We start from the raw sequence: 144179 nt of genomic DNA, 5'->3' as shown, positions 1-144179 counted from the left end.
TGCTTTAGGAAGTCTGGAGTACTTTTTTGCTCTCAGAATGATCATGAGTCCTTTTGGTTGGTTTTTCTGAACCATCAGACTCCTAGAAAGTATTGAAAATACATCTTTGATTTAGCAGCTTCATACACTCAATAATCTCCTTGGGTGTGCGCCCGACATAGAGGCACACAATAATTAATGCACAATTTTTTGATTCGGAGGACATCTAAATGGATTAATATTTTTTCTTGAACCCTTTATCAGCTAAATCTAATTAGCATACTTTCATAAACATACATTTTAGGGTCACCAAGATAAAAAAGTATACACTTGTTACAAATAAAAAATCCAGACCCTGTACACTCACGTGCCAAAATTATAGCATTTGGGCAACATTCAGTGATAACTGCCATTAGTTCTTAAGCTTTCGTCTAAAATTGTAAATTACTGAATATTTGCTGTGATTTTATTTCTATAATAAGTGACACATATAATTAATTATAAAATTACTACGTCCTAGATATTAAGAGAATACAAAATATTGATTTACTTGTAGATAAACTACTTAATTTTTTATTAACTCATGTCAGAATGAATTGGATAGCTAAACTACTATACTACTTAACCAGATCAGGTATTTTTATTGAAATAAAATTTTCTTATGCGTAAAGAAAAAGTTATTGGCTATATTTTCATATGATTTGAAGTATTAAAAATTAAGGGCAACTAGTAACTATAAAATACAGTAATAAATACTTTGCACAGCAAGACGTTACAATAAGGGAACAAAATGGAAGATTAAGACGAATAACAATAAAAAATTGATTTTTATGTTTTAGTGACCAAGAATAATATTCTGGGGTTTCTATAAAATATACAACTATTTTTATATTTTTTCATTGCAACTTTTTTTCTCCAAAGATGGTATTTTTAAAAATAAAAAAAAATTAAAAAAATAAAATTTCAAATGATGAAACTTTTTGATTTTTCTTTTCAAAAATCCATAGCTTTTCTCAAAAAGTTAAAAAAAAATTAAAAATCCATAGTTATTGTCAAAAAATTAAATTTTTGTAAAAAAATATTTAATATTTCATAAAAATATTAAAGAAATTGTGCACTAAAAACATAAAAGGGTCCAATGGTGAAATGAAATATGTATGTATATAAAATAAGGGATATTAAAAACTTTGAGATGGAAAAAGAAAAAGAAGAACCATTATCACAGTCATCAGATCCAAAAGAGTTGATTAAAGTGCATTGGAAACATGGATTCCAAGTTTAGTAAGTTCATAGATTTTTATTCTGAGCCTGACCCTGAAGATCCTGATGTTGAAAGGAAATTTAATATCTACAAATCAGTTTTTTCAAATATGAAGTGCCAGGAGATCTTTCAAATATCCCTCAACTTATACCCGTTGCCAAGTGTCTAGTTAACTTAAGGTTTATTGATGTTTTCCAACAATGCCAAAAATGGTTCTAGTTTGGGTATTCTCCCATAAATTGTAGTGGAAAAGGTCTACAAATTTTAAAATACGGATCTGTACTTTTGCATAAGGCCAAAAATTCTGAAAAGTATGCCATTAAGGATAAGGAAAATTTCAATAATCCTTTCTTGTTTCTTATATTGGACTTATCAAAATTAATAGTGTAGATACACCCGATTCTACTAAGGAATGTTTTATTGATTATAATAAAGAGTTGTATCACAATGGGAAAAATAATGAAAACAACATCTCTGACATTGAAGCATTAAGGACTGATAAGGATACTGAAGATAATACTCAACCGGAATCAGAACTTGATTTCCCACACGTCGTTAATGAGACTGATACGACTAAAAACTCAGCTGTAAAAAAGTATTTAGAGGAAGGACGATCAAGGAACATGCAATTGAAACAAACCAAACAGTTGTATTGAGAATGAATGATCGAAAGAACAAAAAATAGGAAACCCTTTGTCACTTAAAAAATCTAAAAGGAACTAACGTGGCATTTCTACTGAAAATATAGAAAGATCATAAAGACCTTCTTCCAATCAAAAAGACCTGCATCAGAACTGACATAAGCAAAAAATGGCGAAGAATAACCCATAAACAATTTAAACAACTATAATTTCATTTTTAAATTGAAATGTTAATTCCCTTCAAACATTGGAGAGGAAATATCATTTCTCTAAATTGCTAAAATTCCTGCTAAAATGAAGCCGTTACACAAAAAAATAACTTAGCAATTTCCAAGCCGCGAGCTACAGAAGCTCTCTTGTCTATTATCTCTTCCTTCAAATTTATTGATGCTGCAAAAGCAACAGGAATTTTTTCTCATATATTCTTTTCTGTTGACAAACAAATGAGACCTGTGAGACAAGGATCGATTTGGTTCTTTTCAAGGGATTTAATAAAGATGCATTCTAGCTATACAAAGTAATAGACACTAGGATTTCAGACCACCAAGGCTTGATTGTATATCTGAAATCTTTTTAAGAAATACCTACAAATAAATAATCTTGATAACTCAAACCTACCTTAATTGACGATCTTGAGGTTAATAATAGGATTATTTCAATAATTAAAACTGCCAGATCTGAAGTAAAAAATTGTTATGACCTTTTTGGTTGAGTAAAGTGAATTAATTTTCAAATATTAAATATTCTATTAACACTAGAACGACGAGGGCATGATTTTTGATACCCATTAGGGATTCAATTAAATATTGTGAGAAACTTCTTGATTGTATTTGTTCATAAGTTCATGAATTCTCCTAATTCATTTTATTAATCACAAAAAACTAAATTATAAATTAAAATTAGTATTCGTTTCGTTGGTACAGTGAACACTACCTAGACAGACGTGGGTATCATATTTGATACCCAATCATTTCAAATAATATGTTTGTTCTACAATTGTGTATGAACAGGCTGAAGCAAGTTCAAACATGAATAAACTTCTCTAGATAGGAATCGTTAGATTTTTCTAAACTATCCATTATGATTCCCCCTTTTATTGTGCAAGGATGTCCAAGAAAAATTATCCATTGAGGAAATAAGACATTATCTTGAGTGCACATCGTACTCCGATTCAGAAGGTGAGGATTTCGAATTGGAAAAAGATGAAGAATATGACCAACCACCTCAATCAAGTTCTTCTGATTCTGATGTTTTTGACAAGCCTGTCGGTAAGTAATTTTCTTGAATACCATTATTAGTTTTACTATATACTACTAGATGTATTTATTAACAACTAATTGGTATATTTAACATTTCAAGAAATGCCAGGATGCAATCAAGTGACTCAATTCCCGTCTTCTAAGAAACATAAATCAACCGACTTATTAGAAGAGTCAATGTATGTTGGCAAGGATAACACAATCTGCCACAAACAAATAGGAAAGGGAGAAATTTCAGCCAGTTTTAGCCAAGAAAACATTTTGAAGGAAGTGTCAGGTCCATCATCATTTGCAAAACGTAACATCATTACAGATAAAACTGTATCAGCTTTTGAACTCTTGATCGACCATTATATTATTGATCACATTCTAAAATGTATAATAGTTGAGGCTCGTTCAAAACTTAAGAATCATGTATGTACAACCAGCAAACGAAAAATACTCCAACTGACTGCAATAATGTATGCGAGAGGAATCTTAGCCAAAGGGCAGCCGACAGAAGTCATTTGGTCAAGAAAATTGGGGATCAATCTCTTTAGGAATACTATCGCTTGCGACAGATATAAGGAATTATTGAGATATATCCGCTTTGATATTCGTTCCACAAGATCACAAAGACTTCAAAACGACAAGTTCGCCTAGATTTCAATGGTATGGGATCGATTTGTCGAAAATTGTAAATCATCATACAGGTGAGGTGAAAATATTACCATTGATGAGCAACTATTCCCAACATAAGCTAGATATCCATTAACCAAATATATGGCTAAAAAGCCTGATAAATTTGGCATAAAACTTTGGTTAGCAGTTGATGCATCGTCCAAATACTTGGTAAATGGATTTCCTTACTTGGGAAAAGATTCTCAAAGACCAGCAAATAAATCTTTATCAGAATATGTCATAATGAAGCTAATGGAACCATATTTGGGTAAAGGGAGGAATGTTACAACAGATAATTTCTTTACGTCATTGTCTCTTGCAAATGAACTTCAGAAAAATAGGACGACTATTTTAGGAACTATGAATCGTGCACGCAAAGAAATATATTCAAGCTTAATCTTTGTAAATAGTGGCAAAACATTGACTTCTTATCAAGGGAATTTTTTTTTTAATTTTGAGCTCTGTTTACAAAAGTGTTAAAGTTTTAGATGTACGAAAAAGGTTACCAGAATCAATCCAGTATTATAATGAAACTAAGTATGGAGTTGATATTTTAGATCAAATGGCAAGACCTTTTTCCACCAAAATTTCCTCTCGCCGATGGCCTTTACAAGTTTTTTATAATATTTTGGATTTTGCTGGTATAAATGCTGTTATCTTGTACAGAGAAGTGACTGGTAAGAAAATAACTCGTCACCAATTTTTGAATAATTTGATTACCGAACTTATTGGTGAAGATGATGAATCAAAGGATGATATAGAAGAAAATTATCAATTATTTCAATCACAATCAAACTGTTCAACTAAAAATAGAAGCTGGTGTACAGTCAATTGTACAAGAAAATCACGGCGCTTAGCAAGCAAAACCTGTTTTATATGTAAGAAATTCGTATGCAAGCCTTGTATTGCTACTGAAAAAACAATTGTAACTTGTAAAAAATGCTAATTTCTTTATATGTGTTATTATAAAAGTTATGTTTATTTTTTTTAAATAAATAATAAATGTTCGGAGAAAATAAAAATTAACACATTACTTTTAATTTTATCAACCACTAACAGTTACAAATATTAAAAAATAAATGGGTATCATTTTTGATATCCACCGTCGTTTAAGGGGGGTCGTTACTATCCTTCGTTCTAGTGTTAAGAAGTAAAACTACATTAATTGCCCCTGCAGATGCCCCTTTGATAAGGATTTGCACTGAGAAGTTTAATGCAGTAAGTGCGTTTGCTCTATGTAACAATATTGTCTGAAGAAAAGACAAAAGTATGAGAAGAAACAAGAGGAGAGAAAAGTTGGGTACTGAATGATGGATGTAGATTGTTGGGTGATTCTGAAAAGTACATAAAAAAATTGTTTACCTAGGGGCGGGAAATTTAATTATTTTGACCTTTATTAGTTCAATTCAAAATATAACAAAGTGTAAATACTCCTTACGTAAAAAACAAAGATATATTCACTAATTAATAATTTCACAGTTGACATCTTCTTTTTTAGATGTTATTAGGACACAAAATTTTAATTCGACCTTAAGGTATGTATGAATGTCCGTATCTATATATCTTTGAAGTCGTAAATTTATTATGTATAGCTGCTTTGTTTAAATATTTTATGAATATGCCGACCCTGACTTTGTTAGATTGCAGTATAAATAATTATTCAATGTAAAATTTGTCGGATATAAAGTAACATTTTTAATAAAGATCCAATATTCATTTATTTAATTTACCACATGCTGGGTTTTTTGGTCATTAACAAAACTACCGGTACTATATTTCATAATGATATCTAGCCACTGACGAATTTAAATAATACTTCACTAATGCTATTTTGGGAACTGGTGCAAGACATGATTTCTTAAATTTTTGATTCTTTGTATTTATATGTTTTCTCATCATGAATGAAAGTATAATGGTTATAGCTGTAGAAAATAAAATAAAAACACTCTTCATGTTCCATTTAATAAAAAAAACTTGCAAGCTCAAAATACTAAAGATATAAAAAATTAAGTTTGTGCCATGTCGCCCTTCTCCGAAATGAGAAGAATCATATTATAAATTAAAATTGGTAATAAAATCACGTAAGAACATGGCCACGGAACCCAAACCATTTGATAAAGTTTAGTGATAAAGATGAGGCTGACCCAATAAAATATGATTCGACCCGGGATTTTTCAAGTTGGAAAAACAATATAATATATACTTATCCTACCAATTTATTATCTTACATTTTGGAATTTGGGCCTGTCTACACGACAACGTTCTTAAAACGCCATATATATAGAGTTATGCTCCATAAAATTCAAGGAAAATATATTAGCAAAATTTGATTATGTAATAAATTCGAACTAAAGAAAAAAAAGGTAATAAAATTAATTTAATAAGAAAAAAAAAGATAAACAAACACAACATTAATTTGAATGGAAGAAGTTTCAATATCTTCTCCAATTCTAATTTTCAATAAAGATGATAGATTATTCTTGTTTGAAAAAACTAATGGATTAACAAACAAGCATAATATGAAGCAAAGCCATTATTCCATCAATCTTCCAGCAAAAAACAATCGTTTAATGTATTCTATTGTAATAAACATAACATATTTTAATTTCAAAATTAAAGGATCATAAATTTCTACAAAAAATAAACAGTAGCAAGGAATTTATATTTTGAGGGAATATATATTTTATACAAAATGGGGTTAAGGCGAAATAAACTAAGGCAAAGTAGTTGTAGGCGAAAGTTCCGGGCACTGTATTTATGTCTTTATTTGTGAAATTTGCCTATACAAGTAAAACTGGTTCAAGTTATTTTACAGCATTGTAAGATTTTTCAACTTTAGAAACCACTATTCTAAAATATCGCTTAAGTTTAAACTTAGAGCCACCTTTTTGTAGATGCCAGCCTAAAATGAATATAAATGGGGAATAACTTCATACATTTCCAGACACAACTAAAGATTTTTTTAACTAATTTATTTGTAGCTTTTTTCCTATAATAACCGATTCCTACAAATAATTAATTACTGAAGAGAAAAGAGAAAAAAATAATATTAAGCAAATAAATTTGCTACTTTTGGTATCATAAATAACCTCAATATTTAGATATTTTGTTCATTTATTTATTTTTATCTATTTTTGCCGAACTCAAAATTTTATGTTAAACATTATTTATGATTTTGGGATTTTCTAATAAGTAGATATTTTTATTGTTAATCTATAACTAAGTACATTCATGCCGGATGCTTATTAATGTAGAATAATAAATAAATAATGGACAATTAATGGTAACTATTGGTTTTATTTGTGCTTTAAAATTTAACTTTTTGCATTGTTTCAAAATGTACATTGATATTCACAAAAATAGATAATATAAATTTTGTTTGGACCGGTATCAAAAAAAAAAAAAAATCGGTCAGGGTGTGTATAATTTAAAATTCGAGTTTGACGGATTTTATAGATGACGTCATGTATAAACATCGAAAATATAAAATAAAATGAAGATTAATGTTTTGTAGAAATCATTTTTGTATAACTCATATATCAGGATTGAAAAGAAAATTGATCCATAGATTGAACTCGAAAAAGTAGGTCTACAATTTGAAAACAATTAAATTTTGTTTTACAGTTTAAGATTTAAGTCTATTTTTATAAAAACTTTTTTATTTCACTTATGTTCATCATAGTTTTGCTTCATTTTCTATCTAAGTTTTTGATTTATAATTTATATCCTGTATTTATTCTCATTAACCCATTGGAGATGCAGTGAATTACATTTGAAGTAGACAAAATTGATTGTCATATAAAATATTAATAAATTAACAGATTCTACTTTGAAAGTCACTATTTTAGTCAATAAAAGTCTTTCAAATCAAATAAATATTATAAACTAAAGTTAAAGTTCTTATATATATATCTTAAATTGTCCCACAAATGTGAACATAAAGCTCGACTCAAATATGTTCATGTAAAGCATTGCCATTTATGTATTTTTGGACTAAATATATATTGGGATTTTCTCCTTCTCTTCATTTTTGTTCAAGAATGTTTTTATATTGACACAACATAAAATTCACTTTTATACTAAAGTAATTTTAAATTAAAATGTTTATTTATATCTGTGGGATGTCTTTATAAGATATAAGTTTTCTAGATGAATAAAGGAAAAATATACAAATTTTTCAATTTTCCTCAGACTATTTATTCTTCTTTCTAATTATAATTGTTTAGTTATTGAAATAATACCATAATTTGACGACTAATATTTTTGATTTTTTTAATTAAAATTAAGTATTATACATAATTATAAAACCATTACACATCTATAAAATATAAAGTGTCATTATAAAGGTAAACCGTAATTGTTTTTGTGAATATCTATCCGTAAGCAAAGATAATCAATTAAGTTCTGTTCCTGAAGTTATATATCTTATTTTCATACGTTGGGTAAAAGATGCAGTTTTTAACAGCTTTATTACATGTGAAAAACATTCAAAATACAGTATTTATCATAGAAATAAATTGGTTTGATATAAATTACATAACTCCCCTGGCCTTAAACTTTAAATTAGCTGATGAGGAAAAATTTCTAAACCTTACCACATATTGACAAATTAATATTTTTATTCTATAAAAGTGCACAGTTGACTCTAAAAAATGCTAGAAAAATCTTTCTTTTTCAACTTCTTCATCTTAATAACCAGTCTGTTTTTATGTAGACACGTCATGACTATTCGATTAATATCTATATTAAATAAATTTAGTTTGTACAAACTAATTATATCTATCATATCAACCTTGACTATAGACCTTCCATTCTAAACATTTTTTTCGAGTGAAATATTGATTTTAAATTGTTCTGATAATTTTTTTTATCAAAATCAGAAGATATGATTTTTGATATATTTAAAATCAAAAATATTTTGAAGATCAATCATATTTTTTTATTACAGAACTTTAACCAAAACAAAATATTTTTTATTGCTCAATAGCTATCTAATGATATGTATCCATTAGTGGTTTACGAACTACAATTTCAAATGCCAAGGTCTTATCCAATTCATCATGTTATGAGCTCAAAAATAAATTGAGTTAAAAATCTATTTAATTGCTCATAGTTTCCCAATAAAAGTTTATAAGCCATACTAAATTTAAATCAAATCGGGTAAAAAAAATGTAGTATTTTTTTTGCAGAAAATCACTTATATTTTGTCATATAAATATAGCAAAGTTTTTAAATTAAAAAATAAATAAAAGTTTTTAGCATTTTATATTTAAAAAAATTAATGATAAGAATATCAAGGTAAAGTTTTTATTTTGTACAGTCCCTTAAATGTAATGAGAAAAAGCAGAGAAATACTTATTGAAACCCACTTTTTTTAATTTATGACATCTCTGCATAACAAAAATTTAAATTACTCTTAAAAATATAAAATATACAACTTCAAATATCTTAATTAAAGCTTAAAACGTTACCATTAGTTCCCTTATTTTTAATGTATCCAATAAAATTCTGGTGTCTTGAAATAAGAATTATTTATTAATTGCAGTAAATTAATGAAGAAAACTGTTTCAACATTAAAAAGAGCCACTCTTTCTATATATATATCCTATTAATGTTTGAATTTTGTGTGTCTTGTAATGACAACTTCACTTTTTTGATAATTTACAATGATTATATTGTTAGGAAATGATTTCCCAAAAAAAAAAATAACAATTAGTGAAGTTAGTGTAGGTTTTAAAGAAAAGCTAAATATTTTGAACCATTTAAACTAGACATTTCATTCTTTTATAAAAAAAAGTGCGTCCAACGTTTTGGAAATGAGCTAAAATGGAACATGTCTCCACATATGCTGACGCTTGGTTGAACACCTAACATACAGTAGCAAACTATCTTTATTTTTTTAAAGAAGTTTCATAAAATATTCTAGATCTAAATAATAAAAAGATCCACAGAATTTGAGATGAAATTTGTAGATACCTTAGAAAACGGAATATATTCATATGAAAAACCATACGTTTTTCAACATAATCTAACTAAATTATTTTGAAAGGGGGTGGTATTATTAATGAAAGGAGATCATCATTGTTCCGGCAAAATACTTAACATAGTGTTTTTGATATCTGTTTGGATTTTCAATATTTGACTATACAAAAATCCATTGCTCTTCCTTTGAGCTGGTTAATGTCACATATATATATTATCTTTCAATAAAAAAACAAAGAAATAAAAAAGATCCCTGGACAGTTTTTTGATAATTTTTTTTTTTTTTTAAACACCATAATAAAAAAAATAATTAAGCTTTTCATATCAAAATACCTAGAAATGAATTTTAATAGAGTAGTTGATTGTAATATATAGAATATACTTCTTCTCTTTCAAGAATAGTAGTTTTTTTGCAATCAAATATTAGTTAGATACATATATATTATAGTATAAAGTTTAATTTAAAGAACAGTAGTAGATGGAACAATTAATAAAAAATATAATTTATTTAGCCCATTCCAAGAATGAAAAAAAAAAGTTGGAAAATTGACATTATAAATATAAATATTTATACAAAACTGAGTTTAAATTTTATATAAAAACAAAAACTTTGTACTTACTTTCAATTATTCAAAAATTGTGATCTATATATCAGATTGGTTCCCGTAATACGTGGTAAACGTACAACGAAGTCTTTTCTTAATAAAAAAAGATCAATTCATAAGGAATCACATAAAAAAATTGACAGATTAAGTTTAGTCTAACAAAAACTTTTTTTTTTTTAAAGTTATGTTTGGCTTCTTTATAATATAATAAAAAATTACTTTTTCAAAAGTACTTAATTCAAACAAGAAAGTATATTCAAAAAGTGACATAAAATTTCCTTTTCAAAAATTTTGTTCTGATTTATAAGTTTTTTTAAAACTTTCATGAAGCTTTGAGTTGTTGTTGACTTATTGCAGCTCAAGCTTTTTTTAAAAGTCAATATTACTTATCTTTATTGTTAAAATTGTGATTTAAATGAGTTCAATAAGGTATTTCATATTTGATGGATAAGTTCTGTTTTTTTTAAACATTGAATTCGTTCTTAAATATTTACTTTTAAATAAACATAATAAAGCAAAATATTAGTACCTTTCTTTATTCAAAAATAAAATTTTTGAAGCATGCATTATGTAAGAACAACAGCTATCAAATGATATAATAGTTAGATGAGGCACATATAAATGGGTCTTTTTATTTATGATAATTTTGTTGATTTGTTATGTGTCCACTATTTTCCTTGCGCCCTTTAGTCAAATTATAAAACATTTATCTTTATGAAAACACTTTGAAAAAATCACTGTTTTTTTTTTTATTTTTTGTTGAAAATTATATCAAAACGTGTGCAAAGCAATATAAAAGTCAATTTGAGATTTAATCCTTATTTGCCAAAAACTTTTTTTGTTTCTGTTTTTTATTTATCAAATTTATGTAGTGTGTTATTTCATGGGGATATGCTTAATTTGAATATGAAAAAAATCAATGTTAACATGGTCCATGTTTGATTTAAGGCCAGTAAAAGTGGCTTGGGGACCAACAATTACTGATATCTGACTTATACCACTAAAAATATTTTTTCCTTAAAAGTGTTCTACATTTACTTGACAGTAAGCATCAAATAAGGAAAAAATGAAATATTGTATAAATTAATTATTTATAAATGTATCCATTTTTAAATATATATATGTTACGAAAAAAATTTTTTACGATCGAACGACTTATCCCTTCATTAAAGAAAACCTTTTTAAGTTCAATAGGAAAATATTTTTGTATTTTGAAAAATCAGTCCCATGGAATGAAATTAGGGTGCATCTATCTAAACCCCCGGTTGGCAACCTTAAGAGTTTCACATTTCACATTCTCTATGCATTATATCAAATAAAAGTAATGGGCATTGTTTATACTCAGCATAGTTCAATTGTTATTTGGTTAAAATGACGACTATGGCTAATATAGTGTAGAGTACTTGGAAACCCCTATTTGACCACATATAATTATCCATCGATTTCCAAGGATCGATATAATTACTTTGAAGATCCCTGTTTTGGTTATTAAAGGGTCAACCACTCCCATCTTATATAATGATATTTATGCAAGAACCATTCAGCTTTTTTTGAATTATTAATATTAATAGGTTCCATCGAATGATTGCAATTTCATTTTCTACAAGCGAGCTAGGACAGTTTTACTTTACTAGTACATTTCCCAAATTGAGGGTTTTACTGAATAACTTAAATCATTCTATGATACATAAGTAATATTCACATTAATTTGTTCTATCATACTTGCTAATTCAATATCATAATTGCTTAATGAGTGGTTATATTTTATACAACCTCAAATATTTGTGTGATCAATAAATTATTGTTTTTTATCTTTCTGTGTAATTATATTGTTGTATCAGCGGTGTGCGTCACCTTTTCTAACAATTAGTTATTCGTTCATAAACTATAAATATATTGATTTGATATATATTAAATAAATATTGTGCATTCAACATTAATTCCTCTTTGTACAGGAACCGTGACACATGTAAGCGTGACAACTAAAATTTGTTTTTATAGGCTAAAAATACATGTTGTCTTGTAATTTGAAAAAAAGGTCATCAAAAAAATATGTAATTTGTCTTGTATTTAAAGAAATAGTCATCAAAGTTTTTTAGATATTGTTTTATTATAAATTAAGAATTTTTAAATAATTATGGTACTTGAAGATCTTAAATTTTCTCTGTGGTACGTAATGCTTAGAACAAATTTAATACAACATTTAGCTCATTTCAGTTATGAAAGGAATTGAGTGGATTCGATGTGTAAAATTAATTCCTTCCCTTGATGAAATAAAGAACGATATGGTAGATGCGGAAGTTAGATTATTGACTATCAGCCTAACGTTTTGGACAGAGATGTATAAAATATGTCTCAAAAAGTTAAAACGGTTTTTTTAGTTGGTAATCTGAACAGGTTTTTATTTTCCAAAGCTGCTATCATTATTATTTAATTTGGGAAGGGAATATCTTCGTAACAAATAATAACTAATTCATGTGCTCATCAAAGACGGAGAGTAACAATTAAGGCTTTCTCGGGAGTTATAAGTGAAAATCCTTGTGGGACTTACAGTAGAATTGAGGATTGACATCAGAGTAATTCCAGGCTATATGTCCTTCCTATATACGGAGTTTGTTTGCTCTAATAAAACGTCATGACAACTAAGCTGCTTCCTTCTCCTATATTCTAGGTTATATGTCAGAATTATTACCTTCATTTTCGTTTTCTTTTATTTTACATCTGGACAGGACATGTTTTGTGCATCACTAGTTATGAATAATCTCACTATTAGTATAAGCAAAGAAGAAATATAACAAGAACTCCATGATGGACTAATTTATACTAATTATACAAAATGTCATATGATGCGTGTTTGATGTCTACTCGTTTATTTAATCAATTAATCAATTTTCATTCCTCCAACTCATAAATAGCTTTGTTCAAATGTTATTTTGTAGGATTGGGAGTCCAGTTTAGAGCTTTTAAATTGGAATTCATGTCAAATAAATGATTTTTTTCACATCAAGTCTGACTTGATTTTGAAATCAAACTTTAACTATATTTAAGCCAAACTTGTTTCCTAGCCTCGAGCTCATAATTAATATTAAAATTTCATAATATTCAAGGATAAATGACGTCGAAATTATAATTTGCAATAAGATATGTTTTTCCACTCTCAAAACCTTGAGTCAAATCCATGTCTGAAAATTTAATCTTATTAATTTAATTAGGATTTTGAAGCTGTAATTAAGGTTCTGAAGCTTTGTTAATTACAATAACATTATGTATTAGAATTTGCAGACAGACAAATGAACTTTTAAAAAATTGCTGGAGGAAAATTTAACTAAAATAATACCTTACTATACAAATATTCATTATTTAGTATTAAAAGGTGTCAGGAAAAAATTACTAAAAAAGAGATAGGAAAATTGAAAAATAAAAAAAAAATATCACAATTATTTTAAGCATGGAAAATGAACACCGTGCTTGAGATAAATTATATTTCTGAACTCAATTTGCAAAGATTTGTGTCTGGTAATTACCTGAGAAGGAAGTATAATTAACGTTGATGGAATACAAGACAGTTCCTTGGTCAGAAGGAGTAAGTGTAAAATTATATATTTTACATATACTTAGTCAGTGCAACTACATCTGACTAATTAAGGGGACAAGGTTGGCTATATTTTTACTTCTATACCCTGGTTTATTTTCAAAAAACCAGAAAAAACTATTCAGCCTTCATTTTACACTCAACTATCTCTTAAATAGTCCGTATAGAGGAATCGATTAGAGTTGCACTATTTAAAAATCATTTGTCAAGTTTTGTATGATAAATTTAAGAAAAAATATTAAACATAATTAGTCTGTCAAGAAATAGTTATGCAGGCCTTATTTCATGATAAAATACCTTATGTGAAGACCACATGCAAATTGTATTACAGGAGAACTGATGCAGATAAAAAAATCATGTTATATACCTAATTTGATTTATGGTTACAAAAATACAAATGTATGTAAATAAACAGTATAATATGTTTGATAAAAATGACAATAAATTGTATCTACATATATAAATATATTTGATTATATGACTTGTGCCATTTTATCCACTTTATAAATTTTCTGACTATTTGCCATTTTTCCCTCTGAACTTTGCAAAAGTATTTAATATTACATTTACTTCTGTGATGAAATCAACTTATTGATTTTTACATATTGAAGTATTACTCGTTTCGAAATTACACTGATCAACAGCAAAAATAGTACTTGAACGAAATATAATCAAATTAGTAGAATTCCATCTTATGCTTATAACTAGAGTTATCTTTATTTAGACTTGAAAATAGGTGCTTTTTATTCAAAGGCTCATAGCTTAAATAAGAATATATTCCTATAGTTTAAGAGTATTTCATTTTATAATTGTAAGTCTGAATTTTAATTTTTTTTAAAAGCCTTCTCAATAACGCTATATATCATTGTCATTTTGAGATAAGGCTACTACAATATTTCAAAATGAAAGCTAATTTTTGAATTTATCCTACAAAAAAAGTCAATATATATGCATGATAAATCTAGGAAGAAAAAAGAAATGAAAATGGGAGAAAAAAGACAGATTTAAAAGGAAAGAAAAAGAAAAGCGGCGGTAGAACTTAAAAAGTGGGAAATGAAATCCTTCTTAAAAGTAGGATCCCGAATTCGGGATCGGTGTTTCCCTACAACACAACAATAAATCCCTGGAAAGGAAATCCCTGCTGATCTTCCCCTACGAATGGGTTTAGGGAAGGATTTCCTGTGAGGACTCCCTTTTATGTCTCTGTCTTGGAATCACTCACTCAGTACGGGTCTACAGGGAGTCATCTTGTATCCATGGGGATTTATATAATCATAAGTACTATAACAGAAACTAGTAAATTTTAAAGTCTATGTACATAATAAATTTATTTTCTATGTTGATATTTAGATCGGTGTTGTTGGATTGATGTGTGCTTCTGAAATTGTAATAATTGTTCTTTATATGGTCAATGTGGAGGTGTTTAATCATCATGGCTCTTACTTACAAACATTATAAAGTTGGAAAATCGAGGATTCTAGAATATCAACTTCTATACAGCCTTTTAACTTACGTTATAAATTACATAATAATTGAAGGAAATACTATTTGATATTTTTGACACAGAATATACAACATACATCAGGAGTCCAGCTTTTATACTGATATTTAACTTTATATAATGCCAATATAATGTTCGTAACATCTTATTGATTGATGGTGTGAAACGTCGTTTCCAGTAATGGAATTTCAATCTACCACAAATAAAACGTAAACATAGGTACTATATTTTAAAAATGATATAAGCTTTTTTGGTATTTTTCTCAGCAGGGCATGATAGTAGTAAGATAAAATTATAAAAAAAATTTAGTAAATTTTCGCACAAATATTTTTCTGACATATTCCTTGACTAAAATTTTTATATTATAATCATACGATCATATAAATATGTCTTCAGTAAAAATATAAGTGGATGTTAAAGTTTCTTGGCAATTTTTAATATTCATGACAGATCGTATTATCTAAGTTATCATTGGTAATCGAATAGTTCAAGGTACTGTATAACTATGTTATTATATATTATTTTAACTACAATTAAATTCGAATATATCAACAAAATTTGTTTAAGAGTAACTTTTTAATCAGACAGAGACAATGTTTACTCCAAAAATGACTTCCTATAAAAGCAAAATTATTTAGATAATTTGGATAATAGTAGCTTTTACTAAATTATGGACGTAAATACTAACTACTTAGGATGTATACATAGACTTAACAAATTAACCTCTTCCAAATAAAGATGTATGAAGATGTATGTAAAGAAATATTTCGTCATCTTGACTTTTTTGGCAAACACTCGAGAAAAAGGTTATTACAATAAACTCAATTCATACAATACATTATGTTCAACAATGACACTGTTGATGAATTTGATCAAAAAATATCAAATTAATCTATATTGACAAAGCAATATTAAATAAATATGCTTGATAATCAATAATATATATTTTTATTTCATGATTCAGGTTTATGAAAACTAAGATTTTTTTGGCACATTGGAAAAGAACAAAGTCTGGCTCAAAGTGACATTTTGCTGGAATAAAAGAGATGCTTTAATACATATATATATATATATATAGATTGATAAATAAAGCTTATATTAATTACAAATTATTTATATATATATATTAAACTAATTTAAACAATTATAAACAAATTGTAATTTATAGAAATTCAGACCATATACTAATTACATTTCAAATTCAATGGCTTGAAAATTCCACAATTACCACACGTGTCATAGGTAAAATATACATCAATATTTGCTAAACAAAATTATTAAAACAATCTATAGAATGAAAATTCCAAACAAAACTTTACTTTTCTTCTGGACTATGATCATTCTTCATCTAGACATTTATTCATTATGACTTAATTTCAAAGATCCATGCACTCATGCGCCCATAGTTCAATTTTATTAAACACATAATGACTCGTTAAAGACCAATTGTGAGTAAGGGAATCCAAGAGACGGAAATTGACGGAGTCTTTGAAGCAGACCTTCACTGTTAAGTGAGAATTCCTTCACGCAGATGAACACTTCTCGATTGATGAACACTGATCCCCAATTTGGGATCTTAATCTCAAGAGGGATAATTTATTTCTATTTTTCGCTTCTTTTTTTCTCAGATATATAGACTTTCTTATAACATAAATTCAAAAAGGAGCTTTAACCTTGAAATATTGTAATATCCTTATTTTAAATTGACAACGATAAGATGCGTGTATGAGAAGATTAAAGACTATTAGCGATAAGATGGGATAGTTTCCGATGTTTTTAATATAATTGTTTTGAAGCTATGAGTCTTTAATAACACGCACCAATTTTCAAATTTAAACAAAGATAACTTGAGTTACATCCATGATAGAGGCATGTAAAAAAAAGATTAAGAATATTTTAAAGTTAACCTTTAAAATTTATTTATATAAATTATCCCCCCTATTTAAAAAAATCATTTAATCAATCTTTGACCCTAAAGAATAGTCAAAAATAACTAATATCCTCATGGAATCCAGAAAAAGGCCATGAGGCTAACGTAGAAAAAATATAAGTAATTGAACAACTTTGTAATATTATCGAAGAAAAAAATGGCAGATTTGGTATTTAACTAGGATTGAGCAGGAAAATAATTCATCTGTATACAGATTACTCTTATAGTAGAGACTAGATTGGAGAAGCAACTTATTAGAAGGGTCGAAATTCTCTTGGGTTGATAAGAGAAGTTGGGGATAAAGTCTGGCCTTGCAGTCAATAAATATAAAACGACAATACTACAGATGTGTAAGTGGACTCCGATATCTTACACCGAAGTAAGAGGTTACGGTATACGAGAAAGTTTAGAAGTTCTTGGGATTAAGTGGGACAGAATCGGAGTAACGTTAAGAAACAGTTTGATATATAAAAAATTAGAAGAGGGGATAAATTTTAACTTACAAAAAAGGATCGACAAATATAGTACGCAAGTAATTCCATGGATCTTGTATAAACCTACATCGTCACCGATAATCGGGAGCACTCGATTAAGGAATGGAAATTTGGAATGAAAAATTATTTTATAAATTATACATTCCGTCTTTAAACAGCAGCAAAGAAAATTAGAGGTGGACTTGCCACAATTTTCTACAATCATGACTATAATTTACAACAAGAATTTTCTTTATTTAATTGTAAAACAAGATGTTGGTTGGACGTCTTGTATTTCCTCGAGAAGGAGTTTGAAGTAGATTTTGTTTTGAACAAAAATGATAAATTCCCATGCAGTCTAATTTTCTTCTTTTATTGGAGTAGCTCATAGAATTTTGTGGTTTTTGACTCAAACTCGACAATAGACGTAATACATAAGAACAGGGGGAAGAAGTATTTCTATAAAAACCATGAAAATTAGTTATGTTTAGAAAGGGAAGTGTTAGATAATAACGTAATTTCAATTCATGATGTAAAATTTGATGATATTTTCCCGAAAGGGAAGCCTGTTTTTCCTTTGCAAAGGCAGCAGCAAGACACTGTATGCTGACTCCTTGGCCTACGAATATGGGTTCATTTAAATAAGTATCAACGGTTTGTGGAAAATATCTCCGTATGCTAAGTTTGAAGGGCAATCCGACATACCATATAATGAATTCCGCAAAAGTGGCAGGAAATTCAATTACAAGTGGCTACATTGAATTATTATTGCAAATATGTGTTACGCTGTTTAATTCTGTTGTTCATGCTTTTGCTGAGTGTCTTTTTTTCTGTTATTGAGGAAGTTTCTTGTATGAATCTTAAAAGGTCATCTAAACACAACGCCAAACCATATCATGGCCATAATTATTTTTGGGCTACCCAAAAATTAGTTAATTCCTTACATGGCTTTTGAATTGAAAATACATAAGGAATACATATTGACGTTCAATTTGGCACTGGATATTATACAGTATTTTCTGGAGAATTCAATTCAATATAAAAAAATTTAAATCACATTATCAATATATTTAATAGAAATAAAAATAGGCAAATCCTAAATACTTAATTTTAGATTTTTAACTTTTTGGATATTTTATGTTTTTCTTTGTTAATCTTATTTTTTAATGATTATTTATTGTACAAATTTTTAGTGTAATTTTGTAACTTAAGAGGTCTTTCTTTGTCTGTATGAACCAAGTAGAAACTAATTGACTCCTTAGCACAAAGGGTAATTAACTTTTTTAAATTTAAATTTATTAACAACTAATTATTATAAATAAATTTACGGGGTTTTTTTCCTATCTGTAAATTTATATGAAGTTAAACATTAAAAAAGTATACAAATTTTTTATTTGTTTATAAGATTTGTTCATACATAATATATCTCTTAATTGTCTATAACGATAGTATCAGAATTGGAACTGGCTGAAATTTTGGTATCGGTACATCCGTAGTAATAAGGTATTATATGTATGCATTGGCTGGGTTATTTTTTACATTTTGTTTTGAGTAAATACAAAATATGTACGATGTAATCTAATCATTTTATAGCAAAGCCTTGGAATACAATTTTCCAAAATATCTAAAAATATAAAAAATTGCCAAAAAATAATCATTCATATTTGATACATGAAATACTAAAATAACGAAAGACGTGAGACTCGACTCTATCGACATGTTAAGACTTGTAAATGAAATTAATTCAAGCCACTAAATATCTATTTCAAATATTTTTATAAAATATATATTATTCCAAGTTGTAGTTTTATAAACAATATCAGAAATATTCAATTTTAAAGGGCTTTCCTTCAATACTCATATACATTGTCAAGAAATTAAACTTTGAAAAAATGATTAAAAGCTCGGAGAAATGCACTCATAGGAAGTTCATCATTCTAAAATAAATAAAATTTCGATTAGTTTTTTTTAAAGCATGGTTAAATATTTTGTAGCATTGCATAATCTTCACTTATAAAAGACAGGTACTTTTTAATGTATGTATTAATTCGAATGAAGTATTGTCATGGTCAAGGAACAAAGTTTAACTGCACACTAAAAGGACGATGGTTTGTTTGAGAGTGACAACACTCAAAAATAAGTTACTAATGATGTTGGAGTACCAATTATCACAGTAAAAAGATGGTGGGACAAACACAAGGCTGTTGAGAAACCTTAGAACCTAACCACGTAGAGGTAGGAAAGATAAAACTTTCTAGTGTAGGTGAAATTATCATCGCAAAAACACAGACCAAAATACGTCAATCTCCAAGGAAATTGGCCGCGAAATTCATGAAGAATGGTCGTCAGGTATCCCATAAAACTATCTCAAATGTCTACCATACAAGCACCATCTCAAGCGAAAATTAACTTTTAAACTTTAACCTGATATGTGCAAAGCATTTTTTCGTATCACAAGTCCCCTGATAATCACTTCTAATTGGCAGAGCATTGACTCCAAACGAACCTGAAATCATTTTTGGCTAAAGATACATGGCCTATAAACAGTCCAGATTTGTTTCTAATTTTAAATCTATGAAAAATAAACTCAAATTTTTGAATCCAACAATAATTTACAAGTCTTAGATTGAAAATGTAAAGTTAGAGAAGTAAAAAGGTGAATAAAAATCAAGGGTGGTTACTTAAGCAAATAAATTCATATTTTATTGTAAGTCTTTGTTGTGTTATTTTCTTTTTCTTGACATACAGTATAATTACTCGTACTTGATCTTTTACATAAGATTGCTCTTATAGGTAAAAGTTTTTGCATTGTAGGATTGAAACAATCAAAATAATTATTACTGCCACGACCTTCAAAGAAATGTCCAGGAGTGTTAACAACTTTTTAAACATATCTGCAATGCTATTATTGTATTGATTTATTAGTTTAATTCAATTGTTATACTTCAAATATGGAAGCATAAATATGGTTTCTGATGTTTTCGATTATGTTTTAAATTTTTAGTGTGTCTCATTGATAATTTTAATATCTTTTATTTTTTTAATAAACATAAATTATGTTGACCTTAACCTCAAAAAATTTAGTGGTCTCTTACTGTAAGCATACATGTGTATATTCTCCTTACCAAAATTGAACTTTTGCCTTAATCCCTGTATGTTATACCGCTTTTGAGTTAATCAATACAGAATGAATGTACAGTTTTCTATTATTTCATTGGCTCAAAAAAATGTTTGAGCTGCAATAAGGTAATAATCATTCAAAGTTTGTGAAATGTTCATAAAATTAAAAGTGTAGTACTCCTTAATTACTGAATGACTAAATAGTATTTTAAAAAAATGGAATTTAAAAATTTATTAAGGTTTTTCATAGTATGCTTACAAAAATTAATTACTTTGATTGAAAAATATTTTTTTAAATAATATATTATGACTATTCACCACGTATAGCACACATCAATCTGAATACTATAGTTAAATAATAGCAAAAAATATTTGTAATTAATGAAACATAGAGATTGTTCTTTTGTAACAATTAAATTCTTTTGTGTAAAAATATTAATATATATTTTTTTTTAAACCTTTTTCCTCTCCATTCTTAGAAAGGAACCCATCAATTTGAATTTTTTGTTCCATAGTTCCATTCAAGCTATTCTTTAAATTACATTTTCTGTTAATTGATGATTTTTCTTATTAATCCATTTTTGTCTTGATAGAAAGCATTTATTATAGAAGGAAGAAGGAATATATTCACCATTTTACAATTAACTTCTCATAAATAATTCATTTTTAGTATAGTGATTGTAACTGTCTCATCAATTCAATATAAATCACGTTTTTTATAAGTTGTGATTTTTATACACTCCAGGAAAGTAACAAGAGCCTTTTATATTTACATAAATAATATAATGCAAATTATTAAATTTGATATTTTTTTTTAAATAAAATTAAAATATTTTAGTATTTAAGGCTAATTTTGATAATTGTAATATTTTACAAACTTATATAATTCTTTGCAAAAAGTATTAATCGTTATTTATTTCACAAGAAACAGTAATATAGACCAAAGAATTTTAATGAAATATATTTAAATATAAGAAAAAATATCATTATAAAGCCCCATACATTGAATGCCTATATAAAAAGATGTTAATGTAGTCTATTTTGGATCAACAATTTATATATAAATTAAGTCTACAACATTTTGTAGAATGAAATATAAAAAATTATTACAACTTTTACTAAATTTTCTGGCTTATTTTTATATTATATTTTAGGTAATTGAAAATGGTTCAAATTTTAAAATAATTTAAAAAAAAAACATTTAAAATAAATAACTATATATGTACTGAATGATCTATTCAATTCTGAAAACTTTGAATTTTAAACTTCGACAGGATATAATGTATTAATTAACAATAGAATTTCAACAAAATTAAAACTATAAATAGGTGTGTCTGAGCTCTCTTAAATATTAATGTAACCACTGTTATGGCAATTATGGCTTATAGGCGACACCAGAAGGTCTAGCATCCGCTTTGGATGTAGTCCTCTGTCATGGCATCAGTGATGTAGTGGAGTCAAAGTGTCAAAAATAGTTTAAATGAGCTCAAAAGACTCATTCAATTGTGTTTTGCAATCAAGGTGTTGTATAGTAAAGGTGTGTCGCGTAACGTCTGCATACTGATTGGCTGAGGTGAGTGACGTCACAAATGTTGTATTCACAGAGAAATGAAAGCGATAATATGAATGTAACAAAATGAGTTGAGAATTTATCAAGGTGGCAGATGATATAACTATCTTCAATTTTATGGTCCGTTCGAGGGACTCTTAAGGCAAGATCCAATGAACAATTATTTCATTTTGTGGATTTTATCTCTTTCAATGGGAAGATCGCTCATTGTTCAGGTACGTCTTTTAATGAAGGTAACTTGTGACTAGTGACTTTTTATCTCGTTAATATTTGTCCTTAAACGTAAAATCCTTCATATCTTCCTCGGAAGCATCGTATACTTCTAGTTATAAGAACTAAGGTGTTCCATTAAACGACAGAATAATTGATTGAGATTCATAGTGAGGTGTAGAGAGAGTTCTCATCTTCCAACCGCAGCACTTTTTTTGAAATTATTGAAAGTCAACTCTTCTCTGTTTCCTACTCTAAGAAAACTATTCTATTAATAAGAGTGGTTCAGTTTCCTGGTTTTATATAACGCAGAAATCATTCATCTCCATTGCATTTATATCAATTCAATTTATAAGATGGACTTTGTGATATATAGTCTATAAAGATAATTATATAAGCTGGACACTTGGTACAGGATTATAGACTGGTAAAGAATGTAAATATATTTTCTTAATATTTTGGTCTTCTGAGTATATTCTATTCTGTTATTACATATAAATATTTATTTGGAGCTGTTAAGTAGTTTGGTGTTTTACAAAATTTATAACAAATCTCTTAACTTCTGTAGGCTTATGATGAAATATCTGAATGTCATTTAAATTCCCAAACTTATTGAGTTGGAAATCATTCTATAAATAGCCGAATTGCTTGTCACCATATTGAAATATTACCACTGTAAAGATCTAAGATCTTCACACAAATAAATAAATTATTAAATGTTTTCTATAATAGATAATTATAAGTTGTTTTACTGAAAACAATAGTTAAAATGTAACAAAATGATATTACGATTGTTATAGTATTAATTGAAAAAATAATAAAGTATGAAAGATATTCTTCAAAATTTACATTCCCTATTTATGAATTCTCCGATATATATTTTTATCTTATTTCGTTTTCATTTTGAGCCTGGGAATGCTATTATATTATTGTGATTGTTGTCAAGCGAGTAGAATTTTCAAAATCCTTCCTATTATTAGTTGTAGAACTATTATTGGTATGTATTACAAACTATTGCAAGCAACATAAAAATGGAAAATCTTTAGAAAATTTGATTTCCCGAGTATTATTCAAATATTTACTAAAATATATCTCTCTTTGTAGAGAGAAAAGTAAAAATCACAAGGCAACAGAGGCTTATCCAATGAATCATCTTTAGTTCTGTTAGCAAGATAAACACTATATCAATATAAATAACAGATTAAGATCTAGTTGTATGTTTATTTTTTTGGCATAAGCATTTCATGTTAAGAAAAAGTTTATCCACTGATTTTTAATATATAATTGATTTCTTCACTATAATGATAATTTTTTGTTTTTTTGTATTCAAAAACTATACCAAATATTAAGATAATAGTGCATATCCCCTATCTAAAAAAAAGTTGAAAAATATTCACAAATGATTAGATGAAGTTGTTCAAAGTTACTACTACAGTGCAAATAATTGTATTAGTCGTCTACTGTGTTATATTAATAAAAGTACCTATTCTTTTATTTTTCATACATATAGTCCCAATTTGGCAGTAGCAAATCTTGCATTTTGAGTTAGGTTCCTTGTAATCTTAGAGCAAATTCAAGTACGGGTCAGTATTTTTCACACATATGTGACGTCATTAAAATTCGCTTGCTTACTTCTGTCTAATTATAAAAGTGGTGAGCAACACACCTTCATGTAAAGTTGTTTATTTCATTGCCAGTGTCAAAAGTGATCTCCTCACCCTCGGAATGCTCGGTCCACCTACTTTTTTGATAGCTCTCTGAATAGTCTGTTCTAAAGCTCTGAGATCATTTTATTGGCCCCTCATGGATTTGAGTTGATTGACCTGGTCTGTTTTCTTTATCACCTTTGAGTCTATTTTGGCTTTTTGACAGAGTCATTTTTCAACATTTCGGACTTGCTGACTGTGTAGACTGTGGTCCTTAAGACGCCCAACTGCTTGGAGTGCAGGAAAGGAAATTCGTCAATCACATTGAAGTGTAATTTTTCTCAATTTGTATGTAAGTTAGAGAGATCAGGTTTGTTTTGTTTTGTAAATTATGCTTTAATACATCGAAATATGAAATAATTTTATTCACTGAACCTTCATAAATTATTTAATAAGTAAGTTTTCAGATTTTAATTGAATTAATTTTTATACTAACTTTGGTAACGGCGCCAAAATATTAGATTTGTAAAAAAATAATTATTTTTTATGTATTTTAGCCCTGGAGCGTTGAACATCCATGAGAAAGTATTCATTTTAGAATTTGAAGGGAAAACAAGTGAGTATTAAAGTTTGATATTATCCTGAAACGCATTAAAAACGGAGGATATTGAGTCTAATACTGATATTGAAACAACATCACTGCATAGAAGCATAAATGGTATCATTTTATGCTATGAACAGTTGACTTTCTATATCATGGTTCAAAATCATAATACATTATTTTCTGTCAAAAATGTGGGATCGGTATATGGTTTAATATTTATTTTTATATGAGTGTATGTTTGGAAATATATGTACATCACAATGCCTTTGATTAATAGATCAAATTACTCTCTAAAAAGGGATTTTAAGTACATAAATGTAGAGTAGTAGGGTGGTTTGTTTTTTAACTTTTTTTGAATTTCGATTATGGGTAATGTGGAAAAGTTTGGATATGGTATGAAATGTATCTATGCAAAATTATATTGTCCAACAATTTCATCTTTAGGTGACACATCTTGATCAAATTATGGATAAAACAAAATAAAAAGCTGTTTCCTTAGTAAATATAAATATTAAGAAAAATTTCAAGATTCTATAAAAAATATTTTTTTTACTTTTATAAAGTGTTTACAATTTTTTCCCTAAAATTGTCCTATAGAAAAAGTTAAACAAAGATTCATGATCCGAATATTAGCTATTATAATTAATAAATGTAAAAAACTGTATTTTAATTTTTATCGACAAAATAAACAAGTTCTTTCAACTTTTAAACTTATAAATTAAATTAAATTTTTTAATAATATCACAACTTTTACGAACTGGTTGTAACCGAAATTTGAAAAAAGTTAAAAACATACCTCCTTAATGTAAAGTAAATGTTTACTTATTATTACTTCATATTTACCAATGATCGTTTGTGTACTAACATTCCATTATTGATGCTTCTGCCCGCATTTACAACAAGCATATATTTGCAATATGTTTGCAAACATAGTAATTTTAGGTATATGTACATATGAATATAATACAAACCAAGTGTCAGAAGTATATTTTGGTTATTAGGGTGTCAATTAATTCTTCTTCTGTTTTTGCTAAAAAAGTAAAGATAAGCAGCTTTAAAAGTGTTCTTTTTGATGAAGAAATATCACTAAAAAGTTTGAAACAGTTTTAAAACTATTTTGAGGTACATCCATGCTCATAAAATCTTACATTAAAAAAAAATGTGATTTGGTTTTAACATCTACGTATACTATACATTATAGCTTATCAAAAATTAAAATATATTTTTACAAGCATTCATTATAAGCATTAAATACGAACAATATATACCTATATACGTTAAACTATATGTAGCCTTCTTATTATCAATTTGTCTGTTAGAATATCACAAATAAACAATTTGAATGATATATACTTAAATTTGCAAGTAATTTTTATTTATTTAGATAAACGTATAAGGGTTAATTTGGATGACTTTAGCCTTGATGACATTTTTTGAGGAAAAATACCAAAATAATTAACTTTTTTAAATATGACTGCAATACAAATTTAACAGGAACTTTTATTATGAAAAATGTCATATTTTATGTATAATCGATAAATTAATAGTATTATTTTTCATTATTTTAATATAAATTACTGAAATCTAAGTATTCCGTGGACATTCTAAAGTTAAAATGCTCACAGTTAAGTTACTTATTTTAGATAAAAACTGTGTCATTTTAATAGATCAAAATACTACTAACCAATTAATAGTTGGTAATTCTAATTACCAATGTTATAATTAAATAATAAAAAGGAGAAATTTAAACTTTGGCAATTTGCCTATACAAGATACAACATGTACTTTTACATAACAACTTGTACACAATATTAGATTTTTTTACATCATTTTATTAGCAAATTGAAAAAACCACGAAAAATAACCTGTTATTACATACAACTCTGCTTAAAAAAGTCCTTATTTTTAATGTTTATGAGCATACTTATGATTTTACTAAGGATCTTTGTTTAAGGCAGCAGCTCGCTAAGATAAAAGTTGTATCAATAAGAAAAATGTGTTGTGAATCATCACTACCACTAATTAAAAATGTTTTAAGGAAGAGAAATATATAGTTAACTGGAAGAAAAGCCTGCAATAGTTTCCAGAATTATTTCTGAAAAATGATGTTCGTACCGTGTGATTACTGGAACCCTGGAAGTGTCAGCTTATTTAAGCAAACTTTACTACTTTTGTAGGGAAGAGCAAGAAACAGCATTTCACATTCTATATGAATGTAAAACACTGCAGCCAATATATGACACATTGGCAGAAGAACTAGATGTGGTTTTTGGAAAGACAATACAGCCAAAGGATTTTTTTGTTCTAATATCAAAGAGTGACGTAAACTTGCATGCAGTAATCGTAAAATTACAATACTGTGTGTATGTAATCAAAGCAAAGAATATGGAAATTGGTGCATGTATTTTCATCATTTGCAAGAAAAAATTTAATGAATTATTGTTTTTACTTGGAAAATTTATATGGTCTTTATATTTGTCTATGTACTTAGATAATTTTAATGTTTTTGTATTGTTATTAATTGAGCACCAGAATAAATTGAGACTGGTTAAAAAAAACTTCTTTTTTTCTCATTCCAAATTTAATTTTCATACAATTCTCATTTCTTTTTAATATTTTGGTGTTACACATGTATAACATATGATAACATTAGTAGCCATTTTGTATGATTACTTTGTTTTTGACACATAAAGGGGTTAGACGTCTTCGGTATGCATCACAATTTTCCACTATTGGAAAAATGGAAAGAAATATCAATTTAGGAAAAAAATATTATTAAATATTTGAAAGTTTATTTATTTTTCTAATAATTTATTGTTAATATGTTAAATTTAGAAAAATAAACAATTTAAAAAAGTAAATTATGTAATTTGCTCTAAATTGATTTGTTCTTTCCATTTTTTTCAAAAAGTAGAAAATTGTTGTGCACACAAAAAGACGTTCAACTTTTTTATTTAAAAAAAACTAGCAATTCAAACGTGGCGGACATATGTACCAACATATTTAAAGAAGATAAGAATCAAATTCGAAATTATAGAATAAATGTTTCTTTTTGATCAGACCTCGTAAAAATAAGAATAATACAATAATAATTAGTTCTCACTTTTTTTCAATAATTAAAATATGTTCACACTAAAAATACATAAGGGTAATCATTCTTTCTTAAGAGATTAAAGACTAATGGTGTCATTATCCTCGGTAAATTTAATGGAAATCATTAGCTTTCTATTAAATAAATAATTAATCTTTAATTCAGATTAACTAATTATAACTTAAGTACCAAAAAATTCTTAAGAAAAGGGATTTTAGATAATAAGAAAGATTATATGAAAGGTATGATAAACCCTATTTAAGAAAAAAAAAGTTACTTTTTTGCTTACTTAATTAAATAAGTACTATCATATCAGGAAAACCGTGCATAAGAAGAAATGCTTTATAGGCAGCGCCTAAGCTGGATATTTCCTCAGGTGCTTCTTCTTTTTGGTTTTTTCATTTCCAACTCCAGTAAAAACTGACGTTCTTTTTTTTCCCCAAAAAATATTTTCTGGGCATTCTGTTAACATCGTTCAGTATTACTACTTATTATTATTTTTTTATTTTTACGGTAATGTATTATAATTTTGAAATCACTTTTTTTAAAAGGCAAATCTTATTAATAGCCGTATAAAATTTTTACAATAAAATGTCAACAAAATTAATACTATAAATTGATGTGTGCTCTCTTAATCACTTATATAACCACCTTGCCAATAGCACTGATGGTTTCCAGGCCACGGAAAGCCTGGTACTCGCTGCGGATGTAGTCTTCTGTCATGGGGCCCCAGTGCTGGCAGACAGTACTTTTGACGGACTCTGCAGATCTTACCCTCAACATGATCCCAAAAAGGTGTACTCAAGTGTCAAAAAAGAGTTCAAAAGACTCATTCAAAAGAGTATTTGCAATAAAGGAGATGGGTTTCTTTCTTTGCTGGTATCAATTGTGGACTCTCCAGCATCACAAGTCTTTTACCATCCACTTTTTTGTTAGCTCTCTGAACAGTCTGGCATAGAAACCTGAGATATCTAGCATGGGCCCTCATGGACTTGAGGGGATTGGCCTGGGGTGTTTTCCTTAACTTTTGCAGGTCCACTTTCGCCTTCTTGACAGAGCTGTTCTTCTTGTACAACTTTTTGGACTTGCTAATTTCAAGAAAAATATATCATCATAAATGGTTAATAAAAAATAAGTTTTTTTAAATCATATTGTTAACTAGAAAAAGGCAGGAATTAAGTTTGTTACATTTTCAGACAATGACCAAAATATATAAATATCCCCTTCATGAAGTTTATTTAATATTTTTATTATTATTTGCAATTCTATCATCTTAAAATAGTAGAAAAACGTGAAAATCAAATACCAGACAATATTAGTATAATTTTACATATTTAAATTGACAGGGATATTTATGGAATGGTGCCATGTGCACAGTATGCACGAGAGTTGTAGACATGTTTAACCCCCTCCTGCCCTTCCTCCAAGTTTACATTTGGTACACAGAGCTCAAGTTCTATATTTCAAGACCATATCCCGTTCCTATTTGTGTACTTTTTTGTAGATAGTCACTTTAAAAAACGATATAAAGCGTGGTTTTTCTTAGCTTCCGCACCCCAAGAAAAAAATAGAACGCTGCTGTTACTATATTTCTGAGTTTATATTATCAAAATTTTCACAAAAATAAACATTTTCACATAGATTTGAGATTCAATCAATAAAACTACCCTTAGTTTGGACCACATGTTCACAAAGTCCCTAGAAACGTCCCACTGCTGTCTTGACTGTCCCACTCGGTAAAGTCTAGTATGCCTTCCATATCCTAGCTCTCAGCAATTTAGTTGTGGGCCTTCATCGGAAACCAGTCTAAATACATAGTCTAAGTGTTCTATTTGGGCGAGTTAAGCCAATAACTTGGCGCTATATACATCACAATCTCATAATGAAGCAAATGGAATGTTCTTTTGCTGGTGTGAAAGAGTACGCTATCTTGCTACCAGATCCAAGGTTGGTCTTTCATGATGCAAAGGATCCAAGAGAATTTTTCATTGCTCGTGACCTTGAAGTAGACCTTCAGGACCAGCGTGTAGATGAAGAACCAGAAGCTGGTCCTTGCGTCTGTATATCTTCATTGATGGCACGATTGACAGTTGAACAGAACCCTACGTCGATACTATCAGCAATTACTTTCATTGATTGTCTTGCATTCATCTCAACTTTTATATTTATTTTTCTCAACAAAGCAAGACTTCGGACGATTTTGGTAATTTCTTAGTCACAAAATTTCCGGGACATCATCATCAATCACAATTATGATCAACACATTTTCTGAATTTTTGGACGAATAGAGTAGTGTACCTGACCGCTTCAGCAAAATCGCGTTGTCTATTATACCGGGCCGTCAGAAAGTATTGGAACATCATGAAGGTTGTACAATTAATTACACCTAGCGGTTGTAGCTAAAACTCTAAAGATTTTTATGAATTTGAGAAATTTTGGCCTTAATCACTCACTCACACGACCCCAGAACGCTTTCCAAATGTTGACAACGTAGTGCTTCGACAATGATCGCCACTCCTTCTCAACCAATTGCTTTACGGGAATCATTACTGCTATGACGTTATCTACAGGCATTGTTTTCAATTCGCCATCAGATACTGTAATCAAGAGGATGCAAGTCGGGTCTTTGCTGTGGTCAGAAGTCCTTCTTCCGGAACGTCATTTTTTTGGCCATTCAATCCTGCACAATTTTCGCCTTATATGTAAGAGCCCCGTCCTGTTGAAAGCAATAATTGGTTTTCTTTGATTGGTGTGTGATCTTGCGAACCCAGGGAAGTACTTTTGCAAATCATCAAGTAATCCTCGCTACTCAATCTGTATCAAACGGGGAACCAAATCGGCTTCACTTTGTGACCTTCAGATGGAACAATGGCGAGTATCATTACTGAAGCAGAATACTTGTTGATGAACACTTCAAAGAGGTTCTCCAAAACATACGACCAGATCGTTTTGCCTCTTGTACTCCAGATCCACTGTATATGTCTTCTCGCGCAAGAAGAACAAAATTCAGTTTCTGTGATACCTCGGGTCATTGTTAAGCTTTTTGTACCAATAAAATTGTAATTTTTGTTGTTGCTGTGTGAGAAAGGGTCCTTCAATATGTAAGAGAGACCAGCCACCAGCTTTGTATACGTCTTTGGACACCACGGAACGGCTCACCGACCGCTTCTTCATAAAGTCCGTCATCATGCTCTTTATATTTTTCAAAAAAGTGTTTTTGTTTTTTTTTGCCGTTTAAGGCTTCAATTTGATTGGATTTCCGCTTTTATGACGATCACTGATGTCTTCCCCATTGTTGACCTTAATCATGACTCTCCAGCAGACATTAACGGTGTTTATAATATCAAAATCGCTAAATCTGGTGCGGACTAAAAAAGCCAATTCTTGCCTTTTTTGCTCAATTTTCATAATATTTATCCTAGAAACTTGGTAAATAAGGCGTTCAAAAGTTAAAGAATTTGCTATGCCTTTTTTATACGCAATATTTGAATAAAATTAGCCAAAACTTCTCAAAAAGCAATTAAAATAATGTTTCAATATTACATCTTTATTCTACTTATCATTTCTTACATAATTTTTTGATTAGAAGAATTTATTATTGAATTTCTACAATTCCTTCTATTGTAAACTTTTAAATTACTGGTTCATTAAGACTTCCATAGGAAAATTAAAAATTAAACATAAAAAAATCCCTAAAATTCGACAATTTTTTGATATATTATATAAGCTAATACCAAAAGAATCAATAATTGTAGGTTATATAATCTAACCAAAAATTATGAAAATTTGATAAGTGTATGAGAAAGATATTGCTCTTTTAAAAAAGTACTTATATTATTCAAAATTGGCTTCCAATCAAAATTTCAAAGAAAACTTGACAACTATTAAATGTGGGTCGTTTATTTCTTTTTTTAAATATAGAACGTAGTTTTGTTTATGTATGTACAATTATTTCTACTCAAAAGATGTTAAGAAAATGTATAAAAAAATTATTTACTGATTTTATAATAGTTGTGTTCCATTTTCAAGCTTTAAGAATTTAATCATATCTAGGAAGATTTTTGAACTCTTTTATTTATTGTAACTATGTTTAAAATTGTTTATGAAGTTTGTTAGATATTAAATATTCGTTTAAAAAAGCATAATTTTGATTTTTTTTCAATTACTTTTTACTGTTTGAATCCTGAATTAAGTACATAATCAGATGTTAAATATGGATTAAGGAAATTATAACAAATTAAAAAGTAGGTAGTAAAAAATATACATTTTATCCTAAAACATTCATTTTTAAAGCCAATCATAAATGATCATATAGCAAAGTATGTTTTTTTTACTTTTCATTTTTGAATGTGTTGTTTAATATCTTATAATTTCTTATTTACTTGATCAAAAAAATAATACTATATCAAAGAGCTTGTGTAGCTGAAGTTAAGCAAATTATATTTTTTAAATACATGCATCTTCAGAAAAAAATTGGATTTATATCACTTAACGCTGGACAAAAGTACTAAAAATATTGAAAAACCAGAATTATTCTTGTAATTTTTATATGTAATTTGGAATAATTATTTTAAAATTATATTTTTAATATTCTCTTAATTTTTTGCAAAATAATTATAGTTTTTATTTTCAAATTTAAATTCAAAAATGTACATAATTATTCAGATTTATTAAAATTAAACTTTTTCCCAATTTACCACACAATTAATGTGGATATTTTTTTTTTTTGTTATGGTCTAATAAATCATTCCTAACATGCTTTCAATATATAATTAAATCATCGGGAAAAAAAAGTATCATATTTATATAAAGATGAAAAATGTATTTGTGATGGTAACAAAGAGTTCATGTCAGCAATAAAAAAGTTTGTTTTCTCCAAAGATGACTATTTAAATCTCTTATATCAAGTCACTAGTTAATATGTACAGTTTTACATATGACTTATAACGTCAAGCGTTAAAGGCAATATATTTAAAGTTTATTCTTGATTTTAATAATAAGATTATCTTTTTTTTAAATTATTTATATTGACATTTAATATACATAATTATTCTCTAATTTTATTAGAAAATTATTAAACTCTAAAAATATAGGCCTTTCTTTTTCAATGCTTCTTTTTAGTATATAAAAATAATTTTTTAAATACTTATGAAACAAAATCATTATCTAAATGTGTTCAACTTTTAATTTAAGCATCATTTTGTAAAATACAAGTATTCAATTATTTTTATTCAAAACTATAAGATAACTTTAAGACCCATGTGGCTCTGTTTCCGTAAACTTAAAACCATAAATAAATAAATATTTACTTCAACCTTGTGACTTAATTCGTTACATCATAATTTTTGTAAAAAAAAATAATAATTACCTATTCACGGTAAATTAAATTCCAAATATTAAATTTTTGGAAAAATATTTCAAAACTCCATAACTATTCACAAAAAAATAAATATTTTGGAATTATTTTTTTATAATTATTAACTATCCACACCCTTATATTCAAATTTAATTATATATATTTTTTTTAAATTCTATTTGGTAGGAAAGAAAATTGAACAAGTCTATATAAAACGACTTATAAGTTGGTAAAGGAATTTATTAACATATATTTCAATAATTTAATTTAAATAAATGACAGTGCATTAAAAAGTTGAACATAAAATTAAATCTACATATAATGTAAATTTTTGTTTCAAAAAGTGGCATTCAAATCAACATTTTTCTTTAATTATACCTTTTGAATTATAAATATAGTTTTTTCTAATAAAATATTTGATATACTATAACTTCGTTTGTTTTACTTTCGAAAAAGAAATACTCTTTTTAACCCCTAAAGAGCTAACTTTAACTAAAATATAATTTTATTATATTTACCTTCCAACATTTTAATTCAAAAGCTAAATTTAGTAATTTCTTGGTGTGTTTTAGCCCATTCAACATTAAAATGGATATTTTAGAAACCTAAAACTTTATTTGCTCTAATAGTTGGTGTAAATGGTACTTTTTGGAAAATATAGCTATTTTTAAATGTGTATTTGGTGACTTTCATTTGTTGTCATCAGCATGGTATCGACTTTCTTGTAGCTATTATTAATTATTGTTATATAATGTAAAAATGTAGTGTGCTTCCTATAAGAGTTAAAATAATTGTAATAAAATAAAGTTTAGCCCAACATTAAAGGAAAGTAAATAAAAACTAAAACATAGTCCTTCAAGCCGGATAGGTGATCCAATTGATTAAGTTTGGTATAGAAACAAATTTGGATTGCTCCGATATTAGTAGCATCCAAGAGGGTTTATAAGAAGTGTGAAAAAATCCATGATAAAGGAATATGAAACCTTGAAGTACAAAATAAATTTCAAAATACTGGTCAATGTTAGGATGAAAATATTTTAACTTTTGTAATGACAGGTTGTACTTTCGCTGTGAGTGGATATTTGTCGACGACAAAATTAGAGGTTCTTTTCGATGTGTCAATGAAATCAAAACATGGGATATCGTTGAAAAATTATATCTACGTAGTTCCCCAGAAACAGCAGAATTTGGTTGATCATTTATTTAAATAGTGGTATGGTAGGGTTGCTTTGGTATCAGACATTACAAGGATGTATTGCCAAGTTACTGTGCCTGATGAAGAAAAAAATTTATTACGTTTCTTTTGGCAAGAAAGAAGGGAAATCCGATTTCGGGATAATGTCAAACTAGGCATGTATTCGGGACATCAACTGCTGCTCATTTATCAATATCAGCTGTACAATGGAATACTAAACAAGGTAAAGAAATGTTTATAAATTCATCCAATGTAGTCATAAACGGTATGTACACTTGTCCACAAAATTATTCATACCCTTATTAATTTTTGTGATGGTAATAATGCATTTTGTCAAGTTTTTGTATTAATTATATGTGACCAAGATGTGAATGGATGATAACGATATACAATACAAGGAACTTTTAATTTCATTGGTTATTGATAAATTACTAAAAAATAATATGTTCATAATTATTCATACCCTATCCTCCATATTTTTTTAATAATCAAAAGCATATCCTTTGTTTTTTATAATTGCTTCTAGACGATTTTTGTACGATTCCACAAGCTTTCTTCATGTGTACAGTGGAATGTTGGCTCACTCTCCGTTTGCAAAGGCCTCAAGCTGGGTTAGGTTGGTCGATTTCCTAAATATCACTCATATCTTCAAATCTCGCTACAAATTATCAATAGGAATCAAGTCTGGACTTTGACTCGGCCATTCTAGAGTGTTAAAATTGTCATCTTTGAACCATTTATTCACTACCTTAGAATTGTGTTTTGGATCATTATCCTGCTGTTATGTTCAATTGTGGAAAAGGAGGAGTTTCTTAGAAGACTCCTATAAATTCTCATCAAGGATCTTGATGTAGTCCTCTTTCTTCTTGATTCCTTGGACCTTGACAAGTTCCCTGTGCCACTGGAAGAGAAGTATCCCCATAGCATTATGCTACCACCATCAATGTTTACACAGGTCCTCACTTAGCTCTTGACCATGATGACCAAAAAATGGAGTGTGACAAGATGACTATTTCACTATCTATACTCTTCTGGAAAGTTGTTATTTCTTATCTTGTTTAACATTTGGTCATCAGAAGAGGTATTTATTCTATTATGATATCTTCAAAGAACTTATGATAAAAGATAAACATGCTTGACTCATTTTCATTAACATTATTGCCACAGGTATGAATATTTTTGAAATTTGCATTTTTTGGTTATCCATCAATAAAATACCCTTGAAATCAAAAGTTCCTTGAACTGTATGTTGATGCCATTATTTCACTTGTTGGTACATGTGAAATCAACTTGACAAAAATGCATTAATTTCATCACAAAAAATGAACAGGGGTATGAGTTGTTTTGAGGACCAGTTTATGTGGATGATCTTTTGACTTGGGGGATACAATAGAAGACGCAAGAAATTTAGTTCAAGATTTATTGAAACTTAATATTGGAAAGCATTTCGAATAGAGAAAATAGCAAAGTAATAGTGAATGTTGGTCTCTCAAATGGTATGATTATGATAGACCTTCAAATAGGCTATGTATATCTTATTTTGCCTGCTAATGATAATTTCATCGGAGTTGCTCATCCCGGGAGGTATGTTCGGAGACCTATAACTATTTTTAAAGGCGTCACTTTCATTTGTTGTCATCAGTACGGCATCGACTTCTTTGTTATTAATTACCATTGCTATGTAGTGTAAAGATATAGTGTGCTTCTAGTAGGAGAAAAATAAAGTGTAATAAAATTAAGTTATAATTATAATAATTTAACAGGTACTACAAACATCATTGAGCAAATGAATTCTTATTATCATTAAGCTAATTATATACCAGTGAATTCATAATATAAAATAGTCTCTAGGTAGTTGCAGAAAAAAGTTTTAGTAGATTATGCGACGCTTCGAATAAAGGATATGAGGCCATAGATATCTTCTTATTTCGAATTAAGATGATATACAGATTCATTTCTCTGTTAGTAAGACTAAATTGAAACCTTTAAAACAAATTAGTATTGCACGGAGGGAGTTAGTTATCTAAAATTGTTTAACATTTTTTACCTTCTTATGTAAAACAATGTGCATGGACTGATATGAGTATAGTATGGTTTTGGTTATAGTGTGATTCAGCAGGATCGAAACTGTATAAGACTACTCGTGAGGCAAGCATTTATCAAATAATTCCTCATACAAATGGATGCATGTTCCTCGTATTCAAAACCAAGCATATTTGGTAAGTAGAGGATTAATGGAGAAAGGATACAAAATTATGGAGACAAGGCCTGGAATGGTAGCGATTAATTAAATGTTATTGGTAGAAATGTTTAATAATTAATCAAGATATAGTAATTAATGTCTACGCAGAAGAAAAGAAAAACACATTTCATGTTCCAATTGAAATTAACAAAAATTGTGAACTGAATAGAATATCGAATATTTTTCGACTTTGAATTGCTTAACTCAAGAAGTTACATGATTTTGTAGATTTAAGTATTTTTTTAAATGTAAAATGGATTGTTTAACTGGGGCTATTTTTTCAGAAGATCCCGAAGCAAGAAAGATAATCACAATAAGGGATGCACAAATGAAATATTTTAAAAGATTGTTTTTCGAATTTATAGTGATAATAGTTATACTAAAGAAGATCGATTGTTTAATTTAATCCTTTTATGGATAATATCTAAAATATTATTTGTGTTGGAGGTTGTTTGACTAATATTATTGAGTTATCTGAAGAAGTTAAGCAACCAAGTTTTATCCCGCATAAATCTATCGAGAAATATATGAGACTAAACAAACACAAACTAATTATTTCAACATCTAAATTTGACATTACTTGAAATATTATACCACCTAGAGCACCTAATCAAAGAGGGGCCTGGGAAAGTCTAATTTAGATAAAACGGAATATACAATTTCGACAAGCACGTAAAACACTTTATTAATTAGCAAATTAATTGGAAAATAAATATGGGTCTTTTTATTCAAATAAAAAGCTTTTCTTAAATAATTTTTATGGAATTTTTTCATTAATAAGTAACCTTGGAATAATTTCTATATGTTCTATATTTAATTATAGATTTATAATAGATTTTGGGAAAAAAATTAATTTAGTATTGTTCGCTTTATTTCAATACTTGATAAGAAGTGATACAATCAGACCATTTATACCAAATATACCCCATTCTGTTTAAAAACTTGTTTCCAACAAGATTGCAGCTTCATAATATCCTCTTTGTACAAGTCCTTGTCCCTATTGTCAAAACACTGGGAAACCCAATTTATACAAGCCTATATTGACAACTAATTAGTACCCCAATGCGCATTGACCACAGTCAGGAATAGGTAGTAGTCACTTGGTTACAATTCGGGACTGTAGGGTGGATGCATAATTACTTTCCATCCGATCTTCCAGAGCTCCTGGCACGTCATTAAAGAGGTTTGCGGCTAATTGTGTATTGGTGATATCTTGTTGGCTGCTTCTATTTGATAACCAAGTTACATACCGAAAGGGTATCGGCCTCGTGTATATTGCAAATATTCTTGATCTCTTTCGAGACGTTTTTCCCATTCAAGTAGAAAAAATATAAAATATGGCTAATTTCTTCCTTTGAGTAATCCAGACTCGACGCACAATCATTCACAACTGAACTGGCCAAGCAAAATATTCTCCAAAAGTTTTGGTAGTATATACTCGCACCTTCACAACACTATATTGTACGATCTGATATGACTAATATACTTAACAAGATATACTTTATCAAAAAGGGGCAGGAAATAAGAAATTACCTACGTAATATTAAAAATAAAAATGTATTAGAAAACAAATAATAAACAAAATTAGCAAGTAAATTTAAATTTCTATAATTAGTATTTACGATTGAGGGATTTTTAAATATTTCAATGGATTTTTTTGTTTGTATTTTTTATTTTTTCAAACTAACGTTGGCCAACTTACCCTCAAATAGATTTAACTTTCAAATTATTTACACGCACTCACACTTCCAAAAATGAAAAGAATTTACTAATTGAGCTAACACTTGAATTAAAAATAAATGAATAATGAAATTTAAAAAAAATACAGTAAAGGCTGTGAGATTTGAAAATATGTCACAGCTGCATTAGGTGAACTTGCCAACCTCAAAAAGACGTTACTAATGCAATCCTAATTGGTAGATATTCCCCAAAAGCGCTGTAGTAAAACTTGGGGAAAACTTAGGTGTAATCAAAGATAATTTTCTTGCTTCTTGGCCAATTTGTCTCCTTAAATGTAAATTAATACACCAGCCTACATAACTTTTTGGTTCTCGAAAACAATAGTGCATTGTTAATTATAACACCTCAGAAATTATTTCAGACTAAATACAAGTAATATGTGCTTGTATAAGTAAGCATAATCTACAAATCAGTCAATTAATTCACTATTTTAAGTGTGTCTTCTTTAAAATTTAAACCATCAGATCATCGACTTTTTCCAATCCAACCACCAAAGTGTTGTTTCACTGCATGGAAACAGAATATATTTCGATATTTTATTATTAATGTGTTATTCTACTCCAATATATTATTTTAAATATCCTAACTATAAATTTTAATGTTTTTTTTCTTTTGTTTTTTGAAAGTTTGAAAATTTAAGAATATTATTATAGTATTATTTCTGAAGAGGTTTCCAATGGAGACGAATTCGATTAAATGTTACTGATATAAACGACTTTTTAACAAACTTTCAATATGTAAAATTCGATTTCAAGGACCATTAAGCATCTATATCTTTAGATTTGATAAACTAAATGACTTAAGAATTTAACAACTATTTACTATTTTTTATTGCCTACATTTCTTTTATTGGTATAATTTTGAGGTATTTGAACAAAAGACATATAAATAAAATCATTTTTTTCGTTGAAACAAGATTGAAAAAAACTATTTAGTTGGTAAAATAAAAAAATCACACAGTTTACATATTATAAATGAATTGTTAATATACATATATTTATCATAGAAAATGTTACACAAATATTATTTTATACTCTTCTCTTTTCAAATCTTTCAGCTTTTTTATCAGTTGTTACAATGGTGATAATTCTTTTACAGAAAGACCCATAAATTTACCCATAACTTACATTTCAATCTATACCTGACCAACAGCTACTTTCATTGGCTCCACACTCCTATAACACTCTCTACATGTATTCAATTCAACATGCAGTTTGAAGTAATAATCAACAGGAAGTGCGTCTATGCCATATGGCGTTCGAAATTACTTTTACTGTTTATCGATATTTATAGCCAAGAATGATTAGGTTATTTTGGCCATGTGTTATAAAAATCATAACTTCAATAATATATATCTTGCAACCACTACTTTAACAAACTTTGAGGACAGTGACAACTGAGTGTGCACAGGTAGAACGTTGCTTGCTGTTTTTTTGACAGATAGATCTTTTGTCTGGAAAGTCAAAATGGAACTTGATCTCTATTACTCTCAACTATAAAATTTTTGAGGTCTAAAACTAAGGCCAAGGTCGACTACTTTTTCAAAATGAAAATTGACGAGGAAAACAGAAACTTTCTTCGTTGAAAAACCTGTGACACAGAAACCAGATATATATAAATTCATTCAAAAAACAATTAAGTATATGATGATCATAAATGATCCTAATTAATAAAAAAAATATAACTTAACAAAATAATTTACCTACATAATCAAAATAATACTATATTGATCTTTTATAAATCAGTACAGCTAAGAGAGTATGAACAATATTTTTTAAATATCATTTCCATTGTATTAAATAATTTATTATTCAATATAATAGATATATCGTACATATTTTTGGGAAGTTGTCCTTACAGGAAATCGATCCTAGTTAAAATCAAAAAGTATATATTAATGTACTCTTCTCAAAATAAAATATATATGAGACACATCATTTATATTTAATAGGAAGGAAAGTTAGAAATTAACATCTCATTGATACTTAAATATGTATATATATATAATATTAAGTCATCATTGAAGAATTTTTTGAAGTTCTTCAGATTTTTGAAATTTTAATTTATAAATTAAACTTAGTTGCTTGGCATCTTTACAACTTTTTCAAAATAAAAAATTTGACTACTTTCTTGGTAAAATATATGTTGACCTAAATGAGCTTCCGTGGAGTTATGTGGATTTGATATGGTTATTTATTAGTTTTAAAATATGAATATTTTATTGATACGTTGGTAAAATAATTTAAGGGTTTATTTTTTTTTTTTAAATGGCAATTTTTATTTTTCTAAGTTATGAAAGATTTTATTTATTAAACAAATTTCTGGTTAAGCTATTCACTTGATATAGGTAGTCTTAAAAATATAGACATGATAAAAAACGTATTTTATAAAATTTTGGTTTTTATAAAATGATAAATGTTACAAATATATCCAAACATTCAAATATATTATTTATATACAAAAATATTAAATATTTTCTAATGGTATGTATTACAAAGGGTGCAATTTAAGAATCTAAAATATATTAATTTATCACAATCAAATATGTTAAGAAATGAATATCCATTTGAAAAAAAAAAAATATTCAAAAAAATTTAAATAAAATTATCAAAAAATTACTTCAATTTATTTTAAAACTGAGATGTCTTTTTAATAAAGATTTAATACACATTTGATATTTGCTGTGTTTTTAGAGTAATTAGGTCGAAAATACCCAAAATTTGTGTTATCTTACCACTACTTCAAAACAAAATATTCAACTTTTTGCACCTGTTTCATGAACTAGATCATGGTAGTTTAGCTGAAATATCAATTTTGATGATTATATATTTTTTGGGTCAACTTGCTTAAATTGGTGTTGCAGTAATGATTAGTGATGAATAGTTATGCAATATATTACTTTAGAGAAAAACTCTACTATTTGTATAAAATATTCTTTTATTGAGAAAATTACTTCGAAATTTATTTCTAATTATTAATTTTATATTTGCAATAACTTACATATATAAACGAAAAAATGGTTTCTTCATTTGGTCAATTGTAATTTTTTTTAATGAAAGAATTAATAACAAATCTGTCTTTCTAGAAATAAAACTATTTTATTAAAATCATATATTTACAAACTGAATCTGAAAAAAACAAAATAAATAGTAGAATTTGTTAAAATAAAATATTTGTTAATTTTTTTTTAACATACTTAAATTAAACACCTCAAGCAAATAACATGATATAATTTACTTATAATTGTTGACAAAATAAATAATAGTTTGTACATTTTGAACAATTGAAATAAATTTACTTTTATTTACATAAACTAACGTTTTTACAAAATTAATTTCTTGGAATGAATAAGAAAACCTGATCTATATTTGAAATAAGTTAGCATATTATATCAAAACATTAATAAAACCAATCAGGTATTTATATTTTTTCAACTGAAGTAGCGTATCATAGGAACTACCGAGAAAGGAATAAAATTAGTGTTGTCACAAAACTAATATATCTACCGATTTAATTGCAAGTTCATAAATTTGATTACGGCATAAAAGAAAATTACCATTTTTGTGTTGTATTATAGGTAAAGGAACATTTTCCTTGGAGCTACGTAGCTAAGTGGATAACTTTGCATGAGGCATTTGAACTCAATTTGCGTTAGGTCAATTCACGGTATATTGATTTCAATGACATTTCCCATCTCAAATTAAGTAATTACAATACTATAATACTTACTTATAATTAATTGGTTCAACTAGATCTAATCAATTAAAGCAATATTTAAAAAAATCATAACTCAGAAATGTGGAAGATACCGTCATGGGCAAAACAATACACACAATAAAGATGTGAACTTTTAAAAGTATTTTTTATGCCGCCACTAATTCCATAATAAACAGAGTCTGAGATCATGGTGTAGTAAAAATTGTTGAAATATTTATTTAGTAAAAAAGATGACTTTTCAAAGAAGTAAAGGTTTTCAAATAAATAAATAAAAAATTTGTATACGATTCATTTTTTCTTTTCTTTACACAGATGAAAATCCGAAAAGTTTGTAATCCCATTGCATAAAACAGACTACTTCCAAAAAATAATTATACAAATAAAAAAAGGGAATGCCAGAATTTGAAATATTACAGGGTTCGGAAGCAAAACGTGGGCTGAAGTACTGATTTTAGAAAAAGGTGAAAAATTTTAATTTTTGACAAATAATTTTGAAATTTTTTTTACAAAACATTGAGACACGACCTTTATGAACATGTTTGCACAATATGGCAGTCCTCATTAGCAATCACAGCCTCCACACGGCGGCGGAAATCCTTGAAGGAGTTGATGATGAACTTCTCAGACAAGTTGTTCGACTCCTTCACAATGGTGGCCTTCAGGGAGTCCACGTTCGGGTGAGATGTTCGGTTAGTCTCCCTCTCCAAAGTGCCTACGTTCGGTTGAGATGTTCGGTTAGTCTCCCTCTCCAAAGTGCCCACGCAGCAAAGTCCAATGGGTTCAAATCCGGAGAAGATTATGGCCACATGTCATCGGGCCAAAAATCAGCCATGTTGTTGGCGCAGAACTTCTGGCTTTTGGCCGATGTGTGTGAAGGTACATCATCTTGGGTCCACACATAGTTATCCTCTGGGTAGGTAGCCTTGATCCATGGCAGTATGGTGAACCCTCAGCACCTTGTACTAGGTATCCTGGTCAATTTTCTTCCAGCCGTAAAAAAGCAGGGAGGCATCTTCTTGTCGTCAGACGCCACGACCCCCAGGACCATTGTTTGGGCCGGATGTTTAGTACAGAACATACTCTTGAACTCCTCTGGTAATCCCCAAGCCAACAGTCGTTCCGACGGTTGTAAACAACAAGTTCCAACTTGCCACACAGCGTGTGTAACAATGGACTTATTGGGACATCATTTTGGTGAGCAATTAATTTCACGTTTTGGCCTTGTGAATTGGCCACCAAGATCGTGTGATATCATACCTTTGGACTTTTTTCTCTGGGGCTACGTAAAAACAAAAGTCTATGTGGATAAACCAGCGACGATTGAAGCATTGGAAGCAAATATTGAACAGTTATTCGTGAGATTCCGGTCACAATGCTCGAACGCGTCATCGAAAATTGGCACGAAAGAATGGACAATTTAAAGGTCAGCTGCGGCCAACATATGAAAGGTATTATTTTCTAGAAATAATTGAAAAGGATTGTTTTTTCGGTTCATAATAAAGTTTTGACCATAATATAATATTTTATGTGTTTTATTTCTACAATCCAAAAACTGCTCGTATTGAATCACCCTTTATTATAAATTCTCTAGAAGTACTGTATTTGATAAAATAAGTTTTATATATTATCACTAAATTCAGTTTATGATAAATTATTAATATGGTTGTGTTTCAATATAGTTATTAATATTATAGGAATTCGAATTGGTTAGATGATATTAATTATTCATCATAGTAACTTGTATTCTTTTTCTTGTTTTTTCCTTTTTATTTTCCTAAAAAGGAATGCTCATTTTTACTCAGTTAAAATAAAAATATTTAAATCTTAACATATATTTTATTGTTATGATTTGGTTAACATGCTAAATATTTTTTAAAGACAAAATCAGATCTCATCTCTTGTCACTTCATACAGGTGCTGTGAAACATAAGGGTTATGACCCCTCCACTTTTCACCTCCTTTTAAAACTAAGAAGAATTTTCAAATTAATTCATATTGGTATATTATTAATAATATATTTTTTTTATTTCCATTGGCAACACTAGACGTTTTTTTTAATTGGGTTCCTCATTATCACAAACAGTATGCAGTCTATAATATTGTCTTTGCATCTCTCCGTCCTCTTTTTTTTTAAATCTCTACCTTTAATGGAGGTTTTTGATATATTTTTTTGCTTTAAATCTACAAGAGTTGGAACTGCATCGTGTGTCAATAGACAGCGTTCTTTTAAAAGTCGATGACGAAGTATATTTGCTCAAAGTGAGCGTTAAAAATTTTAACATTTTTTATTCAAGTAAATTAGAATTTAATAGAATCCTTACATCAAAAAGTTGTGAATGATCCGTTGAAGTTCATTTGGGACTCTTAACAGCACTAATCCTCAACATTCTTGATATTTTGTCTTTTGGAACAGAAACATTATTTGAGAAGTAGAACCATTAGTTTATTTTGTTGGTTTCATACTTATTCACCAAACTAAAAGCACAACAAATCATCATTTTGATAATGCTTAAGGAATCTAAATTTTTTCGTATGAATGAAAAAAATGAGCAATATTTTTATGACATATTTATATTAGACGATAATAATTAACTGCAGAAAAGAAAAACTTTCCACAAATACAAAATTTTAATTTTTCTCTCATACATATATAGAACTAACTTATATTTTATTATTTCTTGTTGAAATATATTAAGAAATAGTTAAAAATTTAAAGGATTTATTATTTACTAACGGGATACTGATATTTAAATCATTGTTTCCTATTAAATGAGAAATCTTATTTTATGCTATGCAAAATTGGGATGCACATTAAAGTGTTCGATTTTCTCAATAATTTTAAAGAAGTAACTATACACCGTTGTCTTTAAACTTATTCATCCTTTCAAATTCTAACGTGATTTTTATCTAGGTATTTTCACACACCAACACAAAAGTCATAAAACAACTGTTCTTAGCTCTTGGTTATCTCCTTCATAATTTTAACACGAGCACTTTCCTGGGCGTTAACCATTTCGAAATAAAAATTTAATATGTTAGGAATATATAAAACTTTATTTGCACTAAGTACTAGTTCTTACGTATCAAACTGAAGGCATTCTTTGTAACCTCAATAAATAATATCCCGATATTGATTCAGAAAAAAATGAATTACCATTTATAAAAAAGAAATATCGGAAGTATATGATGGATTAATAACTTACATAGATTGTGGAGCAAAAATTGTAAGCATATAATATATTAAAAGGATATTTATTGTCATTGATTTGTATAAATGCCCTAAAGAAGTAATAGATGATTGAAAGGATGTTTTTGTACAAGATATTTTAGATTAATGTGTATTGATAAACAATATGAGAATCTTACATAATTGTATCCAATTAATTTTTTGAATACATATTGTACCAGATGTTTGGTGACACACTTTGAATCAGTTAGGGTTAAAGCCTTTATCGCTTTTTGTACAAATAAAGAATATATTACCCTTTCGTTGGTTTAAACAATCTTGGGGGTTGACAATTTTTACTTAAAATGGTTATTATCATCGTCAAGTCAAGTCGTATCAGTTTACACTATCTTATTATTTATTTTGTTGGATACTGTATTGAGGCTAGTTTACTACTAAATAAGTTGACATATTTCAATAATCTACACCTTGTGATTCAGCACTTTGATAGAAGAATCTGAAATTTAAATATTTACGCTTCATTCAGCTATAAAATCAGTAATTTTTTTCCGAACTTTTGTAAAACTTCAAATAAACTTAATGATAAAACAGATATACAACACAGATTAATACAGAAGAGGTTAAAGGTTCGTTGTTTCATACTATATACTCTATTAAAAAGTGTGTTAAATATAGAAATTGAGGACATCTCAATATTATTAATTTTTTTGTTATATATTAATTGATTGATCCCTTGTACATTCAGCGACTGTGTTTTTTTTAGAATAAGATGTGAAGTTCTATTACATAATCCTAAATAGATTTTTTAAATGTGGAATATTTGATTATGACTAAAAATGCTAACGATACATTCTGATTGAGAGAAAAAATATGTTAGCAAATCAAAATATTTGACCATAACAAGGGTAATTACCCAAATTTTGGAAAAATGGCATAAATATTTCGGTTTTCATATGTAAAAGTAGCTCCTATAAGAAATTATCTTTTAAAATATATGCAATTAATTACACCTTTACGTAACCTTGATAAGCAAAAAGATAAAAGGAAACACTTAAGTACAAGAAAATTAATGCCAAATTCTCCAAATAAGAACATCAATTTTTATGGCAAGATCGATCTAACCAAAATAATCAAAATATTTGATATTAAGAAGAATCAATGATAACTTCTGATTTAAAAAATACCCCGAAAAAAGATTTCTTAATTTAATTTGTATAAATTCGTAATATTTTTAAGAAATAGAGAAATTGAAATACCAAGTCAAAAATTCAATCTCAATATCTATTTCAAAAGTGAAGTAATATGATAAATTACGTTGAACAAATGCAGAAAAAAATTTACGATTTAAAAGTTATTATGATATATGTTAATTATTGGAAAAATAATTTTGAATTCAAGGAACACAATATATATGCTTTCTAAGAATTTATATATTCTGTAAGCAATATGTAAATATACTTTGTATGTAAATTTTGAAAATATCATTATATTATGAATACATATCCATTTTTTAATAATAAAAAAATGCTTTAACCGGGTAATACTAAAATAATAAGAAGTAATTCTATTTTCAAAACTTTGTTTGAGAAAATGAGCATATAAAACATTTTTTTATTTAAAACTCGTGCAAAACTACACATTATATTCGGTACCATTTTATAGTCAGGTTCTTAACCTACATACCCTAAATATATGCAGGGTTCGCCATATGTTTTAGCAATGTTATATTCTAAAACTATTTTACTTCTGTTTAATTTCCCACTCCATGATCTTGCTCGTACATAATAATACATTACTTATAAATAAACAAAATCTCTAAGAAAAATGTAAAGTCGTTATCGATCTGCAAACAAAAAATATATTACTGTGTTCACCTTAAAAGTCTTTAAAATTACCAAAATGTCTAGGAAACACAAAATTTAGAGGTTCAAGCATCATCATCGAGAAAGGACGAAATTTGCATAAAAAAATTCTGAAGTAGCACTTTTAAGCTCTCAAGGTGGCTAGAATAGAGGATTGTGAGTTAAAATCTAAGTTTAAATTATTGATCTGTTGTTTCTTTATATGTCCTTCAATATAAAATGTATCACACGATCACATAACGATTTATCCATAATTTAATATGCCATTAACATATGACAGATTCTTTAAATTTATAAAATGACTTAAATGGATAAAATTGTATTAATTGACATAGTCAATTAAAGTTTTTAGTTAAAGTGTGCTATTGTCTTGCGTTATTTCGTAAACACAAAATTATCAATAATTATAGGATATAATTTCATAGTTGAGATGAATTGTCCAACTGCTAAATAATTTTGATCTTTTTTATTCTTTTTTCTTCTTGGGGGGGGGAGGTTGTGTAGTTAGTGAGATACAATAAATTAATTGAATTGATATATCTACATATAAAGATTTACAAAAGATGGCTTATTTATCTTGCAATTTCTCTTAAAGTTACATTTTTTTTCACATAATTGATACCTGAGAAATAAAGAAGGATTATATTTTATATATCCGTGTGCATTTATCGACAAATCTTAATTAAAGGATATATTTTTAACGCCATTGCATTACTTAATTCAACAGTCACTAATACTGTTCTTAATTGTGAAGTCTATATTTGTACAAATAACGTTATTTTCTCTACAATTGAGGCCTTAGAATTTAAAATAGTGAACTTAACTACTTCAATATTCGGGGAAGCTCAAATCCTTATCAATCCAAATAAAATTAATGTAATAGAGTATTTTTGAGGAACCTACTTTCAGGTTAATTTTATATAAATTTACGAATAAAATACTATTAAAAATATTGACGACATGGTATTCCACCAAAGTAGAGTGAGTTTTATTATACTTGTAGATACAATCCTTTACATCAAGGGAGCCCAACCATTTTTATGCCATGGACCGTTTTCTCTTTGAATTACTGTAGACATTTTAAATGTCTTACTCATTAATGCCACAGTGGTCTTATTTAGGATGTAAGGCTGTAAAAACTAGGTGGGATACCATGGCTCCCGAAGACCGTTTTCTACATCAATACTTTTGGAAGTTTTATTATTAGAAAATTTTCTCCCCATATCAGTCCTGAAATGTAAACGTATATATAGGAAAATGACTTTTAATATATTTTACTATTATTTACTTGATACCAGGGTCTGCAATAACAATTTTTATATTAAAATAGAGAGATTTACAGTTTATGTACAGAGTCGGGCAGCAAAACGTAGACTATTAATTTATGTTTATTTTCTCATTACTATAAAATACTTTAGTAATTATGTTTTGATAATTTGTTTTTCTCGGGCGTTTTTTTACTTAAACAACCTATACTAATCATTTAGTCATTTTGTCATCATGAGCGAGCAACAAGTAAAAAGGCAGCGCATTTCAGATCTCTAAAATGCTGGAGTTGATGTGATGAAGATTAAAGACATTGTTAAGTGTTCTAGGAGCCTGGTTTGAAATTGACCAAGATGAAAAAAAATTGAAAAGACCTCTCCCAGATTTGAGGAAGGGGAGAAAATTTGATAAGAGAGATACGAAGTTCTTGTTAAATTGGAGGAGAATATAAAGGAGGATCCCACTAAATTGCCTCACGAAAGACTTCTTTGTGGCTTCTAAAACTATCAGGAGAACTATAAAGCACAACTTGGGATTGGTTTCTTTCACATGGACATCACGCCATCTTTACACAGAGGGTATGAAAGCTACGAGGCTTGGGAGGGTGCAAGGATCAAGGCCAATAAGTCAATTGTGAAAATTTTATCGGACAAGAATATTTTCATAGTTGATCAATTCCACAACCCCCAGAACGACCGTTGGCTTCCGGAAGCCAAAGAAGTCGTCCAAAGGGTTTACCACACCAAATATCCTGCCCCTTGGATTTGAGATAGAAAAGAGACATGCTGCCCACATCTCTAACTTAAGGTAGGATTTCTTTCATCCCAAAAAAGGTAATGGGACAGCACTGAGTCATTGGAGGTCTTTGACAATACTTAGTTAATCATACATAATTTTGGCAGGTATTCATTCTAAACAAATCAAGCCTATACTTAACAAAAAGTTGGGTTCAGAACAAATATGTTTTTTTTTGATCAAATGAAATATTGCCGTTATTTCACAAAATATTGAGAAAAACTATAACTCTGTTAAAATGCGAAAAAAAATTGGAGCAATCATTACAATTGACTTCAACAAAGCTTTTGACTCTGTAAGTCATAATTTTATACTAGGATTCGTAAAGAAATACCTTCAAATGAGTTTTTTTAATTCAATCCGTGCTCTCGTATTCAATGGAGCTTAAAATATAGTGATTAGTGGATTACAGAGTAACCATATAGTCTTTAAAAAAAATATAAAGAAGAATGGCCCGTATCTCTGTTATTCATTTTACTACAATGGAACAATTAAGTTGTACAATTATGCAGAAATATGGTGTTTCCATAAGAAGTAAAAAGAATTTGATTGATCTTTATGCGGATGACTTTACATTAATAGTAGAAGGAAATGCCGACGGACAAGTGATGAAAAGAATCGAAATTTTACACTGCTATTTCGATAATTTTTCTCTATTTTTGGGGATCAAAATGTGGAAAATGCTAGATGGGGCACTGGGCTGAATGATTGGAGAATGTAAAGCAGTTGAAAGCGTAAATTTTTTGGGAATAGAATGGGAGGAAATCAACCATCTTCATCTAAGTTTCTGAAACTAAACTCTCAAGCCCAGAAGTGGGCATCACTTCCAAACCCAAGTTTGAATGGAGAAGATTCATCACAGAGTCATCTATCTATAAGATGTTTATATTTGGTACTAAATGTGCCATTGGTGCAATTAGTTAGTTACTATATTTGTACAACTCAAGTAAAAAAAAAATCGGGTTTTCTTCTTATATTGATTTTTTGAATAACGAACAATTTGGTTTGTTATGGACTGAGAGTTAGAAATTTGTCGTCATCTGTGAGTCACTTTTTTATGATGGAGAAGAGCTGCCTGTACATGTTTAAATATCCTTTTTAAGGCGAGTCTAAAAATTCTCACCCTTCAAATATAAATGTTTTTTTCTTTTTTATTTCAGCTCATTTTCAGTAAGTACCAACTTTCAAAAATTAATAACAAACTGTTCTTTCATTTGTGAGTTATTGTACTCTTGCTCTTGCCAAGATAATTATAAGATACTGGTGTCTCTATGGGAGTGAAGGGGGTTATTTACCCCTAAATATCTAATTTTATCATATTTATTAAATATTGGAGTACTTTTATTTCATATTATTTTTAAAAAACAATTTGAAACGTTAATATTGCGTAGAATTTGTTGTAATTTGGCATAACCAAACAAATATTTTTCCTATTTCAGTCAAATAATTATTAAAAAGTATTACAGGTTATATTTTTGAAGCAATTTATATCATCTAATAAATATAAAGGTATATCCCAACCCATACTTACAACAAAATTTCCAATTCACTTTGCACAATAATGGCATTTTGTCTGATTTTATTGTAAAATAGTTCTTATACCATCACTATTTGGAAAATATATTGTATTGGCGATGCTTTCCATCGACAATATTTAATTCAATTAAATGAATTTAATTACTTTGAGCACAACAAAGAATATTACGAAGAAAAAAACCATAACATATCAGTTGATAGATTGACAAAAAAAGATTCCTCTCACACCCAAAGATATTAGTGTTGTAACAAATTTACATATGAATAACTTCTAATTTATAGATTAGAACTAGAAAATATTTGAAATATAGATGTCCCAAATTTATAAAAAACATTTATTTTATCAACGGGTCATTTTCTTCAAAAAGATAAAAGTTTTATAGGTTTGTTTTTTTGTTTTGTTTTTTCAAATATGGAAAAATGATGATATTCAGTATCCTACAATATATATAATACTAATTTTACATTTATTATAAAATATTATATATAGTATAACGTCATGGCTACCTATGAACAAAAAAAAAAGATTGAAAAACAAAAGTAGTAATTAGGATGTAATTCATTAGACCCAAGTATCTCCTACGTGCAAAAGGGTGGCATATTGGTTCCTTTTTTAGTAGCGATTCACCCTACATACTTAAATATCCATATAATATCTCGTGTGAATGGTATTTTTGCTTAATATCTTAATTTATCATATACGTCAATTTCTAATTTATGAGGGATGGTACAACATTAGTTATTGAGTAGTTTTTTAATTAATGACCGAGGTATCACATAATTTTTGTATGTGTTCCCATTATTTTTCTACTTACATGATGGATTTTAAAAAGGTAAAAGGAAAGGAAATAAAATATGTCTTGACTACATATCAAGGACTGAAGGCAAATCAAGATAAAAAAATATATAGGTACATTTTAATTTTAGGGTGTCTAAACTCCCTTAGGGAAGTACTCGAATTAGTATTCGATTGGAAAAAAGGGAGGTAATATAAATTAAGTACCACTTACTGAAAAAAAGATAAACAATATGTTCAATGCCTCTTAATGATGCGTTACGCCCTTTAGTTACTTCTTAAAATCTTAGTAGAAAATATTATGCTTATAGACACAATATAAGGATAGAGAAGCGTTGAGACGAGAATCGTTCTCTGACGTTGATTTCTTTCTTTTTTATATATATGAAAAAATATTAAGAGTTGCTATTACTACATTTTAATTTATCCAAAGCATGTTTATAAAAGAGGTTGATTAGAATAATACAATAAATAAGTTGATCTTATTTAGTGAGTAAACCATAATTTGTTAGGAAAAAATTCAAAACAATAAGTGCTTGCATAACTTCATCACTTAAAGTATCCAAAATACAAAAATAAATATCTCCACAAATGGTTTAAAATTTGGATTTCTTTTTGTTAAAAACTAATCATTTCATCTCTTCATATTACTCATCTTTACAAGACACTCATATAAATAACTGCCTGTCTAAACAAATCAAGGTAATTTTTGTAAGAATATTACTCATTATAATTTAACATTTACATCAATTTTTATAGGAAAAATTGTTGATTTAATATGTTAATAGATAAATATATGCTATAAATACTTTGTTTTGCAATGAAGTATGTTTCAATATTCGTTAATCACATTTATATAGAATTTAAATTATTTAACCTAAAAACGTAGTTTTGTTCATGTGTAATTTATTTTGAGTATCTACAAGGTATAAAAATATTTTATATTTTATCAAAACACCTCAATTTATAAAAATTAATTATTAACTTAATAAAATGAAATAGTGTCAAACTCCCATTTGGACTATTTTGTCATTCTTTAGTAGTTTTTTTTTTTAAATCCAGAACTCAAAATGGTTACGTTTTTGAATAAAATAAATCCTTCCAATAAATTTGGCAAATATATTCAAATATTCTTTTTGGCCAAATTTTGATGATATATTATAAAAAGATACTTTTTTCCATCATAAAAAGTTAAAAATATTTTAATTAAATTCAGTTTAATTATATAAGATATATCTCCTTTCAATGTTATAGATATAAGTAAATTTCATCATAAAAATATTTATCAAAGTAATTTACTATTTATGTAATGAAAGGTTCAAAAACTGTTTCAAATGTACCTCATCAATCTATAAATATGAAAGGAAATCATATTGTTGTAAATTAGGCTTAAAATAAAACTTTTCACTGTTAGAGCTTTTCATTTAATTGTCTCCGTAAAGCAATTCACTATAGGGTTTTATACTATAAAAGTATGTTTTGGAAGTGAAATACTAAAGTATTATAATTTAATTCATTTGTTGATATATTCTTAAAAATTTATAATAGATTTTTTACTTAAATTGCACGCTCAATAGTTTTTATTTTATAAAATATATAATTAACAATAATTATCTTTGAAATGAAATATGAATAAATTTTATTTAGAATTTGTCAGTGAAATATTTTTTTTGAATAAGTTTTTTCTTTAAAGCAATGATTCAATATGATTTTAAGTTTTAACTGAATTTTAAATTTTAATTATCAGTTTACAAAAAAAATGTAATATTAATATATTTTCATTTTTCTCTAAAAATATCGCTCGTACTACGGTGAACATAGTCTTAAGATACCCGTCCTCCCTAATTGTGGATCACTGTGACGGTATTTAAGTTGTATTATATTGGTATGTACTATTGGTTTATATGTACATTCTTGATCCATGAACTTTTCTTTACAAAAATATGCTTCTTGGAGTAGAAATAAAAGTAAGTAATTTATTTCTGCCACTTTATACCAAGTGGTTATTAAAATCTAAACACATTGAGTTATAAACTTCAACAAGATATAATTTATTAATTAACAAGATAGAACTTCAAAAAAATTGATACTATAAATAGATGTGTGTTTGAGGTCTGTTAATCATTAATGTAGCCAACCTTAGCGGCAATGATGGCTTCCATGTGGGGGGAAATGCCTGGCACCAGCTGCGGACGTAGTCCTCTGTCATGGCGTACCTTTGCTGGCTGATAGTGGTTTTGAAAATCTTGACGTTTAAATAACGGAGACTAGAGGCCTTCCCCTCGACATGCACCCAAAAGGTGTAGTCGAGGGGGTTGACAAAAGGGATGTAGTAGGCAAAAAGTGTGAAAAAAGAAATAAAACGACTCCAAAAACTCATTCAAAAGAGTCTTGCAACAGAGGACGTGGGTTTCTTTCATTGCTGGTGTCAAAAGTGTACTCTCCCCCACCTCAGAAGGCTCTTTTCACCCACTTTTTTGATAGCTCTCTAGACAGTCTGGTGTGAAGCCTCAAGATATCTTCTATGGGCTTCATGGAATTGACGCAATTGGTCTTGGAAGTTTTCTTTAACTCATTCGTGTCCAGGTTGGCCTTTTTTAAGAGCCCTACTCCCTTTTTAACGTTTCAGACTTGCTGACGACGTCACGGGGTTCTGGATACGTAGTGTACAAATTGAAATTTGTCGATCACGTTGTCATCAAGTGTCATTTTCTAAACTTGTACGTAAGCTAGAGAGCTTAGTTGTTTTTTTAACTAATTGAAGATGCTTTAATAAATAGAAATATGGATTACCTTCAATAACTCAGTGTTTATTAATTATTGAATTAGTAAATGTTAAGTTTTAAATGGATCATTCAGTATAAAAAATTTTTAATGAATGAATCTAAGAAAATACAAGTAAATGAAAAATTATATAAAAATAAAAGCTCTTATTTTAAACAAAAATAGCTTGAAAATGGTTTTATCTCATGCTGAATTAATAACAATTAATAAGTATATCAAATAGTCTAAATTATATGTCATATTTTTAAAGAGTTTGTAGCAGACAAAAGTGTTGTGCATGTTGCATAAATGATATAAATTAATATGCGATTAATTTAGTTAGTCGATGAATGAATGATATGATCTTTTATCTATAAATCTATGTGTAATTGGAAAGATAAGAAAATTAATACAACTGGGGATAGATTTTTCAATCAAACAAGAAGTAAAAGCTGAATATCAAAAATACTACATAGCTATATATATTGTTTTAAAAAATATGACCTTAGACGAGAGTAATTGACGAGTAGTTCTCGACCTGGCGTGACTTCTCAATGGTATTTGCCAAGTTGAGTTCATCCGAAAGATAAAAATCATGATTTCGCTGAAATGAACCAACTTTGTTGAAGACATTGCGTGCAGTTGTTGTCGTTTTAAATTGATTGAAAAAAAACACATATTTGAAATAACCTTCATAAATATACCTCATGTAAACCAGTAAATGAGAACAGTTTGCCACATTTATTGATTTGTCAATCGGGATGCTAAATGTTCTAATTAGACCTGATTTCCATCCCTGGATTAGTTGCTCAATAATATCAGCAGAAATGTTGTCTCTTCTACTACTGACGGTGGTATTAGATAAGGATATTGTAGTCAATTTTTTATTATATTCATCTCCTAGTATAACTTGAATAATATCTTTTGTTTTTGCCAGGAGGAACTTGTCGGCAATAGTCAAAGCTTATGCAATTCTGAGAGCATGTAATTACTGACATATTTTAATGTTTGTTCTTGTCTCAAAAATTAACCCTGTTTTCTTACATCATCAGATTTCTTCTTAATATAATTAATATTTTTCTCTGCAATGTAAGGATGTTTATTGCTCATTTTTGTTGGGTTTCATCAATTCAATTGACATAATTTGGTTAAAAAGTCACTTTGTGGCTTTTCAATTAATGTGTCAATTATAAAAGTAAAACAATTCTTAAAAAATTCATCATATTTTCTTGTCCTCATAATAATTCATCATTTGCAATCTAAAATTTTACAAAGTAAATTTTAGTTGACTAAAATAATTACAGAATATTGATACTAATATGAGAATAAAACACAAGGGCATTTAATATCTTTTTACAAGGCCTTAGGTGACCATAGATGAAAAAAGGAAATGAATAGAAATCCTGCTCTGTAACTAATAATGACATAAACAGAAATTAATCAGAGGGCAATTATCAATTTTACTCCGAGTCAAACAAATACTTACTCTTTTAACAATAAACAAATCTTCATTGTTACTTTTTGTTTCTTTGGCACAATTTATCACTTTAAATTTAGATGCATTTTCCAAAAAGAGTCGCACTCGTTTAAGCTAATAGTTTGTTTAAAACTATAGTTATGTTACTTTTAGATGTTGAAACAAACCGTTCAAACAGTCGTTGATCACCTTAATATTCATTTCTAATGTTTATTAGATTCTCGAGAGAGAGTGGGGTTTGTTTAAACGTGTGTAAGTTTTATGCAAGAAGTTTTGAATAAAAGTATTGAAGTTTAAAGAAATAATGCTGTAAAATAGGTCTGAATTCTTTTTTTCTATAAATCTCCCTATTTATAACTTTTTGCTATCCATTTTAACAGGTGTGGTTTTTTGGCTTATTTCGTGATCAAGTGCAAAAGTTTCAAACCAATGTCAATAAGGAAATATGTAAAAATTATTATTTGAATTGTTTTAATCAGTTTTTAAATTTAGAAGCCTGATAACGTAAAAAAATAGATTTAGATTACAAAAAAGATAATTTTTGACAAAAACGGATTTACGAATCAAAGGTGTCCTGAAAGTTAAGGACCGTACAAGACATAAAATTTTAGATGAATGCATTCCTTCTAAATCCTCATATGTTAAAACATTTATCATGTCCGATGAGGAATTATTACATTAATGTTTTGAAGATAATTTCGACATATACCCAAAATTTCTTGTAGAATGAGTCCTTATGTAATGTTAACTTTTATATGAGAGAAAAAGTATCCCTTACAGAATTCGTTTCTAAAAAAATACAGTAAAAAAACTTTGCTGGTGTTGTTTCATCGTGTTTTTTTTTTAATTTTAATCCATAATAACTTGATAATTTTATTTTAGCTATATAATATATTAAAAACATTTTTTTTTAATTTGACGAAATACAATTGAAGATCTTGATAATTAATTAAATCTTCAACAAAAAAAATAAAAAGTTATCAATTTTTCATTAATTATATGAAGTAAACTCTGAAATAACATTAAAAATATTAATGCAAACTATAAATTGTTAAATAGTAATAAAAGAAAGTCAAATTTATATATTTTACCCATAAAAAACTAACTGAACTATAATACATATACGGGTGTAAACATATTTACAATACACAATATCGATCAATCAGGAACATATACCAAAGCAAATAAAACCTTTCATTCAAGGGATGCTTTTAGTTGTGAACTATTTATTGAAGATATAATTTTTATAGAAAAATGAGTTAAGTAAAATAATTGTAAGATGATTTTTTGCATAAGTATTCACTTTATAATTTCAAAAAAATTTAAATTTGTGGGAAAAATTTGAAAAAAAATTTGCTTCCTTGATTTTTAGATAGGTTTCAATCTTGACATTTAGCATTTAGCTCCTTAAGCCTAGATTTTGCAAAAGTTACATTTTTCCATGAACGTATCATTGTGTCATATTATAATCAACATAGCACTAAAGCATATATAGTTAGCTACCTCACTTCTGGGTGTCGAATAAACATTCACTCTCTGTAAAAAAAAAACAAAAAAAAAAAACAGTATCCTTCTGCAGCATGGTACATAACCTTTTTCTTAAAGATTCCCCATGAAACTGATACAGTGTGGAACTATGCTATGGATTCTTCAAAATAAGGTTTGGACCTGCACGTTCTTTGCCATCTCCAAGACTAAGTCTGTCAAACTTTTGTCTTGCAATAGATCATGGGTCCTTCTCCTTACCACTGGAAGCTTGTTTAATCATCTTGTATTGAATGACATAACAAAATGTAAGCCAGGAATCAACGATCATCTTGACATTACAGTTTTAATTCCCTTTCCATATCCAGCGGATTAAAACACCATACATTGGTCCGTCAAATAGTTACTTTTAATTTCTTTTAATGTCAGTGATGTAAAATAAATTTGAAATGTCACCGCTGGTACCTGAATATATTTTTGTGTTGTCCATACTTTCTAGTAATATTCTTCAATGCCATTTTCTTATAAAGTATTTCAAACCACAAAACATCAGTAATAGTAAAAATATCTTTTTATGGGCATTATTTCAAGCTTATTCACAGACCCTTTTGTTGGTATAAGTTATTTTGCTATATCTATATTGATAATTATAATAAAGAATAAACTTGAACAATTATTCATGGCATGTTAAGTAAAATTTGCAATGATTTAATCAAAAGTAACCGTTCCAACTTATATTTATAAACAAACTACACATGGGAAATCATAGCGAAAGATTTGAAAACTGAAAATAATAGTTAATATAATGTATTTAGTACTCACAAGGCTTAAACACTTACAGAAAATAAAGTATGTAAAAATTTGATGCATTTTAAGACGATGATATATATGTGACGAGTTGTCGTTAAAGGTTTCAATATTTGTAATTCGTAAATATGAATATAGAATATAAAATCAATATGAATTTATCGATTGTTTTTGTTTAACTTTACAAATATTTGCTTATTCTTTTCAAGACGTTTAAATATGTATCTTATATATATTTTTATAAATGCAAATAATAAAAAGCTTTCCATATCAATGTTAAATGCATACATTTCAAATATTTTTAAACAATATTTCCTCAAAGAAAGTAAAACATTTTTTTAGTTGTTTTATTAAAGTAAATATAACAAGTTAAATTGATCCAAATATTCCGAATTTTTTTATAGTCGATAAAATTTGTTACATATTTTATTCAAAAAAATTACAAGCTTATTTTTAATTTTAAATCCATTTTATTATTTAAAGGAACGATACTTTTTCATTATTGACATTCTTCCTGAATTTTTCACTTTATGAAATGTTTGGATGCAAAATATTCATCAGTTATTACTTCCCTTCTAATCCTAATACGAGTACTTTGTGTGTGTGGGGAGGGGGGTGGGGGCAGCCACTCCAATATTAAGTGTTATTGTCTTAGAAGTTGTTGCCTCTACTTCTACTTTTTTTGCATGTTCATAGTCGGAGAAAAACTAATATGAACGCATAAAAAATAATCATTAAAACCTCGACGATAAATTCCTGAATCAATATTAATAAAGTTAGTTTGGAATTACCCTCAATGGGGACCTTTAAGTAGATTTATGATTTCAAAAGGGAAAAGCTGCAGGAAATGGTTTATATCCCATAAACAGCAGATGTTTAAGAATAAGAAATTGACTGAACACCACAACTCGCTTTTTGTTATAACAAAAACATTACTTATAACGGAAACCAAAAAATGAACGAACACATGCTTAAACAAATCAAAATCCCCTACTTGTAATAGAAGAGTCATGCCTATAAATTTGTTTTCAAATACCCTTGATAGGCAAAAAGTTAAAAGGAGTAAATACAAGAAAATTAATAAAGTTCCTCAAAAAAAATTATTGAAAATAAAATTCATTGGAAAAGGTGTTGAATATTTAGAGAAAAATTAGAAAGTAAATAGGTGAAACTTTTTTATTTATGACAAAAAAAAAATTAATTCGAAAGAAATTCTGAACTCTTTCCCTCATAACTATGATAGCTCATATTTTGGTTATTTTGGGTGTGTTTTTTTTTGCTAAATAAAACATGTAAAAATTTTTCACGCTTGAGCAATAGCAGACATAGGGAAAATTATCAAAAAATATCGTTATATTAGATAAAAACTTTTATATATAATTAACATAACCTTTGTTAGAAATTATTACAAATATATCACATTGTTAACATTATTTTATATTCAACCTTTCCTCCAGAGAGAAACAGTAAAAAGGCCAAAGATCAGTTTGTAGTAAGCAAATTTTTACTCACTATAGAATTGTTATTCAATAATTGTTGGAAATCATTTAAAGTTGAAGAAGAGGTAATTCAAATTTAATCAAGTCACGTTTAGAATTATAGGTATAGAAGATATGACCAAATAAGCGTGTGATTTATATTTTTTTTTTATTGCTATCTGAGCAATGCCTCTATTTTTAGCAGTGGTGTTATTATTATTATTGAAGAAAGATCAATTATTAATATATGTAATCACTTTTGCATGTCCTCATGAATGACGGAGAGTAAAACTCATGATTTGTAGGGGAGTTACAACTAAAGATCCTTATTGGGCTGAATATAGAATTGAAGATTGGCATCGAAGTATCTTCTGTCTAAATATATGCTGGATATACAACTAAATTTGTATTTTTCTTCAAATAAATTATTGTACCTAAGTAAATAAAATGCCATGAAAGCTAAACAGCTCTTTGCCTCCCAAAAAAATTAAATATTATCAAGTTTACCATATCCATTTTCATTTTATTTTCAATGGACAACAGATGATATGATTCAAATCACTCTTTCATAAAGTTGTATAGAGTAAGATCTGCTTGTATTTAAAAATTAAAAAGACTGAAAAATGTCATGGTAGCCCCGACAATTTAAAGTTTAGAGAAGAGCAATATAACTATCATGGCATTATATTAAATTAGCTATAAAAACCACTCTGTATCAAGCAAGGATATAGAGAAGAATTATTGTGATGTCGATGTTAACTATTAATACAATAATGAATTACTCTTTCCACTCCAATACAAATCCTTAATATTACACTCAATCTTTCATGAACACTGATAATTACTGAATACGTTTCTGCTCTCTCTTCAAGAGTTTGAGAATAATGGTAGCAGCTTTGGAATATAAAACCACTCCTCAGAATGTCAATAATATTAAGGATGTGTTAAGGTAATATTTGATACAACTCTACTGCTGAGAGATAAAAAAACAATAAAATACACAGTTGAAAAAAAATATATATTGTAAATTTAATGTCAAAGATAGTTATTATTATATAGTCTTTCCACATTTCTAAATAATCCAGTATAATTTCAAAGCGATTGATTGTATGGTTTTTGAGAAATAAACGTTTTAATTTCGAGGTTATGATAATTTTGAGTTCATATTTAAAACTTCTATACTTTCTGGTGTGTAATTCTGGGATAGATATTCCGTCTCTATTTGGTTATATCAGAACAAAATTGTCATGTTCGAGTTGAATAGGAGTTTTGACATAAATATTTTATTTATTTGCTATATTTTGTCATATTTTTTGAGAAATAATCGCTGTCTGATAATATGAACCAAAACATTGACATATTCATGTTAGTAGACGGTGTTTTAAATTCAAATACAATAGCTTACTAAATATCCAAATAAGTAACTAGATATCGAAGATAATATAATTCAATTATCTGTTGGTGAAAAAGAAGAAAAGACGCACGGTACATAAAAAAAGAGATTCACGATTCACCTTCAATCATATTAATAATAATTAAAATGGATATTATTTATATATGTGCATCCAACTCCGACTCAGGAAATAATATAACAGATCCAGTTTGCAAGATAATGGCAAAAATATTAGACAGATACCTTCAAAATTTAATTGGTAGTTAAATATCTCTGCCAATTTTAACTCTAACCAAGTATTGTATGGAGTCTCTCTAAGTCCAAGGTCCTTCAACTCATCACCTAGAGAAATTATCAACAATTTGTGTTCAAGCATAAATAATTGTTTTGGATCCCCCAACAGATGTTCATATCAAAAACATAAAGTGTTATTGGATTAACGCAAAATTCCACTTATTTTTTCTAATGATTTCATGGATTCCTTTTTTTTTTTTTTTTTTCAATGTGAGCAAATGCAAATTTTAAATATTATTTTATAAAATACAAGCAACTTAAATAAAACTCATAGGTAATCATTCGATTCTCGATATTTGTATAAATTAACCAATATTTCATAGAAATATTTATACTTATAAATATTTACTCAAATAAATATTATTTTTCGATACTGATATTTAAATTGCACTATTAACAAAAGTTATAAAAACAATTTAAAAATCTGGCTTAAAAAAATATGAAAATTAAATAAGTAATTTTTGCAAAAATGTATTTTATAAAAAGTATATAAAAAAATTAACACAATAAACAAATTTGATTATACTGTTCAACGAAATTTCAGTTTTATGAATGCTTAAGATTTTAAAAGTATTTTTTATATTTAAAATTCAAATAAGTAGAGTTGTTTTTTTCCAAGTATCTTTCGAGTATTCTCCATTTCTGTTTATATTCAAAATTTTACACAGTATTTACATAAGTACAAATTAATCAATTTCCTTCAAACAAACAATTTTTTTTCCATGAAAATTAATAACTTATGAAGAGTATATTTTGGTATATTACTATTTAATATAGTAAATACTGTTAAATAAAATTCCAGTAAATGCGGGTAACACTTGTGACATTGTAAATTATCACTGGTTGTCCAAGCCTTGAACAGTACCTTATTAAGTTACTTTTTAGCTGTATGAAGCGGAGGATACATGTCATGCACGTGATCCTTACCCTTAATTTGCGATATAGAGTGTTTTAATTCCAGTCTAAATTGCATCATAATTAAAGGCGACGTCATCTTTTTACTTATCGTTGAAGGACAAAAAAAGTATGATAATTAGAGAAAAAGTTTCATTCATTCTTTCAATTGCAATATTAAACTTTAATCTACATTATGGAAACAAGATTGTATAAGGATTTAATTATATATTTTTGTCAAACAGTAAGATTGAAGTCCTTATTTTTGTTTTTTGCACCTACAGGTACACCTTTATTCTTCTTTAAATCTTTAAATTGTAGAATATAATTTTTTTTCTTACAATACATTATTAATTTATCAAAAATCATGGACTTGTTAGTTTGATACATATCACAAATCTTTAAAAACATCTCAAATATCACATGGTAAGAAAATCCCTGTACTTCTAAATTTCTTAAACATCCACATTTTGTATTATGGTAAAATTAAGAGTTTTCAATAAATATTTTCTAAAGGTAATTTAGTTGTTATATTTCTGTAAATTAACCTATATATGGAAAAGTCCAGTCTTTTATAATTTATGAAATGCAATGTTATATTAGTATAAACTATTTGCTCAACGATTTCCGTTAGTTTTTTATAGATCATATATATTTTATTCAAAGACCTCTAATATACAAGTTTATCAATTTTTCCAATCCCCTTATGAATATTAAAATGCGTGTTGTTATACTATTATGAACTTAGTAAATCTCCAACTACTTGAAGTAGGTCCAATTCAGGTTTTCATCGAAAATGTCACTGAAATGATCAAATATCTTTTTTATTGATATCTCTCCAGGAAAGTTCAGGACCGATGATTTTTAATAAAAGGTTCCTTCCAGCTACTTATTAGAATTATTTTTCAAAACATCACATTAATTAGTGTGAATGTTATTGTCCAAAAGTTGATAATTCGACTAATAGCTCCAAATAATTTAGTGATCCAATTATGATCTCCAATAGTTATCTATTTTCCTTGATATATTATTAATAAAACAGATAAATTATTAAATTTGATTGTTTAGTCCCCAAAAAGGGTATACATAAACAATCCGGGCGTTATATTAAAGTGTTTATATATTGTCTTTAAGATTATTTTATAACGATTGTTACTTAAATTATCCTACACTATTTTCATCATAAACCAATAGATTATAAATTTCCCTTATACAAAACTTAAATTCATATTTTATTTGAAATAAAAATAATATTTTAAATTATTTTAATATATAAAATTAAGAGATTATTACAAATTCAACGTTCTAAGCCAGTAGTAGCTGAACCACAAAAAAATAATTAAGTAGCAGCATTTGCCGATTTGCAACGAATTGGTCAAGTGATTGATTTCTTGTCGATTGATCAATGCAACTCTTATGAATAGGGTTTTGGTGTTTGTGTACATCCTTGATTTTGCAATCATTCTTTGCATTAATTTCGTAATTTAAGGTCGATATTGATGTAACATCCCATACTACATTAACAAAAAAGTTATCATCCCATAAACAACTTATTATACTAAGTCACATATTTAGTATAACAAATTATTAATGAACAATAACTATTGTACGACGTTTAAGCAAACAAATTATCATAAATAAGAAAGAATGCTGAATGTAAAAAAAGGAATGATTGTATTAAAAGGCATATACGTAAATGAAATATTTATTTATTCTTGATATAGAAGCATTTTCATCATAAAATGAATCAACAATAAACCAACTATAAACAATATATTCAATTCCTCGCAAATAACTAAACATATGTTTTTATCAAAATTATAGCAATATAATCAGAAATTATAAAATTTCAGTCCATATTTTGAAAACTTGCGACTCGATTTGATTACATAATCAAAGAATAGAGATTCGACTTGAAATCCTGAGCATTCTCCCTCAATAATAGGCCAAACTAAAAATATGCAAAAATTGAGAGAGCTAATACAAACATGTAATGGTTAAAATTAATTTCTAAAATAAAAAAGACACATACAACTGAGTAACATACACAAATCAGCCACAACTAAAGAAAAAGATTTAAAGAACATTCTTAATAATAACAAAAGACGTTGCTCATCTTATTCATTACTTTTCTGGAACTTAGATATCATACTATTTAGTTTATGATAATATCTAATGGACAAAGAAAGAGAATATCGTACCAAAACTGAGGCAAAGTCTCAATCAAGGAATTTCTCCTTTGAATATGCAAGGAAAAAGTACCATATCTGGCTGCAGATGCAATCATTACTTTCCTAATTCCCCAGATTTTAATTCTTTGCCCGAAGTGAGCCAACTGACCATAAGTGTATATTTTGAAGAATTGGAATGTACTTGAGGAAAATATACAAGGACTTGCTCTTGACTTGAATTTAAAAGCTAAGACTCGAAACTTGACTTAGATTTGAAAATCATTTCTATATTTTAACTAGATGTAAAGTAGGGAAGTTGGGAATAGTTGTAACACAGAACGGTGGCAACAGTCCCTTTCTTCAAATATTATATAAACTACAGTTTAGAAATTGACATTACATTTTTTTTAAATAATTTGAATAAAATCAATATTTCTTATTTTTTGATTTCGAGATATTGGATAAAGACTGTTAAGAGGGGTAAAAGTAGTTTTTTGGAGGAATAATACTTTTGTAATGATGTAGTCAGTATTGAATTGTTTTTCCTGTAAATCTTATAAGTGGATATAATTTTACCAAAATTATAAAAACACTGAGTGAGCTGAAATTTGAGATATTCCAACGCTCAGTACAAAGGGGACGGTTGCAAAAAGTGATGCAATTTTTATTTATAATTTTATATTTTAATAATTCACAACAAGCATGTTTCTATCCAGAATAGTGCTCTGAAGAATTTAAATCTATAAGATTGTATCCTGATATACAATACTACATTTAAATTTGATATTTTCATATTATTGAAAGTCAAGTTTTTTATAATTCAAACAATAAATTTTATTATTTTTTAAATTGATTACTCCAAATCAATATTTGATGACTGCTGCAACCATCCCTGGTTACGGATTTGACATGTTGCTTTCAAAATTTGTGCTCAAATCTATTGTGGTGTCATGGTTAACAGAATTGTCACTGCCCTAAACCATAGTCCACAATGCCGATTGAAATTGCGAAGAAGGATGTAAAAAGTGTTCAAAATTGCTTCCTAGAATCATTACATATGTACGCATAACTTCCTCCTCAATTTTTTTTCCAAAGGGGTTCTTCGACTACCCTCAGGAGCCCTTTCTAATCCTAAAAACTGTTTTGGCTTCCCCTTTATCATATCAAATAATAAAAAAGCTTAAGATTAAGATCAAGTGAGGGATAAAAAGTACTCAAAATCGTTTTTTCACCATTATTATACTTAATTGGCAATGTGGGCCTCAAACATACTCAAATATTGTAAGGAAGAGGTTAAAAATGTTCAAAATTCTATGGAACGGCATAACTCAATGGACAACGTGCTCGGGAGAATTTATTCTCTTGAATTCAGTCTGCTTAGGTTGGCGCCTTGGTAGTTCCTAGAGAAGGACATATGCATAATTTAAATGGGTATGGACTTCAAAGAAGATTCCTTGGTCAGATGTAGTAAATATATTACTATAATGTTTACTTATATCAGTCTTACTCCATCAGACCAATTAAAGAAACATTTAAAAAATGTATTTAACCATTTTTACTCTTTAATTGCAATGCAGGCCTCAGTCCTACTGTAATATTTTTCTGATTGATTGTGGATGCAATATTTCAATATAAAAAATATCAACAGACAAGACTCTTAATTATATGACATTGAAGTTAATGATATTCTCATTATGTATACTCTTGTATATATAATGCAACATAAAAACAATCTGGAACAAAAATAAAAATGGAGAAATCCCATTAATATTTTTTGATGCAGATATACCTACGAACGGACCAATATTTCATATACATATTTGAGTTGCTTAAAAGTATTGTGCTCAAATTTGTGGAAAGAGGGAAGATTCCAAAAACTTTTGGTATAGTTTAAAAACTTTCTTTAAAGTCAGATATTTTGTCCTAGATTACAAATATAGTCTACACTCAATTTTGGTAAAATTTACTTATCTTACTTTTGTGTTGACAAGCCACATGTAAAGTTTATATCAATGTGTAAAAACATAGTAATAATTATTAGTTTATATTTAATTTTATAAAAAACAACAACAAAAACAAGATAAATTTGAATTACATTTATGTACTGCAAAAGTTAATCGATCCAAATTACTTGTCTGTAATATGTACAAATACCTACATATTAATCTGATATTTGTTCCACCTTCCTTCATCCCTCAATCTAAAACGTAATCGGAATGTTTTTGCATTAAAGTTCAAATATGACGTCATTTATTAATATTATATGTAAAATTAATACATAATTAATCAGCAGTTTTAAAATGGCTTTCTTTATTTTTATTCAGGTAGATATACATTTTTTAAAGTATTAAGACAATCATAACAACTTTCTCATTTTTTTAGGTAGAGGTTTGTTATGAGCAAAGGAATGTGACTATTTTGTCATGAGTCTATGGTTATAAGAATGTAAAATAAAATATATTTTTGAATTTTTAGATTATATTAATCCTAACAAGATATCTTCATTTATTACCCTTAATATGTTGAACTGAGAATTTTTTTTATATATTTACCTCTGTTTGTTTGTTTGTAGGTTTTTCTACAGGATTATGACAAAAGTTATTGATTGATTTTGATCTAACTTGCTATGAAAATTATATATGGTGACAATAGGATATACCATTCAACTTTCATATGTAAAAGTTAAGGGTCACGGTCAAGGTAGTATAAAACGTTATATACATTATGTAATTTTGGAACATATTGAGGTACAGAGCACAAAATTAATGTCAATATGTAGGTTTAATAAAAATGCTTGACTTATGTATCTCAATTTGCTGCAAAGTTATTGTCGATTATGCATTTTCTACGTTTCGTGTTACCTTGACCTCTTTAAATTTAATGGCCTCCTACTGTGACCATATATTATCTTTGTACCAAATTTGATCAAAATCGATGAGTATCTTTTGGCATAATCCTGGTGACCAACATAGAAACAAACAGAGGCAAAAACCTAACCTCCGTTTAACCTCGTTGGAAAAAATAATAACATGTATTTAAGTAGGAATTCAATAGTAATTTAATTTAATTCAACATTTTCAACATCACACATTTTTTAATCTAACATAGAGAAGAAATGATATAGCATGTAGGGAAAATGACTATAGGAATAGGTTTGCACTCTATTTAATTAAACCTACATTCCTTCCATTCAAATCCTAACACAAGTACTTTCCTCGGTTTTTTAGCCACCCCAATATTTAAATGGATATTTTGCCTTTATAAAATGTTCTTTTTTCTTTTAATTTTCACATTTGACGTCAGAATGAAATACTTTCTGACACATATATTATTTAGGTGTGGATTCATAATCTAAATTAGTAGTGGGAAAGAAGATTATTTTGAAATTGTAGGGTATTTTAAAGAATAGATTTTTAATTCATTTATAAATTAATATCAAATCATATACAACACAAAAGTAAGCTACAATTACCTTTTCAATGTTAAGTGTGAATTAAGTTTGTTTTATTGAACAAATTTTCAACAATTTTTACCACAAAAATTAATCTTATGAACTCTCTGGAAGTGCTGCATATTGCACTTGAAAAATACAAAATAGATTGTTTCAATAAAATATTGATAAATTGACAGATTTTATCAAAAAGACCATATTTGGGACAACATAAGTATTTTAAACAAAATAAGTTTTCTAAACTATAAATAGAATCATTATATATTTTAACTCATCTCAAGGGTTGAATAAAACCCCACAATGTGTATGAGTTATTGGCCTATATTTATATAGAAAGTAAGAATATCAATTTGGATTGGATCATATTTTTGTTCAAGATTGTTTTTATGTTGACGCAGCACCGCACATGTTATATATTCCAAAAATAATAAATTTCCCCATCTCTTTCAATCTCCTTTGTCGTATTCATCGTTAGGTAAATAAATAAAAAGAACACATTGTAAATATTCTTTGCAACCTTAATAATTAACTCCAGAATTTCTTTATAAATCTAGGACTATTGAAGTACCATAACAAAAAGAGTTTGATGAATTAATATCTTATAAAGACGGTTAATCAAAAATATGATAATTACAAGATAGTACAACTATATGTAAACCTCTTGGGTAGAAAAATAATTGAGGAAAGTAACAGAGAGTTAATTAGAAAATACCAAAATTAATAGGCTACCCCTCTAAATATTTGACAAATAACTAATAAGAATAAAGTTCAATACAACATGATCAATGAAGTGGTGTGAAAGTTGATGAATCTTGAATATAAACACTGTTGGCAGCAATAAAGGCTTCCAGGCGGCGTAGGAATTTTCGGCAGTTTCTTTTGATTTAGGCTTCTTACGTGGCAGCATATTGCTCATATACAGAGCATTTTAATCCACCCTGGACATTTGTATGTCGGATTTTTTTCAGGCCTGGGACTCTACTTGCTACCAGGGGAGACATACCTTCTAACAGGGAAAGCCAAGTGTTCTTATGACAGAATTTAAAACTCTATTCCAACCCTTCTGTGACAATTTTGGCCGTCTGGGCAGGGATCCATCCTGATTAAAGATAAATCCATCCCCCTTAGAGATCTTTTTGGCCTAGTGGAGCCATTTTTAGTCGAAATAACTCCAGCAACAAGCAAGGATGCAATTTTTTGCCTTTGTTATTCTTACGATATGATAATAAACTCTATATTAAATAAATAATCTTTTGAGTGAGAACCAAAGCTGGATTGAGTTAAAGATCCAAAATTTTATTTCTAAGCTTATTTAGTGTCAATAAGCTTACACACCAAAGTTTTAGTCAAATCAGTTTTCTTGTGACAATTTATCATTTATTATACTAAAAAAGTCAAAATCTACAATCATACTACAAATTACTTTTTTTTTGTTCATTGTAGTGTTACACATGCCTATCTCTATATTTGAAACTTTAAAATATATAACACTTTTATGAATATATATGCATTGGAAAAAGGAAAGTTAAATAATTCTCAAATTTATTAATTTGTTAAAATATGTGAATGATTTAAATGTATGTAATTTATATATACAAAAGAATGAATTATTGGGACATAAAAAAATACTTCAATTTGAACATGCTGACTATGACATCCTTCACCACTTCATTAGTTTACGTGTCTATGAACAACAACTAAAGCAGTTAATTTTTTTAAATAATTAATCTCATAAATCAACAACAACAACTGTATTTATTTAAATTAAACACTTCAAAATATAATATAAACAAAATATACTAATTGAAACGCTTTTTGGAGTAATATGACGTCATTATCCCTCTGTTGGTGAATACTTTTTTAATTAATGTAGTAAGTGAACTGGGATAAAACGTTAGTCATGAAATAAAACAAATTATGATAGACTCAGGATCGGCTTTATGGGGCACTTTCTCGAAGCCCTGTCATCGACTGGGGTCACTCCAAATAATTTTTTTTTTTAATAAATACACACTAATAAGGTTATCCTAAAACTTCGACAATTCAAATCTTAATGAAACATTTCAGGAGAGTAGTTTACCTTTAGGTTACTTTTTCCAGAAAGTCTTAAACCCCATTATTAGATATATTCTTAGAAAATGGTCTGCCAAAGTTTTAATAATTGGTTGAAAAGGTCTGTGCTTAACCCATTACAGGCAATAGTTATATAAAACAGTTACAAACAATTGTAGGATAAAGTTTATATGTTTATGGTTAAGAGAAAAAAAATCGCAAAACATCTTAGATTTAGATGTAAAAATATTTACAATATGATTTGGAGTCTTATATGTTTATAAATTATTCGCTTATATATGAAAACAATATTTTCTTATAAATGTACAATGCTTACTGTACTATCAGAGGTTAATTTTTTAACCACCAAATTTAAAAATGAAATTAAACTGCAATAAATGAACAGGAATGATTAAAAATTGACTCTAAGCAATATCAAGGATCACAAAAAAACATTTCCAATTGAAATTTAATATGGACATTAAACTTTAAAATCTGTTATCCTCGAGATATTGTGTTCCCTTAAAACATAGATACGTAGGCATAACATATAGAAGACAAGTAAATTAAACTAAACTAAAATACCGTATATATCATATGTAATATCCAAACTACAGTCAGAAATTTACGTACGGATTTTTGAAAGGGACACATTTGTGGGCATTGCCAAGAACTTTGGAGCGCACTTATAAACTGTTCTAGCACACTTGAAAGAACATAAACAAAGGGTGATCCTTTATAGAAAAGTGTATTTGTGTATTTCCTTTTAAATGTCTTCCTTAGTTGATATATCCGTTATTTAGTAGTTATTTTATATTAAAAACTTCGATTATATCAGTAAAAAAATCATTTTTTACATTTGAGAAACACTAAATTTAATATCAACAAATTCAAAATTAAATCAAATTTGATGGAGACCATAATTTTGTCATAAAAATAGAGTTGATAAAAAAATATTTTTGATAATATAAACTCCTGGTAATAAAGTTTTGAATTGTTTACTAAAGACAAATAAGAAAGTTTAATACATGTAACAAATGACTAATTACTTACGGTATTAAAAGCTCAAGTGGTCTATTGACCTTATTGCCCTTCATAATTAAATATCAAGAGTCAGCAGAGTATATGAAATCAAAGAACTACTCAGTCCTAGTTGATACAAGTAGCTGGAACAAATATACATATATATACTCATTCAAGCAATAATAGGAAAATATATATTCCTATTATTTTCTTTTTTTTTAGTTGTCGTTTTATGCTAAGTTTTTTTAAATTTTCAATCGTTATCTATTACTTATCGGGAATAAAATTGCTTACACATAAAATATGAAATACATATGTGTTTTAGTTCTATTTATTTTATAATAATGACATTTTCCATTATTCGAAAAAACTCTATTATCTTTTATCTATATTGATTCATGCATCAACTTTGACAATATTCAAATTAATATTACAATTGAAGTACAATTAACTATCACGGTATGAAATAGCATTATAGATTTGCCCTTAAATATAAATATCACTTTTACAGCTATGTTATTTTGTGAAAACTAAATTTTTTTTCGACTATCACTACTTTTCCACCAGAAAGACAAAATTTTCAATATAAATCAATTTTACACCCTGCATTTTTTTAGATAGTTTTAATTCCATCGAGTATTTTTGTTTTTCCTGGGGAGCAACATTTTTTTAACCTCATTTCAGAGAATTTGTCATATGAAAAGGATTTTACGAAAAAGATTTTTGTAACCTATACAACACATATTATACAAGAAAAATTTATGAATATTTGCAATATAGCAAATATTTTTATTAATATTAAGTGTTAGCTATGTCATCAATAATATTATTAATTGTATCTTTTAATAAATAACTTTTCAATCCAAAAAAGTCTACATTAAATAATGAATGATGTCCCCTTCTATCTATTTATTTAGCAAGTTAATATTTATATAATACTTAAGGAAGGAGTCAATGTTATTTAGGGCTTTAAAATGTTTGGAAATTTTGTGTCCTGGACATTTTAAAATATAACGATTAGCTTCATAGAGAGAAAAAAACTATATTTTAATATCTTTACCGGCCCTACAGTTTGAAAACTTGTGCTTCCTTATGCACGAAAATTTGTTAAGATAAAAAAGAACCCAATGATTATATGATAATCGATAATAAAACTGTGTAACATGCCAAAAAAAAACTTAGTTTGCATTGATTGGGACCACCTGTGAATTTGCCAGTCATGGACGGTCAGACAAGTGTTAATGTAAAGCCCTAATGAGACGGAGGACTAACAGATCCGTAAGTTGGATATGTATTTCATTCCATATCTAGGCAACAACTGTGTATATTGACTCCACACTTTAATGACGTTATCTACATGCCTTCATCACAACATTGCAACAAAAGTAATAACCAGGAGGATTAGGTTCTGGGCATATAAGGTAGTAGTCACGTCGTCTTCTCCTAGTAATTAAGATTTTTACACAATAATGTCTACATGTTCTAAAAGATTATATTCCAATTGCAAAAGTTATATATATATATATATATATAAAACAATTATCCTAGTCTGTATTGAAATCTTAGTTGGTACAAATTAAAATGTGACGTTGAGTCTTGTGTCTTACTCTGATTCCATTCTTAGCTCGATTAAAACAAAATCAATGACATGACAGATATTATGGATATTAAATAGCACCGGAATCACTTACAATTTCAAAATTTTGAATTTGTATGAATTTTTAAATTTATAGTTTCAACCCAGTACAAATTTAAGAAATTTCTTAATAGTCTGTCATAAATTGCCCGAACAATAAATATTCGCACTGTCAACACAACGGCAAGATAGAAGGTTTTTGTCAGAATTGAGTGTAGATTAAATTTGTATTTCTAGAAGAACTATTGCCAATTTATATCAACAAATTATTCTTATTGGCCCTTTAGAGGTGCTGCAAATTGCACTTGAATTACCCAAAATTGATCATCGTAATCAAAAAATAAAAAAATGATTGATTTTATTGGAAAGGCAATATTGGCACCGATATAAGTATCTTAATTTTAAAAAAACTTTCCAAACTATAGCTAAAAGTCTCGGGTATATTAACTCACTCACAAGGTTTATGAACAAAAAATGACCAAATAAGTATGTAAAGAAAATTATAGATTCGGATTTTCTCTTTAACTTGATTTTTGTTCAATATTGTTTTTAGGCTGACGCATCAATTATCTCTATAAAAGCATATTTTAAGCTTCGATTACTGATACAGAGAAATTAGGTTATGAATGCATTTTTGGCTCATTACATCTTAGATTGTAAACATATTGATTTTTTTTTTTTTTTTTTTGATAAGTTAACTCATGGAAGATTAACCTTTCAATCTAAGCATTATTCATTATATTATAATGCAGATAAGGAGAAAAAATAGGGGGAATAAGCATAGAATATTTGGGTCAAAGAGGCAAATAAAATTAAAGATTATTCTTTAAAAGTGAGGATTACATTGTAAATGTATTATCTCACATAAAATTTAATTAACCAGCTGTTTAAGGAGTGAATATATTTTATTAAAAGTGTATCTGAACAAAAATTACGTTACTATGGACAAAGGAGTTTCTATTTCTGTCATCACAAATTATATAATAAACATGAAAGTAACCCCCATGTTGTATAAAATCAAGAAAAAGAAAATAATCCCCATTTCATATATTCATGTAGTCCAATATTTCACAGAGAAATTTTAGTCTCTAGATTTTAGGATATCCCAGAATTTCAACTATAGTGTAGAACCTTTATTGTATATAAGGGACTCTTTTTGGTCAAAAATGTAATTTCACATAAAATTTATATATTTTTAATTATTGATCATCAGTTTTTACTAGTTCAAGGGCAACATGGAGTGCCAAAACAGGGTTAATTAGAATAGTTTGTTAGTAAAAATTGACAATAGTTCATCGAGTAGGGTAAAAGTAATCCACTATCAATTTTTGAGAAAAATAATTATATCCTTGTTTTTGTGTTGACATGTCTACACTTAATCCAATCAAATAGTAAAAGTAAATGTTTTAATTCATATAAAATATGGTGGTTTATATCTCAAGGAGAGATGACTTTTATACCTATGATGACATCGCGTTAAAACACTGTATTCCTCTTACAATGATATGATATTCTTACAATGCGATATTTTTGTATTTATTAACACTTAATCCCAAAAACAAACGGCCCAAAATAAGATAATCATTATTCAATTTTTCCCAACTGTGGTGCTCTTCTTTGTTTGAAAGTATGGAATTAATTTCAAATTAACATAAGCCAGAGTTAGGAGTACCAAAATAACAAGTCCATTGTAAAGTCAAAAGTCTTTGTTAATAAATCTCGAGTCGACTTTAGAAGAAAAAACACATTGAATTATTTCTGCAAATACCTTTATTTTGGATGTTTTTAGCCTGCTCAAATAGCGTTGCATTGAACTGAGTATCGTTCAAAAATCTTTATTTAATCTCCCAATACTCCAAAATATTAATTTGAGTTATATTTATGGTCTTCTTATACGTCAATGTATACCAAACTAAGAGTAATAAATCTTAATTAGATTACTTTAATTTGGTTGTAAGTATGATCTTGAAAATATCTTTCTGGGAAAAACTTGTAATAGCGATTAAAAACTGTTTCAAACGCAGAAAGAAAAATAGAAGCTTTTCAAAATGAAATCTCATTTTATTGATTTATATCTTTTTAACTATTCATAGGTGTATTTTTGCTTAACATTTTAGGAATATTTTTATTACAAAATATGTTAATATAGGTACCTCACCCATAATATTATTTTTCATATTATAAAACTCTTTGTGAAGCATGTGTTTAAATTGTGTTGATATTAAATTTCACAATTAAATGCCTATTTTAAACATTAATATATTTTTCAAATTTAAAATTGAATAGGATCAGAAACAAGAACAAAAAAATAAAACTTTCTTTTAAACATCAAAATATGACATTAAATTGATTTATAAGTATATAAAAGCAATTAATGTGATTTTGATCGAATCGATATATTAAATATTCTTTAAAATTATGGTTATAAATAAATTAGTATTTAATCAATGTCATTCAATTTAAATATGTTCAAAAGTCAATTTAAAATTGACATTCGATTACACTTTAAGTTTGTTTTTGATAGTCAGTTGATTAAAAAAGTTTTAAGTATTTTTTACCTAGTATTCGAAAGATTTAAATAAATTAAAAATAAGATATTGTAATCCTAAATGATTAATTTACCATGAATATTTTGTCAAATGCTATTTTAACCGAATATATCGAATAAAGTGTTATTTCAATCAATTCATCAATTTTGGAGATCGGAAACGACAAATATTCATCTCTACAGAGATCATTTAAATGATGAATTTATAGCAAATGTTGAAAACTTTTCGTATTTAGGTGTTGGACTACCTAAATTGAAATCACAAAACCTCATTTTTATAAATTAGAAAATACGTCTATACATGATGTTGTCATGGAAAAAGCTTAACACTGAATAATTAAATAGAATTGTTGAAAATACTACCTTAACTGGGTGCTAAACTTATAGTGGCGGGTAATCTAAGCAATGTTTGTTTTATTTTGTTTTTATAAACTGTTATCAAAGTTATTTCATTCTTAAGAACAAAACATATATGTATGAAGTAGGCCTGAAAACGCACTGTAACACAGATGATTTGTTGGGGTGATATTGGTGTAAGTTCTATTTTGACTTCGAGGATCTACATCTCAACGTCCTTGTTACATACGGAGTTGGACTTGTGCTTATATCTTTCACCTTTTAGCTCCTTACGGGTAATTTAAAGGAATGGCATAACAGCTAAGTTACTATTCTCGCAAATATTCTTCAAATTGTCAAAACTAATCAAGGCTGGATTAATAGGACTCCTGTCTTAATAGTTTTTTTGACTGATCCTACACTAATAGTCAGTTGACTGATAAAAAATATTAACTATAATATTGTATTTTATGTTAATTCGTAATTTCTTCTTCATTACATGCCCTTATTTGAGAAAAATAAAAAATTGCAGTCTCGTTCATTCTAAGAAAAAATTGTTTTTTTTGTTTTTCGAACTCAATAATTTAATTAATATTTAATAAGAAAAAAATCAAAAAATTATAAAATTGCAATATTTATGTTATTTATAAGTAGCCTAATATTTTATTAGCATCCTTCGGTCAATTATGAACTTCATACTCAAATTTATGGTTACTCAAAATTCCCAGCACAAATCCAGCTGAAATGGCTTTTCTCAAAACTGAGACTGGGTTAGAATTGTAATCTTAAACAATTTATAGTCCGTTTTTACAAGGAAAAGATTATAATTAATTAGTTGGAAATATTCATCTTCAAAATATAATAGTTTAATAGTGAGATATACTATCTAAAGCCCATTTTGGAATAAAGCTTTTTTATCTTTATTTAAAAAACAAATAATTTTTGAAACTTTTGAAATTCAATAACACAACATTTTTTTTTTTTTTGAAGGGGGGAGTTTGGTGTGAAATTAAATAATATTTTTTACTTAAGTGCTTAAAATATGCTCTTGCATCCGAAAAGTTGGGTAAAATTGAATCTTTTTTTAGCTCCTCCTCCCCTAATAATATATTAAATTTACCAAAAAATTTATTATGAAGATACATGGGAAAAAATTTAATTAAGCATTATGGTTTAAAATTTCTTCACCAGATTAAGGGTTACAGACATAAATATTTAAAAAAATTAGCATCTTAACAACAAAATATGCAACAAAATATTCACTGAATAAACACCAATAAAATAGATCATATTTCAATTTTCATATGAATGCCCGTCAACATAGAAGTAAGTAAAAAACAAGCCCCAAAAATCAATAAAATATAAACATGTAATATTAAAAGCAAATTTTTATAGAGACTAAGAATTATTTCGTATATCATGCTCTTTCTAAAAGTTTTACTATATTCCGCCATGTCCAAAATTATTTAGATGGGTTTTATGGATTATATCTATTACCATCAGAGCCCCAATCCCAAACACACTAATCCATCCATCTTTTCTTGACAATGTAAAGTCTTCTTTTGAATTAGAAAAATTCATTTTCAAATGTCAATGAAAGGACATATCGTGTAGCTTGGCTCGTTTAATGAGAGGAAAGTGAACTTCCAGGTAAAAAAAAAAACAGAGTGAGAACATGGGCGCAAGTTAAGTATCATAAATCCAATATATGTTCTAAACTATTTTCAAAATTTGAGGTATATCAATTTATCCAAGAAATTGGACTAAAAATACGGTGATTTACCAAAAGTTATTTAGTAAATATTGGGTTAGGTAGATATGATGTAAAAATAAATTGAAAATTATTCGTTGCCTTGATTTTTGTACTTGATTGTTTCTATGTGACCTCAACAGGGGGGGGGATGGGAAACAAATAACAATTGCTTGCTTTTGTGTTGATAGGCCAAAGAAAAACTAAAAATAGTTATATATAGTTTTAAATATACCCAAAATATTGTATTTTGTTACTTTACAACAAAATACAATAATAACCTCTCAGGAAGAAGATTTAATATAACATATCATAACTGTTGGGGAAAAGTGTGTTTGATTTGCTAAACTTTTCTTTTCCCAACACATTCCTTGTATTTATTTCCATAAGCATATGTGCTTTTGTTATTATGGTTATTGTTATTCGAAAAAATTTGCTAAAAATACTCCGGTTTATCTCTCGAAATCTTGTTTTACCGATATTTGACTTCAACCCGAAATTCTATATTTCCATATTGACCATGAATCAAACCAATGCGCATTGAGTTCTAGAAAATAATTTCCAATGAGCGTGCTATCTACTGAGCTACGTCGCTCCATTCCACATTATTTATCATTTACTAACGGGATTCCACTTTTAAAAATCCTACTTAATGAAAACCCCTAACTAAATATTTAGACATAGTAATTTAATTACATAAAAAAGGCAAAAAATAGAAAGTAAATGAAATAAGGTTTGATAGAATTTTAGAAATGGATTCATGTTTTCCCCCTACTTAATTCTTATTTGAAAGAAAGCAGTACTTTTTATTTAAATTTATTCATTTATTACGTGAATGCATGAACTGTAAAATTACATTATATATACGTGTAGTTATATTTTAGATACAAAAAAAAATTGACATTTTTTTTTTCTGTAAATACTACTACGGTGGTATTTCTAAAGAAAAAAAAAGATATTTAAAATAAAGTCATAGGTTTATTGAGTTTATTTTTTTAATGATGATTGCTGAGAAACTTGCTGTTTTGATTGTAGCCCAATAGTATACTCTCTGCGATAAGATTCCATAACCATATAAACACATAGTAGTTTGGCTGTTATGACGTACTGTTAGATTAGCTACGACCAGCTATATGAGGAAATAAATATATAATACATACATCTCACTTTGTATCAAGCTAACCTATAGGCAGAAATTACTAAGATTTAGTTGCTCAATTCTACTTTGAGTCCAACTGTTAATTTTTCCCAATAATACACATATATATATATATAACAATTTTACAAATTATAAATATCATTTTATTCTATCAATTCAATAATCCAAACGTTTAAAACATCTTAATAATAAAATCATCACATATCATTCAATCCACAAACTGTATGGCCAGTTTTATTTCATCACATTTTTATTGATATAATCATATGGAATAATAAAAGTAAATAGAAAAATATATTTATATATTTCCACTAGATTTGCTTCATTTGTGTTCAGAAAATTAATTAGCTTATTACATACATATATGTATATTTAGTGTTTGGATATAATTAGTTACATAATTAATTACAAATGTCTTATTCCTTCTTCAGGATGTCGGATCCATCTACCAAGTCGCTGGAATGGTACTCCAACACATCTAACTACAACAATTTGAGCATTCGTGAAAACCACAATAATATTTCTGCTCATTTAATTCCTAGTATCAAACCTGATTACCTAATTGCGATGCTCACAACAGTAAGTCTAGATTTTGAATTTTAAATTATTACACTAGTCAACAAATTTTTATACTTTGATTGAGATGGTTCGTTCATTATTGATTTTTTTTAAATTCGTGTGTGTACTAGAGTATTCAATTTTTAGTGCAACCTGTTCCTTCGATCTTTTACTAAAAATTATGATTGTAAAGTTTTGTTTAAAAACGTTATGTTATTAAAGTTTCAGTTTTCAAAAGGCGTTTTTTGTCCTCTATAGTCATTTAAGAATGTATTTTTTTAAAGTACATATTCTACATGTAAAGGGATTCAGAAGTTTCAATTTTAAAGTTACGTTGCTGAATTTCAAAAGTTTCATTAAAATTCCTTTTCTCAAGCGATTCAGAGGAAGGTGTTCTTTATATTATGATGTTGTATCCCTTTACTTAACAATAAATTATAATTTGTTTCATTGTGATAAAAAAGGAGCTATGTATTTGCCTTTTAAAGGGAGGGCCCATTTTAAACATTTTTTTTTTGTTTTTGTACTGAAGATATGTTTTCAGAAAAAGATATATAAATAATTCAAATATGGAATCGGAAACATATACCTACAATCTATGTATAATGCAATTCTGTGTTTATTCAATCTTTCAAAGCAAAAATAAGACTATCATATGGAGATGTTGAAAAAAAATATTTTTCAAAAAGCACTCTGTAGGGGACAAAAATAGAAATTTTGGGTTATAAATAACATTTTCATGTTTTTCAAATATATGTTCTTGATTGTCAATCAAGAATATAACATCCCAATCAAAGGACAAAAAAAAATTGAATTTTTGTGGAGTTGACCACTTTTGACTACGGGGATATTTTAGCAAACATATGAGACGAATTATAATAACCTAAATATAAGTATGATATTTGATTATTTGCGGGTAAGGCGATAAGTATAGGGAACAGGTGTGTAGTTTAATAAATAACGTCAATTAGAAAATTGGATATAATCCAATACCCATTCATTTTCTTCTCTTCTTTTCTTCAAATTGCTCGCTTATATAATAACTTTTTAATATTAATTCCTCCAAAAAAGAGTTTTTGCCTTTACACCTTCAAACATCAACATTTCGATTATTTTAGCTCAAATTGACAACAATATATAGCGTATTTGCAAAGGATATTTATTTTAAACTAAAATTCAGGCTCTTAGTTTTAAGATGATGTATTTTTACACTTTTGAGATTCTTTTTTTTTTTTTTTCTTCTTTCAAGTACCAAATGTGTAAAAAAGCGATGCTTATAATCAATTATATGTAATGTTTTTGAATATATGTATAACAAAAAAAAATGGTGAGGCAAGAGAAGCTGCGAAAGGAACTACAAAGTGAGGTGTTCTCTTAAAACAAGTTTATTATTTTGGAGCAATTAAAAAGTCGAAACCCGGGTAAATATAATAAGAGATACAATTTACGTGGGACAACATTCATTATCATATAGAAAGGGATTAAATACATAAATATGGCGGAAACATGCCTTAATGTGCAAGAATACTTATTTTCTATATTAATTCCTCAAGTGATGGTCATTAAGTCTATGGCTGATCCCTCCAACTTTGATTTGTACTCAACAATCTTTGTATGTTCAAAAAAGTGATCCTCAATATCAGATTCATCTATGAACTGATGTAGTTGCCATATAATAGTTTGTGTGACCGCAGGCTGGGAATTGCAGTGACATACAAAATACAGTTTTTAATATTATGAAATTATTGCGCAGGAAATATTTAGGAACTAGTGGGCTTTGTGCGGTGACATGCTTAAATCAGATAATAATTTAACCGCATTTATATATATATATATATAAAGAGACTCCATTTTATAATTAGTAGTTATATTTTTCTGTTATACTCCATTTTAGTTTAAAATTAATAAATGCAAAAGTATGTTCTACTTTCTTGATTCATTATCCTTGATGATAGAAGTCTCTGAAAAAAAATACTATACACTTTTTTATTTCAACAGGGCTTACTTGAATTATTAAAGTGTTGTTGTTTTTTTAATTTTGTAACCAAAATACTTTAATATAAATTCTTATTTACGTAGCTTTGTTTTGAACACAAAGTGCTAAAGAAATCTTTGAACCAACGTTCAAACAAATTTATAGCTGACACAAAAGTGCATGGTAGCTATTTATATATTTGATATATCCTTGTGATAAATGTAGGTTTCAAACACTTCATTCCGATCCTGGATGTTGGTTTTAAAATTAACGATAGTATCTGAGGGCTTAATAGCAGGGGTAATATTTTTCTCCGTCTGAGTATTTACGAAAATTTGCATATCCAAGATGCTCAAGAGTTCTAAAAGTAAAACTTGTACAATTCTGGAAAGCTATCAGTAAAAAAAAATTTTTTTTTAATGACAATACATTGTTTAACCATTGAACTAAATAGATTTGGAAATTGTCAGTTTTCATTTCATTTTTATTTATAAAATTAACAATGGTATATCACCAATAAATAAATAAATAATTTATGAATGAAATGTAAATTAATCTCTAGATATTTCTTAAAAGGAACAAAAGAAAAGAAAAGAATACAAGAAACTTACCATCTTGTATAATTACAATAGGAATATCACGACTACTTAAGCAAACTCAAAAATAATTTATCATTTTGTTAAATAAATGTATGCATAAAATCTTTTGTTCTTCGTTTATAGCAACTTTTCTATATTTCATTTATTAAAGCGTTAGTTATGTATATATATCAGTGTCTCATCTTGATAAAAACTTGCAGAGAAAATATTTTCCTCTCGTTTCATTTTCCTATGTGAATGTTAAGACTTTGTTGTATATTGAGGGAACAAAGAGAACTATAAAAATATTTTAAGACTGGTATATGACTATAACTTATTTATAAATGGACCGGAAGATAGTTAGTTATAAGTTGACATATGAATAAGTTGACACATTTCAATTTTCTATTAAGTTTTTAGGAATTGTGGTAAGAGTTGTACAAAATATGACCTCCCTGTATGATATTTTTTTAAATATTTACATTGTGTTTTCTGAAGATTGAATGATCCTTCATAGCTATAAAACCATAATTAGAATTAACATACAGTTATTGAGATAAAATTGTTGATTTTTATAAGGATTGACACCATTATTTAGAAATACACAAAAATCAGATTTGATAAAAAAAAATTACGGATTCGTTATTTACGATCCAAGTACTAATGGAGTTATATTTGGAATTTACCCTTTAACGACAATGGTCGAAATAATAAGGATTTCAATATGACTTCAATAAAAAAAAATTATTTTTTGCGTCAAAATACCGCCTGAAATGATTCGTCATTCAAACACTAAGGCCCTCAAAGCAACTATCAGCCAGAACTTGTGCGCCATGACAGAGGATAACATCAGCAGCGGGTGCCATGCCTTCTTCTGCCGTCTCAAAAAGCCACCGTAGCTACTAAGGGCGGCTGAAACTAATGATTAAATGAGCTCATACACATATCTATTTTAAGGTATTCATTTTTTTGAAATCATATTGTTAAGTAATAAATTATGTCTTTTTGAAGTTTAAAATTGAAAGTGTTCAGATTTTAATGGACCAACCACCGTGTACATATGACTTGATAGTATTTTATTTATTATAGTAGAAATAAAACATAGCATCACTGGTCCAAATTATTTCAAAATCTATTTACTAACCAATAATGGATGGTTATATCAATATGAGCTTCCTCGACACCATACAAGTTGAACAGTGTAGTAGTGAAACTGAACCAAATCGTGTCAATTGTATTGATGTACTAAGATTATTGAACCAAACGATACTAACTTGCAAACAACAGAAACATGCAAATTGCTAAAAAGGTTACCTTATTAAGAGACTGGGACAGTCTTGGAAATAATATGAGGTTTTTCATTAAGGATGCTTTAAATTTTTTTCATTTACTGAAAAAACAAGGCCATATTTATTTTTTCCTTTGACATTTAAAAACTTCATTACTACACATTTCATACGCGATATGCATTTGTGCAAAATTATCCAAATTTATTACCAAAATAACTGATTTTCATTGCAAAATCCTCTTTCGTGATTAAGCTAATTTCGTGCTTTGTTAATAATCTAAATATACGTTATTAATCAGGAAGCAAGCCACAAGTGCTTAATAAGACATCATTGCATCTAAAAAAAATTACTCTATCGGGTGGGATTCATACTGGAGGGATCATTGGGCACATTTATTATTGGATGATGAAAATCCCAAAGTTACTGTTAATGGAAATCGCTATTGCAATATAATTACTAATTTTTTTTTTTTTTTGCACCAAATGCAAGGTATGCACTTGGCAATTATGTGGTTTCAACAAAACGTACCACTTGTCACGCAGCAGATGTTGCAATCGATTTATTAAAAAGTAAACTTGGTGAGCGCGTTATTTTGAGAAATAAACCAGTTGATTGGCAGCCTCAAACATGCAATTTAACGGCTTCAGATAATTTTCTTTGGGGTCACGTCAAGAGAAAATATCGAATGCCAAATTGCTGCAATATCGATCAATTTATTGTAAAAAGTTGAGGGAAAATGGGTTCAGCGATTTAACTTTTATAAACGTGCTCGTGGTGGTCACGCTAGAGAAATCGATTATCATACATAAATGTATATATTTATAATTTGTACTTAAACAATAAATTTGGCAAAATCTTTAACCGTTTGAGTTACATTTATAGAAAAACTTGAAGTACTCTTAATTAAAAACCTTTTATATAGGGAATAAAGGAAGAGTGGTGGCACCAAAAAGAGATGAGTATCAAAATAATTCTGATGTAACTAAGTGTAAGATCCAAGCCAAAAAAATAATTTTTAAGGAGCAGCTAGATGCAATGTGAAGCCATTTTTAAGATTTTGAGATGACTGAACCCAGAACACTGATTAAATTAATTTATTAGGGAATATGCTTAAAACAACCATATGGCTTCAGGCATTTAAATTCCTAGGTTTCGATATCACATCTAGCCGAGATCATAAAATTACACGTATAAATTATATTTAAGTTCATACCTTTTTATGTAATAAAAATGAATGTGAAATACTATCCAAAACATGTTACAATAAATGTGTAATGATATAATCAAAATGACAGTTCTACCGTCTCCCTATGATTAAAAAAGCACTGCACATAAGAAAACATAGTGAAGTTTTAAAAAATGGAACAAAGGCTCAATAAAATTTATAGAGTACTCGAAATTTTAAAAAACTTACATAATAAAAGTTAAAGTATGCAAAAATTAGCCGCAATTTTAGATGGTGTCACGAATAAATTCTTTATTTTTGAGGTTTAGTGCAAATGGCGGACAACTTTGTATATTCTTTTATTAGGAGGGCAAGCGTGGGTGCTTTATCAAGGTTCTGGTTAGTAAGAGGGGCTTAAGCTCTGCTTTTAGGGCATTTAGGGGCTATTACTCAGACATAAAAGTTTTATTTAAAAAAGGGGAGGTTATGTGTTTATGGGTTATTTTCTGAGGGTTTAATAGTGAATTTCTTAGGGTTATTGCCTTATATTTTACTAAGGGGCCATATTTGTGTATTTTAGGTATAAATTTACTTTTGTGGCTAGGTGGCAGATAGTTTGTTGAGTCCATAACAGTGAGCATATGTCTGCTCATTAAGTCCCAGAACGGAGCCCTTAGGGGATAATCCATCTTTTGGTGATCATTAAATTAACTATGAATAAAAGAGGGATCGTTCATAAAAGGTTAAGAAATTTTAAGAAAAAGTACAACTTTGTTAACGTGTATACAAGAAGTAATTTTTGTTGATTACTATTTAATAATATAAAGTGTAGTTAAAAAAAAGAATTTTAGATGTTGTAAACTCAGTGATATAGCAAAATAAAAATCATAAGTTTCCTTTGCTATTAAATTTATTTTTCCTTTGTCAAAAGTATATTTATATTTCATTAAATTATAGAAGCAATAGATATAATCCATAGTACAATATGAATGAAATGCCTAAAGAGGAGTAACATAAAAGCACATGCAAATAAGGGTAGGGGGACCGAAGGGTGGCCATTAAATATATGATGCAACATAAAATAAACAAATGTTTAAAATAATAATATAAGCTCAAGAAAAAGGAAACCATTCAGTTGCCTTCTTTAAAACTATTTTGTGAACTTTAAATATTAATAAAATATCTAAAATGCTAAAAGCATTAGAAACTGTATTTGCGTACAAGGCATATTTTGCCTCTGTTATGACGGCATTAATAATTGGCTTGCTTTCGAATGTAATAATAAATAAACTTACTTCTTTTGAATATATAGAACTTAAATTTATCATTTTAAAGATTAACAACAGATAAATCAAGAGGTGGTAAAGGTTTACAATCGTTTAGAAAATGAGCATTACACTCATCTTCGTTGTGGATAAAACAATACTTCTGGGGCTCATTCAAAAAAACCTCTGACCTCACTTTGATAAAATAAAAGCTTTACCACTTCATATTGCATCATAATAATGATCAAAGTCACCCTTAAAACATTACTATTTAGCACATATGGAAATAATACCGGGCCGTGCAAAATTATTTACCGATGATGTAAATATATTTTTTAAGAGGTATTGTGGCAACCAATCTGATTGTTTCGTATATTTACTGTTAAAATAAACACAAAACCTTCCTGTGAGAGCGTAACAACTTCCACACGTGAGACCATGTCCAATCAGGAAACAAAGAGGATCGAAATTGCAGCCCTCCTCCGAGCGGGAGTGCCTCATATGAACATTAAGGAACAGGTTGGGGCCTCGTTGAAGACAATTTACAACGTTTCCAAGTGATTGGAGGCTTGGAGTGATCTCAAGCATTCCCCTGGGGCTGGCAAGAAGCCCACTGTCTCATTAAGGCAAGTAAAGGCAGTGTTCAAGAGGACTCCCAACAGGTCCATTGCCGACATGGCCAAAATGATGGGTGGGAACGTCGAGATCAACTATTTCAAGGGCATTGAAAAGGGCTGGAGGAAAGTCCCTGAGGCGTACTGAACGCCCTCTGCTAACTGAACGTCAGCGAGAAGTCAGACTTGAGCGTGCCAAGAAAATCTTGAATGATATCAAGAGCTCATCTGGACGCATCATCATTTTTTCAGATGAGAAAACTTTTACGGTCGATCCTGTTTTCAACAGGCAAAATGACCGTGTTGTGAGCTTTGGAGATGTGCAAGATAAGCACCGCTATGTGGCAACAACAATGCACCCTGCTTCGGTGAGGATGTTGGGTCTCGTGGCCTCCAACAGGAAGGCCATGAAGCCAGTATGGTTCCCCACTGGCTACAGATTAACAGCGGAGGATTATGTGAAGATTCTGGCGTCCAAGGTCCTTCCGTGGATCAAATCCATAGTCGGCAACTCTCCTTGGGTTTTTCAACAAGATGGAGTACCCGCCCACGCTTCCAAGAAAGTTCAGGAGTGGCTCAAGGACAACATGAACTTTTGGCCTAAGGAATACTGGCCCCCTCAGAGCCCAGATCTGAGCCCACTAGACTTCTCTATGTAGGCGCACGTGGAGACCAAGGCCTGCTCAAAACGACACAAGAACATAAATGCCTTAAAGACTGCTGTCAACCAGGCCTGGGCCTCCATGGACGCCGATTACATCCAGCAGGTCTGTGGCAGCTTCAGACGTCGCTTGACCAGTGTCATTGAGTCAAATGGTGGCTACATTGATTAAATTTGATTACAAACTATTTTATTATTCTAAAAATGTATGAATAAATTGTTTCTCAAGTCATTCCAAATGTCATTATTGTCTGGGATATGTTCTGAACAAAAATCGGTAAATAATTCTGCACGGCCCGGTAGGTTAAAACACAGATTCAGTAGCATTACTAGTTTTCATTGCATCATCTTTTTTTTTTTTTTTTTTTCAAGTACAGATTCAGACTCCACTATTTGGAGTCTCCTGCTAGAGTTATTTTGACTTGGATACTCCAAGTGAAAGGATTTCTGACATTGCAGTCTCACATCTGGGAATCTAAAATTGATAGGATATCCGTCTATTGATAAGATTTGAAGGAGATGTAATTCTAATTTGAAGTTATCCAAACAGATCTATAGCACTGGGGAACACAATTTTTGTAAAAATGAATTTATCTCTGAGCAAAGGATCCAAAACTGATCACAGTTTCTCTTTCAGTTGTCTGAATTCTGAAATATCTGGGATTATAGTAATTAAGAACTTATATTGTTCAGAGTCATTTTTTACAATTAAAACTATCACCAAATTAAAAGAAGGATTAATAAAACTTATGTAAAAGTGGTTTTATGATTATAATAGCGTTATTATTAATTCTGTATCTTGTTCTCGACTCGAAATATTCCCATTTTTAAGATGAAAATGATATGAAACAACATTTTCCTTTAGACCCTAATAACTTATTCATAATAAATTGTGATGAGGAAAAACATAAGTTATAATTAAAGAAAGATATTAAATGTTAAATTAAAAAAAATCATATATCCTCCAGAAAAACTAACAGACCTCAAAAAGGAGTCGAGTGGATTCCTTCCTTGGGAATGATATATCTGCATCGAAACAATAAAAAGATCCATTCACAATGAGTAGATAACTTTTTATATTTTAAAAATAATTAATATTTATTTAATACTTTAAATTAATTTTAATATTTCTTATTATTATTTATTACGGGGAAATTAACATTGAAATAATAATAAATATTGTGATAATGGTGACTATTTCCTAGTACACCCCCATAAGATATGAGATCATTTAAAAGTATAAAAAAATCAAACAAAAAGCCTTGGAAGTGAAATTTTTTTAAATAAATCTTTTTTGGAATTAAACATTGAATAATTTTCTAGTTAAGGATTCAGCACTAAATGATAAATTTGGCTTTAATTCCTCTATACCAATCTCCCCCCTCGCCCTAATTGTTCCTCTTTGTCATTCTTAAACAGTTTTTCTGCATCGGAGTAATAGGGGTTAGATTCTGGGTATGTCCTATGGATATTTGTAAATATTAAAATTCATCCCAAATAATGTATTTCCATAAACTCTCTTAAAAGTATATATATCTTTTATTTTGAATGGTTTTTTCTTATTACAATCGAAATTATCCATTCATTTTATATTCATTCTGATAGATTTTACTTCTACATTCGGGCATAGAAGTCGTCAGTTACGTAGCACTTCTTTAGGTAATTTATCCTAGAACCAGCATTTAGTAATGCATATCCAAATCCGAATTGAGCATCAATTTCCGGTATTCCGACATCAGCGAAACCAAAGAAATGCGCTGCATTATACATGATGGACTGGTTCATGTTAAAATTTTTAAAAACACGATCACCATATCATTTGTCAGGATTAAGACGAAGATTCATCTAAATATTGAGCTCAAATTAATTAGTCTGGAAGCCTCTGACTAAGCATTCCTCTTTTAGCGAAAATTTTGCATAGGGAATTTTTGCTATACTTGACCACTTGGGTGAAGATTCATCGAAAGGTCTGTCAGTTCAATTACCGTATGTAGAAAAAGTAATGATACCTTCTAAAAATACAATTTTGAATAGATGTTGTTGATGAAATCATAAAGTTCCAATTATTTTTGAATAACTTAGATTTTAAACCTTTTATTGATGTACATGTTGTAAGCAAAAATTATATATATGTCGCAATGGAGGCAAGAAGAGCTATCATAGGCAATTTAATCCACGCCGGGAGGACCTCCTCGGACATCATGAAGGCCTTAATCGTCAGCATGGCCACAGTTTGTCGTGTCATAATCGTTTGGCTCATGGGGACAACCTGAAGGACAAACCCAAGAGTGGAAAACCCACCAAAGTAAAGCCTGAAGATCTTTAACTCCTTATAACACCATCAACAGTAGGAAATCGAAGGATACTGAGAAATCTTGTAGTTTGAATATGTTGCCTCACTCATCCCCTAATGCTTAAATGTGCTGGACTATTTATATGGAACATCCTAAAAATGGAGACGCATTACTTTCCCAACCCAAATTTTGAATATATGAAAGAAGAAATTATTCATGTATGGGACAAGAATACAGCAAAAACTATCAAGAATGTCTTTAGTAGTGTCTTTCCTCGTATAAAGGCAATTATAACTGTGAGGAGAAGTCATATAATATAAAAGTTGTTAACATTTAAGTTTATTTTTGTTATTGTAAATATTTTTTTTGATTAATTTTGGTGATAAAAACACTCAGAATGCTGGTATGTTTTGATAAATATAGAATGTGTAACCAGCATTTAAATCCTTAAAATTAGAATTGATTATAAAGTATTGATATTAAAATTTCTACATAATAATAAGTTCATTATGTTTTTAAACTTAATGTACGAACATATATTTATTAATCATATTGAAAGAAGTACTTTTTTTCTTTCGACCAATTAAAAACCATTTATTATATTTTTATATTACTATAATGGTTTTGAAAAGAATGAAGGAATTGAATTAAAACAATTGTTAAATGAATTTCTAAAGGTTTTAAAAATTAACTTTTTTCACTAATCATAATTATGATGTCGAGCCAAAAGCTATATTAGAATTTCATTATAAAGCTGTTTTAATTCAATTCCCTTTTTAATTTCATAACTATTAAACACTAAAAAATAGCACATAGAAGAGGAAAAAAGTACAAATTCCGTGTATACGTTTACAATATTAGATATCAACTTTTTATTGATGACACTTGTGACGTTGCTTAATTAAATTAACTAATCAAACTCTTGGATGAACTGATCAAGTTCATTACTTGAAAAATTAAAATGATGTTATAATCAGTATCAGTGTTATTTACTTATATTAATGTGTTTACAAAACGATCCTGATCTTGCAACAAAATAATACACCTCCATGAATGAGACTATCCTTAATAGCTTTAAAAAATGAATAACCCTTTCTACAACTTCTAATTTAGATAAGAAATTGAAAGGAATATAATATTATGGTTATTTTTTTACTAATCCTTATATTATCCTAATTTGTAACAAGTACTAATGGCAAATAAAGTTTCTTTATTGTTGAAATATTCATTTTAATATAGGAGTGGATAAACATTCCAGGGAAGTACTTGCGTTAGGATTGAAAGGGAAGTAACAAGGAGTCAACCCTTTCTATCCTGACCCATAGATTTACTCTTTTGTCATCACGTTCGAATGTTCAATTTTCTTGTCCTATTTCTTCGCTGGTGCAGAATAAATCTTCATTTGCAACTATCATTTAAGCCAATTTATTTAAAATTATGGATTTTGCCAACGGGTCATTTGTACATCAGGGAAGTAATCACTTTAGGATTTGAAGAGGAGTAACAGACGGTTATGGAAAATCATTTTTTGTTGTCATAATAACAATAATTAAATTGCTCTTAATGTATCACTTGAACAAAGCCTGAACAAGAATAAAATCTCCTTAAGTATAATATACTGTTATCTAAAAACATTCAAATCAAGCATTTAATAAACCATGTACTTAATCAATCTCATTCATCAAATAAAAGTTCTTACACTTGCCCACTTTCAAATTTTTTTGATTTTTCTATATTTTTTTACCGATTCAATATTTATTTTTTCTATTTTTTTATACAGATATTTGTACCATTAGTATTCAGCATCATCGTCATTGTAGGAACCATTGGAAATGTACTAGTAATCCTCGTAGTGGCAACCAATCATCAAATGAGAAATACCACTAATGTTTTAATTCTAAATTTGGCTGTGGCGGACTTTCTATTTATCACACTCTGTGTTCCTTCAACGGCTACCGATTATATACTAAATTCATGGCCTTTTGGGTAAGTTTTAAAATTTAACTGTTGTCTTCAGTCCTATATATGAGAATTAAAATCGGTCTTGCTCAACTTCCAGTCCAGTCCCATCTTGTACCTGTTATCAAATCCTTGAAAAAGTCCAAATTTTAAAGCGCCTTCTACAAGACATAAATTTCACAAATATTATCAATACTAAAGTATCTCAGTTCCATTTGAATTAGTTTAATATGTCTTTAAATACCTTTAAAACATTACATTGTCTTGTCATTATAATTTATAAACACCTAATTAAATTTTAAATTAGGTAATGAAATTTCTAGATTATAGACTTATGATACTAAATATCGATTATCACGTCATATAAGAAAACTTGTACTATGGTACGGTTTTTTTTTCAAAGTCGGATGTGTCCTTTAAATTTAGAACAGTACCGGATTTCCAAATTTTAGGACCGATATATTCCTAGAATATGATTTATATTTAAAGATTATTTAAGAAATGGAACAATTTGTAAGGAGCAATCACGTCTTGTTTGTCAAAGTATGAAAAGAGGCATTCACAATCACTAATTCTATTGTCTTCTTATGTATATTTTGTAGAGAGAAAAAACATTTTTTTACTATGTGTTAAGAAAGTAATTTTAGTCCTTTTATATTTGTCTTCAAAAGCACAAGTAAATATTTTGTAATATATTTATTTTTAACAACTGTGGACATACAACAAAAGAGCAAAGCTGGAATGATTTTCCCCCAACTGAGTAGGGATAATATTTGCCATTATTCCACGAATTATCCAAAAATAAGTGTGCGGTTGTAATAGTTCTAAAAAAATGCTTTGGTTTCTATTAATAAACTCAATTAATATTTTTACAACTATAAGATCCATCAGTACGAATGAAATATTGAACAAAAAATGAGAAAACTAGACATTTTTTTTTTTTGCAATTAATAAACAACCCGTAATTTTATAAGGATATGGTCAATTTTGGCATAATATACAAATTTTTATGATTAGCTGAAATTTTTAAAACTGTTAGCTATAGTTTAGAATCTTCATTTGGTTTGTACAACTTAATTTGGCTCGTATAAAATTTTTCAATTTAAATGTTTTTAAAATGTAACAAGGGACTTGTAATTGTAATTTGGGGCAACTCTTACATATTTATCAGAGTAAATTATTAATTAAAATGAAAGATGATTAGATGAAGAATACAGTTATAACCCATACTCCTTTGTGACTTGTAAAAAATAAAGAAAATTATTTTCATTAATTTCGGATTACATTTGTATTTTGAACGAATTTTGCCAATTTTGTAAATTAAAGATAGAATAAGATAAATAACCTTCAGTGAGAACAACTACAGCTAAATTTCTACGATTAGGAATTAATGTTTCATGAGATTAGAATCAATGTATTATTTAGCTTAAGTAAAACAAAATTTATTAAGGCAAATTGTAAATTGTGAGTATTTAAGTTTTAGTTTATTTTATTTTAATTTGATTATATATTACTTAATATTTTAATTTGAAGTATTACTGCTTATCAAGAAAGGAAAAAAAATCAATATATTATCAAATTTGTAATTGATAAATGTATAAAAATAAATTATTTAATAAAAAAATATACATTTTAGATTTAAGAATACTTTAATAAATTATATTTTTGTATATTATATATTATTTAGGGGGAAGAAAAGTTAGTACCTTGTAAACATATTAGTCTTAAAATAAGAAGAAAGATATTTTATGCCACTACGAATTATTATTTTTTTAATATATATATATTTTAATATACATTAAATTTACTATTCAATACTTTGTATTATTGTATATATTATGAGTATGTAAACAGTGGTAAATTTTTTTCCTAAGTTAGAAGAAAATAAATGATAAAAACCATATTTATCAGTTATTCTTTGTAAGGAGTGGTCTTGTTCGGTATACCAATAAAATCAAATGTTTCATATTGAAAGTAAATTAGTTTAATAAGTAGATGCACGCTTTGTTATTGATGGGGTTGCGTGATAATGACATAACGTGATGTATGTTTTCTTTTAATTAAAAACAAACTTTTCTATCTACCAGAGCCCTTTAGTAGAGTTACGTCACCGGGTTATCCGCTTTGACGATAGCTGACTTCCTCATGTGTTTGAGTCATGGCCCAAAACATTCAAAATTTATTACTATATTTTAGGTGAAGAACTCTACAAAGGCGATATATTTTGTTAAAATACCCCAAGTATGCCCTCTTGTCGTACACCATGGATTATAAGAATCGTTCTTGAGCTGAGGGGATGAAACTTTTTTCATTTCCAAGGGACAATTTCTTGGAAGGCAAAAATGAAATGAAATCTTTGGAAACCATATAATAATTTTCGATTGTGCTATAAATATTTTGAAGAAATAAGGAATTCCAACTCTCAAATCATTCCAACATTGTTTAAACATCGAAAACTTTAAGTTCCAAGGCTCACTAAAAACTCCAACAAACCCATTTTCATTCGGGAGAACAATGTGATACTAAGAAAATTTAATAATTAAGGAAATCTCAAGCAACTTTTTTGTTTCGAATTTCAGGTAAAAAAAGATTCCACAGTTTCAGGATCATACATACTTTACTCCTTATTTGGAACCTTTTTTTTTTTTTTTTTTTTTTTTTTTTTTTTTGCATTAGTTACTCTATCGTTAGACAATAATAATTAGATGTTGTATTATAGATATTTCTCCTGAGATAAAACATCTAAAGGAAATAAATACTGACATACAAATCTAACTTGGAATCTATGAATAAGAAATAAAGGAAGTAAAGAATAAGTTGAAGGAGAAAGATGTCAAAATTTGGGACGCAGAATCAAAGTTTAAGTTTTTAAAAATGCGCCTCTCTTCGGTATTTCATTCAAAACATATAAAAATTTCTTCTCTAATCAGCCCTTCTAGCAACATTTCCACGAACTTTATAGTTGCTTATAATTTGGTTAACTAATCTTCTGTTAATATTCGAATTTATGCTGTGATATCCATCGGACATATCCTGTGGGAATAAAATTTCAACCACTGAGTTAGCTTTTACTTCAATTTCGTCGATAAAAAAACTATTTTAAAATATATAAACCTCAAGTTACGTCTTTATCACGGATCTCCATCAATAACAGCACCCACTTCAATATATTAAACTATTTTAATTTAAATTTGTGTTACTTTAAATATGAAACACGGGCCATATTGTGTTCTGGTATATTTAGAAGGGTATTTTCCTAAATTGTGGATGTGGTTTACAATTTTGTATGTACGCCATGTCTATCTTTTTATCTTGAAATTATAGTTATTCTCTAATAATAAAGAACTACTTATATATCATTAAAGTAAGAAGAGGGGGAATATTGACTCTTGGGTGTTATTCGTACAATTAGACCTTGGGAGTATCTTTAAGAGTAGGCGAAAGGTTTTATTATGTGGAGAAGGTTTTGTGTTAGTGTCTTATGGACTATTATGGGGAGGGGGAGGTTCAGAGTTGATCTGTGGACAAAAAGATGAGCCAAGAGGTGGAATTGATTAGGATCACTTCTGATTGGTTTGTATTAATCATATATTTGTTCACGACTCTTTATTGAATTTATCATTATTTATGACAGTATAATTATATTTAAGAATGCTTTTTATGTACCGTTACAAAACCAGTAACCTCGAGCCTTCAACCCCCTTCTTCATAGCAGTGGAAGCACCCTTTAGTAGCAGAATAAGATCTGCAATAAGCGGTGATAACAACGGCGTGTCGTCTCTTATCGCCAAGAGAAGATTGGAGAGAATGGACCTGAAAGAAATGGTAAAGGTATTACACCCAAAAATAATATTTTCAAACTTCTTAACAGATTCCCATCAAATATTGATAAAATGCCAATTGGCCCCCTCTTCTTTATTTACAAATAAGTCAAAACAAATGGTTGAGTCCAGAATGTACTCTTTTTGTAAAGAAAACATTGAGACCTCATTCCATTTGTTTTATTTTTGCTCAAAAGTGGCTCCCGTTGTTGAAATTGTGGATTGTATTATGCATGAAAAGGCTGCCGAGAACTTTGCCCTTCAGATTGGCTTGTACAAACAGAACCTAAAAATTGAATATATTATCTCTAAAGTCCAAGGCATGGGGTTAAAAATAAAATACTGCCTATTCCACCAAGGGTGGAAGAGTATGTACTCCAGTCAGTGGAGATCCCAGAAGCCGTCTCTGCCGAGTCAGAGATAACAGTAAAATGATGAATTATTACCGTGTATTACCGACGGATCAGGGAATTCTCTAGGGCAGAGGGAGACGGGATGGCACTTCTGTGTTATTACTTAATATTATATAATTAAATAAAGGAACAAGATTCCCGCGTATTCATATCAACATAGAATGATTGATACTACACCATATAATATACTGAGTGATATATTGGAGAAAAGGAAAAGAGCGAGCGAGAAGTCTATAAAGAGCTCGCTTGAGACCCTCACTTCTTGATCTGATTACTTATCTACCGGTTTTTCTATTTTCTTTTCCTTCTACATTTTAATTCAAAAAAAAATATTTCAAATTCTTACATTGACTTGTTTGTATTTTTTTTTATATAATTATTACTAGGCCATTGGATATTTTTTGTATTGCATTACAAACTTTTTATGATTTTTGACTGATGGGATATGTGAAAAAAAAGCCTTTTACTGGAGTTGAGGCGTCTACTTTCAAGATCTTCTAAAGTAATAATTGTCTGATCGCAGAGTTTTTAGAAATAAATTTTCCTATTGTTTGTTCTAAAATATATTTACATTGTAAATTTAGAAATTCTATTGATGTAGAAAACCCCTTTAACAGCGACTCTAGCACATGTGGCGGGAGAGAAAGAGTCTATCCAGTATGAAACTTTAGATTCTGATAACAATTAATTTTATGTAATTTTGTATCTATTTCTGTTTAAAAAAAATAGCTTAATCAAAAAATAAAAATTATAAAAATAAAAATATTTTAATAGACATAATTTATCATAATATGCATTTGTTATATAAATAATAAAGATGAAAATATTAATAGCTTGAATAATCAATTAATTATTTTTTATTTATACCAATAAGTAATTTCTTACAAAATATAATTTTTAAAACCTTTTACAATAAATTTAAACCCTTTTTATATGTGTTTTTTACACAGAGTGGGAACCTAAAACTTGAAATTGACGAAAACGTGATTTTTAAGGAATCAAGAAAATACAACCCAAAACCAATTTGGGATGTATTTAAATATTATATTAAATATATTTTAGTTAGAGATATAATCCTTTACATGCAATAAAAGCCTCGAAACGACGGCAAACTCAATACTATATGAATTTACAAAAATGACCGTAGCTTTTATTCACAATTTTATCCCTGTTATTTTAGATTAAGTGTTTTCTTTACAAAACCAACCGACAAGGATTTCTTCCATGTCAGTATCAGTGCCCAAAAGCTTGGAGAGACCGTTTACATCTATACTTTTTCACCACCTCATATTTAAATTTAAATGAGCTTAACCAAATAAGGTGGAAAGTACAAGTTTGGGAGAAATTTTAGAGGTGGAACTAGTTACCAAGGAGTTGTAAAGAATAAGTCTCTTGAGGTACGATATCAGTTTAATAGCACTTCTCATAAATACTTTAACTTCTTCTAATCAAAAATGGATTCGTTACATACTCGTCACCTCATCAATTTATACTAATAAATGGAATGACTAAGATAATAATGTAAACTGCACATTATGTAGCAAGAAATTAAAAACAATGTACACATTCTGTACAAATTTTATTTTTGTTTTTTTACCCGTGTTCGATATATTTAATTATTGTATTAGTAAATATATCGTTCTTCCAATATTTAAAAAAAAAATATGTGTTCCTATTATTATTAAGAAAAATGCCGAAATGCCTTTCGACTTATAAAAAAATGCTTATGGCGAGTTTTAAAAAGACTTAAAGTAAAGATTACACTATTTTTTTAATCCTCAGACATGCCACATTCATACTTTATATAGACACCTTCATAATATTTCATTTCCAAAATACTAGTCCTCTTAACATCTAATCTTGATGTGCATATGAACTTCCTTAATTCAAGTGGCCTGAAAGGAATAATACATTAAGACACCATGAAATAGTTATCAAAAGTTATTCAGATTATACGTTTTTTATTATTCAATTAATTATCTACCTGATATAACTAAGAGTATTTGATGAAAAATTTTACTTTATTACAACTATGTATTTTATAAATTTTGTACCTTTAAAAAACCCATTAATTGAACCACATTTTCAATAAAAAAATTGATAAGGGAATAGGCATCAATATCCTTTGTTAGTAATTATTATATATTTTGATGTAAAAAAGTTATTATGTTTTACCAAAAAAAATATACTAATTTAGTTTTATGTTTAACAATAATAAATCTCTATTAAATAATAAACATGAAATAATCAAACAAGAAACTATCATTCTAAGATGACACCCATTTAATTTAATTCTGATCTTAAATACAAGGACACGCTACATTTTCATTTCATTATTTCGATGACATAACTTGTTTTTGACTTTTTTATAAGTATTGTTTTCCTTGTATATCAGATATTCAATATATATTTTTATCGGTAGTTTATAATTAAAAACCATTACCAACACAAAAATATCTTATGGTTTTTTAAGCCTTTTCTACAAAAAAAAAAAAAAAAAAAAAAAAATTACAATATAGAGCAGTTGATTTGTTAACTTATTTTGTATGCCACTTTCGACCTATCAAAATCACACTCTTTCTGCTATTTACAATCCAAGCCTTATTTAAAACCACTTTATATATTTAGAAAGTTGGTTATTTTCTATCACTTGTTTTTAACGAGCGTGTTCCTAACAATTACATTGATTGTGCATATATTTGTGAGATCTTGTTATAAAATCAAATTAAAAATATCTTCTACGTGTCCAAATACACTAATAGGAGTTTTTCTTCTTGAAATAATATGATACATTACAATGATGATTCATAGTACAGAGTAATCATTAAATCGCTAGAACATAAAGGATTCGGTTTTGTGTTACATCATTCCAAATTACTTTTAGAGTCTAACTACCTATAACTTTGATCTATAAAAATGACTTTTTTATACTTATAACCAATTAACTTAAGAGATTTACTCTATTCATTAATTTTTTTCAACATATTTTTAAGTCCACTCGAGTTGTTCCGATTTTTTAAATATATTTAATCACTGATTAAGTATTCAAAAGTTGGGATAGAGACCTGTCAACAAAAAATTTCAAAAACTCTTAAGTTTAGTATTCTGGTACAGAAATAATTGTCGGTTTTTTTTCTTATAAAAGAAAACATGTATTCTTTTTCTTGAGGGGGGAGTCAATTTATTTGCTTTCAAAAGTTTATGTCACTTACTACCAGTACAAGTACTTGGTCTAATATCAGTTTTGTATAGTAGGCTTTTAGATGCATTGTATGAAATACTAGCTTAGAAGCTGATAGGTCCAATGATTACTTATTATTATAAAACTGCTGTTTAAAAATAAGTAATATAATAAAAATCATAGTCAACTGCTTCAGCTCCCTTAATTTCCAATTTATAACATTCAGCTACCATATTTTAAAATTTTAATATAACGATAATGGCGAAAAAAAAATTAAGACAATATTAATTCCAGGCTGAGCCCCTAATTAATGTTAAGATATTAATTAATTTATCAATCAGCAAGACTCCCCAGGTCCATTAATAAATTAAACTATTCAGTGTACTACGATATTTATTATATTACTTATTTGGAAGCACAGTTATAAATTAATAAGCATTCATTGGAACACAGCCTATTCCATATCTTCTTCTCCACTGCTTTGCTCTTCTCAGTTTCTCCTCCTTTGCATCCACGATAAATGTACCTATCAACCTCTAAACCGGTATATTGTGACAATATTTGAACAATCTGTTTCTTGGCATCCCTATTGTCCGGATAAATTGAAGAATGTCCCAATATACAATTCTACCACCTAATACCTATTAGAAACATGCATGTTGTAATGTTTGACTCATTGAGAACATCACTTCTCCCTATTTTATACAGGGTCTGCAAAAAATTCTATTAAAGTACTGATGCTATAAATGTTTACATAATTGTCATATAATCATAGACATAGGTAGACACAAATTTCAAAAACATGTGCCATAACTTTCCTTCGAAATGGTTACCCTTAGCCTTGACCATAGCCCAAAGTCTCTCTGGAAATGACTTGCATACTCCACGCACCATGTCCACGGGGATGGAGTCCCAGGCAGCCACAAGTTTGGCCTTCAGGTCGTCCAAATTCTGGTACCCAAGGAGTAATCTATGACGTTTAGGTCGAGGCTGGAGTGGACTAGACAGTCTTATCCCACTCAAATTGGCCTCTCATCACTGCTGTGTCTCTTTGGATGTGTGGGAGGAGGCACCATCCTGTTGGTAGGTCTAAGGCTCATTCTCAAAGTGATGTCGGACCCTTAGAACAAAACCTTCCTCCACGATGGTGCTGATGTACTTCTTGGTATTTATCTTCACTCAAACCGGCACAAGCACCCAGGGGGACTTTCCGGTCTTAGTCACGGCCGTCAAAACCATCACAGACTGTGCCTTCTGAACTCTGTTGACTTCATGGTCCCCCAGTTCAACTTTTTTGGCCATAATCCGATCCTTTAGGGGTTAAAAGCCTATTCCGCAGTGAAAATCTTCTCATGACTGAGCACAATGATGGGAGCCGTTCCACCCCCAGCTTCTGAAGAATGGCATAGCTTCTGTTAAGTCTTTTAGCCTGGACTTTACTTGACAGATACTGTTTCTTCTTCAATTAGTAGGGATACATCGCAAAGTCATCTTGGATAATGTTTCTCATTGTTGTTGCACCCATATTGAAATCCTTGGGCATCTTGGTGAGGTTCCTCCTGGGATTTCTAGCAATCCTTTACGTCACGACTCCGGGCGTGGTCTCTACTTGATAGATGGAGTCTCCTCGTATATCTGAATGGTTCACTTAATTAGTATGGGGTTGACCTCCAGGGTCTTCAGGTTCGTCATGATGGTTGGTCGAAATTTTCACTTCAGTTACTCCTTTATTATAGCCTCTTTTTTGGCTTGTATAGGGGTTAACAGAAATGTTATTTTGATCTAATTTCGACCGAACTAGAGTTTAAACATAATATCCCCTAACATCACATATAATTATATTATATAAAATTAGTTTAACAGGACATTTCGTGGACCCTGTATGTATTAATGTAACTACCTTGTCTTTTTAATTTACAAATAAAGTGACGATTTTTATAAATCCCACCATTATTCATTACTCCATGAATTTTCCACTATTCTGTTATTTTTTTTTTTTTTTTTTTTGCTTATAAAAAATTCATTAGAATACTAATTTCTTAGTCTTTAAGACCTTAGAACTCAGAGTTGAATTGAGCTAGAGATCCAAACGTTCATTCTACAAGCTAGTCTACTCTCAAAAAATCACATACTAAATTTTAGTCAAATCTGTTTATCGACCGAAAATTTATTATAATTTTACCCATATCTATATATTTGTGTGAGGAACAAACATAAACAAAATCAGAAACAGGAAAACAGGATACAAATTGATATTTTTAAGCCAACAACCAGAAGAATATTGATATACAAATAATTGTCGGTAATTCGAAAAAGTGAATCAAAAAAGTATTTAAAATAAATAAAAGTGTGTTCGTTAAGGATATTGATTTTCGTATGGAACACAATTATTAAAGTATATTACTAATATACTTATACTTGTAAATCTTCAGCCTTTTTTTAGTGTGCGAGTTTTTTTATTTTTTTTTTTTGTTAGAAACCTGAATAGTGTTTTTACTTTCCAAAGTTGTTTAGATTTGTTAATTCTTAAAGAAAGAACATCTAAGTATAAAGTGTATCCACGTTTGTGTGTACTCATAACTGACGGAGAGTGACGTGAGAGTTTCTTGGAGTGTAAAATGTAAGTCTTTTTTGGCCTTGGAGTATATTTGAGGTAATTTCTGCCTATATCCTTGTTTGATACGGAGTAAAACTTGTTTTCATTTCCTTCTTTTCATATATACATATAGCTCGTTTAGGTATACGCCATGAAAGATAAGCTGGACATCTCCAAAACACTCTCTAAATAGTCAGAACTAAAATGTTGATTTCAGTTTTTAGGATATATTTTCTACAACTCTTCATTTTAGGTCAGAGACAAAAGGTTAATTTTTGGTGGAGCAACGGTGAAAGTATAAATATGCATTATTGTTTATGGACCCTTCCCTATTCTCTGTATTGATGTTCGTGTATTTTGTGGAGTATGATTTCATAGTTCTACATCCCCTTTTTGCCAGGTACTCCACCAAAAATCGACCTAAAGACATAACGACAAACAATACGGACAATTAAGAAGAGTCCGTAGGGCAATGAGGCATAGTTCTACCGTTTGCTACACCAAAAATTGAGCTAATGATTATAAACTCAAAAAATATATTTCGAGAATTTTTTAAACACATCAAATAATTAAGAGGAGAGTAGTATCATGAGAATTATGAAAAATATATTTTTTATAGATGATGAAAACAGTTACAGACTGGAGTAATTCTGAGTGATGTAATTGAATAAGAAATATATTAATAAATGTTAGCCAAATTATAAATTTTAATATATTTTAAATGTAAAATACATTTATAAGCAATATCTAAACATTAATTATGTCCATTTCAGATTAACATGGTGTCAAGCAGTACAGTATATGATCTATGTTACTTCATACGTCAGCATATACACTCTGATCCTCATGTCTCTGGACCGATTTTTGGCTGTTGTTTATCCCGTAAGTATGCTTTTATAGTATAAAAGTGGGTTACTACATCTATCATGCGTGTACATTCTACAGTCTACACATATATACAGAAAAGATCTCAGAAACGAAGCTTTATTGGTTTTTAAAAAAATTATATAACGTAGACTTTCCATATGTCTTAGTTTTTTGGTTGTCAAATATAAAATAATTTGAATTCACAATACTGTGTATGCACTCTGCATGTATTGAATTAAACAATAACTGAATTTGGAAGTAATATTAAGTGCAGGTATGCTAAAAACACTTGAAAATCAACATGACAATCCTAACAATTTGAAAAATGGTTAGGAGAAGAGCAGGTTACCTAATATGGCATTTCATTATATTAGCTGTGAGCACCTTTGAGATAAAGGAAATAAATACAAATCCCACTCCGTGTCTTGCAATGATTTAAACAGGAATTACCCAATTTTACTCTGAATCCATAGGGACTTACATATATAGCAAGGGTTTTAAATACTAAACACTTTGTAGTGTACATGTTTTTAAGTTGTTGCCAACTTGAAAAATGTGTTTTTTTATTATTTGAAAATGATATCATTGTTATTCAATTTTTATTTCTCCAATAATGAGATAAAAAATTAATCAAAATACATTATGATTGGAAAAATGACAATATGGGACTATAAACATTCATAATGTTTTTTAGGTATAAGCACCATTATTTTGGTTTTAAGGATCTATTATGGTGTCCCTGTAATATGCACTTAAAATTCGGATAAACTTAAAGACGTATTTTTTACAATATGTATAGAAAATAGTTTAAAAAAAATATGATTAACCATATACATATATACTGAGTAGTAATAAAGTATCTTACCACCTCTATAACTGTATTTTCGAGAGGTGTAGAGAGCTTCAATCATAAAGGTAAGCAAATTAGTAAAACGCAAATGTTGTTATATTTCCAACAAAATACTGCAAACAAAGCTGGAAACAAAAATATTGGAGATTGCAAGTTTGATCAGTGGTGACCATGACACCTTAGACATCGTTGTATTGTTACGGGTCAACTGTCACACCATCTACGGCGTTTGCAAGAGCCTGAAAGATGGGCCCAGCCTCCAAGATCGTCTTTGAAGCGAGGCCAATCAAATTAATCCTGCATGTCAATGACAGAATTATAAGAAAAATTTATGCCTAGACCAGTTTACCGTTTCAAAGATAGTCAAGTCTGCTAGGGAGAAGTTGCAGAGATTTGAATAGAGGCAATTCTTGATCCAGAAGCATCAAAAATTATATATAGAATGTTGTAGGAGTTTTTTTAATTACTTCTAAATTAAGTTTTGATCAACCCGAGAGACGGATGTCAACCCACTTAGCTACATCATTTGGTAGCAAGGGAAATCAAAATCTTGCCAAGCCCACTATAGCAACATTGCAACATCAAATCCTCTGTGAATAAGGAGAGGATGAAAATAACCAACAGCTACATCTCACAAGTGTGAGCGGTCTTCTGGTCCCGCTTAGAGGCTCTCATTGCCATCAATTGCAATCAAGATAACAAAGAAAGGTTCTGTGTATAAATATTGAATACATGTCTATTTGATTTCTACTATGTATGAGTTCATTTGTCTTCATCCAGATTAAAATGAAGTACAGCATACAAGGTGGTGTAAATTTTATTCAATAACCGGTAGATCTAAAATCATCCTATTATTTAATTTGATCACCATTATCAGCAATCATTCACTCAATATGAGGAAATAAAACTTAAAGGTATTTTCCATATCCACGGGAATTATGTAAGCCAACGACACTGTCAACAACAAGGACAAACACTTATAACTCTCTATCACATTCTCAATGTTACTATTCGTCCTTCATGAGCACCTGCACTAGTGATTATTAATATTAAAATGATGTCTCCCTTCTTTTTTTAAAAGCCCAATGGCCCTATCTATATTCTTAATTGTGACAAAAAAATTATATACATATTAACATGTATAAGGAAACAAAAAATGAACAATCCTTAAGCTTATCTAACATGGGTAAAGAACAAAATATAAAAACAAGACAAAGCGATACTTACAATAAATTAGATGTCCTGCTTTTTTTTTTTTTTTCAAGAATTAATTAATAACAGCTTTGGAAAATAAAAAAATTGTTCAAGTAGTGAAGAAGATGCATAGAGACAAAGTATGTACATCAGTCAATATTTTTTCCATCAAACCAGGCAGGCTTGACGTAAAAAAGATTAATTTTTATTTATCCTTGTCTTAAATGTCCGATGGAGGGAACTTTATCTAGTCATTCTATTGTATTTGTAAGATCTACAAGGTAAGGCAGCAAAACATGGACTCGAGAAATCGATTTAGAAATGCATCCATAATTTTATATTTTCAATAATAGCTAAATAAATAATGTTAACAAAACATGTAAATAAGGTTTTTGCAAAGCTTTTTTACCTCAATATGACCACCTTCATTATCAATCACAGCCTTTACACGTTGCCTGAAGGTCATGCGGGAGTTGACGACAAACTCATCTAACAAGTTATTCCATGCAACCACTATGGAGGACTTCGGTGGGTCAACATTTGGGTTTGAGGTCCTGTTGGTTTCACATATAGAAGACTCCAGTAGGTTTCAATTTTGGAAGGAAGGGGGCCTTATCTCTTTGGACCACAATCGAGCCATGTTATTTGTGCAGAACTTTTGGACCATGGCGGACGTATAAGATGAGGTGCCGTTCTGAGTCCACACGTAGGTACCCTCCAGATAGTAAGTCTTCAGCAATGGCAAGATGGTGTACATAAGCACCTTATAATTAGCCTTCTGGCCGATTTTCTGTCCAGCCTTGAAAAGAACGGAGGCATCTTCTTTCCATCGAAGGTCACAACACCAAGAACCATTGTTTGGGCTGGATATTTGGTGTGGTAAACTCCTTCGATTTTTCAGTATTGACCCATTTGTCTTGATCCATGTGAGGATTTTTTGCGCCTCTCGAGCCTCCTGGCTTTCATGTCCCTCTGTCCAAAGGTGACGTGGGATACTTGTAAAAGAAAATAATCCCCAATTGTACTTTTAAGCTCTCCTGATGGTCCTAGGAGCCACATAGAAGTTGTTGGTTTGGTGAATTACCGACTTAATGGAGTCCTTCTTTATTTTCTTCTCCAAACATAACAAGAACTTTGTATTCCTCTTTAAATTATGCCCTCACCCTCCTTACATCCTTGAGAGGTCTCCTTCATTTTTTTCATCTTGGCCTACTTAAAAACCCGGCTCTAAATATATAGCATTTTAAAGCGTTCAATTCGTCCTTTTATTGCCAACCGAAGCAGTATTTTTTATATTCTAAAGTTGCTATCATTATTTTTGAGGAGAAAAAATGTATGAATTGTACATATAAAATGTAACCAAAAAGGGGCATGCTCATGTATAAAGGGAGTAAAGCTCAGGAGTTCTGGGGAGTTTTAAGTGAAAGTTCCTATGGGGCTCAGTGTTCAGATCCTCAGTATTGAGGATTGAAAACGGAATCATTCTTCCATATGCCTTGATTGATACGGAGTGTGACTTGAATTGATTTCCTTCATCTCACACCTGTTTCCAGCTAGTTTAATGAAACATAATGACAGCTAGGCTGCTCTTCTCTCAATATTCTTCAAATTGTTAGGTAACCCTGTAAATGTTATGTTTCTTTTTTATTTTCATACTGAAAAACAACTGACGGTATCAACAATTCATAGACCGGTCTAGGATTTTCAGACTGAAGCTCAACATTAGTAAACCGTCATTTTAGAGACTTAAATAGTCAATGTTATTGAATATTATTTAGATATTGTTTTTAAATTTCAAACTGAAATGAAATGTTGTTTTTATCTCCTGCAACTATTCTTGAATACAAAGACAGTTGCAACAATTGACGAGCCGTATTCAAATGTTATTCATAAAAAGATTAAAAATTGGTAAAACTTTTAATAGTATTTTGTGTTAAAATTTGTTAAATATAGTCAAACCAGCTGCAAATAATAGAGGCAAAAATAAAAAAATGTAGCAACTATCTCTGGTATGCCCTATTCAACGTCGATATGATATGTATATTTAAGTGTATTCAATCAATTGGTATATATATTTATATTTAAAATCCATATGTTCATCAATTTATTTTTATAAAAATTTGCTAAAAATAATTATGTAAAAACCAAAAAAACTTCATTTTCCACACACTGTTGAAAAATGGTATTGAAAAGTTTTGTTTGTAATTGTACTCAAAAAAGAATGGCAAGACCGTATTTCACTATCTTTTATATAAAGTATAAAAAAAATTTAAATGAGAAACCAAATTTTTGGAATTTGTAGATTAATTAGTTCATAATATACTAACCGAACCCGACGGCTTCACTTGTCCTATATTTTTTATTAACTTTTTTAAACCTTCAATTATTTGAATCATATAAAAAAAAAAAAAAATTATTTTATAATTTTTCATAATGCATCGAGCATATATATCTTTTAGCCGTCTATAAATTCTATTATTATGCAGCTTTATGTTATAATTTTGTATTTAGGATCTTAAAAAAATTGTGTTGTAAAAGTTGGCCTTAAATGCATCCTAACTTTGGAATACACAAAAAAATTCAATGACCTATGGTTTTTATGTGGCGAATTATTTTTTTATTGAATGATGAAACCATCTAACTTGCTAAGTTTTGCCGTGGGTACCTCCCTCCCTAGACAAAAAGTAAACGAAAAAAGAATTTCAGATCTAGTGATGTCATATTTCCAACGAAAAACCTCAAATTTACGTCATTATTAAATGATAAAACGCCAAAATTGTATTAAAAGGTTAAATCAATAGATGTCCTAGCGCTTGTAGTTAAAAAGAAAAAGTAAATAAATATAATATAAGATAGTTTATTGGCCCTTATAAATGATGTTTTTTTATAAAAAAGTAATTTCAACTCTTTTTAATAAAATTATTTAATTATTTACTTTTTCAGGTCGTTTCTTTACCATTTCGCACTGTGGAAAATGCTGTTATGGCCATAATCACAACTTGGATCATAATTTCAACTGCTTCAAGCCCTATTTGGTTTTCTCATCATTTGCAAATTAAACCTAATGCAGATTTGAGGGATTCCAACACTACACTTTCAGAAAATTTAAGTAAGTATAAACTTGCTTATTCATGAATACTACTTATATAGAAGGTCATTAGCATATATATAGAATAAATAGCTTCAAATTTACATAAGATGGGATAAGGCCTTTACCTTTATATCATCAGCAAATTATCTCAACAAGATACAAAAATATTTATTTCAATAAAGATATAATCTACCACATCAAGTGGAGAAGGAAATATCTAGTTACGAATGAGATTTTTAAGTGATTTTGTCATGTCTTATATATTTATCACCATGAATATACGTTCTTTCCATTTCATCCACATACCATATAGGTTCAAGATTTTTCTGGTTCAAATTCCTTGGGATATATATGTTAACCTATTTATTTAAACGTCAATTTGAAATTATTTAAATCTTCTCTTTATTTTTAAACACAAAAACAGGCATTCATTGCTAAAGAGATATAGGGGGTTTTGTAACAATGAAAGTTAATTGCTTATAGAAAAGCATTACTGCAAGAAATAAGTTTTGAAAGAGCATCGCCTGTTGTCAAAAAAGTCATTTTGATTGTATAATAAGATAAATGATCAAGTTTTATCCTTATTAACTTCCTCTTGATAAATCGAAAGTTTAAATATTCTAAAAAAAAAAAAAATAATAATGCAAGGATGGGATTTCTTAAAATTTTATTCAACAAGTTGATATGCAATGGTGAAATAAAAACTTATTTGTGAAAAAACTTGGGTTTTTCACTTTGTCACTAGATTATCATTACTTATCTGGAAAAAATCATTCAGGAGAACAACAAATGGTCAAGCAAATTGGCTTTAATCGTGAAATGTTACTATCTGTGCTGCGAAATTGATTTTTTAAACGCAATTTTCTCTACAAGCAGGTATCAAATTTAAAAATAAAGCCAGATTTCGAAAGTTTGTTAGATTTTGATTTATTTTATTCAATAAAATCATCTAAAAAATCAATTAGATTCAGATTCGGCGAGTCTGGAGGCCAAAAGTCTTGTGAGACAATGTCGTCAAAAAAATTTAGAGCCATTTAATACCTTTTTTTTTGAGCCAAGTCCTCCTGCAATATGAAAAGCCTCCTATTGGCAACCATGGCAATCTAGGGATTCACCTCGGTCTCTAGTAAGTCCTTTGATCCTGAGGCCTTGGGGGAATACATCAGGAGGCATGAAGTGGCTTTCGAATATAATCACCCAAGCACCATGACGTGAGATGGGAACTTCGTTTATATGACGACAGAGACATTCTTCGATAGAAAGTCTACCAACTGTTGTTCTGGTTGTTGACATTTCGTTCCTGTCAAAAAATTCCCGTCCAAGAACAATGAAAGAATATTTCGATGAAATGGGTACTTGAGGCGGTTGAGGAGCTTTTTGGAGTACTTTAAGCTCTTTTCATAGCATTTTTTGTCAATATCGGGTCCTTTTTATCTTGTATGATTTAGCCTCAAATTCCTTTTTAACCTTGCAAATCAATGTGTCACTCAGTACAAGAGTTCGAACAACTGTTATGTTGTCACTCCCGGCGTTGGTTTCCAAGGAAGGCTTCCTGCCCTTCCCAATTATTTGGAACAATGTATTTGTCAATTGATTTCATGTTTTTCAAACTGGAGCATGTTTAAAAAAGCTATATAACAAAAAAAAATATACTGCCTAAGTGCCCGTGTTTGGCAAAGAGAGAGCGCCAAAGTCCTTAGAAAACCCGGTATTTTTGAATTCAAGTTTGACGCCTTTTGACATCTATTTATCTTAATAGGAATGACGTAGTTTTTTTAAATAACGTACAGTCATTTATAAGCAGGGATAAATCAAATAACAAAGAAATAAAAAATACATATCTATCATGAAAATAATGAAAGTGGAAACTCATAATAATAAATTATTATCAAACTAGAACAAAATAAAAAAGACTCATTTTCCTAATGGTTCATCTTTATTGACTCATTTATACAATTTACATATTGAATACCAAAAGAGCAATATCTATAAATAAAGACCAGCTTGTTAAATCATGTAGACTGCAAAGTTCCCTTTAATATGATATCCCTTGAATATTTCAAAAAAAAATAATCATGTGACATAAAACCTTTATAGGGGGAAACAAACCTGTTATTATTTATCTTATATATGTATACATTAAATACTTACAATCAATTACCTTATTTTTCTTTTCTTAAAGAGGATTATTTCACAGATGACGCAGATAGGGACAAATACTGGTGTCGTTTCTCAACAGAGGATTATTCCATTAGAGGTTTTTATATATCCTTTTTTGTTGCTGGATTTGCAATCCCTTTGGCTCTTATAAGCATTCTTTACTTGTTGCTACTCAAACGTCTTTGGAATCCAGCCATTGGTCACACAAATTTAAGCAAAGAGTCACTAAGAAACAAGAAAAGAGTTACAAAACTTGTTCTAATCGTTATAGTTGTTTTTGCTGTATGCTGGGCTCCAATTCAGCTTGTGCTCATTCTAAAAGCTCTGGATTTATTCGTAACAAATGGACCAGAAGACTATCATCGCATCATTATTCAGATATTGGCCCATGTGTTAGCCTATCTAAATGGGTGAGTTGTCTTTTATTCTTTATGTGATTATAATATTTACTTGAAAAGATTGAAAAACATGTTTTTTTTAGATGTATCAATCCAATTCTCTACGCATTCCTCTCAGATAACTTTCGTAAGGCGTTTTACGAACTCCTGCCCCGATATTTCTCTACAGATAGTCAAAGAAGACGAGCACGTGGATTGAACTATGAGCTCACAACTACTCGCAGTGCAAATCGTTCCGAATATAGACACCGTCGACAAAAGAAACGTTTGCCCACAGACTATTTACCTGAAGAATCCCCAGCTCTAGGAAACGGAAACAATGCAAATAAATCGGATGAAAATCTAATTAAAGGAGAGAGAAAACAAAAAGTTGCTATCCTCTCTGCAGCAGATGTTCAAACAGGGAATGGGGTCCAGGAGACCGGAGGAGTTGTTAGAAATTTGGATGGACTTTTATGTACTGATCTTTAAAGATGGAGACTTATTTAGTTTTGTTCTAATTGTTCCTCCCTCCTTTCTTGGTTTATAACTGTTAAGCTTACAAATTTAAGTATATTTTTAAAAAAAAAAATTAACGACTGATTACATTAATAAACAAACATTTGCCCTTGATGGATTTTAACTCGATAAATACGAAAATGACCCTTATAATTAGAAATTATTTTTTTTACAGCATCAAGGTAATTCAGTGTTATATTTCCCTAAATAAACAGAAAAGCATGAAATATAGTTTATAAATACAAATTTCGAGAATGAAAAATCAAATTTACAAATCCGAGCAAAATTTTCTATGTACAAACAATGACAAAAATGGAAATTCTAAATTTTAAAGTCTAAAACATTTCACATTTTTGAACAAAATGATAAAATCATAGTTTGTTCTACAGTGAAGACATCCATAAATTCCTATTTTAAAAAAGGATCTAAAAAACAATAATTTCTCAATAGTTATTATATAAAAGCAGAAAGGTCATAATTCCTTTTTCTCAAATTAAAAAAATATTAATCCATGGGGAAAACAAAGTTGAAATTTTGTTGATTAGTGTTATCTTTAAATTCATTCAGTTTCTAGATTTATAATTTTTATTTATACATGTATCCCTACATTGATGTTAATTTTATAAATGTTACCCAAATAATATATACATATGGGTTAAGTAAGTATCCGGAATCGGTCTGCATTTAGGTACTTATGTGAAGTATTTAGTCAAATCTGTGTTTTCTATGGCACAAAATAGCATTTTAGCAATAGTCGAATAAAATTATTATACATCAGTGACTAATTTCATCAAACAAATTCGAAAAATTTGAATCAAATTTGGATTCGTTAAATAATGGTAGTGATGTGTAGAACAGAATGGGCAATCTGTAGACACTAAAAGCTTATTATTTAAACCATTTTTCTAAAATTAAATTATCTACAGTGTTTATAATCTAACTAAATAACATAAAGTCGAAATGGGATGCAGTCCTACATGCCGATAGTATTGTATCGTTTTGTATTTTGGGAAAAAGGATTGCACACTTGAGTGGTTTGATTTTCGAATTTCGATTATTAGGGATAGTGTGGACAAAAGTATTGCTCTACGTGGTCATGTTTAGGTTTCAACTTTTACAAACTCTTTACTTATACAAAAAATAACATTAAATTTTATATAATTTGATAGAAATTTATTTAACCTTTTACAAGTATTTAATTTTTTTTTTCTAAAATTGTCCTATGGAATAAAAAGATTAAAAGATAAGGAAAATTTGGTAATCCACGTATAGTGTACATCATTTCTTTCTTTTTTTAAAAGTTCGGAAATGATGTCACATAAAAACGAAAAATTATAGACCGATATCGAAAGTACTTACTTTTCTTCAAGCATTGCAAATGTACAAATATATTTTATGTTCAGTTATAATAAAAACAATATAAATGTAATATTTTGAAATACAACTTATTCTTTCAATTAAAGGTTCTTCGAAAAATATCATTTGTCTATACTTCTAACATTGTTTGTATCAATAAATAATCCCTACAACAACTGGCCTCATATATGCAAATTAATCAAGTAAAATTTGTGTATCCCTTGGTCTGTGAAGAACTCATTTTTGATCGTGCAATTAGTATTTTAGAACTGTGTGTCTACTTTATCTAAGAAATAACAGAGTAGCAAGGAGTGAGTGTTGCTAAAGCTCAGTGCGTCACATTTCACAAAAATAAATCTTAATCAGTTATATGTTGGATGATAAAGATTTCAATGTAAAAAGGCTTTATTCAGCTTGTGCCTGGGAATTGTTAATGAAACTTTGGAAAAAGTGTTATTGTCTTACAACTTGTACTATTTTAGAATTTTGATAAAGTTGAGCTTGGTAAAATTCGTTCATAATTCATAGGGACACACTGTATATCTTAATTCAAGACAGAAGTACTGAGAAGTTTGCTTTAAAATAAGGTCTTTAGAATCTATGATTTCAATTTTTAATAATGATTTTGAGTTTTACAAATTATATTTTGTGAATTATATATATATATATTTTTTTAATTTTACATAAAATAATTATAGCTATCAAATAAATGCTTAAATTAAAACATGGGCAAAATTAGGCATAGTTACAAAAAAAGTAAAAAAAATCCAATTGACTACGCGATGAACATTGATATCGAAGGTGTTAAAAAACTCTGTGTTATAGTTTAAAAACTAACTGCAAGCAATGCCAAAAACTCCAGCTATTCCTTATGTATATATATTGTGGCTTGTCAAGACAAAAGAAAGCTGGAATTATTTTTTCGCTAAATTGAGTGTGAATTACATTTGTATTTTTGACAAATTATCTGCCATTTATTTCAACAAATTTATTAAATTTAGGTTGTAATCTGTAATTATTTTTTTTTTTTCATATCTTAACTCATCCTACAGGTTTGAATATAAACCTTATACTTGATTTTTAAATATGAACTATGATGAACTATTGGCCTATATGTGTATATAAAGTAAAAAAAATAATTTGCATTTTCCGTTTTTCTTGTTCAAGATGGTTTTTATGTTGAAGCACCATATATTTATGCTTGATAAATTAATTATATTATTTGAACTGTATATTTTTTGGAGCAAGTTGGCTCAAAAATAGTCGATTATTAGAATTTATATTACAGAGAAATGCAATTAGCTATGTTATGAAATTTTCAATTTTGTAAAATTTACTAGATCTTAAAATTACTTCTACAAGCTAAATAATAAGCCAAAGAGTACAAATGATCCAAAGCTAGCTCACTTTACACTTTTTTTGGTTGTGACCATATTTGAGGTTGAATGATTGGCTGTGTAAAATATGTTGAAAACCTTTGTGTTAACAAATTATACCGAGTAATGCCGTGTATTACTGCTAGTATTTTCATATTACATACTTACAAAGATTGTATTTTTTTTATTGATAAAGATAAAATGTAAAAATATTTATGTATACATATGTATATTCAAAAAATTTGGATGGATTTAGATAAAATAAAAGTTTTTTATCCAACATATAAGGAAATATAAAATATTAATATTATGATAAATTCCTTTTTTTTTCCTCGAAAATGATGTTAAAACAAAGACGAAAAGTGTGTGTAAAAATAAATTTTAACACTTGAAAATATTAAAGTATATCTTTTATTTGATATATGATAGAATTTTAGCATTAAGTTAGCAAATATCCTCTGTTTTAAACTTAGTATTATATAACGTCACTTGAAACTCAGACAAAATAAATTCAAATATAAATTGTTTAAATTTGATAATTTTTTAAATATTTCATCCATTTTGTATTCGTAAATATCAATTTAAATGTAAAAAATAGTTATACTAGTTCTAACCATGGAAAAAAAATAACCCTTTTAAACCTGTAAGGAATTTGAAACTTTTTTTTAACGTTGACTTTTTTAGGCTTTTAAAATCATACTAGCATTATTCAAATAAATTTATAAACTTTAGCTCATCCTGTCGGCCAAGAAAATTTTAGAATACTCTTATCTCTTTTTAGTATGACGGGAGTTTTTTATCTAGAACAAATCTTAGTTGAGTTATTTATTTTTTCAAATTTATTATTTATTTGAGATTTTTATTTCTGAAATGTTTTTTAATCAGTCAGATGGAGTTGTACTGATTAAGTATAAGCTAATATAAAAGTATTACAATTACTCAATTGGATCTAGGAATCATCTTTGAAATTCCGTAGAGATTGTTTATATGTCCTTTTGTAGGAACGACCGAGCATCGAACCTACACACATTGAGTGTAAGAGAATAATTACTTCTGAACGTGTTGTTCATTGAATTACGTTGTTCCATGTATTTTTTCTTCATATTCTAATTGATAATAAAATTATCAATGATACTATTCGATACAATATAGTAGTAATTTGGAATCAAATTAAACAATCAAATATTTTACTATTTTCTCTAACAAATTATTAAAAAAAAATACAGGTAATATTTTTAGAAACAATTTTTATCATCCATTAAATATAAAAGTACATAATTAGCATTAAATACAAACAAATTCATTTTTCATTTATCTTCTATTACACAATACACACATTTTGTCCGACTTTACTATTTAAATTATCAATATGTATTTCCCAATACACACTTAATCAAGAAGAGGTCAGATTTTTCACTAGTAGGACTGCCGTTAATTTGAAAGTATATTTTATTTTCTTAATTTTCTATACCATATATCTAATTCAACTGAATTTATTGAAAAATTAGTCATTATTTACATTTGAAGTAGATTTGATTATTTGTAGGAAAATGACTATATTTATAAGCTTTAAAAATATTCAGAACACACTTTAATTAATAGTTATAAAATGTGAAATATAGTGTTTTGTCTAATCTATTAATGAAAACAAAAATATATATTCAGTTAGAAAACAAACAAAGTAAGCAATATTTTGATGTTTCAAAATGGCCTATATTGAGTAATTATAATAGTAAACATATTATAATTTTAATTTTGATATAACAATTTATGAATGGTGTAAATACTTTTAACGAATTTAGACTTTCACTTTGAGTACTTATTAATATAAAAAATATATTTGACTACAAACTCATCACTGTTAACATAATTGTGTGTGATGGGTTAAATAAAAGCTTTTAATACATTAATTGCGTCATACTGAAAAGAAGGGAATACGAAATAAAAAAATGTCATAAAAATGAAAAAATATTTATCCATTTACCCAACCGTGATTAAATATTGTTTAATATACAAATAATTCCAAGAAAAGACATTAATACCATCTGCTTTCTAAGCTTTATAATCACTTCTAAGAATTTCAAGAGTAGTTTACCCTTTTATAAACGTATAATTCTCGTTAATTAAGGTTTCTTTTAAAAAAAATGTGTTTCTATCATATATGATATACTATCAGCCCTTTATTAATTAATTAGTAACTTTTGTTACATAAGTAGCTACTAGGAGTGGTAGGGTACGGGGTTGTATCGCGGTTCCGTTTGGTACACCCCTTAAAGTTCGGAACTTTAGGTACATTCATAGTTTTTTATTTTATATATGTATCTCTTTTTATTTTATTTTTAATTTGAAACTCTGAGGTTTAACTACACATAATCATTGTAAAGATGATTCCTCCACAGACAAACAAACATTGACTCATGTATATTGATTTTGACTTTTTTTAACTGTTTTGAACATTATAACATATAACATAATATGACTTTAACCGAATAAAAAAAACATAGCTTAATTTGTTGAGATAATAGTTTATTGAAATATTTTAATACTAGCTAATACAGATTTGATTGGGCTTTAAAATTAAAACGGTTCCCAGTAAACTATTTTTTTATTTATTTCGTTCAAGTTTGAATTCGAAAAAAAGTATGTATCAGCCCAATAAATCTTTTTATTGATTTATATTAATCAAGCAAAGTTTTTCTATGTGACGAGAAATTATTTTCGAATTTGCATGAAAAATTTTAAAAGTGTAGGACTACTTGCGTGTTTATAGTTGTAAATATAGTGGAGTTTTTTTCTTTTTTTTCTCAAGTATATTCAAATTCTTGAGTATGGAACATATAAATATAAAGTGCGTGAGCTTTTGGATAATGGAGAGTAACAATAAGGATTTGTTGGGGATTTACAAAAAGTGTTTGTCCTTCTTCAAATAAATTGGATTAATACGCCAAATAAAAGAGTCCTCCTATTCTTACTTAATATTGTTTACTTCTAGTAAGTAGGGAAGAGTAGGGCAAGATATTTACTTTGATTTCTTGAAAGTTTCTACGAGTTTTGCTCCAACACTTTCGTACAATAAACACCTATTAGTGTTGTGTTTTAAATTACTTTCTATAAAAAAACTCATTAAACTAAATATTGACACAAACTCAAAATAAAAATAATCCAAAATACTGATTAAAGTAATTAAACACTACTTTCTAAATATAAATAAGTCACTCGATTGAAAATAATGCTAATTATTATTCAAAACTATTTGTTCATTATTTTTGAGAAAATTCATTTAATCTTCATTAATTTTCTCTTAACTCAATTGTCAGCTTAAATTGTGTACACCTTTGATTAATTTAAGAGTAAGTTGGAGTTAATCAGTTTGCATATCCCGATATATATTAGTGTTTGAAATCAAGTTTGTAGTTGAGTATAAAAAAAAAATTTAATTTATTTTTGTTTTGTATATATCGAAATGAATAGAGCAAAGTGTGTCTGTATGTTTTTCAATACTTCAATTTTTTGGTGCACTTAATATCTTAGAACTGAGGGACTACTTGATCTAAAAAACTTTGTTTCCACGGGCGTGTATTTTTAAAATTCAGCATGTCTTATTTCAAAAAACAATATATTAATTTATATCTTAATGTAAGACGGAAGTACTGAAGATATTGTAAATTATATATATTTTGTTTAATTTCCTCTAAATAATTAAAGTTTATAATTAACAATGGTATTTATTTAAAGTTGGGTATAATTATTAAGTAATAACAAAAATTAAAATTGACTAGAAGATTAATGCAGATAACAAAAGTGTAGATTAACGTTGTATTATAGTTCAACAAATAACTCTGAGCGTTGACAGAAAAAATTGAGTTGATTACATTTGATTACTCTTCGGCGAATTACGTCAATTACTATCCACAAATTGTTCATTGGAGGGCCACAACTTGCACGTAATGTAGTCTAAATAGATTGTAACAATAAAAGATTGAGAAATTTATACAGTTTTAATGAAAGACCATACATATTGTGACTGAGTTACTTAAATCAAATAATCATCTTTTCTTGATTTTTGTTCCAGATTGTTTTAATGTAGACGTACCACATATATGCATATGTCTGTTAGCTAATTAGATTGATTGATCTTCTTTTTTTTTAAGAATGTTGACTTTTATATTACAGCTAAAATATATATAGCTAGGTTATGAAATTAGGGCCCAAAAGTGGTACATTAATTTCCACTTTGCAAAAACTAAACTCATCTCTCAAAATTACATCTACAAGCTTAATAATATGCCAAATGTGAACCAACTTGGGACTAATTTGCTCACTTTTCTCGTTGGGATCATATTTGTGTGACTACCTATGTTATTTGATAATATTTATTAAAATATTGGAGGGAATGTAAACACTTCTTGAAGTAGAAATAATTTAATAGAGAATGTAATTAATTTTAAAAGTTTGTTATTACTTCAATTTATGAAGTATATCATATAATTATAATGGTATTACTTTTTAATAGTTTTATCTTTATAATTTGATGAGGAATCTCGTTATTGTATCAATGGATATAAATGCATCTCCTATATAAGAAATGTTTAATTAACGAGTTGATTTCGATTTATTTTGCAATGTACTATTCTTTATATGAAAATTTCAAATACGTATTTGGGTTAAGAGTATATTTCAACTAGACAAAAGAATCGTTACAAAAAAATTCATTTAAAGTTTTGTAAAAGAGTCACAAAGGCCTATATAAAAATTTATTTCTGTTTTTAGGAAATGTGAAACACGGACAGTTGCTATTGAATTCTTTGTATACAAGTGTGTCCGTCTAAGGGCATACACATAAAGTTATGTTAACTTTGGATGTATTTTAATCTAAAAAATATTTATAACGGGTGCAATACTTTTTAAACAATAAATTAATTAAACAGAAAAGATTACAATCATTGGCAATCACGATTCCAGCTTGGATATATTATTTTTATACTCATTTTCAATTAAGTTTTAATCCAGGTAGGCTCAAGCATCCATGATAACGGACTTGAGGGCTTACGTAGATGTGAATTTGACGCCTAGAACAAACCCTTCTAACACTTAAAGAAAACATAATCAAAGTGTTACAAATTCAAACTGTAGGTGGCCCTTTTTGGCTTTTCATTGATCTTGTTAAGTAAGTAGTTGGATATTTAATATTTTTACAATAAATGTCATTTACATTCTGTCCAAGAGCCTTTCTATTTCCATTACTTGCAATATCTTCTCGGATGATATGTTTTTGTTGAAATCAAACTCCCTGTCTACTGTCTAGTCTTCTTGGTCTTAATGGGTTTTTCATAACTTCTTTTGGTGACTCAGCAGTTCAAATCATGATTATCAAATGCATCGTTGCTAAGCAACAGTTTAAATAAAAGAAAGTTCTGTCAAATTTTTTTCCACATCGAAAGTGCAATAACTGCACTCCGTTGTACTTCAAAGTATATGCTGCTACGGTCGTAAAGAGTAACGAAATGTAATCAAACTTCGATAACTTATTCCTAAGTTCCTTATTTTGGCACTACCTGAGCTAAACAGCAGTCAAACAAAGATGAAAAAAGATAAGTATCAACAATAGCAGTATGCAACAGTATTTTTGCACACCTGCTACAATCTATATATTTAATTGTTATTTTGGAAATAAAACACAAAAAATACGATTAAAATTTTCAATCGTAGTAGATTTAGTTTTTAAAACATTCTTTTTAAGCCTATTTTTTTTAATATAATTTCGATTCAGAACCATATTGTAAAAATAAATAACTATAAAAATGAAAATTTATGATAATAACAATAGATGAAAAACATTCCAGCTTTAAAAAATAAGTTATCTTCAATACACTTCCTACAAAACGTGTCTTATCATACGAAATTAAAGATCTGATATGGAGGTCAATATCATTTATATCTTTTGTCAATTGTTTTGTATTATAGCTAAAAATAAAGAATAAATCTTAAATTACATCTTTAAAAGATTTTCTGTCAAAAAAATGAAGAATTTATGGGGAAAAAAGAATAAGTTCCTAACTTCATCAAAGATTTTATCAAATATGTTTTTCTTTATTACATTATAATGAAACGTTTAATATTTTTTGCGTGATATCTGCAATGATCTTAATACTTATCTAATATACCTTATTTGGCTAGATAAGCCATTGTTAGTTTTCGGAAATATTTGAAGGACCGTTCCCAAGGATCCACAGTCTGAAGCTCAGATAGAATACTTCTTAAGACTGGACTAGATTGAATAAATAAGGACCAACATAACACTGCTGATTACAAACAAACACGTACACGCAAAAACTGAAGAGAAGACATCTCTTCCCTTTTACTTCTTTTGGGGTGGTTATAATTCATTAATCCTTCATAAAATATAAATTAGATTATTTTATAACTAAAATTACAGGGTTTTTTGAGAATTTTAAATAAATTATTCAAGACTTGTTTTAAAGTCATTAAATTTGACTTAAATATTTATATTAAATAATAATGGCTGAATATATATATTTTTTTTTTTTGTTTTTTTTTTTTAATAACTCAAGCTAACATAGTTGTACATTTATTCAAGGTAGAGATGTCATGATACTTTTCCTGTAACAAAATTAGTATTGGGATTGTGATACTTTTTCGACTAAAAATAACTAACAAATGTTTTTAAGGACAATTTGTGGGTTTTTGTTGACATCTTATACGAGGTAAGCTCGTATAATCATGGTCCTGATTAAATTTTAATTATTAGTTACCTAACTATAAGTCTTAATATTATATTACATTAATTTTTATTTGATTTTGAGATGATGTTATCAATTATAATTGTTCGAATAAGTTTAAACTTAGGATTATACAATCATACAAGCTTTTACTGTATATTTATATACCTTACAACTATATACTATAATAGTAAATAAGCAATAACTTAAAAATAAACTCATCTATAATATAATTTAATTTAAGTTTCTTATTTAAAAGATATGAACAATTCAAATTTTATCATATTGACGCTTAGCTTACAGTCTATAATTATGTTCCTTGCTCAAACTTAATTATTTGTTTGTTACCTATATGAAGTCTTAGTATATAGTATATTTAAGTATCACTGAATTGTATTATAATTTTATCGATTAAAATTGTTAGAATAAGTTTTTACATTTTACCCAGAGTAACTGTCATTTCTGACGATTGGGCAGCCTTTTGCAACCTTGGGAATGAGTTAGATATGGCACACTTTACTGTTGCCCATAAGTATAACTTTGTGGATCCATTCATTGAAGCTCATACTCCGACGATTGAGTATTTGTGGAGTCGTGTCAAGGGAAAGCTCAGACGGTTAAGAGTAATGAATATCTGGAGAGAGCTTTTTCAGACATATCTCAACGATATATAAGGGAGAAGTGTCTCAAGGATATTAATTTTTTTAATTGAATTATTGACTACATTATGAGTAAGGGTGATAATTTTGGTAAGAATACAAAAGCGTGCGAGGAGAAAAGAAGAATTACTTATGGCATCATTGATTAAATAATATACATCTTCTTCTATCAATCATGAACGTTATCATTCCCGCCTTTATTATTCAATATTAATATAATATGAGATGGTGATAGTCGATAGAAAACTGAATAAAATCCCCAAAATGACGTCGCCTTCTGTCTGGATTTATGAAAATGGAGGCCCAGGAATTTGGAAAATACTTACCGGATGAGAAACAGATGGTTTGTCGGATTTGTTGATATAAATGTGCCTTTAGTCCCCTGTCTAGATTTACACGCCACTCATTATCCTCATATCATAACAAGAGTATGGATATTCATCTATAAAATCAATTTGACGATGAATACATCAAGTCAGACTTTAACTTTGATCTCACAACGATGCTTATTGCATGTAATATAACCTTATCCATTGCTAATCATCTACGTTCAAAAAATTTATGGAGAAATACTCCCGAGGAACCATCATTAAATTAATGGAGGATGTTGGTACTGATGTCATATATAGAAGTACATATAAAAATGTTTTGAGTCATCCACACCAAATGATGATCATGTTATCAGTAAAAAGTATTTACGAATATCGAAATGGAACTCTGAATTTTGTACTATCTCACAGTAAGTATTCAATTTTTTTTAAATCTAACCATAAAATATGATTTTATTTTAGCTAAACATATCAAGAATTATGATACACAACTCAGTAAAGGGCAAAAACAACTGCTTAAATGGTCACAACAACGGGGGTAGTAGCTTTGGATGGTTCGCAACTAGTTTGTCTGAGACTACTTACTTCGCTTAAAGACTTTGGTATGATCATTAGGTTTTCCAATATTACATAGTCTATAAATATTACTTTTTTGTCACTTAAGGATTAGCTATGGTTCATAAGCTCCAAGAAATGATGTTCAAAAAACTCATAAAAGGCAAAAACAACGGCTTAAATGGTCACAACAACGGAGGTAGTTACATTGGGTGTAGCATTATAATTAGTAATTGTGTGTATCCTTCATTATAATAGTATGTTGTTATACAAGCATAAATCACCAGGGGTCTTTTTTTGATGCTCTTAATAAGGAGTAATATCGCCGGATATTACTACATAATTTTTATATCTAAGATAAGTAATTAAGGTTTAAAATTTTACTGCATGGATTAACTTTTCTTTTCTTAGATAAACATGAAATAAATGAAAGTGGGATTCTAGAAGCTGTTCGTACTAAGATTGGAAGAAGATATGGATTTAAATCTAACATTATTTTATGATTTTGACATTTACTTTATTATTAATAATTAAGATCTTATCGGTAGAGATTTTTCTATCCTGTGCACAATTGTATATGCAACTTGCACATGAGGAAAAAAGGGTGATGATATTTTTATTAAACCCCACGCCTGGCTTGTGTTTTGCAACCTAAAGTTATGACATATTGAACTGAATTCCGATGTTAGAACAAGAAAATATTATTTGGATCAATCTATTATTTCAATATTCTGTGTTTATAATTTATTGTTATTATTAGTTATATGATTCTAATTGTTTAATTTTGTATATTTAACTTAAATGTATGATGGTTTATTTTTTAGTATGTAGATTATATTTAATTTAAGCCTTCTATTTTAAACTTGGAACTTCAAATATATTTCGAAATACTCTTACTTTGTCGTTTTATTAGTTATTATTCTGAGAATATGGTTCATAATGAATTACAATTTCATAGAATGTGACGTTTTCAAATCCACTGTAACGGATAAAAACCGTCTAAGTCAATTATACGTAGTATATTTTTATTAAACATTTTGCTAATAAATTCTTTCGTTATACCCTCAAAAATCATATAATAAAATAATATATATAAATAATCATAATACAGCAGGCAGATGATAATCTCATCAGTATTTAAACAATAATACCATATGTCTTTCTCCCCCTTCTAGCACGCGTTATTCTCTACAATATTATCAACTATAATTATGAGTCAATATCCAATATGAAGTTCTCACATATTTTCCAATTATTTTTTTAAAGTTCAATTATGCTCCTTTTTTTTCTGACTTAGTGGATTTGATGGCATATGTGTTTTTCACAATGATACCCATTACTGTCATCCAAGAAGAAAAAGTATTTCTGAAATATTATTCCCAAATTGGACTTGTTCGATAGCTTTGGACCAAAACTTATTATTTTGGAAGAATTGTCATTTAAGCGAATTGGAAATTTTGACTTCTCTAATTTAATGTTTTTAATTTCCTTTTCCTCTTCCTGAGTAAATGTTTTCTTCTCTTCATTTCACGTCCCTAATGATAAATTTAGGACATTAAATTTTAAACCTTAACAATTGTTAGATCTATTTTTAATTTTTGGAAGATTTTATAAAATATTTTTTGATGTATTTGCAAAAATAAATCATTTATCGAGGGTTATTTTATAAACGGTATTATTATCTGTAACTTTTCTGGTCTTGCAAGTACGAAAAATATCTTAGAAGTTTAGTTCTTTCTTTTTACATTGCCAATAAATTCTAACAGCTTTGTCAATTATCTTTGCGGACTTCGATTTGGCAATTTTTTGACAAAAATAGAAAATATACTTCTCATCTAGTCAATTTTTTCTTGCATACATATATGTTGGTATATTATTTGAAGTTATAACACTTTTTTTTTAAGTTAATAAAGCTGAAATTTTGTTTAGATGCCTCTTTTGAGCTTGGTCAGGATAAGACGGGGTGACTATTTTTGAGGGGTCATATAAAGGGGACTTATGCTATATCCAAAATACAAAACCATTTTTGGAGCTCAAGGAGACTAAATCAGGGATTGATATATAAATTATAAGTGACTGGCGTCTGAAAAAGCAACTATAGAAAAAAAATATGTTTTCTAAATTTATTCAAAGTCAAAAAAGTTATGGGAAAAAATGAATCGTTAAAAATTACAATTTTGTTTTTTGTTTTTTCAGGTGCAAAAAGTTAACTTACATTGAAATATTGTATTCGTAAAGAAAATAAAGTCTATAAAATTTATCACCAGATTTTTTTGTATATAAATTGGCCTAATAAAAAAATGATATGTCTATAAATCTATTAATTGATATATCTAACATTTTCTGAATAATTTTTTTCATCAAATGTCAATTTTCAATTTTGTAGAAGAAATGCAACAAAATAACATAATAGAGTATTTTCAATTTATGCAACATTTTTTTAAAATAATCTTGCAAATATTTACAAAAATGAACCAGTTATCGCGCCTTCTTTTTTTGCCAAAATTATTCTCCTTTCCTTTTTTTTTTTTTTTTTAAGTACAAAAAAATATTGGAAGCCATATGTTTCTCTTTACAATGTTAACAAATGTTATTCACTATTCTTTGCAAAACTAGTACAAAAAAAAAAAATTCAATTATTTTTGCGAATTTTGATTTAGTAATTTTTTAACAAAAATAAAAAATGGTCTACTCATATGGACAATTTTTTTTCTTACATTTATATTGGGATGTTTTTTGATTTTTTTTTTAAATATTTTTCTTTTTCATAATAATATTACTGAGGTTACAAGATCCAATAAAAAGAGTATTAAAGGGGGGTGATCTGAAGAGACTTTGTCAATTGCCTTACTTAGCCGGATTGATATAGTAACTAGTATATGTTGTTTAAAAGATAGTCAATTTCCCGTTCTATCCTTATTATCATAGTAAGATAATTATAATTATCAGGATCTTGCACAAAAACAACGAAACACTCATTTTATAATTATTACTATATGTAGTATTTCCTGAATTATTTAGACCATTGTCAATGTGATTTCTTGCTCCCTTCTTGACCTGAACAACGCCCGATAACCCATTCTTAGTATTAAATATAAGTATTCTATACAGGAGCCATAGAATTATAATGCTTTCCAGCACTGAAGGGGTTTAAAGATTAAGAAGAAATAATAAGGCCCATTGTAAATATTATTTCCCGCTCCCATCAAGGCCTGAACAACGCCAGATATCACTTTGCTTGGTTTTCCTAAACTTTTTCAGGATGGTGCCCCTTTGGTTTCACTATAAACTTCCAGCAAAAATAAACAAAGATAAGTTTATTTTCCAAAATGAAATTAATGTGATGGATTTATTTGACCGTTCTACCCATAGAGAAATAAATTTCTACCTAATATGATGATAAAAAAGCAATAAAATATATTTTCACCTTATTTCATAATACTGGCTAGAGGTCAGATACTTTATTTAATCCAAAAAATCTTTGTACGATATCTGGAACTTTGGGCTTAGCTCAATGTAGTTTTTGGTTAGATTGTATAATTTTGCCTACACGTCATACTTTCTCATTCTTTCTCGAAATTGGAGACAGCGACAGTGGATATTCTAAAACCAATTATTGCGGCCTCCTAATAAAAAGGATATAACTTTGATAGAAGGAATAAATTATTGGATAAGAGGAGAGGGATATCGACTCAATTAATCATAATGGACGAATAAGTTTTCATGTAAGATTGCTCAGATGAAATATGAAGGTTAAAAAAGAAAGTTATAGAAGCGGAAGAATATTTTATTTTCATTATTTTTTAAAGTTGCTAACCAGCATTTTTACATCGTACTTTAAAATGTGTGTACTGTTTATATCTTTCATTGTATGTTTTAAGATTCTTGTTTATATATATTGTTTGTCCAATATATTGTACAGTACAAATACAGCTCTAAAAAGTAGTTTGAGATGACAAGTAAAAGTTCTGTGAAAGAAGAGGTTGTGCTATTACAATTATTTAAATTTTTCCGAAGAAGAATCTATATTTATACTGGGACGATATTTAGGGGGAATTACATCTTATTTTCATACTACACCTTAGTATGTATAGAAGAAAAAGAAGCATTAATAGTGATATGTAGCTATATCGTAGCATTGAAGAGATATATTAAGTCATTTATAAACATTTTTCAATACATTTATTTTAATAAAGAGATATATATGTTAATATTACGTATATATTTTTAATAAACGACGAAATGAATTTATACTAGAAACTTAAGAATATTAAATGAAAATAAAATAAATAGCATAAATTTGAAAATGGAAACATCATATGATTTGAAAGTACTGATATAATTGTTCCAAATTCATATATTTATTTTCAGTGTCTCTTATTCTACTATCGAAGAATCTCATGCCAATCTATTGTTTCATATATCCGGATGCATAGCCTCTTCCATCATTAAGTTTTTCAAAATTAAAGATTGCGAATGCACGACCTATTTGATCGCTGAGAAATAAATAACTCATGGTGTTGAATTTTCTGGCAAAATATTGAGATCTCATCGAAGATAGTGTTAATAGGAGTGGTCTTAAAAGGGCTTCAGATTTATTATATTTAACTACGTCAAATGTTAGTCAGCTTTACAATAGAATCTTCTCAGCGACCAAAACACGACAAATTTATTGACCTAAACAAATCCAAGGGGATGCTTTACAAAGCTATTTTATATTCTTTGTACCATAGTAAAATATTAAGTTTATAGAAATAAGTTTTTAAGAGATAAGTACAAAAAGGTTTCATTAATCTAAATTATGTCATAATTAAATTTGCATCCACTATAATAATATTACATAAGTTTCAAGGTTCAATTGCATTCTGAGAGATTACAACTTAACTTAATTCATTACAGGCGATAATTATTTAGAACAGTTGTAAACAATTCTGGATATAATTTATTTACATGTATAGTACTCAAATAAGGGAATTACATATATATATTAAATCTCAAAATAACCTGGGAATCCTGATAGGAGCCGGTTAATTAATTAACCTATCACCAGTATCAGTAGCACTTAAACGAATGCAGAGATATATTACTTGTATACATATTTGTTATAAAATTATTTCATTTAATTTTGGAAAATTATACTAACATTTTCAGCTATATTTTGAGCTAAATGAAAATATACAATAACCTTTGATTTAATTTATTTTTCTTCGTAAAAAAATGGCCAATATAAGAGCCTCTGTTGCGAATGTCAATGTAAGAGGTTTTTGTTAATCTTTAAAATGATAAATTTTGAAATGGTTAGGAAAAAAAAAGTTATTGGTTATGTTTACTCGGCCACCAAAAAAGAGACGTACAATTGTTTGATTTGAATCTAATATATTGATATTCATCTATATATTTACAAGTTCATAACTAGTGTTCTAATTTTTTTTTTCTGGTTTGTATAATCAATTAAAACGTCTGTAAAAAATATGTCAATGGGATTTGGGTTAATGGGAAACATTATTTACCTTATCTCTAGAGATTTTCTGCTAAACTAATCAATAAACAATTTACATTCAAAGTACCAATATTTGTGTAATCAGTTATATCAACAAAAACGGTTTACTTTAGGCCCAAGCTTACTTTGAAAATAAGTAAATTTATTTTTAGAATATACTCACATTACACATACATAGTAACAATGTAACTTTCATTATATAGAATATATAGCTGTTATTTTGGTAGAATTTATTCTTGCTCTAATTGATACATTAGCAAGCCATAAAATGAAAAATATGGAGAAAAAGGAAAACTATTATTTTTAGATAAATACGGGGGAAAATCCGACCATAATTAACATAAATGTTTTATTAATCAATCATCAATACTCTGACATATAGGTAGTTACAATTAATATAGTGTACCGTGTAAGTTTGTTGTCTAGGCCCTGGGCTTGGTTATAAAAAAAGGGTCCGCAGAGAGTATTTTTTAGATTTTTCCAACAAAACAAAAAAATATAATTTAAAAAAATTAAATATAAATTTCTATTAAACGTTATTAAGTTCAAAATATTAACCAAAAAAATAGAAATATCATTTTTTTAAACAAGTATTCGAAATTATTTTTTTTAAATTAAGATTTGAAATTTATATTCATAGAAGAAAAAAAACTAAAATTTAAAAAAAGATAGATGAGCTCCCACACATTTATCTTTCCATTAGGTCTTGTTCGTTGTAAACTGTGTCAGTGTCACCTTGTAACTTATAAAAACAATTATTCAATAGATATGACGTTAAGCCCTTCCTTGACGTGGATGTTGTTCGAAGCTCAAGGTACTTTTTATTTACTTTGGGTTTGGAGTCAAATTGTAAAAAATCAATTGATTATTGTGCATGGAAAATAACCCTGGAGGAAAAAATCAATTATGTCAAATTTTCCCTCATTTTCTAAAACTTCAAATTGAATAATACTTCTTCAATATAGGAACATTAATGATAACTCGGAAATGACATGTTATTAAGTTTACTTTTGTAATTTTAAGTCATTCCACACAATTATTTGGCCATATTTTATGTGATGGTGAATAAAGAGATCCATAAGCTAAGTCTGGCAGACTTTTTTTTTTTTTTTTTTATTGCGAATTCCACAATTGAAGTTTTACTGTATCAACTCGTGTAGGAGTATTTTAGTACCAAGGTTAATAGAAATACAAGGCATAACGTATGTACGACATATGTTTGACTACCCCCACGCTTTTAATATTGACGTCATAAAAGATGAGTGGTTGCGTGTTTTGTCCAAATCTGTTGTTCCTGCCCAGCAGCCGATACGATACATTAAATTGAAAATTCTAGCAATCCTGACGTCATTTACTATAATTGGTTGCGTATTTTGTCAGAATCGGCCTGTCTTGGAGGGTAGTCGGTAAAATACATCAGATTGAAAATTCTAGCAAACCTGATCACATGATGGTCTAACTTTGCATTTCTATTAACCTTGTTTAGTACTTTATTACTTTTTATGGAGTCAAACTCGATGGCAGTAATCTTTTACAGAAAATTCAAGGTCTCAAAGAGTTTAATTGATACCTGGGTATAATATTTCCCAAATGAGTAATTGATAATAGGCATTGTTAGAGTGTAGTTAGAACGATAAGCAATATTACTGCCGAAAGAAATGCTTAGAAATTGAAAATATATATAAATTGTTTGACATCATGAAAGCTGTGCTGTTTTATTATGAGGTTTTTCAATATATAACTAACATAACAAAAATCATACAGATATCTTACAAATTCTACCAGCCCTGGAGGTTTAAATATTTCAATCGATTTTGAAGGAAAAAATTGCAACAAATTTTAAGGGTCCACCACATGAAAACTTTATATTTTAGTATATATGACTAATTCTATGCATTATATTATTTTGTTTGACATATAGTTTCATTGTCATAAAAATAAAAATCAATATTTTCTTTTATAGTATTTCAAACTATTTTTTCTTTCATGTTTTAGGTAACTTTTTGTATTATTTAGGCCTTCTTTTACAAAAATATACGGGTTTGAGTTATTTATATCAACTTTGAAGTACATTATGGCTAAAATTAAACCTACTACTAAATGCTGACGGAAATATGGAATTCTTAACCTTACCATCAGTTGGTCAAATTTTAAAATATTTTCATTGTATAAACCATGTTTCAGTACACTATAATCAAATACCAGGCAAAGGAAGTTTACATTTGAAACAAGCTAGAACAGTTATCGATGATTCCAATTGTTTTGGAAAAGGTGCAAATTATCGACAGTTAAAAAAGACTGTGCCACAATTGATTGTGTCTCGAAAATAAAAAAATGCGTCTTGATAATGCAAAAAATAATAAAATTTCAAATGAAGAATGGCCTATCATTTAACTAGGAAATTCAATTCAAAAGAATTTTGATTTGTTCCCAAAAAGAAAAAATTCTTTTAAAAACTCGCTTAAAAAACAGGTGGTGATCTTCCCAAAAAATGTTATTGCATCTCCAGAAATAAGCACAGTCATTGATAAAGGAGAAATTTCGAATAGAATGGCAACTGTGATGATTGCAGCAACAATTGAAGCAGGTGGATGAGAAATTGAGGACTTTTTTTTTTTTTTTTGAAACAGGCCAAACACGGGAGGAAACACGCACAAATATATCCAAAGAAGTGGAAGACTCTTTCAGAGAAATAATATTTAAGTATCAATTATGAATAACAGTTGACTGGGATTCAAAAATGATATTAAATGTATAGAGATTGGCAGTAGTTGCATCTGGGCCCTCTTTTAATTAAAAAATATTGACTATTCCTGTAATTGAAAGATCAATAGGTGAACTATAGGCTAACGCTACATGTAATGTTATAAACGAGTTGAGTATAAAAGAAGATTTATCCGCTATGTCATATGATACAACAGTATCAAATACTTAAGTTCATAAAGGCGCATGTCTTCTTATTGAAAGAGCTCTAGAAAAACTCTTCTTTATTTAGCCTGTAGGCTTCATAACGGAGAATTAATGATTAAATCTTCATGGTAGTCTATTTTTGGTAAGAATATAAGTCCACAATATCCGGTGTTTGTGGAGCTTTCAAAAAACAAAAAGAAAGATGAAATAAATAAAGAATTTGTGAAAAGTTTGGACATTTAAGAAGATTCAGTTTTGAAGGATGATGAGGGATCAAGCCAAGGATTTATATAATTTATTCCTTAATAACAAATCATTCCCCCAGATGATTATACAGAGCTAAATATTAACTTACTGGGAAATCCATCAGAGTTAAGACATGTTAAAAAAAACAGGAGCTATTCATTTTATGACATGTCAACTTTATGCAAGTAAAGTAGTTTGTACTGTGAACAACTAAACAACAGTCATGAAACTATTAAGACTTTAAACAAATTGGTTTGATTCACAAGTGTTGTTAATGGGCGTTATTGGTTTTAAGCACCTTTATCTACTGAAGATCCACTTACTGATTTAAAATTTTACAAGGAGAAATTAAACTATCAAAAATTGGATCAGGTAGTTGCAGTTACTACAGCCGATACATTTATAAGAAACAAAAGGTATCTTACAGAAGAGCTGGTTGTGTTAGCTTTATTCAGCGTACAGCTTCTAGTAGCTGGTTTGACTTTAGCCATAGTTTACTTTAAAGTTGATATAAATAACTCAAACTAGTATCTTTATGCACAAAAAGCCCTAAATTATACAAAAATGAACCTAAAACAATTAGTTTAAAACACTATAAAGTAAAATAATGATTTTGAGTTATATCAAAATGAAAATACCGGGTGTCCGGAAAGTCCTGACTGATTTCTAACTTCCAACTTCATTAAGATCTACAAGGACTAAAAGTAGAGATACAGAGAAATGTTTTTCATAAAAAAACTTCGCTTGGTTATAATCTATAATATGTTTTTAACAATTTGGCATTTAGCTTCCATAACAGCCACAACGCAGGGAGGGAAGGAGGAGCAGGTGTTCTTGATGTAGGTGGGGTCCATCTTGGCCCAGGCCTTGGTGATACTGGCCTTGAGAGCTTTGGTACTGCTGTGGCGTTTTTTGCAAGCCTGCCTCTCAATGTGCGCCCAGATGCTGAAATCCAAGGGGTTCAGGTCGGGGGAGGAGGGGGCCAGAAGTCCTTAGGCCAGAATTCCACATTCTCCTTCAACCACTTCTGGGTGTTCTTGGCTGTGTGTGCGGGTGTCCCATCCTACTGGAAACACACCCTCTTGCCAGGATACTCCTTCCTGATCCATGGGACCACCTTGGTCTTGAACACCTTGATGTAGTCCTCCGAGGTGAGCCTGTAGCCGTCTCGGAAGAAGACTGGAGGCATGGCTTTACCATCTGAGCCAACAACTCCAAGCATCATGATGCTGGCTGGGTGCTTGGTCATGTACACATATATCTCAGATCCCATGTAACCATTAAGGCTAATGTAGTGATCATTTTTGCAGTTGAAGACTGGATCCACTGTAAAAGTTTTCTCATCGGAAAAAATGAGAATTCTGTCCCTTTTGCTTTTCATGTTGTTCAAAATCTTCTTGCATCGGATGTATCTGGCCTCCATATTGGCCATGGACAACATGGGACGGGTAGTGCGGACCAAGGACTTCCCCCCAATGTCCTTGACAATGTTGGCAGCAGTAGTCTTCCCCATGTTGTTCTTCTTGACAATTGTTCTGATGCTCAGAAGAGGGTTTATCTTGATCTGGGCCCTGATCTTCTTCTTAGTGGCCTTGGTGGCCTTTAAGACAGGTCTCCTACTTCGAGGCTTGTCTTCAAGGCCTTCCCCCCTTGTCCAACCTCCTCTTGATCCTGCCAATGGTGCTGGCGGACATGCTGATGGCCTCAGAGATCTCCTTGTGGGTGATTCCTGCACGAAGCAGAGCAGCTACTTCATGTCTTTTAGCCTCCATGTCAAAAACAATTATGAATTTCGAAATGTTATTGAAACAATACATGTTAATCTGAAAAACTGTCTTTAACTTTTATTTACGCAACATTTACGTAAAAAGTCTCTGAAACCTCGAAAAAAGCCATCGAAGGTACCGGTCTAGACTTTCGGGACACCTGGTAAATGTCAAACAAAATAATATAATGCATAAAATTAGTCATATTCACTGAAATATAAAGTTTTCATTTGCTGAAATAATATAATTTGTAGCAATTTTTCCCTTCAAAATGGAGATCTTTAAACCTCAAGGGTTTTCTGAATTTATAAGATATCAGTAGAATTTTTGTTATTGAAGTTGTATATTGAAAAACCTCATAATAAAACACTACAGGTTTCATCGTGCCAAACAATATTGTTTTTATATTTCTTGATATGAAATTCTTTTTAACTGAGATGAGAATATTAAAGACGTTTAAATGCCATCAACCGCTACCTATAGGCCTTATGGGTACACACTTTGAGGAACGCGCAGGGGTATTAGCGATATTTTGACTTTTTAATGTTTATTTTATAAAGTTATATATTATTTATTTATTTTCTAATTCAATTAATATTACAAAAAGTTATGTAGACTGCTTCAATGCACTGGGGATTCATGTCTGCTTTACATCTTTAACATCAACAATAAGTTCGTTTTTGAGCTGTTTTAAATTTCTTTACACATTTGACAATGACTTTTAGCGAATATAAAATGGTAGCCTTGGTCATACCTTAGAGTTTTTGTTGCAACTTTATTGATGTTAAGAGTACTTTTGTATATTTGATAATAATAGAAGAAGAAATGCAATCCTGATCAAGTCTATTTTACTTATCTTTTCATTTTGTTGTTGTTGATCAACTTATTAAACTTTTTCTTGAGTTTCCATGATTACATTTAGGAACCAATTGTATATGGTCTAGTACCGTCTCTTTGTTCTTATTGATACTTAATATATATTCGCATAAGGATTTCATATCTCTTTTGTTCATTTTGGACAGTACTGATTTGCTGGGTATATCAAGTTCTTCTAGTATGCCCTTTCACATAGTTTAATGAGACTAATGCCCTTATTTATAATTTTATCCAATAGGTCAAAGAAAATGTAAACTACATATCAGCCTTGTACAAGGTCCCAGTTCTTAACCTTTGTCATCTTCCCTCCATATGGAATACAATAAAGAAGTTCTTCTGTGGGAGCACATGGGTGCCACACCATGGAACCAGGCGAAAAAAGGCTTCCCCCTTATAAAAAGTTGAATTTCGATTTCCGAAACCACAGACAGTAATTTCAAAAGGCTTGCGACCATGGAGCTGCATCTCATTAATCCCACGCTTTGATATCCAGAATTCCTACTGTGACATTGTGTCGAAAACAACCCGTACAGGTACAAGTTGGTCTGTAGAATCAATCAGATCAAGTAATGCAGAAGGCATAACCTGAGAGACACAGGGCATATAGTCTTTGAAAAAGTGTGAGTCGGTAGTGTATGTTAAAAGGATCTTCTTTCTTTTCATCTCTCCTCTTATTGTTCTTATGGTTCTTATTATTATTATTTGATATGAAGTTTGTAAAGTAATGCCACCACTTCCCTGAGCATCAAGGAGCTTTTTGATATGCTATAATACAGTACAACCCATGGGTTGTGCAAAAGAACCGCAGGTTCAAGAAGTAGATCATTGCCCACCACTTCCCTGAGCATCAAGGATCCATTTTCATTTACTATAATACACCCCATTCACGGGTTATACAAGTAAATCGCTTATTTACAAAGGAGATCAAAACCTATCACCCCCGCTATCCTGAATATCAAGGACGCCTTCTAATATCCTACGATACACTCCAGCCCACGTTTTTTGCATGTGAACCACTGGTCCAAAAGTTGGATCATTACCCACCACCATCGCTTCTCTGAGCATCAAAAAATCATTCAATATTAATATAATATTAGATGCTGATAGTCGATGGAGAACTGAATAGAATGCCTAAAATAACGTCTCCTTCTGTCTGAATTTCTGAAAATGGAGGTCCAGGAATTTGGAAAATACTTACCGGACGAGAAACAGATGGCTTGTCGGATTTATCAATATATTGTACCTTCAGTCCCTTTTCTAGAATTAAACGCTAATCATTAACCTCATCTCATATCAATATCATGGATATTCATCTAAAAAATCAAGTTAATGGTGAATGGACATCAAGCCAGACTTCAACTTTGACCTCACAAAGATGATTATTGCATGTAATCATCCTACGTTCAAAAATATTAGGGGAAAATACACGGGTAAACCCGTCCGTTCCCGAGGAACCATCATTAAATTAATGGAGGATGTTGGGAATGATGCCATTTCCAAAATCAAAGAAAAAGTCGAAGGGAAGTATATTTTTGTATGTAACAGTAAATATTCATTTTTTTCAAATCTAATTATAAAATATGATTCTATTTTAGCTAAAAATATTAAGAATTATGATACACAACTCATTAAATGACAAAAACAACTGCTTAAATGGTCACACCAACGGGGGCAGTAGCATTGGATGGTTTGCAACTAGTTTGTCTGACACTAATTTCTTCACTTAAAGACTTGGGTATGATCATTAGGTTTTCCAATATTACATAGTCAATAAATATTACTTTTGATCACTTAATGATTAGCTATAGTTCATTGCCTCCAAGAAATGGTGTTCAGAAAAATCATCATAGTCAAAAATAAGTGCTTAAATGGTCACAACAACGGGGGGTAGTTGCATAACGCGTGTACGACTGATGTTTGACTTCCACCACGCTTTTAATATTGTCGTCATGGTAGATGAGTAGTTGAGTGTTTTGTCAAAATCTGTTTTTCTTTCCCAGTAGTCGGTACTATATATCAAATTTAAAATTCTAGAAATAGTGACTGCATAGGTTATAAGTGGTTGCGTGTTTTGACAAAATCGGCAATCTTGCCCTGCAGTCAGTACAATACATCAGATTGAAAATTCTAACAAGCCTGGTCTAAACTTGTATTTTTATTAACCTTGGGGATATCTAGAAAATTCACACTGTTTACATCCTTATTTATAAATATATTTTAGTTTATTCGTGATTATTCAATAGAAACACTAATAATAATAATAACAAAACGAGATAAGTTACGCAAAAGGATAAGGTTCTTTCACTCATTAACGAATTCATCACAAGAGCTAGTCAGTTACTACTTACTAGTAAATATAATAAGCTTCTTCTAAAGCTTTAAACCTTCTTCAATCATATATTATTCAAATAGAATGTGAGATAATAAGCTCGCCCTCTCATGACCTTCATATCTACTACGACTGCAGACAATTAATTTCCCACAACGAATAATTGATTTCATTTCCGCGTGTGTTGAATCTAGACCTCAACAGACGAAACCTTATTTGTTTGCTCACTTGTGTTGTTTCGGGAAGTCTAACTTAAGTTTTTAAATTTTACATATCAAAGTGCATTATTATGGCTGAGGAAATTTCGAATCTACGCGAGGATATAATCAACGAATCCTTCATCAAAGAAATACTCAAAGAAAAATATGGAGATAACGTTAAATTTCTTTCGTACACTGTAAGATCGTTTCAATGAATTGATAACTATTTTAGAATTATAGACTCCTATTTGTTTCTTTTTCGATATTATTTGGAAAATGTTTTCTTTTCACTAATAGTTATGAAATTGGATCCGAATATTCTAGAAGATATTTTATTTAATGATTTAACATCGTTATCATTATGATTGAATAGGCAAGTGTTGGATCGGAAAAAGGGGACAATTATGTTGGAGATCTAGTTGCAATTGATGTTAAGGTCAAATGTGTCGATAACAATGAGGAAAAAACGATGTATTGGATGTGCAAGGCCACGAAGCGTGGAAAATGTGAAAAGGGCGTTCAGGAATTCACTCTATTTGAACGAGAACTAGCCTTCTATACTACTTTTCTAGAAGATTTAGAAAAATATGTTAAACCAAGTGAGGTTTTATTTATATTTCACATTCTTAGTACTCATTATTAAAGGTCGGATGAAAATTAAATATATTGTTTGTGTCTTTTAGAGATACTGCGGACTGTTCCTTTGATTTATTCTGTAAATAAGCCGGACCTTCAAACTCTTGTGTTTAAAAACTTAGGGGCTGAGGATTATGAAGACCCTAAGAATAAAAGATTTGGATTAGATGATGACCATGTATTGAAAGTTTGCAAATGGCTAGCAGAGCTTCATGGGTCAGCTCATGTTCTTTTCCAGAAATATCCTGGTGGATTTACTGAATGGAAAAAGAATAATTTTTTTTCTGAGACTATACAGTCCGATAATTTTGATAAATATACTGACGCTATGTTAAATGGATTTTATAATTTACTAGAAGATTTACGAAATGGATCAGAAAATGATTCAACTATACAATGTTTTGAAACTTCTCTGAAGGATTTTTTCGAAGAAAGACCGAACGATATTTCCATCCCGGTCAAAATGAAAATGGCATTATACGACTCCAGGTTGATATAAATATTTGAATTTAGGAACATGAATCTAATTTTTGATTTGTTTTTTGATAGATCAGAATTCAAAACTTTATGTCATGGAGATCCTTGGTTCAATAATATGTTGTTCAAGTATGATAATGATGGAATAGTTAAAGATGTCATCCTTTTGGATATGCAATTAGTTTATTCAGGAAATATAGGTAAATTAGAATATATAATATATATTCTTAACAAGATAACGATTTCCTAATATAGGATCGGACTTGGCTAGTTTTTTACTCAGTTCAGTAACGTATGATGCATTAGTTAAGAATCTGGACATGTACCTCGAATACTATAGAGAATGTCTTATCTCATTCGTGGCAGATTTAGATCCTGATACTCCAGTATCACTTACAATAGAGGATATAAAGATGGATTTTAAAAAGTCATCCCTTCTAGGATTTATTTTTGCATCTAGAGCGTTTCCTCATACACTTATTGATAAAAAAGATGCATCTACTATTGATTTGAAAAATTTTGACTTGACCAATATGGAGGATGTGAATAAACTTATGGTAGAAACGAGAGCTCATGGAAAAAAGGTCTTGCATAACGATATTAATTTGTACTCGAGGATGTTTGGCGTTATACGCTTTTTAACTGAGTTAAAAATATTTGACTCTCTAAAAAATTGAATGATTCATATAATAATAGACTTTAAATCTACTAATTAAGCTTTTAAATTTGTCATATTTATGTTTAAATCATGTATTTACTTTTTAAAAAAAAAAACGTATTTATAATAAATAAAAATATTATTTGATTAATACATTTTTACCCGATTTTCTACCGCAATGAATTTCATTTTTGTTGTACACATAATTGGTCATCGATGAATCATTAAAATAGTTGGGTTTTTTTTCTACACAGTTACAACTTTATTTAGGATCTATTTTACTTGCAAGCAGGTCATCCTAAAAACAATTTGAAAGAAAAAATAAAACCACAACAGAATAACTGTATCAAACTACACAAAAATAAAGGCCATACTCAAAAAATTAAACAAACATTAAATCATTCTTGAACTAATTGTCGTTTATGTTAGTCTTAGTTGGTGTAAAAATTGCTTCTACATGTTCAATGAAATTATATGGTATTGGAGGAGAAAAATATTTCTTCATAGAAAAATAAATGACAAGAAAAAAATATAAGTAGCTACGTATACCAACTGCAAACTTATTAAACTTATATTCAAATAAATACTTTCAGTGTGTACTTTGTGCGTTTCTTACCTACAATTGCGGCGATTATTATTTTTTTTTTTTTTACTTAATGAGTCTTAAAAATGCTAACAAATTTACAAACTGTGAGATTGTACTATTTAATACAAAAAAATTTAGATATATGTAAAGTTTACCTCAGAGATTAGAAGAATCGTGAGAAATTGTGATAGAGTTGAATATCCCTTAGGAACATAAGTCCCACGGAAACTCAATGCATTTATTGAGTTTAAGTGATATATACCAAGGCAACTCAAATAAAGTATGAAGTCGACACAGATTTTTTTGAATTTGAAAATGGACTCAAGATTTGAGTTGACTCGAAAAATTATTAACTCAAGTTGAAATAATAAATGTTCCAGTGAACACTAATATCATATTTTTATCTGTATTAGTAAAGCAATACTATAGTGTTGATTCCCGGGAATTATCAATCCGATAATTCATTGGAATTTTGAGAAACTTCTTTTATCGATTCTTGATAATTTTTTTATTTACTAGTATTGTAGTTCTCCTAAATCTGTGATAATTAACAATTTTCGACAAGTTGATTATGGTCAAATGCACATAGTGCTAAGATGCAAACTCAACCAGTTTAGTCTTGCTTTTATTATGTTTCATCCCATTGTCACTCATTTCGAATCAAAATGTTGAACTTTGTTGATGTGCGCTATATTCATTGTAGCAAAGTTTGGGTTTATTTTACCCAAAATAGGAAAACACCGCAGGGCAAATGTAATTATTGTGCCAAAATTTTAAAGGCTAAAGCCTTAAATACAACTGGGCATTATGAACATGTGAAAAGAAAAGATAAAATCAACATGTTTCAAGTGAAACTTTGAAATTTGTGTTCAAGAAAGCTGGTTACCCAAGTGCTACTCTGAAATTAGAAAAAATGTTTTTTAGCAGGCCAAAGATAACACAAATTCCATCAAATAAGACATTTTAGAATCAATAAAATTGAACAAAAAGTGTTAAGTATAATTGGACGAATACACAAGTATCTAAAATCATTAAGTAACTACTTTGAATTGAAATTAATGCAGAATTGTCATTCTTAATTTTAATTTTTGATTCGCTTTGGCATTCATAATTATGAAACTAAGAAAAATTAAAGTAATAATTTTTTTTTCTACAGACGTGACATTAACATGAATATAAATCTTCGAATGGGAAACGGAAAATAGGGATTGTGCGCGTTTATGCTTCCATAGTATCTACTAAAGCAGCTGTTTCTCTAACTGAACTTTCATTTAAGTTTGGAATTGAATTGGATCATGATGTCATTGCTACAATGAAAGATGGAGCCAGCGTTATGAATAAATTTGGAGACTTAATTAAACATGGAATTCATTTGCTTGTTACCAAAGTCATTTTTAAAACAAAAAGTTATTGTAACAATGATTTTTCCATAGATGATGGAACTAATGCCAAAGATGATTTAGACGAAGAGGATGGTAATGCACAGTTGAATATTGACCCATAAATATAATTAAAAGCAACGAGATTCCTGAATTTCTGAACGGATGTTTAGGCCGTTCTGAATAAACTTATACAAATTTGCAAACTTTTCCGCAAGAACCTTGTAAAAAATGATTTACAATACCAAATAATTTTAAGTAATGAAAGGATTTCAAACTTATTTTAGATCAAAATACTCGTTGAAATACATCTGTGGCAATGATAAGGCGTTTCTGGAGGTAATAAAATCCTAGGAAATTGCAATAATTAAAATATAATTTCTTTTTTTGATTTTGCTTCAGAAGAAATCAAACTACTTAAAGAACTTTTGGAAGTTTTGGTTCCATTGGAAGAAGCTATTTTAAATTTACATAAATAGATTCCAATCTCATTATATGTAAGCAGGTGATTATTCACATTACAAATAAACTTCTTAAGCAAGAAATGCAAATTAGTCCAAATTTTGGATAGATTTTTATTCAAAAAGTCCTTGAGGGACATCAGTCTGAACTAATGCACCTCACTCAGTATTTTCATGATTGTGAATATTTGACTAACAAAAAGTATGATTTTGATGTTGTCATTAATGAAACAAAAGCATGTAAATCTTGTATTCGAGTCGGCGAGAAGGTTTTTTCGAGGTGAAAATAAGTCTCGTAATCAAGAAGTGATGGAAACTGGAGTTCTAACAAACATCAACTCCAAAAAGCCAAACTTATCGAGTAAAGCTTAATGAATTCTTAAATAAAAAAACTGCAGCAAAAGTAAATCATAATTTATTTTACACTAATAAGGTAGTTAAAAATGCCTTTGTACGACTAAACTGGGGACTTGAATGAAGCTAAAATCCTTCTTCATTTAAAAGAGGCACTCTTAACTATTTCACCAACTTCTACGAAGCAGAAAACAGTTTTTAATTTTTGGAATTCTTTCTGCTAAGCTTCGCAATCGACTAAGAGATGATACTCTTCATGCTTTGCTATTATTACGTACAAATGTTAATTTAAAGGATCTAAAAACTAAAATATAAAACTTATTTGTATCGATAATTTTCCCAATATTTTTTAAGCATTCTCGAAATTATCAATTGTCAGGAGTCTAAAATAATAATAATTTATCGTCACTACTTAGTCTTTATTGAAGGGGCGCCGTCTTTAGTTTCAGTAAACACCTTCCGTATATCAACTCCCTTATACCGTAATCTGTACTCTCATTTTTGATCAAAGAAATAGAAATTTAATCGATTTTATGCGTCATATTAATAATAATATAAAGGAAAAAACATTATGAATATAAATAATGAATGAGGATTTAGATGAGGTTCATCAACGAACGTGTATACCTAAAGCTCAGCCTGGAGGTGTTCTAGAGACTAGTGAGCTCCCTGGCTCATCATGGCATATTAAAAGAATTTCTGGAGAAAAAATCTGAGTATTGAGTAACCACGTGCGAGTGTGAAAAGAGGAGAATAACACTGAAAATTTCTTGAGGAGTTATCTTCAAATATTTTTAAAAAAAGTTTGTATGTTTTTCGACATCTAATAACTCCTAGGAGTGTCGGATACTGCCGTTAGTAACTAAGATGAATGCATATAAAATACATTCTATGAAAGCTTTTGTATGAAAATCTCTTCAAATTTCGTCGGATGAATCATCTGATCCTTATATGTAAAGTGAGTGAATTACTAATTTACCCCCACTTTTTACCTCCTTGAAGAGGTAAACAAAGCTTCATTAAAGCCATAATTCCATTTTTTTATTCACATAAGTATATACATATAACTCCATATTTATAGCTATACATATGATATACAAAATCTATTTACCTGTCTTAACTTTTATTGTATCTTGTAACATTTCCTTTGAAGAAAAAGAAGCAGAAAAAATACCTATAATCAGTAGTTAAATCTATGGAATTATTGTTCAATCATTGTTGCGAATTGTTTAGAGCTGAACAATATATTACTAATTTGCAACCATGTTCCAAACACTCATCAGAATAAAAGAAGGAGAAAAATCCAAAGCTGACAACAAAATTAAGTGTAAATTGATGTGTTAACACGATAACAGCGTGATTATAACCAGTGATGGATATTATCTTACTTCGTATTGATCAAGGATGAAAATCTTGCCAAATGTTCAAATAAGATGAAAACGCCCCAGCGTGGATTATTGGTGCTTTGTCCTTTTAATGGTAATCATCTGAATAAAGGCATTAAGAGAGTTGATCCTATTGATCAGCAAACTGCTGTTTATCTATCAAATCCCAAGTCATCGACATGCTTTTATTAAATAATTTTAGTTAATATCATTAATAATGCAAGGGTTAATTGCTATATCGTAAAATTGTTACATATTAAATTATTTCTTCTTAATTGCAATATTGTTATTGCCAAGAATGGGATTCAATGTTATGAAGAACACCATAAATAACTTCTACTGTCATCGCCGAGACCAAAAAAATTCTAAACACGTTATTTAAATTTATATTCCCCATAGTGGGATAAAAACATAAATTAAATTGATTACTGTATTAGTAAAAAATATAGTTAATGCGCTTATTACATATATGAATTGTTTTTATTCAAAGACACTTCTCATTGTACTTACAAGTCCAATATTTGTTTTTCCATTTAATTAAGTATAATTTGTTAAAAAAAAATGTATGTAAAAAGAATGAATATTACTTTATTTCAAAATTTATTAATATTCACTGATAATATATATAAAAATATATATGAGTTCATAAGATTCTTCTAGGTTTTTGACATGGCGTTTTTTTAATCATGGGATCAAAGTTTTGAACAAGCTAAAAGTAGAAAAGTACATTAACAATCGAATTCACAGAGAAATTTGTATCTGTATACTAGTCCGCATAAATAATTCCAATTATGACATTTCCAATTTTATTACTTATATAACCAAGATGTTTTTCCCCTGCAATATTCCAATCCATTTTGAGAATTGTGCAAATTTTGTTGAGTTCATGGAACTTTACACTGGTAAAGTAACGTACTCTTACTTCTTCATTACCAAGTAAATTGAGTCTCGGAGTAAAGAAATGTGATCCAAATCCATTAAGCATTTGATTATTAGGATATATTTATTGAATTAGAAGAAACAACAGACTCGACAGCGATCCATAACTGCAGTGGTGGCTGTTCCTTAATATGGTCATTTTTTGTGTTATCCTTATTTCATTAATTTCGAAAGTGTAACATTTGTTGCATATACAATAATTATATGCAACGTTCTTGCCTCCGATTTCAAAATAGACAAAATAGTGAAGGTTTTCATTACCAATGGAGCAGGGTATTGCATTAAAGCAGCCGAAAACCTTAAAAACCTTTTCCAATTATGTTGCATATAAGTTGTTAGGCTTATAGTCTGAACAGAATCAACAGGCTCTGTCCTGATTACTTCTGAAATATCATCTTTGAAGTGAATATTTTTTTTGAATTCAGGTGATATAAAACAATTCACTATTAAGACAAGCACATCAATGCATTCAAATAGTATATTAATACTATAGATGAAAAGATAGATGCAATCTAAAAAGAAAAAGATATTTTGAAGAATGATTTACTTTTTTCAGAAATAATGTATATTTAACAAAATTAGAATCAAATCCAGGTAATCATTAAATCATTCAAAGAGAGATTGCCGCTACTCCCAAGTGTCCTTATCGTTAAAAATCTATTTCAAAATATTATCTTGAACCTTTCAAAACTAAATGTCAGGAGGGACTAGAGAAAGACAAGGGGTGCATTAAATTGAGAAAATGGCCACTTGAAACCATTAATCACGATAGCGAGTTTTCTAAATACAAAACACTCATATTGTTAACTTTGATTCCGAAATGGTTTTCAGTACCATATCTGACGTTAATGTACCAAAAAAGTCCCATCTGACGAAGGTGCACGACAAGAATATGATAATCAAATCAAATATAGAGATTTAATATGAAGATATCTGATTGACCCCATAACTTATAAATATAGTAATATTTATAAATAATTAATTTAATTTTAAATATTAAATACATATTACAGCTGTCAACATCTATAACGACCAAACTTTCATCCATTATCGTAGACAACGGCTTCAATAGCCAAAATTAAGTACCTAAAAATGTAATAAATTAAATAAATAATTATAATAATACTTGTATGATTTATTAGATCATTTAACTATCATCGTATTAAATATCCAACGTTTAATAATTCAATGTTCCTCTTCATTATCATAAAATCATTGACGTGATTTTCTGTCAAACAGAACCTTTTCGGTACATTTTTGTCCGGCATCACACAGTAGACTCTCTTAAAATCACAGTTAAGTATTGGAGTGTTTTTAAATATAAAAAAATCCTTATCGTGATTGAATAATTCAGGAGTCAATTATCTCAATTTGATGTATTGATATAAATACTACTATATTATTACTCTCACTATACTGTTGCGATTATGAGATAGACAAGTGACATGGAATTTTTTTTAATGTTTTCGGCTGCTTTAATTTAATATGATGTTTTATCGGTTATAAAAACCTTGAGTCTTTTGCTACTGAAATCGGAACTAAGGACGTTGCTGGTACATTTTACAGGAAACTTGTCATCGTGTTTTTTTTGTCGGCTTTCGTGACATCTTCCAAATAATGAGATAAGGACGACACAAAAATAACCATCTAAAGGACCAACCCACACTGCAGTGATGGATTGCCGTCGATTATCTGTATTTTCGTCGAATGCAAGAAATATACTCATCCCTTCAAGTTTTTTGAATCTTTCTTTATCTTGCATAAAACTTCTTTACTTTGACTTGTTGATGGAGAAGAAAGAGTGAATTACTTTTCTAGTATAAATTTCCATAAACTTAACAAAATGTAGATGGCTCACGATATGGAGTGGAATATTGCAGAAGATAAGGATCTTGGTTATATCACCGAATTCGAATTAATTATGTGATTTGTATACATAACACAGGGGACACAAATTTTCACCAATGAAATTAAGGCAAGAGTATAGTTTATCTATGAGCACAAACACCAAAACTGATTTGAGTTTTTCTCTGGGTTGTCAGGTTTCAAAAATATTTGAGATTATAGTAATTTGAGGCTATTATTGTTCAGAGATAGTTTTCATCATCAAGACAATCACCAAATTGAAGTAAGATTAATAAAACTGATGTAAAAAGGTCTTTTATGATTATACAAATGTTTTTATTGATTCTCAATCCTATTCTGAACTCTACATATTTCCATTTTTAGGCTAAAAAAATGATACTTTTCTTGAGACCATTATAATTTATTCATCATTCAGAGTGATAAGGAGTAACATAGCTCATATTATAAAAAAATATTCCATCTTTAATTTTTTTTTAAATAAACCTTATTTAAAAAATATGGATCTCCAAGGACTTTAGTTTGATTTGGTACTTTTTGAGTGTCCCCCTTTTTATTTGGGTTAAATTGATAAATCGGCAAATTATCTTAATATTTTTTACGATGTCAATATCCTCATAATGACGTCAAAGCCCGTAA

At 28.7% G+C, this 144179-nt stretch overlaps 2 protein-coding genes and 1 long non-coding RNA gene across 4 annotated transcripts; all 3 read left to right on the top strand.

Moving 5' to 3' along the window:
* The first annotated feature begins 52223 nt into the window (after window positions 1-52223).
* Window positions 52224-111422, top strand: LOC121116773 (allatostatin-A receptor-like). The gene is made up of 7 exons (XM_040711061.2): window positions 52224-52518; window positions 78965-79112; window positions 90713-90918; window positions 101676-101784; window positions 106757-106922; window positions 109087-109474; window positions 109546-111422. Exons 2-7 carry the CDS (start codon window positions 78966-78968, stop codon window positions 109931-109933), a joined length of 1404 nt encoding a protein of 467 aa, XP_040566995.1. The 5' UTR covers window positions 52224-52518; window position 78965; the 3' UTR covers window positions 109934-111422.
* A 9248-nt stretch (window positions 111423-120670) lies between these two features.
* Window positions 120671-121871, top strand: LOC139905207 (uncharacterized). The gene is made up of 4 exons (XR_011779800.1): window positions 120671-120830; window positions 120883-121022; window positions 121085-121174; window positions 121234-121871. It is a non-coding gene; the product is annotated as an uncharacterized lncRNA (long non-coding RNA).
* Window positions 121872-134668: 12797 nt separating this feature from the next.
* On the top strand, window positions 134669-136739 carry LOC121116755 (uncharacterized). 2 transcript variants are annotated; one of them, XM_040711052.2, is made up of 5 exons: window positions 134669-134999; window positions 135100-135401; window positions 135486-135927; window positions 135988-136115; window positions 136171-136739. In XM_040711052.2, exons 2-5 carry the CDS (start codon window positions 135272-135274, stop codon window positions 136590-136592), a joined length of 1122 nt encoding a protein of 373 aa, XP_040566986.1. In that variant the 5' UTR covers window positions 134669-134999; window positions 135100-135271; the 3' UTR covers window positions 136593-136739. The 2 variants fall into 2 exon arrangements, with proteins under 2 accessions (XP_040566986.1, XP_040566978.1); XM_040711044.2 differs by having other exon boundaries at window positions 134750-134999; window positions 135176-135401.
* The last annotated feature ends 7440 nt before the right edge of the window (window positions 136740-144179 follow it).

This window comes from Lepeophtheirus salmonis, chromosome 1, assembly GCF_016086655.4.
Source record: "Lepeophtheirus salmonis chromosome 1, UVic_Lsal_1.4, whole genome shotgun sequence".
NCBI lineage: Eukaryota > Metazoa > Arthropoda > Copepoda > Siphonostomatoida > Caligidae > Lepeophtheirus > Lepeophtheirus salmonis.
Note: the sequence above shows the minus strand (reverse complement) of the source record. Positions and strands in the feature narration are given on the sequence as shown.

Excerpts from the sequence above, each read along its gene's own strand:
- LOC121116773 (XM_040711061.2), top strand. The coding sequence starts at position 78,966 with ATGTCGGATCCATCTACCAAGTCGCTGGAATGGTACTCCAACACATCT. Across the intron at positions 90,919-101,675 it reads CTAAATTCATGGCCTTTTGG|ATTAACATGGTGTCAAGCAG; the intron begins GTAAGTTTTAAA and ends TGTCCATTTCAG. Across the intron at positions 106,923-109,086 it reads TACACTTTCAGAAAATTTAA|AGGATTATTTCACAGATGAC; the intron begins GTAAGTATAAAC and ends CTTTTCTTAAAG.
- LOC121116755 (XM_040711044.2), top strand. The coding sequence starts at position 134,892 with ATGGCTGAGGAAATTTCGAATCTACGCGAGGATATAATCAACGAATCC. Across the intron at positions 135,928-135,987 it reads ATGGCATTATACGACTCCAG|ATCAGAATTCAAAACTTTAT; the intron begins GTTGATATAAAT and ends GTTTTTTGATAG. Across the intron at positions 136,116-136,170 it reads AGTTTATTCAGGAAATATAG|GATCGGACTTGGCTAGTTTT; the intron begins GTAAATTAGAAT and ends TTCCTAATATAG.